The sequence below is a fragment of the Homalodisca vitripennis genome, chromosome 2 (assembly GCF_021130785.1).
Source record: "Homalodisca vitripennis isolate AUS2020 chromosome 2, UT_GWSS_2.1, whole genome shotgun sequence".
Taxonomy (NCBI): Eukaryota; Metazoa; Arthropoda; class Insecta; order Hemiptera; family Cicadellidae; genus Homalodisca; species Homalodisca vitripennis.
In genome coordinates this window covers 136,305,215-136,449,393 of record NC_060208.1, presented here as the reverse complement: position 1 = coordinate 136,449,393, position 144,179 = coordinate 136,305,215, and the positions used below count along the sequence as shown (strand labels likewise).

Sequence of the window (144,179 nt, the reverse complement as noted above, 5' to 3'; positions counted from 1 at the left end):
AGGGTGTCTGCCGCAGTCAATATATTAATTAATTATCAATAGCAATTCCATAATTCTATAGCTGTTAACCTTTTTCTAACAATTTGCTCTTTACTTATACTTTTTATATTTAACTTTTAAACTGTTACCTCTCTTAAAAACATTAGGTATTTAATTAATATTTAACACTTACAGGCTCGACATGCAGAATCTAAAGGTGTGTCATCACTTCTGTGTATACCTGACTTGTTCCACCGTCCAAGTAATGTAGAGGAAGCTATTACCTTCTTAAGTTTGGTGAGCGAAGCTGCACCCAAGACCCCACTGCTGTATTATCACATACCAGCAAGCACTGGAGTACACTGTGAGTATTCTCACTTTGGTGAGCCAAGCTGCACTTAAGACCCTAATGCTCTATTATAACATACCAGCAAGCACTGGAGTACACTGTGAGTATTCTCACTTTGGTGAGCCAAGCTGAACTTAAGACCATAATGCTCTATTATAACATACCAGCAAGCACTGGAGTACACTGTGAGTATTCTCACTTTGGTGAGCCAAGCTGAACTTAAGACCATAATGCTCTATTATAACATACCAGCAAGCACTGGAGTACACTGTGAGTATTCTCACTTTGGTGAGCCAAGCTGAACTTAAGACCATAATGCTCTATTATAACATACCAGCAAGCACTGGAGTACACTGTGAGTATTCTCACTTTGGTGAGCCAAGCTGCACTTAAGACCATAATGCTCTATTATCACATACCAGCAAGCACTGGAGTACACTGTGAGTATTCTCACTTTGGTGAGCCAAGCTGCACTTAAGACCCTAATGCTCTATTATAACATACCAGCAAGCACTGGAGTACACTGTGAGTATTCTCACTTTTAGTCTTCCATTATTGGTAGATATTAAATTTAGTGAAATGTGAAATTTTAGTAACTCAACACATATTTCAAACATAGATCATAAAACAAATTAATTCATTAATGCTAACTTTTCAGTAATTATACAAAATTAATGTATTATCATTAAATAACTAATGTTCATGATTTGTTTAAAGGTAATGAATGGGTTTACACAATTTCTGTAACGTACAAAATATTTAAATCAGATAGGTTACATAACTTTAAAACCATAAAAATGCTTTAGAAATTTTTATATTCAGTAGTTCATCTTTGCATGAAAAAGTAATTAATTGTGACAGGGAATTTTCTGTATTAAATAGAAATATATGTTTTTCCATTTTTATACTAACTTTTTTCATATGTTATTATACTTTCTACACTGAATGTCCATTTTCTTTCTGAACCAAACAAGACATCAACGTTTATTTTTCATTATAATTTTTTTTATTTTTCTTAGACTAGATATAGTAAAAAAAATTGTCTTTACAAAATGTTAAATATCTTTAAGAAATTTTGGAAATGTAAAAAATCAGTTTTTAATATTTATGAAGTACTATTATTTAAATTGGCCACAATTAGCCAGCCTTTCATATAAACCAATTTTACAGCATTATCTTTTATAAAGTTTGACAAAATGTACCTTAAATAAAGAATTTTAATATTATGTATGTTAACATTCTGTAATGTTTCAGTGGATATGGCTGAATTGCTGAAAGTTGCAGAGAGGAAAGTACCGACAATGTCAGGAATAAAATTTACTCATAACAACATGGACGAGGCCTCTCAGTGCCTGGAGGTTAACAGTGAAAATTTATCAGTTTTGCTGGGTCATGACCAGGTAATTTGTAACTTGAATTACTTGCTATCAAACACCCATCTTTGAGATACAGGCTAAATGTGATTGTTGTTTAACTCATACTGAAAAGCAGTAATTTTTATTTTATGCTTCCCTTGCAGCTGATATCCACTGGATTTTTTGTGGGGTTTGAGTCTCTCATTGCGACAACCCTCAACATGTTCGCCCCTCTTATAATAGAGATCCACCAAGGAGTAAAGGATTCCAAAATTAATCTAGTGCGAGCTAAGCAAAAACAGTTGACGACATACGTGAATACAATCATCAAATATGGTAATATTTTATGCTTTTCTTTCTATCAGTTTAAACAAAGTTTCAATAACCAGCACCATAAATTAACATATTTCAGCGAATACAAAAGTACTAATAGATCAAATTTATTCAACACCAAACTCATTTTATTGTTCACATTCATTGTAGAGGGGAAAAAATATAAACTATAGAAAACATCCTTTTTTTCTTTCCATTTAATAGTTAAAGACACTAAGGCTCTTGCAAATTAGAAAACGACTTATTCACGTGCACATGCAATCTGTCCAAGCTTTTCCTGTCAATAGCTTAAATAGTTAAATTACTCTTATACTTTATAAGATTAAGAATAATTTTTAAGTAAAATTGCCATATTTGGGTTATTAGTTGAATTAAATTAGTTCAAAGAAAAATGTGTTAGGGAATAAATACATTTTTGATTTTAATTTCTTAGCATACTTATCCTAAGTCTTTGTCTATCCTACTTTCACATGAATGTAAAAAATGTGCAGCATGCAACTAGTTTTTGTTGTCATACAGTTTACCACAACATATCATCTGCAAAACCGAAACCACATCATCTCATATGGAATTCAGTCATTCAGAAAATCATCTACAAAATGCTCAGTGATCTCTATCTCAGGAGATTCGAATAATTGTACTAAGCTAGGATTATCTTAGAGACTGGTTGTTAAAGTGATCTTACTCCTTTATCATAAACAGAAAGAACTGCATTAAAACTAACCAGGATGAATAGACAAATAGAATTAAGTAAACTAGAGTCAACCTTCATAGGCGACACCTACTTCTCAATGGGAAAAATATAGGTGCCTAGATTTACTTGTAGTGTTTAGTTGTAAACATTCTGCATCTAGACATGCCCTCCCTTTACTTGTACACAAACCATTGTCTCATCTTAATATACCTAATTTAGCTGATGCTGAATAACATTGCCCTCAAACATTAATATAATCTTCAGTGTTGATATTCTACACTCATTATTATTAAATTAAATTCAGCTTAGTCACCATGATTCACTCATAGCTGATTTCTATACTGTACATATCTATCATATCATATCACAGGTAATTCATAAATGGAGGGTATTCATCTAAGTCAGTTCAGTTCAATCCTGATTTACAAATTCACTATTTTAAAATATTTGCCAAAGAAGGAATTTAGTACGATTTCCATTTCTCTATATCAACAACCACAGCCACAACGAATTGAGTTTCACTATTTAAGATCACTTCAAATCAATAACCCTAATTTGGAATCTCAACTTAATTATTAGGACCTTCAATTTATTAGGACAGAACCTTCATTCTTAAAATCATGTCATTGTCTATCTGTCTGTTTGTGCGAAATCGCTGTATATAAAGGTTATAGAGATTTGAATATTGATATAAGTGGTCTGTAAAAAAAGTAATGAGACTGGTTTGATAAATATGTTTTATTTGCAATATATTTATATATAAACTCTATCTCCTTAAAACTAGTTCCCTTCAGAAGCCACAAACCACTTTATTTGGTTTTCCCACTCCTCATAGTAGTGCTGGAAGTCCGAAACTGGAATACCCTTCAGCTTATCGGTTACATTCTGTTTCATGTTTCAAAATTATGTCCTTTGAGGTGGCTTTTTAGCTTGGGTAACTGGAAGAAGGCAAAAGTACTCAAGTCAGGAGATTTAGGGTGGGTAAGGAACAACAGGAATGTTTTTGTGGACAAAAACTCAGTAATTTGAGAGTGCAGTGTGGCAAAGTGCATTGTCATGATCCAGTATCCAGTTGTTTTTTGTGCTGGTCTCAAGCACTTGAATCTTTTCTGCTGCCTTTGAAGGATTACATGATAAACATATTTAGTTACAGTTTTATCCTGCAAGCAAAACCTCTATTTGGAGAATGCTATTGGAATCAAAGAAAGAAATCAGCAAGGTTTTTACTTTGGATTTGTACATTCATGCCTTTCTCTGACATTTTGTTTCTAGGTCGTGATAACAAGTTTTATAAAATCAGTATCTCTTTAAATTTGTCCCAAATATCTTGAAAAATATACTTTCTGTTGTCTCAATGTTTAACAGTAATCAATTTTGATCAGACCTGTTTACTCATTTTGAATTCTTCCGTCAAAACTTGATGCACTGTCATATAGTTCAAATCAATTTGTTCTGCAATAATTTTTTTAGTCAGTCATCGATCATTTTGCACCAAATCTCTGATTTTTCTAATATTTTCATAATTTTTTTATGATAACAGCCCTCCAGCCATTCTGGTCATTCTAAATCAATTCTCTTCCATCTGAAAATGCTTTATACCGTCTAAAACTTGAGCTCTTGACAAAGTATTGTCACCATAAGCTTTCTTTAATTTTTCAAACATTACAGTAGGATTTTGATTATAACACAAAATTTGATTGTGTAACATTGCTTGTAATTGTTTTCACTCATTTTTGGAACACGCATCAAAAACTTGTCTTGTTAGAAGTTTTTTACAACAAACTTGTCAATAATTATCTAATCAAATTAATACAAAATGTTGATCAGCTAAACATATGACTACTTTTCAAGTTACAATGCTGCCACTTTGGTAGAGAAAAATTCAGTCTCATTACTTTATTTACGGACCTCGTATATGTTCCTCTACGTCCAAGGAAGAACTCTTATGATTTTGAAGGTTAGCAAAGCTGCAAGTAACTCTGTAAAAAAAATGCTGTGTTAAGTTCTTCTATACTCCAATGTATTCATGTGTTTTAATCATTAAAATTTTCATATTAAATGTTGGATTAGGGGATTTTTTAATAACTCAAATAACTACAAACAGGCTATAGAAATATACAGAGTAGTTTAAATTACTAAATAGTGACATGTGGCTCATAGACAACCTTAGATCTTAGCTAATTTTTTATTTGATTTTAACACAAGGTTGTTTAATTGATAAGCTCTTGCATAGATTCTCCTGCTGTTATGACATGTTAACTTTCATAAAAATGTTCAGTTCTGACATACAACTTTCAGTGAAGTTGTTGTTTACAGTGATATTAGGTTAGGTTAGATTTAATTTTGTTATGTGACTCTGCCTATTGCATCCCATGTTTAATGCCAATAAAGAATGTATGTATGTATGTATGTATTGGTTGGTAATTTCACTTCAGTACAAAATCAATTTGGATCAATACAAATTCCAAAATTTCTGTAGTTATTCACAAATACCTACTCAGAAGTCATTTGCAGGAAATGCTGGAGGTTTGAGGCCAGAAGTAAGAGTAACTGTCTTATTAACCCTCAAATACTTACTGCCATTAGCATTACAACATATTTAAGATATTATATAGTTCCTTAGTTTCAAAATGCCAAAGGAATATTTGACTATTTTCTTAATCAAATCTACGACATTTGACATTGGATGCTATTAACATTCTTATCTCAGTTATTCACTTAGATAACTGGCATTTTATTATACTTATTACTTAAGCTAACAAACTTTAACCGGAAACATAATTTTTCTTTGTACTATTTATATTTTTACCATTTATTTTTCAATTAAAGTGTTTGGTTTCTGTCTTTAATTACATTTTTTTATATGTTCTTTAGGAAAGTGGGTTCCGGCGATGAAGGAGGCAATGTTGATTGTAACAGGGCTGGACATGGGAGCGGCACGGCAACCCCAAGGTGTAGTGACACCAGAACAAGTCAAACAGCTGAAAGCTGACCTAAGCTCACTCAATGTCAAGAAGTAATCACACTACAACAGTAACTGTCTCTGTATAATGACCTTGTTTTGACTAGAAATTGACCTTGCTGTCTAGAATAAACACTTGACAATCACATCATCTTTATGATTTATAACTGAGATTGCACTATTATGTAAAGTGCACTTTCTGTAGATTGTATCAAACTTGTTTCAATACTAAATATTTTTATAGTTTTTTAGGAAACTCTAAAGTATTCCATAATGGATTATACATGACTGTAGCACTAGGAATAACAGGTTGGTCTCACGAGCAAATTAAAACCTGTGGTGACAATAATTTTCCATAAAAAATTAATTTGTAACTTACTAACACCATACTAAGGAAAGATTTGGACTAAAGTGAACAATTTATTGTTAGATATGGATAATTTGAAAATATATAACAGATTACATACATTGTCCATCATTATTGAAGAAACAAATTTCAAGAACTATTATAGTACCTTCTTTGGCTGTAAAAACACCATTAGCAAGGCAGTAACAAGAGGTTAAATATAAAAATAATTCTAAAATTCAAAAAAACATTGTTAACAAAAATATAAGAATTTTAATGAATTGTACTTTACTTGGTATTTTTATTTGTTCTATTCCATCATGATAAAAAATTTTTCTCCACATCTTCAAAATGCTATTAAGTTTTCTAATCAAATGGCTGCACGTGATTTGATTATTGCCTCACACTTAACAACACCTTCTGATTCCAAGAAAAGCCACTTTTGATCATGTTTGTAGTCATGAAATCTGCTATTACATATGGTAGGTAAGTGGTACCATAGCAGTTAACCACAAAATTACGAAATTGTAAGAGACCAAATGTGTCATTAAAATACACAATACACAAAGTCTCACTGCAACAACTACTCATCTCAAAATCCAATGACCAGGCCTAGCTAGTACTACTGTTGATGAGACCTAGAGCAATGCTATTGAATTTTGTTGACTGGTCCAGGTTACTACTCAGTGAATGTATCAATTTTATATTTTCTTTTAACAATATATTTTGGCAAAAAGAAAAGTTAACTCAACATTTATTTCTAAACCTCAAAAGATCACTGTTGTGAAAGCTTTATTAGTGAAGATTCTTATACAAACATAAGTACATTAATGGGTTAATCCCTAAGTTAAAGCCCAATTTCAATAAAACCTGGCTAAAGGGAACAAAATCCTAGGATAGAAGCAGTGATTGGTATGAGCCTCTTTTATTGGAAGCTTTTTTATTCAGGTTTGGTATAAATATTCTATGGTTTGTAACTTATTTCAAGATTTATACTGAATATGTCTACAGTCAAGGTACCCCAAGACAGATATACTTTTAACACTGTTTTGCTTGTTTTGTTAGTTAACAGTCCTTTGCAAAGTCGTGAATTTAGTATGGGTTAATTCCGAGGCAATATTAAACTAGTTTGAGCCTCCTGTTATATTAAAGAGATTTAATCAAATTTGGAATAGATATCTACAATTATCGTGTCAACCAAAAATTAAAACCCTATATGTTTAGGGCCAATATAAAAATATTGTACCCTTAATTTTCGTTACAAAACTCTTTAACATCTTATATAAGGACAGAAAAGTTCTTTTTAGAATTAACAAACACCAAATTTTATTTTATATTTGACACACTCTTGCTAATATATATTTTTTGTAGTCTTAAAAATAACTGAGGCACCTAACTCATTGAATCCCATTTATTTATTGTTAAGCATCACATACATCAAAATTTTATGACAGGTGATTTGTCTTGAAATCTAAAGGACAAAATGAAAATACTTAAAATATAGATTAAAATCAAATAACAATACATATAATAAATGAAAAAACAGTTTTAAAATAGGATTCATTAAAAAACTATAAATTATTTTAAGGGCTATATTCAATAATTTTGTTTGTTGGGTCAAACCATAGACTAGTACAATGAATTAAAATATTTTAAATACATACAATAAATAAATACATGTAAATATAATCAATAAAAAGTAACTGAAACATATTGGTTTAATAATTAAATCGAATGTTTATGAATTTCCTTAGGAAAGTATCGTGTCAAGAGATGAATAACTTATTGTACATTTTGGGGCCCACATACTGAGGTGAACAACAAAGTTAGTCTATGATGGTTTTATGACATGTTTGTCTTTTGATATGATTGTTGACCGTTTGGTTCTCTATGCATGTGTCAAGTTTTGACTTTACTAAAAATGTTATCTCCAAGATATATAGTGGTTGTAAAGTGTTAAAGTTTTTAGATTAACGAAACTGGTTTTGCAATGGGCTTGTGGAGGTATGCCTGCTAGAATTCTCACAGCCTTCTTTGCGGGATAAAGACATGCATACCTAGAAATACCCCATACTAATGAACCATAATTTATATGTGGGAGAAATAAACATAGTAAAGAGAAAGTTGAATTTTTCATGTTGTATATTTAAGCATTCTTAAAGATAAAATTATAAAAGAATTTTTTTAGTTAAATTTGAAATATGTGATTGTCAATTTAATTTAGATCAATTTCAATACCAAGGAATTTTGCTGATTCTTGGACTGATATATCAATTCCATTAGAGTGTATACATTTTAAGGATATTGTTAGAATTAGATAGGATAAAATTCACCGTTTTAAATTTAATTACTTGGGTCTTAGACACATTCATGGAAAACACGTTGATAGAGTTAGTAAACCTCCTTTTGTGTTCTATCAACCAAATCATTTTCAAATATTATGAAAAGAGTGGATCCAAGTCTTGTGGTACACCGTATTTAAGGTTACTCCAATCTGATTTATGATTTTGACCAAATTTTAAAAAATTATTGTTTGTTTTCTGGATTTTAAATTAGAGGTAAAAACCAACCAAATATTGTATTTTTAGCCTAATACCTGATATTCTTTGTAGGATTTCATGATTGAGAACATCAACAGCACTCTATGACCCATCCAAAGCCCCAGACACAGTCAATCAGATATGAAATTGCTTTACCAATGCTAACAATTTTGTGAAAGCTGTATTGTGATGGATTTAAAAGACAGTTATACTCTAAGTATTTATTTAGTTGAATTTCTACTGCCTTTTCATAGATTTTATAAGATCTTGATAGTAATACAATAGGGCTATAGCAAAAAGGGTTGTTTACATTTCTTTTTTTAAAGGATTTTACTTCAGCATATTTTAATTTTTCTGAAAACATGCCTTGTTCAAGTGATTGGTTAATCTGTTTGCAAAAGTCTCCCAACTATATGAAAGAATCCTTTAATTACCTGAATTGGCACACCATGCCAGCCCACAGCTTTTTTATTTTTATATTGGCTAACGCTCTTCTTAACTCCACTACTATTCTCTGTAAAGATTGAAAAGGAAATTCTGAATTGGTGTCTGCGATGTTTTGGAAGTTGTTTTTAAGTTTGCCTTGGTTTTGCAGACTTGTTGATTATTAATCTTTTTAACATTAATGTGTTAATTTTATCAGCCAATATTGTTGGAGTTAGAATTGGCATTAGTTTCTTTAATATGATTGGGAAATACCCAAACTAGTTAGTTTTTTATTGTTCCATTTAGATTCCAAGTGTAACTACTTTTTACGTTTAGCAGAAATTTTATTGCCAAGCATTCAAAATTTGCTTTGTTTGAGGTGGTCTGTAGGAAGTAATTCAGCAATAACTTTGCTCAAGCTGTTCTCTAAACACTTAAAATTAATCATGTTTAATGTACTCTCTGAGCTATACAGAATGTTTGTGGCAGACATCAGTTTTTTCTTCAATCTTTTCCTCAAATACGTTTGTGATTTTTCCACTTTTTATTCCATTGTTATTTTTGTATGTAAATTCTTTTTTAATTATTTTTTATTTTGACATTTCTGATTGCATTTGCAACTGTGGTTGTAATGGTGTCAACTGAATACTTAATTCAATATTTGTGTTTTTACTTTAACAATCTTTTTTGGAGGTGTTTCCTTTACATTTTTTAAAAACTTTTCGAAACAATTCGATTCCGGAATCACAATTTCATTGTTGGAAAATTTATAGCCAGTTTTTAAATATGCATGTGGCTTCAATTACATTCCAATGATCAAGCATTAAATATAAATAAACAGTCAAAAACCCCAACTTCAATAACTTTACCAATATTTTCCCAATTAAATTATTTTTGTCAACTTAACATTGAACTATATTATTTGATTCTTTAATTCTTCCTTGAAGAAATTCTACTTCATTGCACAGGACCATTTTGTCTTTCTCTCAATCTTAAAGCTAGCGTCCATTTTTTAAAGGTCCATTTCCTCCTGCAGGGTGTGTGTTTTTTTTTTTTTACTGTTATCAATTAATTAAGTATTTCCTTGCATTCCAATTAGGTGATCGTCTTCTTTTTCATCTTCTAGTATGTTTTTTGTTAGTTTGCAATGACTTGTTTTTAAAAATATAATTATCAAACTCTTCTAAATTGTTCCAAATAATTTTAAAAGATTTTCAAATAACAACAAATAATTGTAATGACCAGTAATTTTTTCAAATTCATCAAAAATGTTAAGTGACTCTCTACAATTTCAGACAGTGCTTTATAAATTAAGGCTATACTTGCATTAAATTATCAATATTATACACAAACAATATAGCCCAAGAAAGTAAAGAAATAGCTCAAGTGGTTTTCTCTTCTATTATCAATTAAATGTGTAAATTTTAAGTCAGCTAAAATAAAATTTAAAATAAACAGCATGCTAAGATCAGGCAAAATTAATTGTCCTATCTAATGTCAATATTTTCAAAAACTTATTGTGAACAATATATAAATGTCTGATATTACCTTGCTTTTATTAAAATTGTTATTTATTACCATTTCTGGTGTCTGACTGAACACTAAGGTGTAAATTTTGTTTACAGTTTCTTTTAAGAAATCTAGAGAAATTTTCTCAAAAATTAGAGAGCACAACTTAACCACAAACACCACATAGGATTCTCCCACTCTTCCTTCCCATTGCTGTAGAACTCGCTGCCTACAACCTTGGCCAAAGTTTTGGTACCCATCTGGCATAAAACTTATGAGCCAAGTTTTTCTGTTTTCTGTTATTAATTCCATCCATTTTGCTGAAAGTCAAAAGTTCTGCAGAACTCTTACCAAATCTATTAAGTTTCCGATGAGATATATACTTCTTTGGTGTTATATCTCAAAGAAAACGTCTCTTGATTATACTTTTTCACCACTTTCAAAACTTTGACTTTAGTTTGGCATGAACACCGAAAATTTGTTATAGAACGTACATACATAGTACATTTGGCATCTCTTGCCATACAGTTCATGGCCACATTTATACAATCTATTATATAAAAATGAAACTGTTCGTGTGTAACAGCATCACTCACAAACGGCTGGACGGATTCGCCTAATGTTTTTTTTAATTTGTTCGTCTTGATCTGTAGAAGGTTATAGGATACTTTTTATCCCTTTCCCGATTCAGGATTCCGCCCCACTGGTTACAGAAATACCCGTAAGAAATGCATTGCAGCAAACATATGTTATTAAGTGAAAGAGTCTTTTCAAATTTTTAATCAGCTGTTCTTTGTAAACATATATAATGCGACAAAAAATATATTTATATATAATTTAATTACTACACTTATAGTTTTAAAGCATAGAGTAAGCTTAAGAGAAACGACAAATTTTGTTTAAACTGTTTCTGCAATCACTGTTAAACATAGACTTTACTATCCAGATAATACAATTCAAATTTGACGTAAAAATTCACCTTTAACTGCAATATTTATTTAATATAAACCATGCTCATGCTTGATCAGAAGAGCAATGCAGATATCATAATTACTATCTTACGTTGGCTACAAATATAAAGAATGTTATAAAATCAACCTTAGTTGTTTTTTTTTGACAGAAGTATCAGGAATGTGGTACATACCTTCATAATGCGCCCAAGAAGCTCACGAAGGAACGACTATCAATTATCTCAGCAATGTTTAGAATGTGATAGAAAATGAATAAGTGAATATAGTGTACTGTTTTCAACGGGAAATTGCGTGCGAAGCCGCGGGAAACTTATTGAAATGCGCAGCGAAGCGCGCCGGGTCCGCTAGTATAAGTTAATATGGTAAATGTTAATAATGCAAATTTTGTTTATCCTTAAAATTTCCACCAGTTTTTAGGATTATAAGCAGAAGAAGTATAAGCAAAAATCTTGTTATTAATTACTTTATACATAGCACAAATAGTGACATGTCTGCTCTATTTAAATATGGTCTCCCTACATGAACATCTTGATTCTCTGCTGTCCAGAGATATGCTGAGTTAAAAAAACAGACCTGTTGGTTACCTGCAGATTCACCGGCCTATGGCATTTCTTTTGTTTTAACCTAGCAAAATTTGGTTTTTTATTTTTCTTCTTCTTTGGTATGTGACTTGCTCTGTTATTGTGTTTGTTTTCTTCCAAAAGCTAATACTGATTTATCCTTTTTTTTAGTGTGACAAATAACTGCCGCTAACAGGTTTTTATAAAAATATTGTATATACATTAACAGTGAAAACACTAAAATGTTAAAGTTTGTCACTGTTTATGTACAAATAATTGTTCTTTTGTGTTACAAAACTTAATATTACTATTTTTTTAGTACTATTTGTTGCAGAACAACTCTGTTATAGTATTGTTTCATAGCAAATAGTGACCCTTTTGTAATCTGACTGTTGCCAAGTGATTGTTTACATTGTTTACAATATGAAGTGTGTCTGTTATCTAATGAACTTTTATCTAAATTATAGATACGATTGAAGAAAACATTGCAATTATGATAGTAGTCTCTTACAAGTACTACACAAAAGTGGCTAATACTTGTAGTGCTAATGGTATTATGCTGGTTGGCCTCGACTTAACATTATTTGAGGTAACGTTTATCCAAAGAATACTAACATGAGGTAAAGAAACTAATTGAAAATACCTGAAAGGTACATTCTTGACGATGATCAGTTCATAAATATATCTTGTATAGTTTAAGCTTAAAATTATTTATATTTTTCAGTATCAATCAAAATAAATGCTATCCTTTGATGGTGGAATATTTATACCCGAACATGTAGGCTTTAACGGTATGACAAGGTATGTTCTAGGGTATATTGTAATAATTCAGACACAAAATTAAATATGAAAAACCATCAACAACCCCCATTCAATACCACAAAGAATAGCATAAAGTAACTAATATTTTGAAACAATGAGGTGACTGTAGCCATACACTATAGATAAGAGTTTTACAAAATATTTAGTTTTGTAGAGAAGCACAGGACAGTGAAGACAAAAATGTCAAGGTCAAACTGCCTAAGTTAACAAATCACAGATAGCAAATATTCTACAAATTTTGTCTGTGACACCTTTTTATTAGTGTTCACCTACTTGTACTATTAGGCTCGCTTCACACTACAACGACTGTCGTGAGTCGTGTGTCGTTTACCAGATTCTTGGGAAGAAGAGTATATGAGCCACTTCACACTGAGCTGGCACATGTCGTGGTCGTGTAGCCGACTCACGGCTGTCGTGCAAGTGTCGAGGGAGCCACGACATCCCTCGACTCGGGCCGACTGTCGGTGTCGTTCAAACGACTTGAGGGCGCCGCGATCCACTGAGACTGTTCATACTACTCCGACACGACAGTCTTCAGTCTGCTGCTACCGTTCTTGTTTATCCTAGTTCATTGAGTTGTGTTTGTTTGTGATCATGGACAAAATTGATTTATAATTACTAATCACAGTGGTGCAACAGCACCCTGTTATTTGGGATAAGACAATGGGTGATTATAAGGACAGAATTCAGACAAAAAAACGCATGGATTGAAGTGTAACAACTAAATGACAACTTTGAAGAGATGGAAGCCAATGAAAAAAACGAATATGGTAAAAGTATTGTTTAATTTACAAAAACAAATAAATAACTTAAAGTAGTATACATGTAATTGGAATTTTCTCTGTTAAAGCAAATACTTGATACACCATACCTTAAATTTTACCATCGATTCGTCTGTATACTACCAAAAAAACACATCAACTTTTTCAGATCCATGATTCTAACTAAACTGAGAAGCACTACAGAAACTAGAGGGCACTGCGATAACCTTACTGCCAAGAATCTCGTGTCGGGTGACAGTCGGCCTAATGTGAACGGGTTTATTTTTTGTGTCGTTGACGACAATATGTCGGGTAAACGACCTGTCGTTGTAGTGTGAAGCAAGCCTTAAAGTGGAATGAGTTTTGTTGGGAAAAAAATGTTTCATTTTGAATTCATAGCCCTTTTAAGTTAATGTTCCTGAAGAGATAAATAGTAGAAAAAAAATATTTTTACCACTCTGTAAGGAATTACAGACATTTAAAGTAAGAAATTGATGCAATTTATAATCAGGATTGAATAAAAACATAATTTTGGAATTTTTACAGTTGATACATAACTTATAGATTCAGAGAGTGACTTGCTTTTTATTCATTTCTGACTAAAACAAATCATATTCTTTTATTTAAAGTAATTTTAGAAAATGGCTTGTATTTTAATAATTATTAATAAATTAAACTTTGGATAAATAAAAAGCATGTCACTCCCTTCAGCCATCTTTCAAGGACATACTTGTTCATATCCTTATCTTCAACTGTTTTTCTTTGAGTCTGATTAAAGGATGTTCCAAAATCCAGCTTAAAATTTCTACCACTCCATGTGGAATAATCTGAAAAATTCTCTTCTATTCAATAATATGTCCATTATTGGGCTATGAAAAACATTTAAAAAAAATAAAAACGAAAATGTATTGCACCACCTAAACTTTTCTATATCTACTAGAAACATTTTACCATATGGCATTGACTACTAGCATGTCATTTCTGGTGTTGTCAGTTGTGTCTGGCCATTGATATCAAGCACTGTTCTCTTTGCGTGCACTAATTTTGTGTTGTATGTAAACAAAACTACTGTAATAGTTTTATTCATTCACTTCAGTAACCAATAAGTGACATCAGTTTTTTAAGTTGGAACTGTGTAGCAACTCTTATACTACTACAAATCTGAAAATCCAGTTATTTGTAAGGCCAGTCTAACACCAATTAATCTAGATGGACATGTTTTGTTCTGATAACTATTGTTTGTTACCATAAGACGAGGCTTTGACACAGGAAAATGAAAGTAAGACAAAAGTCAACACCACCCCAAGATATTTTAGGTATAAAATTAAAAGTATTTAACATAAATTACAAAACTTTGTCATCCACATGGTAGAGCTCTCTCAGTAACCTATAAATGTAAGATGGAGCATGGCCGCCACTGAAACAGAAAATTATTACAGTTAAATCAATATAAAATCTATCCACTACAAAAATATATGAATGTTTAAAACTCTATAACAAGTATAAAATCTTACAAATAACTCATACGAGGACTGCTATATTTTATGTTTCTGACCTTGGTAACAATAATTGTTGCTAAGCGCCAGCTGATGTTTCCAGTACAAAGTTCGTATTGTTAAACATAATCTCAACCAAAACATTTTGTTATTTCATTGTTGTTAAGTGTTATTGACACCAGATTAAAAAATTAATCTTAGGTGGAAATAGAATTAAATCGTGAACATTTTCATGCAATAATTTTTCATAACTTTTGATGTGGCCTGACACAACAAGAGTGCACAGATGAACATAATAATTCCTTCAGGGTGTCTAGCAAGTTAATAAATTAAATTCAAGGCTTTTCAAGACCTTTTATTCTAATTTCATGACCTTGAACTTTATATAAAAAAATGTGTAAATGTAAAACTTTGACTTCCGAGTGATAGTGCCGAGGGTCAGGTATGTCTGAGAGTAAAGTACTGAAGTACAGTACTTACAAGTATGATGGTGGGCAAAAAAATAACAACACATTTGAATTCGGATGTACATATTATATTATTTACATAATATTTACACGTGTCTTCTTAAAGACATAATTTTATTAATTCTTTACTACTACTGTGCAGCTCTCAGTTTTTCTAATGTTTTGTTCTTTGTTTCTTCTAAGTCCTTTAGTTGCAAAGCAGCCTTTCTTATGTCTGGCGCCCGTCAATCTTTTTCAGTCATAGTCTAAAATATAAACATTTATATATAAATAATATTGCAAAGCAAATTAGAAAAAATAATTATTACAATTTCTGATAAAAGTTTTTAATCGAACTAGTTTTATTTACATGTTTAATTTAATGTATCTGAATTTAAGAATTTATTGTTTAAATTTACTTCTAATGTTATTTTCAAATTTTAGAATTACATTATATACACTGAGCTGTTATTTTTAGTTTTCCTCCTTTTACACATAGAAAATAATTCCTCCCCTGAGGTTGAAATTTGAATACAGGCATGATGAATTGACCTGTAATTAAAGTATTTAAATATTAATATCTTTAATACATTTTGAAATTATGTGCATACAAATTGGACATATAAATGTTGCATTGGATGTATGTATTTATATTATATACTTGAATTATACAGCCAATTTTAATCATTGCTATCTTTGACTTATACATTTTAATAATATATTATCCAGTTTATTTTATCTACACAATGTGTCGGGCTTTGTTGAATATTAATCCAGAAAACAATGTTAACGTTTAAGTTAAAAAGGTCACGAACAGATTCATGAATTAACAAGTAAACATTTAATTTTAATGAGGGTGGCAATGTAGAGGTGAATACATCCTAATGATACAGCCCATATCTTATATACTATAGAACTATTCATATTTATAACAAAATTAATTTACTAAAAAAAATATTACTCCTCAGCAAAAGCAAAGTAAGCAAAAAATAAAAACGTATGACGGATTTATTACATTAAATAAATTATATGAAGTGAACGCTTAAACTCCATTTCCTGGTATTTTGAAGTCTTTTAGATTAAGATAAAGATGTTTCCCTCTTTTGGATTATGCACAATTGTTTCTTACAAGTACCATTTTATTTTTAAAATTAAATTGTAGCCTATAATTTTAAGTCCTAACATTATACATTGTAAATAATACAGTAAATTCTAGACTGGTAGCCATTTGTATCATTTAAGGAATAAAAATACAATATTAAACATTAATTATCATAATATTTAGTTTTTAAAGTTACAAAAGTCCAACAACAAACAAAAAAGCGTCCCACAACTGTTTAAACAGTCACAACTGCAACAAAGTAAGATAAACAACCAAAACTAAAATAGAGTAAGAGTTAAAAACTAAAATAGTAAAACTTTTTCTCTTTAATGTTTACAAAAGATTAATAAACCTTAAGCATAGTAATAACAATAAATTCTAAAGAAGTTGATACGTAAGGTCTCTTTTAAAAAAATTAAGGAGTTGAATAACCACTCTTTGCAAACATAGTACTATGAAATTTGCATTATAATTATAATTATACCTTATGCTTAATGAGTAACATCAGAAGGGCTTACTCAAAATTATTGCAAGGTTACTAAGTAGCCTATATTGTAAGTATGCAATAAAAACTTTCAATGTATTCTTAATTAAAAAATAATCTCCTTGGCATTGATTTACACAATTAAATTTGGCTGTTACAAGATTTAAAATATGTGATTCAATCAAATCATACTTCAAAAACTGTTGAAATTGTAATATTTAAGTTATACAATGGTCATTGTTTAAAACAATACATTAAACTCATTTTATATGAAATCTGACACATGCTGTCTATTATTTAGGTTATGATTTGCACTAAAAGTTCCCCTCAACAAAGTAAATCAAATGTTAAAAAAGAATTCTGCTTCTAAGTAACAAAGTTTTTGTAAAGAGCAAACATTAAAAATCACAATCAAAATCAAATCGTCAAATAATTTTAAGATTAGTTTATTTTAGACTATAATAGTTTAACCAACACAAAACTTAATAAGTAGTTGGAGTTCCCAAATAGGTTATGTTTTGAACAACAATGGCTACCAATTTGAACATTTGATTTGAAGTTTACAATGGATTTACAACAGTATTCAGTGAGTAATTTTGTTGTTATTAGCAGTAGTACAGTTATTTGAAGACTAATAATTTTTGTGTAAGAAATTAAATTATTGGCTGCTGATACCAAACGGCTTGGCCGATTTCAATTTTTTTTACCAAAATACAGCATTTTTTATGAGCTTCAATTTGAGGTGACACAACGTATTAGTTGCCATTTTAAAATTTTGGCTTTGGGTATGGGGGGCATAGGGGTGAGCACCCCCATTTTGAAAATAATTTTGTTGTTCCCCCAATTAGTACTATACACTCCCATTTACAGAATTTTTATACTTGGACTATAAGTCTTTAAATGCGAGTTTGAAGTTTTTAAATGAACACCCTGTATTATACAGTTATACAAAGTACTTAAACATCTAAATCCTGATATATATATATATATATATATATATATATATATATATATATATATAGCTTGAGAAAACTTGTATGTCTCTCTAGTACTGTATAAAACAATTATTCATAAATTTTAAATAAATCTAAATTTTTACAGTAAATGAATAAAACAAAACTTACCTATTATTATTATTATTATTGGATTAATGAAGAAAGATGAAATAACATCAGCTGAAACCACAAGTTATCAATCACTAAAACAACACGCATAACTGCCGACTGCGACTTGCAAAATCGCAAAAAACAAAAAACCATCCCTAGGAACGGAATTTAGATATTAGGAGAAGGGGGTGGACAGAAAACAAAATAATTTCGCCCTGACTCACACCTTGTTGCCATGGTTATACTATAAATGCCGCTATTCATTGAAGGAACTAGAAACAAAAAAGGGTATCGTAGTCTGTTGTACACTCTATTTCAAACCAGACCATAACCTAGAAACTGAGAGATTATTTTCCTACAGCCTAATGAAAGACTTTAAATTCTTTTCCGACTTTTTATGCAATATCTATGGTATTTCTTGCCTGTTTACGATTTTATTTAATTTCAATACAAATTCCTGACTTTTCCCAACCGCTAGACACCCTGTTCCTTATATGGTATGAAACACCTACCTACAACACCATAAAAAACTGGTATAACAAATTCAATCGTGACCAACGATCACTCCAGGACAAACCCCATGAAGGTCATCCAAAATTGGTTGTTGTGGAAAAACCATTGATGCTGTGCATGAGTTGATAAGGCATGATCGTCATATGACATGTCATGAGATTGATGCTATAGGTACTGATCGCGAGAGAAAAGAAGAGACCTGGATTCTGGCCTAACCGAAATTTGCAGGCGCTACTACTAGTATGTTGCCGCGCCTTGTTTCGTAATTCCATTATTGTTTCACTGTTCCATTCCTATGATAATCAATTCGCAGGGTTGGCTGTGGGGCGAAGCGCCTGAAATTACCGCGCGGCAACACACTAGTACACAGCTGTGCGCCGGCACGGGCCAGGTCTCTTCTTTTCTCTCGCCATCAGTATCTTTAGGCATTAGTATGACAATCATCAATAAGATTTTGCATGACATTTGCATGTGAAAGAGGTTTGATCGCTTTGGATACCGCATAACCTGAAAAATGCTCAAAAGGAAACTCATGTTGATTGGCGCAAGAAAATTTGCTCCAGGTGGATCAAAAGCAGTTTATAAATATGCACAGGTGACAATCATGGATATACTCATATGATCCTGAAACAAAAAAGCAATCCACCATATGGATCTTTCAAGACGAGCCAAATTCAACCGAAGTTGTTCGTGGAAGAAGCGCATTAAAGCAAAAGGTTGCCTGTTCCTTCGGCATTACTGGTCATGTGGCAACTGTGCCATTAGAGCAACGTAGGATGGTCAATCAGAATGGAACACCACTATTTGTTTGCCATAAGTGTTTGAGAAACTTTGGGAAAAGTCAAAGAAAAGACACATCATTCTTCATCATGACAATACAAGCTGCCACAGATTGACAATGGAAGTTTTTGGCAGGGCAAAACATTGAATCGATGGGTCATCCGCTGTACAGCCTTGACTTAGCACCTAATGACTTTTTTTGTTCCCAAACATCAAGAAAAAGCTATGTGGACAATGGTTTTCTACACCTGAAGAAGCAGTTGCTGCATTCAAAACCCGTGTTTTGAAAGTACCTGAAATGGAGTGGACAAATGCTTTGAAAATTGGTTCCAACACATGCACAAGTATATCAATCGCCATGAAGAATATTTTGAAAAACAATAAAAGCGGTTTTGTCTTTAAATTATTGCATTGTCATCCTTAGGCCACAAACATAAATAGCAGTCCTCGTATAAGAATGTAAGGTTACATCTATGTTTTATTTATTTATTTTATTCCAACACAAAATTTAATACCTCCAGGTTTTCCAATATTACATTTAAAAATCATAAAATATATAACAGATAATGTCAATATGCATTTAATCCATTATGCATTATGCATTTTATATTACCCCATATAAATTAACACATTCATATCTGTTGTAATATATAACAAACCTTTTTAAGTTTTGAGTGATAGTCAGTGTTAATATAATTTACGAGCAGTTGTAATTATTATGCTAAAGAGGTTGAGCAATATTTATTATTTGTTCTATATTAACCCACTAACTTGTTGGAAATGAAGAGTGTCACCAACTCCGGAGGAACGTAATCAAAGACAGGATTGTAAACATGGACTTTGTCAACAATGTCTCCATCAGAGTAATGCATCACACCTTCTGGAGAGACGAAGCTGTTGAACAGGTCTTGGTCATTGGACTTGAAGTACTGAGGGGTCAGTTTGTACATAGGAGCTAGCACTATTACCTGTAGTGGCAGAACATTATTATTCAATTTTGATATTTCAAATTTGATGAAAATGACAATACTTTAATCATTGACTATTTTGTATGTAGAAGTGATACAGTTTTCATTAGAAACAAATATCTTTCTGTTTTCGTCCTACTATATTGACTCTTTGAGGACCAGCATGCAATTTTTAAACAACAGAACATATAGAGATCAATCAGGCAACATCTCATCATGTATACATGAAAATCCTAGTTTTTACCATCTACCACATGGCTTCAAATTCATCCAATATTTTGTTCTACTAAAAACTTGGAAATTCTACTTCAATTTCTGTCAAAATGGGTAATTGTTTCCATTCACTTTTATTTATTGCCATACTTAAGTAGTGCCAGTAAGATTAAAGAACTGTGATAAACTGGTGTAACAAAACCATCTTGTGAAACAACCCTACAATGTTTGGTGAGCAAAACTGATCAAGCAAGCTATTGCACAAAAGTAAATACAAGGGTCGTCCATAAATTAACCGCCGTTTGGGCGTGGCGCGATAAGTAGTGGGGGTAGCGCCGCCATTCTCACATCGGTGTGCACAGCCGTTCAGTGCGCTTCTAGCTGTGCAAGAGAGAGCATTGTGCGATCGCGCGTTCTTTTGTTACAACGTAAAAACATGAGCGCCGTGATAGAAAATCCCACCAAGTGTCACGTGCGCGATGTAAAAGATTTCTGTGGTCGTAAAGTTACACAGCAGCTGAAATTCATCGTGAATTGAGTGCGGTGTATGGCCCAAACATTATGAGCGAAGGTGTAGTCTGTCATTGGGTTCGTTTTTTTAAAAATGGAAGAACGAACATTCACGATGAAGACCGGAGTGGTAGGCCATCTCTCGTCAGTGATGACTTGGTGAACAAAGTAGATGAGAATATTCGTGAGAACCGTCACTTCACAATCTCGGAACTTTCAGATCATTTTCCTGAAATTTCTTGAAGTCTTGTTTATCAGATAGTGACAGAAAAACGACCATTACAGCTGCAGCTTACTGTGAAACTTAAAACGGCTACGACGAGTGATTCAAAACAAGCGTCTTGGGCTTCTGACATCTGGTGTTGTGTTTGTCCATGACAACGCCCGCCCTCATACAGCTCAAAGAACAACAGAACTTTTGGAAAAGTTCAAATGGGACGTTTTTGACCACTCCCCCCTACAGCCCGGACTTGGCTCCCAGTGATTTCCATCTTTTCCCGTACATGAAGCGATGGCTTGCATTTCAGAGGTTTGCGAGTGATGAAGAGCTTCAAAACGCTGTGACAGGTTGGCTACGTTCTCAGGCGGCAGACTTTTTTAAAGACGGAATTTCAAAAACTGTTAAAAGATATGATAAGTGCTTGATTCGTATGGTGAATATGTAGAAAAGTAGAGAAAAGCTGTAGTTTTAACATTTATGCTCATTTATGCAGTAAATGCTTTGTTGTGTTGTGTTGTGTAACTTACAGGTGCATTCATACAGTGTGATTTTGAGAGTTTTATGGATAGTTGAGTGTTAAATCTGGTTTCTGTATTTCTGTGAAAACACTGGGTCGGTAAGAATATAAACTTTTTTGTAACAATGGACTTTTAAATTTAAATACTTTCTTTTTAATTGGACCAACTTTTATAACCTATAAATTATTAATTTTATGAAGTAGTCAAATAATATAACAAAAATTAAATTAACTGCAATTGTATCTAAATAAATCATTTGTTTATACTGCTGACAGGACTAGTAAGCATTTACTAACTATAAAAGGTGTAATCAGCATTGTAATTTAATGCTCATGTTGTTTGAACCTGAAAAGTTTTAGTCAGTGGAGTGATAATACTGAAGATAATTATCTAACAGAGTTAGTGAGCATCCTTATCTACAGCTCTTGATAGCTCAGTGGTTAGAGTGTAATACTGATTGGATCTGACAGTCAGTGGTACACATCTAGCTGTTGACATTAACTTTTTGCTTGTTGAAAATATTATTTAATTATATACACTAGTTTTTAATATATTTATTTAATACTTAATATCTTGGTTATTTATTTATTTTATTATTTTAAATTATTGTGTTATTTTAATAAATATGACTAAAAAAACAATTGAATACTCATGTGGAAAATGCCATAAAAATGTAAGTAAATGCAGTAAAGCTGTGTTTTGTAAGGGCAGCTGTTCAAAGTGGTACCATTTAAAAAACTGTTCTTCTTTGAATGATGAAGATTATGAAGAAATCAAACAATTTGAAATGAAGTGGACTTGTAAAACCTGCACTGAAATTGACTTTAATAATGGCAATGAGGAAGATGAAAGGGAAGTACGTAAAGAATTAACTCAAGAACTGGAAAATCAACAAGCAATAATTGAAACACTATCAGATGATCTATTTAAAGCAAATGAAGAAATTACAAATCTTAAATGTCACACCCATCAACTAGAAACCCTAGTAGTCAAAATGGGAGAAACTATAAAACTGTTAGAAAGGAAAATCAGTGAACTTAATAATAAGAATAAGTCTGAGATTAATAAAGTGCATTTAGGGCAACAGACAAGTCTACCTGTAATTATTACAACACCATCTGGCAGTAAAACACGCCCTAGAGCCTGGAGCTCAGAAAAACATTCTTCCAATAATTTTTCTACAGTTCTAAAAAATAAAAAACCAAAGAACCAGAACAAAGTCTATGAACAAAATGATAGCAACATATTCATATAAAAAAACCGTTACGACGTACTGAGTACCGAAATTGATGGCAAAATATACCCGGAAAACAAGAAAACTAATACACTACAAGAAAAGGATAAAAATAAAAGGATTTTAATATGTGCTGACAGCCATGGTAGGGACTTGTCCTACAATTTAAATAAAATATTAAGTGATTATGAAGCAGTGAGTTTTATTAGGCCTGGAGGATGTACAAAAGAAATATTGGACTTGTATAACATTGAGGAAGAAAAACTTAGCTATGAAGATACCTTAGTGATTATTAGCGGGACTAACGATGTTGCTACTAATGATGCTCAAGAGGCCATCACAAGTATTAGGTCAGTGTTAGAAAAAAAACCTAATCATAAGGTTGTTTTAGTAGAACTTCCACATAGATATGACCTACTTGATTGGTCCTGTGTGAACAAAGAGGTGACACAAACAAATGCTCAATTTAAACAACTGAGTGAGCAGCTTGACAACGTTACTCTTGTCGAGTTAAGTAAAGCTGAAAGGTCCCTGCATACACGTCATGGTATGCACTTTAATAGCCGAGGCAAGAATTGGCTGGCAGAACAGATAGCCAAGGCAGTTAGAGGATGCTCAAAGCATGTTGCAGCACATACCAGCAACACCAACAACAATGAAGTGTTTGGCTCAAGTGACCATCAGACTCCTGATGTAAGGCACAAACCATCAGGAAACTCCCTTCCCCTTCCCACCACCCCTCCAGACCAGCTAGAAACAGAAAACATCACTCGACTGACCTAAACGTGTTTCATTTAAATGTACAATGTATTAGAAATAAGTTGGATTTATTAGAACTATGGTTAAACAAATTTAAATGTGATGTAGTTACTTAAGTGAACACTGGTTGTGTATTGAAGAATCTGAATATTAAATTCCCATTAATTTTAATCTAGGTAGTATTTATTGTAGATCTCCTCCTTTAAGTAGAGGTGGTAGTTTGATTTTTGTTAAACAGGGTATTAGTTTTAATGTTTTAAATTTAGATAATTTTATTTGCACTTTTGTGTTTGAAGCATCGGCCGTGATATTTCCTAGTTTAACATAGTAATAGTAACTGTTTATCGTACACCTAATTCTAATGTATATACTTTTTTGTATTATTGGGAGAAATGTCTTGTGTTTTTTAATGATAAGTTTAGGAATTTAAAAGTGATATTAACAGGTGATTTTAATATAAACAACTTTTCAATTTAAACAGAACATTTTTTAAATTTGTTTCGCTCATTTGATTTATTTTGTTCAAACCAGATAGAGACTAGAGAAAAGGCGTCTAGATAATATTATTACTAATCTTGACAAGAATATTGTAGAATGTAAGGTGGTAGAACCAAACCTTTCAGACCATGCTGGTGTCTTTGCTACTTTTCGTGAACAGGGACAAGAAGACAACCAGACAAGCTCTTTGATGCATGTCAGAAATATTAGCCTGCAATCAATTATGAATTTACGAGAAATGTTATCTCAAAAAAACTGGTTACAATTAACTTCATTTCAAAACATTGTACAAGCATTTGAGCACTTTTATTATTTACTGACAACCTCTTTGGAAGAAAACTGTAAAATGAGAGAACTGAAAAGTAAAAAGCATAAAAGGTCAAATAGAAAATGGTTGACACCAGAGTTAAAAAAATTTAGGGATCTGGTAATGATACTGTATGAACGATTCAAACAAAGTAAAGTTCGGCCAATGAAAATGTATGTAGAAATATATATAAAGAACATAAAAAAAAAGTAAAAACAAAAAGTAGATGAAGAGAAAAGAAAGTTTAACGAAAACTATATACAAAATTCAAGTAATAGATGCAAGGCAGCTTGGAATATAATTAGGTCTGAGTCCAACAATAAAAAAGAATATTCTGATATTAATATAAAAGCCAATGATTTTAATGAGTACTTCGTAGGCTCCGTTGCAACACTGACTCAAAGAATGCCAAGTGATGAAGCAGTTTATTATTTAAACACTTAATGAATTGTAATAGAGAGATTAGACCTTTTACCTGGAAGAGAATTACCGAAGGCAATATATATTAAAATGTGTTTTCAACACTGAGTACATCAAAGAGTGAGGATTTCTATGGATTTTTCTAACAAAATAGTAAAAGAAATAATTGATCTAATTATTGAACCACTCCTTCTACTTTTCAACAGAATGTTGGATGAAGGAATTTTTCCCCAAAGCTTAAAAATAACAAAAATTGTTCCAGTGTATAAAAAGGGTGGAAAATGTAACCCCTAAAGTTACCGGCCGATTTCTCTTATTCCTATTTTTAGTAAAATATTTGAATGGTGCATTAAAGAGCAACTAAATGATTATTTTTATGAAAATGAGTACATTTGCAAAGAACAATTTGGATTTATAAAAGGTCTTAACACAATCAAGGCTCTAGAAAATATTGTAGAAAAGGTATTAGAAAACTTTGAAAATAAACTAATCTCCTCTGCTACCTTGATTGACTTAACAAAAGCATTTGATTGTATTTCACACATCCTACTCATTGATAAACTGCAAAACTATGGAATTAAAAATAAAGAAATCAATTTAATAAAATCATATTTAATTGGAATAAAACAAATGGTAACAATAAATAATGAAAAATCAAATTTTAAAATTACAGAGAAAGGAATTCCACAAGGATCAGTATTAGGACCTTTCCTTTTTATAGTTGCTGTGAACGATTTATCATTTAACATGCCATGTCCAACTGTATTATATGCGGATGATACAACACTTTAAAACTGTGACAAAACTTTAGATAATTTGATAACTAAACAAAATAATTCTATAGGTACGTATGGCTTTGGAATGGTTTAGATCAAATGGATTGATGGTAAATAATAGTAAAACTGAAAAAATAATTTTCTCTCTGAATTGGGAAGTAGTTCAAAGTAGTAAGCCTGTTAAATTACTTGGCATTCATCTAGACAGCAGGTTAAGTTGGAGCTCACATATTAATAGTCTCTGTAAAAAATTTATCTAGGGTTATCTACTTGTTAAGAAAACTAAAAAAATTTTGTTAACTTGTCCATGTTGATTACAGCCTACTATGCCTTTTTTTAATTCTCATCTTCTGTATGAGATTACACTTTGGGGGTAACAGCAGTCATGCAGATAGAATTTTTATTTGGCAAAAGAAAGCTCTAAGGACAATTAAATCTATACCAGAAAGAGAGTCATGTTTGCCCATTTTTAAAGAACTTCAAATAATGACATTCTAGTATGTATATTTATTCTTGTTTAGTTAGTGGGGAAAATTTGTACCATTTTAAATTTAGGTAAGATATTCATACTCTCAATACAAGGAATAACTACTTACTTAATCAGGTTTCAGTAAGGTTGGAAATATCAAAAAGTAGCCACATCTTCATGAAGATTAAATTATTTAATAAACTACCTCAGAGAGCTTTTAGTGTAGAAATGAATAGATTTAAGTTAGTGTTAAGTAAATGGTTAAAAAATGAATGCTTTCTACTCTGTTGACGAATATTTAACATGTGTGATATTAATACCCTGATTTTTTAATTTTTTTATTATTTTTATTTACTATTTATACTTGGTTTGTATGTGTCATGTTGATTTATTAATTTTTAGTTATGAATTTTAATTATTTATTTATGCTTTTAAATATACTATTGTTTTAGGGTAAACAGTTAAATATTGCTATGACTTTGTCTATTGCATGTAAATTGCTTAATGACAATAAAATATCTTGAATCTGGAATCTTTATATAATAAACTTTTTTGTATCTCAACTGGTTTATTTTTTATTTCAAAACGGAGGTGACTTTGTGGACGACCTTCGTAGCTTTAGCAGCATACCTGGATATAGCAAGAGTTTTTGATAACACATGTACTCACTCAATAGTTTCTAAGCTTATATCCAAGGGTACTAACAAACATTGTTGTTAGATACACAGCACGCTCAATAGTAGAAGAGCAGAGGCATCTACTATGTAGAGTTACAAAAGAGGTCAAAACACAGCAAGGATGTCCATAAGGTGGTGAATTAACAGGGTATGTATACTCAGGGCTATATGCAGATGATGTCATTCTTAATTAGAGGTAAGCATATGGCCACACGCTTGGAAATGATTCAGAAGAGCGCTACCCATTGTGGAGTGATGGTTTGGTGAAGAAGGGCTAAAAAGAGCTAAAAGAAGGGCTTCGACCAGCCATAGTGGTTATACACCAGGGTCATAAGACCGATAATGGGTGTATGGATCATTAGTATGGTGGGGTGAAAGTTCAACAGGCGGACTGCCGCTAAAAGCCTGTTATTGGTCCAATGGTTAGCTTGCTTGGGGACAATTGGCATCATGAAAGTAATGCTTGGAACCTTCCACGTCTTGACATTATTGTTATAGGAGAGGCTAGAATGGCTGTATACAGACTGCAGTGCAATGGGAACTGGCATTATCAACATGCTAGCAAGCACTCCAAGATTTTCTGACATTTGAAAACTGGACATTCCTAGAGATAATTTCTGACATAATATCAAAGGTTATGGACTGGGAAAACCATTTGAAATCAAAAGTTGAAAGAGATATATAGTCAACGGAGAAACCTGTCTACATTAAAAATGCTTTAACCTGGTTCACAAACAGGTCGAAGACTTTGAAGGGTACTGGGGTAGGTATTTGGGGAGCCAGACCTAGAGCCAGCTTTGGGTTTAGCCTAGGCAAACAGGCACAGAGCACACTCAACATCCCTTGGTTTTCTTAATCATACTGAAGAGGGATTGGAACAGGTAAGCATTATACAGAGGGTCTCGTGGTTTTGCAAAGACCTAGGGTTTTTTAAAACAACTTAAACTTGGAAAGATGTTGCTAAATAAGCCAGATAGCTGAAAGGCAGTTACCAAACCCAGAAAACCTGGCTCTCTGTTACAAAAGAAATTACAAATGCATTAAACAAAAATATGGCAATGTGAATAAATGACATTAACGACAGCTATAATGAAATGAGAAAAGGATATAAATAATTAGTAATAGTTTGTTTAGCTCAGTGGATACTCTAACATTTCAAAGTGAAAACACTGTCAACCTATCAAAAAACAAGATACTTTGACTAGTGCTCTTTGCGTTATGGTATCCAACTTAGTGCCCATACCTGAAGAAAAAAAATAAATTAATCATGGTCCAGTCACCATATGTGGAGTTAACTGGGCCTGACTTAATAGTAACTTATATTACCAGTTTAAATAGCAGTTTTCAAAAAACATTGAAGACATTTAAATTTTCAATAAATAAATAAATAAATATATATATATATATATACAGGGTGATTCGGTTAGTGTTTACCGGCACTTTCTGAGCTGATTGTACTATAAAAAATAAAGAAAAAAGTTCATATAAAACATGGGTCCGGAAATGCTTCCTATACTGGTTATGGCCCAATTGAAGATTTCACCAAAAATTGTGTGCAGGAGGGTCAAATGATGATTTGCGCGCGTGTTTATGAAGAGATATTTATAGGCGAATGCAACTTTTTCTAACGGATTTTTAGATGAGAAATTGAATAAAGTTCATCTCATAGCTGTATCTCATTTAGTTTTTTTGTTATACTACAAAAAAACAGAAATAAAAATAATTTTGAAAACACTTTTTTTAAGGTTTAACGGACAATTATTTTGTTAAATAGGCATTGAAGACTCACATTTTTACAAAGAAACTTGCAGAAAAATTTAATTCTGAATAAAATTATGTGCCACACGGGCTATTAAACAGCGAAGTATTAGTTTCTGGAATTTAATTTTACAACAAACATTCTACCAAGCAAGAAATACTGTATTTAGTAAATAAACACCGTGAATTGTAATCGATATAAGGGTACACAAATAATTGATTAGCATACAATTGTAAATACGATTTTAATAGATTAATGCTCAACTAAAAAAACATTAATACTATTAACTTTTTAGGACTATCCAAATGGTTACATCATGTACCTACATATCTTTGTCACGTTTAGCTTTACAGAAGGTAAATTATGTTTTTATAAGTTGGTATCACAAATCAGCTGTTTCAACAATACACTGCAATTTATTGAGGAATCCAAATTATTTGTTACCAATTCTGTACTAGTTTAATGAGTGCAATTTAATACAATTAATTTACTACTCGTTTGTTAGTGAAGTGTATTTTAAAGTAACTTACTATCACAATTGCAATGCTTTGTTATTTACAACGGAAGAATATGCCGACATGGTATTTGTCTTAGGCGTTTGTGACGGAAATGCAACCGCTGCTACTGCAGAATACCGAAGACGATTTCCTAATCGCAGAGTTCCAAAACCCAAAAACGATCAGTGGATCATTTCGTACCCTAAGAGTAAACAGGTAAACTTCCTAGTATTAATAATTATCGGGATCGCCCTGCCCAGAATAATGTTAGATATGGAAGAGGCTATAATCATGGCTACTGAACGCAGTCCTGGTGTCAGTACACGGCGTCTTTCTAGGCGATTCGCAGTGTCTCAGTCTGAAGTATGGAGAACTTTGCGCAAAAAATAGCATGTTTTTTTTTTTTTTTTTTTTTTCCCTTACCATAAACAACAAGTTCAAAGTATTCAACCCAACAGATCCTCCTCTTCGATTGGAATTTTGCAACTGGTTAATTAGAAACCGTCAACATCATAGAACCATTTTAATCACTGATGAAGCTCAATTTACCCGAGATGCGTCAAACAACCTTCACAATGAACACACTTGGGCAGAGGGAAATCCACATAGTACAATCGTGCGCAACTTTCAAACACAGATTTAGTGTAAATGTATGGTGTGGACTCATTTCATGATCGATTAATTAGGACCATTCATTCTCCGAGGGACATCTAAATTCCCGCATTGTACCTAGAATTCCTTACAGAACAACTACCACTATTAATTAGAAGATGTTCCATTAGCAGCAAGGTGCAATGTTATTTATCAACATGATGGTGCCCCTGCCCACTTTTCCCATAATGTAACAATGCACTTAAATACGAGCAGTTTCCCGGGCGATGGATTGGTCGCGGTGGACCACACACTTGGCCACCAAGATCACAGATCTAACTCCATTAGATTTCTGTATATGGGGTTGGATGAATGAACCTGGGTGTACCAGGAAAAGTAAATACACGTGAAGAGTTAATAAATCGAATTGAAGATGCCGCCGCACAAATCAAAAACAATCGTGCAGCGTTCTGCGGAGGACTAACTCGATCAATCAGAAAGCGAGCTGCTAAGTGTATTGAAGTACAAGGAATGATTTTTGAAACACCTGTTATGAAAGTGGTACGTAGTATTATAAGCTTTTAGATGAAAAAACAATAATTTATTTAAAAACTTAATTTAAATTGCATCCTAATAAATCTTATATGTAGGCTACTCTATGTCATTAAAATGCGGTTTTCCTTTGCTTTGGAATTTCTTGCTTGGTAGAATGTTTGTTGTAAAATTAAATTCCAGAAAAAACTAATACTTCGCTTGTTAATAGCCGTTTGGATGTGGCACTTAATTTTATTCAGAATTAAATTTTCTGCAAGTTTCTTTGTAAAAATGTGGGTCTTCAATGTCTATTTAACAAAATAATTGTCCGTTAAACCTTAAAAAAGTGTTTTCAAAATTATTTTATTTCTGTTTTTTGTAGTATAACAAAAAACTAAATGAGATACAGCTATGAGATGAACTTTATTCAATTTCTCATCTAAAAATCCGTTAGAAAAAGTTGCATTCGCCTATAAATATCTCTTCATAAACACGCGGCAAATCATCATTTGACCTCCTGCACACAATTTTTGGTGAAATCTTCAATTGGCCATAACCCAGTAAGGAAGCATTTCCGGACAGGGTTATGTTTATATGAACTTTTTTCTTTATTTTTTATAGTACAATCAGCTCAGAAAGTGCCGGTAACACTAACCGAATCACCCTGTATATATAGGTACTGAAAATATCATCCACTCGAACCATACAAGCTCCTACACGCAAAAACCTGAAAATAAACACAAAAGGGAATCTCTTAACCTCCAAAGCCTGTGACAGAAATAATGAGCACAGTACAAGTATAATTTCCAAATTAGCTGGTGTAAACCTTTTACATACTTTATTTAAATTTCATACATTTTAAATGTCTATATGTAGTATATTTCTTATATGTAGTCTATACCTGCTGGGGTATCCGTGGTATAGGAACAATAACATGCGAGCAAGGTATGATTTCTGAATCATATTCTAAATAAAGCGGCTCGGGCGAAGCGATTACAACATCCAGGCCATTGTCTGGACTAAAACCACCAACATGTACGTCTCCGTCATTTAGTTCTGTGTCACTAACCTCAAAAGTATTATAACAACTGAGGAAAACACCCAATCAGAAGCGCTAAAAAGCAGAGAGTAAACTCATATGAATGATTTTTCAACTTCAACATACAACTGCGATCTGTAGGATATTTATAAAACTTTTGAAAACTCTAAACGTAGACTGTTGTTAAACACTCTTAGTTGACAAGTGAAGACGATCGCCGTTAGGCCTGGCTGCTGCATGATGAGCCGAGCTTGTCAGTGATCCGCAATGGGTTAAGCCATGACAGATAAACCATAATAATAATTTATTTCATCTATAAAGACAATACGTAGTATTATGTATTACTTATTACATGTAACTTTATATTTAGAAAACATAGCTAATTATTTTATTCACATGTTTCAATATGACCATGTTACATACAGGGACAGAGTAGTATTTGGCCGCCAGAGCTAAGATGTGTGTGCCACACACTGCCCGCAGTCCTCCGCTGGCCATCACTGTTTGTGTGCCTACAATCACCTTGTTGACTCTGGACATCATGCCGAATATTGCAGAGTCTGGTATCAGCGTAGTCTGCACCTTAATCTTGGCCAAGCTAGCCGCTAGTTCATGACCCTGGAATACAATGTCAGGTTTATTTTCTAGTACATACAATAACAGAGCTTTATTTGACTGCCCGCAGCCCCTATTGGTCATCACAGTTTATGTGTCTATTTTCAATTTGTTACTTTGAACATCATGCCAAATATGACAGTCTGGTATCAGCATATTCTGCACTTTAATTTTGGTCAAGCTAAGACAGATTTAGAACTTTAGAAAAAATACATACAGCACGCGAAAGCAGATTAGTATACAATACACTCCTGCCATTTCTCTCTCAACAATTTGGAGGGCTACTAAATGACCATAGATATCGTGAAAAATAGCAGCCAGTCTGGCATGATATTGTAGCCAGATAGCAAATGTAGTTACTAAGTCTTATGCATGTGTATTTAAAAAAGTACTTTGATCATAGCAGTTCAGACTAGAAGTTACATAAATCTATTATATCACAAAACAAATAGGAGTATATGGGAATATAACGGTATATGGGAATTTACTGGTACACGAGAAGTTCACAACAATTTAACTAACTCTGTATAATTTAACATTAAAAGCGGCTTCAAACAAAACATGTTATCCTTAAATATAAACAGGTTAAAAAACATATGTTGATGAATTACAAATTTTCTTACATGGAAAAAAGGTGCACGTTCTGCTACTATGACGTCAAATTTGCGGGTTTCAGCAGCTTTCTTCAGGAAGGCTTCAACAACTTTTGATTTCCCAATGGTCATAACAATCTCATTTGCATGGATATGTTCATGGGCTTGTTGAGCTATGTTGTCCACACTGAAATTGATTTATTAATAACAGTTAAAATTAACATACTTCATATACAATTGCAATTTGCTTTCTTGTAGATCGGTTAATTTGCTAATGATTTGTTAATGAAGAATATTAGAGGCAATACAAGGTAAAATAATAAATTAGAAATTATTTAGATAAGTAAGTTCATGATTTAAGGCCATGATTTAAGGCCATGTCACACTGCCGTGGCGTCGCGTCCGTTCATCCATAGTATGAAACGTCCGCGTATCGAGTAGTTTCGACGGGAAACTACTCGATTCGAGACCGTCGCGGCATACGCGGACGTTCATACTATGGATGGACGGACGCGACGCCACGGCAGTGTGACATGGCCTTTAGACTCAAATGTATTTTTATAAATCATGTTGCTTATTTTTTTGTAAATTGTATTTCTTAAACTTTCTACCAAACATTTATGTTTTTAGCAGGAACATGGTACAAGATTATTAACACCTTCATTACTGGTCTATACTGAGTGATCTTGATTATTCGTGATGAATTTGGCCCACTAGAGTGCCTTCCGCAGTCAACATATTAAATGTTCGCTATATGTATATCCCAATTAGGTAGTGTTGTTTTAATAAATCTATAAATAATTAAAATTTATAAATCTATTTTTGTAAACACAAAGACAATTATTCAAGTGTTATAAGAGAATTCTAATATAGAATAAATTACCCCATGACATCATGATAGAGACATTGATCAAGAAAAAGTTTTAGAACGGAAATATCTAGCACCTTGTTTCTAGATCCATTTGTAACTCTGAAATATGCTCCAGAACAGCCATTTTTAAGTCTGGAACTTCCTTGGAGAAGTCTTCAATGTCACCCTCACTGGTCACTATTTTGTGGAGCGACTCCTGCGGACCTGCTTCCTCTAGTTTATTCTAAACAGACACCAGAACATATGTTGAGACTAGTTAACAAACTCAGAATTTGTTAAAAATCAATAAAATAACGAATACAGCTACACATGGTTTGCAACTATTTCAGAATGGAAGATAAACCTATAATCATATCATTATGGATTTAACCCTTAAGTGCAAAGTTGTCAACGATGCTGTCTGGTTTATTTGCAGCACACAAATGCCCCACAGCAGCTTGTATGTAGTGTGTTTTTCGTCCACCATGATCAACTTCAGCAAGATCTTCATTTACTAAACTGCCAACAAAATCTTCAAATTCATCATGTCAGATTGTGGTTAATAAATTAAGTACACATCCTGATCCCCATCATTCTCATAAAAGTTACACACTGCTAAATGCCCAACTCCCAACAATTGATCTTGACAAAACTAAAATTGATAAAACCTTATCATTACTTACAAATAATTCTGGCCATAACATGAACCACAATTAAAACTAACAAGCAAAAATAATTAGAGTAGCCACTTCAAAACGTAATTGAAAAAACTAGAAAACAACAATGTTCTGTTTCTTATGTCCAGGTAAATCTTCACCTTGTGCTTCCACGATACTTCCTCAATTGTCCATCAGAGTATAGTAGCAATTAAACAGCACTATTGTGGATTTGCAGTAGTTCAAATAAACACTACTAGAGGCCAATGTGTATCATAAATGGTCATTTCCTCAAAACAACTGATACTAGTATGTACAACAACTAAAATTGTACATATACACCAAAAATTACTTTATTATCCACAAAACTAAAGAAAACACTACTTTTTGTGTAAACTTACATATTAACTTTTTCTCATATTAAGCCTTGTGAGATTTCTAAACACAGTTTATAAAATACACAGGCTATTTCTGAGTTCTGAATAAGTGAACACTCAAATTGAAAAAATGTATTTAGAAATAAAACGGTTACAATGAACATAATTAACAAATCTTATATTTAAATGAAATTTAATTTAAAATGTATATTTATTTACAGTAAATAAATTTTTAGTTTCAAATAAGAAATAATACTTTGAAAAAATTATTCCACTTAAAGCCAAATGTTAATTGAACACGAAAATTAAACTCAATACAAACATAAAAGTTTTGATTAATATTTAAAAAAACTAAAAGTTATGTTGTTTTATAGAGTTACATTTTCACTTTTTTAAACTAAACATTTAATTAATCTTACGAATTGCTATAAATATTTTGTTTTCTTGTTATTTGGTTATGTATCAAAATATTATAATACATAAAAAAATTATTGCAGTATAATTTTTACCATAATCGTCCAATTTTGCAATGTCCGTGGATATGGACATTTCAGTAAAAGGGTTAAACCAAGCTTTTCCCTACAAAAAATTCACTTTTTCACTCCACCTCTTAAATACATAGTCTCAATTCCCTCTATTACCAACTCTCGAATGATAAAATCCAACAACTATTTCATAACATTATTTAATTAACCCTTTTAGTGCTAAGGAGTCTGGCACATTACCATACCCAAGAGTGCTAAGCATTTTAGGGCATAAATGCAGAGTTTTAGTAAATTCCTTACTATTTCCTTATTTGAGGTCATATCTTGTTACTTTTTTTTATTGAAGATAAATAACCAATAAACAGAAATAAATACAAAAAAGTACATTTGTACATATTTAGATTTTTATAAAAAAAATTGTCTTTATAATGTAAATTTTTTAATATTTCTTTTTTAAATTTGGCATACAATTTTAGTATGTATACAATTTTCCATTATTTTTCTGATGCTACCATCGGAAAGAAAAACTAAAACTAAACAAATTCCATATATTTTATTTTATTTTTAAACAACAAATAAGAAGTGTGGATGAAAAATATAATATGTTGTCCGCGTCAAATTTTGCCCTACATGTAATGTTTGAAACGCTCAAGAGAAATGTAATACACTTACTATTATTAGCATAAATACTTTATTAACTTTAGTATTACTTATAAAAGAAGAAATTCAAGCACAGGTAACAGTTTTTTACCTAAATAATTGTTTTATGCAGTAATAAAACTATAAAAAAGGTGAAGTAACTCATCATAACCCGCAATGTTCTTATTAGACATAGTTTGTAACATAGTAAAATATAATACACACGGAAAACACAAACAAAAAATAAAGTAATGCAATGATTTAGAATACTAATGAAGTAGTATTTCACAATTATAACACAATTTAATGAATAAAATAAGTTAAAACAGAGTAAACAAAGCACAGCGCCAGTTCGCTCACAACGTAAACATCCGAACTGACCTTCTTTTTATTTCATGTCGAAGACATATAAACAGCTGGTCGTCGGCAATCAAATATACAAATACCGTTACTCTATGGCTTTTGGATGAACTGTAATCGTTTGCAGCCAGTAACTTGCATAAACTGAACCAATACATATAAAAATACGCTGTGTCTACGACATAGACACTAGCACTTTTAGACATAAACGCAGCGTCTATGTCGTAGACGCTGTAGCACTAAAAGGGTTAACAGCACACTTAGAATGAACTTAATTTTTATTTAACTGATCAATATTTGTTGTAACCCTTCATGGAACCAAAACATTCCATTCTAAATCATGATTTCATAATTTTTTTTTTCTATTGGATTTTCTAAATCATGATGTGGATGTAGAATTTTGATTCTGAATAACTAAATAGTGCCAGAGTAGTAATTAAACTCACACATTGTAAAACCGCAATTGTAAAATTGTACTGTAAATTTTACATGTCTAATTTAAAAAATATTTTATTCTATTTTATCTATTATGTCTACTATTATTAATACATGACTATGCCTATTTCATTATATTTAAAATGTGATCAATGGCAATAAAAATTATGATTATGATTATGAAATTTGTACATTTATACTTAAATAAAAAATAACAAATCTGTTTTAAGAATAAAGTACAACTGAAACAAATAATACCATGTACCTCTTTGCCAGCCACATACTCTTCACGAATTATTTTGAGAATCCGACGAACCATATTTCCAACTGATGCATCAATTGGAAGAGCATTATTTAATTTTCTACCAACTAATTTCAATATTTGAATTATATCTCTGAAACAGAATTAAAATACAATATTTCAAAAATAATTTAAAGTTTCCTTGATACATAGCTACACACAGCTGAAGAATTTTCAACTTAAAATTAAAAAGGCCAGCCTCTTCGCAGGACAAACCTAATCTTAGAGTGAACTATAAGAAAAAAGGGTAAGAGTACTGTTATGCATACTTGCTAATAAGAAATTATTCACAGTTATGAAGGAATTATTTGAGTGCTTTGTAAGGAAAGTCCACAAAAAACCTTCAAAGATTTGTCTGTAAATCAATGAGCAATATTACACATTATTATTGTTTTCTTTGTATAAATCAATGTGTCTGTAATACAATAAAGCTCACTCTATTAGAGTTAACTTAAAGATAACTTACATAGATTTTGACATTATAAAATAAATTTCAACAATAGTTGTTCTGAATCTGTTAAGCATTTTTTTTACTTTTTTATTACAAAACATACTTACTCAGCTGTTTTCCATTCTGAGTTTATAATAATATCCTTTAATAACTCAACAGTAGCAGCAGTTACCGAGTAGCTGCCAACTATTTTCCTGCAAAATACAAATACACTATGTATTATTTTAACATTTGTCATGTATAAAATCAAATACAGAAGTCAGTTGTTGTAGTATTTAATACATTATCGCACTTAAAACATTAATGAAAAATTATTACATATGACATCAATTTAACAAATACTGGACAGTTAATACTTTTAGACAAATAAATATCACTTGTTATCTTGACACATTTAAAGACTTCAAGTACATAGCTGAAACCCCTCCTGGCTTGCAAGTCAACTCTAGTTCCCTCTGCTAAAAACAAATATGTATAGCCAACACTATGTTATTCTTTAGTGGATTTACTCTTAAATCATTGTGGTCCTGTTCCCTTACACTTGGTCTCTGACAATATGTAAACTTAAGCCAGATAAATTAATTTGGTATTAATAACATAAATAAAAAATGTTATATATAAAATGTATGTATGTATATGAATAATACACAAATATTAGCAATTTAAGATATTAACCCTCACAAAGTACGGTTTTATTACTATGATAAATTATAAAATAGAGAATTATCACTTGTGTCAGAAATAAATCCATCATTCACATTGCTGAGAGATAAGAAGGTTCAGAGTCTAAAATGTGTTATCACTGGTATAAGGGATACAGTCAAATCAGACTTTTCCATGATTACAAGTATATATAATACATATTATTGATAGATAAAAGTGTACATTTATTCTTCCTTTTTTTAATTAACTGATGCAATATCAATATCAATTGAAATTTGAGCACTAATGGGATTGACACTAAAAATGAAACAAATAGTAAAGGACCTAAAGATATTATTTATTAGACACAGAAGTAAACTATAATAATTCAGCTATTAGTATTGATGATTTTTTTTCTCATTTAAGCCTCAGCGTCATAGCTATGCCGGCTTCGATGTTCACTGGTTTTTATTATCAAAGTATATGATTAGACCTCCCCGGGGATTTGAACCCGTAATCTCTCGGTTAGAGAGCCGACACTATAACCATTAGTCTACGGAGGTGGACTAGTATTGAACAGTGATTGAATGTAAACAACAAATCAAGGAACAGCTGATAATAAATATAGACTATTTACAATAAACTCATAAATAAGACTAAGCTAAATATATTAGTGGTCTGAACTCAAATTTAGATATTATCTGGAAAGATGTTTATCTTTTTCTTCCAGTGCTGTGGGATGAGTATTGTCAACATAGATATATTCTTCATTTTCTCAATATGCCAATATGATCTAGGGAGCAGTGCTGACATCTTCGACCAGTGGATGGAAGTCTTAACTTTGTTTTTTCTCTTTCCCTTGTTGCTAAATTGTTCTGTCTTTTGTTAGAGTGAGAGATTTATTCATCACTGTGTTTTTACCTGTTGTTTTTACCGGATTTATATTTATTGTTTCCTTTTTTGTTATTTTTGTCCTTAGAATACTTTCATTCATTAATTAATTGAACCTGATTTTTGTATTAACCCATTGGCCTTGTATCACGGAACGGTTCCGTGACAGCTAGTCTGGGCTCAAAATTTATATCACGGAACCGTTTAGTGACAAGTACAGCGCCATCTAAATAATTTTTTTTTAACTCCTTTTTCAACCAAATGTTAGTACAGTATAAATTAGACTAATATTGTTGTAACACATAAGAAAAACTGCAATACTACAGTTAATTGAAATTTAAAAGAATAATAAGTTACTATAAGAATATTAGTGTACTAAAAGAGAAAAAAAATCAATATTCTTGGAATTTTCAGTATTTAGAAAAAACATTTATTCTGACAAACTATGCATATATATATATATATATATATATATATATATATATATATATATATATATATATATATATACACACATATTCTAGTATTGCTAGGTAGAGAAATACATTTCAAATAAAATAAAAGCAACAATGGGGTATTTTATTTTATATTATTTGAGTAAAAAAAGATTTTTTAATTTAAAAAATTCCAAAACTTTTTTAGTTTGTACAGCATTATTATTTTTAAATTATGACCAAATATATCACTATCTATTTATTATTAAAGCCCATTTCATGTTAATCCAAAAAGATATAAAATATAACCAAATAACTTGAAAAATAAATTTTTTATAAACATATAATAAAACTCTTACGTTTTTAGCATTTTTAATAGGATAACTCCAGTTGAGCTGATAGTAAAAATATGTATACGCCAATGGGTTAAGTAAGTAGTTTTTACTAAATTATAGGGACTCCACACCTACATGTTTTTTATTTTAAATTTGTATTGTTGTTAAATTAATACATGCACTTTAACTTATCTTCTGGTTGTTATGCATTACTTTTTTGCACATTAATTTAATTTATTGTTAAGTTTGAACCTGTTTTGTTTGTTACGTTTATATACTGTACAATACTGTATCTAGTATATAACATGAAAAACCGTTGAAATAAATAAAGTTCATTCAGATGACCTGGAGCATTTGTGACCGATTTTTTCTTGTTTCCAGTCATTCAATGTGATTCTGATCATGGAAAAGCAGGCCTATCAATCACAAATTACCTTGTGGATTCATCCCAACTGCTGGCAGAAAAAGAAAAATATCCCTCAAAATACTACTTAAAAATCAAGCTCACATCTTATGAATGCAACAAAACCCTCCTCAAATTGGACTCATCAAACCTTGTCTTATTTCAAAGAAGTGGCATGAACAATAAACATCTTGTGAAGGAAACAGGATTTTTCCGGACATTTGCCATGGTTCAGTGAAACAAAAAATCAGTAACATTACATTTCGAGATCTGCAATCTGATCTCTTCTTCAGGTAAATAACTAACCTAATACATAATTACAAACTAGGTTAAATAAAAAATCATACCAAAGCGTTGTGGCACGCCTAAGTCAGGAATCACAACCACCATGTTGTGTGTCAACTTCACTAACTCTAATACATACACTTAATAAAAACTATACACAACACTAATCATTAAAACTGAACTACAGAATACAAGTCACAATACGTCTGCATTCATCTTGGACATCTTAATGCCACTGGTAAGAAGAACTGACTCTTTTATCAAAAATTCCATAAATTTTGTAGAGAAGTAAAAAATCCTGAAGTTGACTGAAACTGACAAACTAGTAAGTATTGACGTTGAAAGTCTATTTACAATGTACCAGTTCCAGAAACTTTCGAAATTATTGAATCACCTCTCAAAGAAGACCAAACATTAAAGGATAGAACTATACTTCCCGTACCAGTAATTATGGAACTGTTAGAACTATGCACTCAATGCAATTATTTTGAGTTACAGGGTAAAATTTACCATCAAGATGAGGGGATGGCAATGGGTTCTCCACTGTCTCCTATTTTCGCCAATATCTTTATGGAGGAATTTGAGAGAAAAGCTTTGGCTTCAGCTCAGTTCAAGCCGAAGATTTTGTGGAGGTATGTGAATGATACCTTTGTTATTTTTCCTCAGTGGAGACACTTTAAATAAGTTTTTGAATCACATTAATAGTGTTTCTCCTTCCATCCGCCTTACCATGGAAGTGGAAGTCCAAAACAAGCTTCCCCTTTTGAATGTGTGTGTATTAAGAGATATGGATGTCCTTAAGACAACTGTTTTTCGAAAGAAAACACACACAGGAAAATATTTAAATTATCAATCCAACCATCAAAAATCTGTCAAAGAAGGAAATCCGCCTACCGTTATTTGATAGAGCAAAGACCTTATGCTCAGATAAAGATGGATTAAAAGAGGAATTTAAGAAAATTGAATCGGATCTTAGAAGCAATGGATACCCTCAATTAGTAATAAATAAGTGCAAACGAACCAGAAGAATCATTCCTGAGTCAGAAAAACAGAATAGTGATAAATTTACGTTTATGTCAAACCCTTATGTGCCGGGATTATCGGAGAAAATTAGAGAGAGTAGGTAGAAAGTACAACATAGGAATCACGTTTAAAACATACAATAATCTTAGACAAAGTATCATAAAAACAAAACCAAAAAATGGCACACAGGATTCTAAAAACTGTGGTTACGGTATAAAATGTAGTTGCATGTTTTAGAGTTAGTGAAGTTGACACACAACATGGTGGTTGTGATTCCTGACTTAGGCGTGCCACAATTTGGTATGATTTGTTTATTTTAACCAAGTTTGTAATTATGTATTAAGTTAGCTATTTACCTCAAGAAGAGATCAGATTGCAGATCTTGAAACGTAGTGTTAGGCCTACTGATTTTTTGTTTCACTGAACGATGGCAAATGGCTTTTCAACTGATATGTTTCTTACACTCTAAGGACTGTCTAATCTTCATTCTAAAATATGAAAGAAATTGAAGATGACAATAATTGCTCAGAATTACCTAGTAGGCCTATTAACCCTTAGATTAGTAATCCCGAAGCGAATTGAGGAGTGCCCTACGTGCCGCCCTTAGTAATCCCGATAACTGTGTTAGAAGTGCAATAGTGCTAAACAGTTTTCATGATATTGTTTCGTGATGAACAATGTCATGCCTGAATACGAATGCGATCTAGCGAAATAAATCAGAAATCCTTTAAAGTATTTTTTGTCATTCCCAATACTCGGATACTCTTTTATTTATTTCTTTCAGGCCCAATTGAGGGTATTCAGTCTATGTGGCGGTATTCAATCAGTTGTTCTAAGTAATCAGCTGATTCTATTTCTGTTTGTGTCGTGCACACAGTTTGTAACCTCACTTTTATGTTACTGGTTACCTTAATTGAAAACGTTTTGTGTGTTTACTGTGAGTAAATAAATTTAGGTGTTTGTGTAATTATTGATTACGTAAAATGATGAGAGGAAGACTTACAGATGAATTTTTACTAAGATACTCCCCTGAGACTCACTGCTCAGCATTTTTCTCACCACAATCCCTGCTACAGACAAGAAAGGGCCGAGGAGAGCATGCAATGTGTGCAGATAGACCAGCATCAGAAGCAGCAGCATGACACGACATAGATGTGCTGCGATTGTGACGTTCCGCTTTGTGTGTCTGTTTTCGCTTATTTCATACTATCAAAGATTTCTGAGGAGACTTGTGTACTGTTACTAACTTGTACCTAACCTGTACCTTAGTATGTTTATGAGAAAATGCTGAATATTTTATCTTATTCTCATATTTTGTAAATAAAATAGCTTTTGCGCATAATTAGTTTAATTTCTGTATAAATACAAAACAGAACTTCAATTCACCTAAAAAACAAATATTTAAATTTTGTTTAACTCACTTTTTAGGGCACTCTTGCTGAGAACAATCCCACCAGGGTTTATATTAAAAAATAGTTAATATGAATAATTTAAATTATGTGAATAACTAAATACCAAATAGTATATTATTTACAAGAACATTTTATAAAAAGTAACAAATAAAAATAAAACTGAGTAATAACAATGAGTGAGGCAGCTACATCAAAAGTGATGAGAGAAAACCAGTTACAATGAGTATATCCAGCTAAGTTAGTAGACAAGTTTTGTTAACAAATTTCCCATTAATTAGACTGAAGCAACTGTCCAACAATTGAACAGTGATATACACTAGATATCTTCTCATAAGTGAAAAATCAGTAAGTTAAGTGGATTATTTATGAACCAGTATGATGAGTAACCAACAATATAAACTAAAGCAATGAGAAATGATGAGTGGATTGTTTATTCAGAATAATCCAGCAAATCACTTGCTTCACTTTGTTTCCACCACTTATGGGCAGTTTCACACTAGGCTATAACCTAAACCATTCAGTATAGTACCCATATTGTGTCAGAGAACATTTAAGACCAATATAATACAGCCTGTTTAAAATTAACTTTTACACATAAATTTGTGTATAAATTATGATATAACAATGGAAAATTACATACTTCAATCTAATGTTGCTTATCAGCTGTTCTACGTTATCACCATCAAAATCTTGATCCATAACCATTATGTATGAATTTAAACCAATTGGATTTATCTCTGTGCTAATTAATACCACTGTTGATTTTTAATACAGCTAAACGAAAATTATTGTCAAAATTATCACTATTTATATAAGAACATACGACTGACTTGACCACATTTTCCTCAAATAAATTCAAACTCTATCCATCCAATTCTTATTCCTAATCTATATCAAACCTAACCTAACTTTCTTGCTATCTTGCCTTGCCCTCGTGAATGATGATTTTTTTTTATTTCCATTAGTTTGCTTATGTTCAATTACATGCAACCACGCTATTCTTTGTTTTATGATTGTTTTAATGTTTTTATAAGATATTTTCATTATATTACAATAAATTAAATTATAAATATTTTTGTTTCTTTATTCCAGTAGTTATTAATCTATACAATAAACTTATGGTTTTATTCTGTGGGTTAGTAACAGAAATGGTATCCATTAAAGATAGTATGCGACTAAATGTTCGGAGTCTTCTCTCCTTGGCACTGGCAGGAACCGATCAAACTAATTTACGCCCAAGAGGCGTACATTATACGAATGGTCATGGTTAAAACAACCTTGGATAGGTCTACATTCAAGATGAGTGGTCCTTTTGCATTTACCAACGAATTGGAGTGTCTTGTTTTTATAATATTCCATTGCTAATACATTATTTCATTACTTATTATTGTTATAAAATAAAATATTGCTAATTATAGTTTTTTTTTTTTAGAATTTGATATTGTTGTTTCTATAGTACTTGTATACCTGGGTATTGTTTGGGCAAATATTGACAAGAACACTGTAATCTCAAAAACAGTTAAAAAAGGGTAAGATTTTATGTTTTCAGTGAAAACATTTTTCTTTCATTTAATACAGGAAGAACTGGTCTTGCAATACTTTTTAAATTGCAATTCTAGATACCTTGATCATCGGCTAGTTTGTGGCTAAATTGATAAATTGTGGCTTCCTGGTTTAGAATGACATATCAGTTCCACATTTTAATCTTGTACATAGCATGTGCCCATTTAGACATAGCATGCTAACCGACTAATCCCATTAGTGTAATACATTCAATATATACTGCCAAGTAAATAGTTCAATAATATTTCTCAAAATTAAATATCACGTGTTTTTGATTTTTAACTAAAAAGTACGTTTGGAATTAAGAAACCGTTCCCGAATGTGCCACTGATGGCCAGGGTGCAATCGTAATCTGATCCTTTGGAATTACGATATTTTAACTAGCAGTGTGGGCAGAGTTGGTAAATCCAAACATGATAGTATGATTACCAGTAATGCTTTGAGAATTTATAATTTAAAGTGGATAAAAATTAGAGAGCATTTTTTCTGAAAAAGAACAGTCAATCTTCCCGTAATCGTAATATAACTACTTATTGAAACTTGTTTCCGCTGAAAAAAAACACGCCTGATAGATGATAGATGGTGTGATAGTAAGTAAATTATTATTTTTACCATATATATTATACGATGTGGTGTTATACACTAAATACTATTTTCAAACAAACTAGCAGCTAATGTATTGATTGTTGTCAGTTACTATTTTATATAAAGCCATATATTATATTAATGATTATTTATGTACTCTTATATGTCCAACAAACAAAACAATGTCATACTTCAATGAAGGAAAAGTTCTTCCTTACTGGAAACAGTCATTCTAGTAGATAAACAACAATTATCCAACCTTTTAAAATTCTTATTCCCCAAGCCTTTTGACATCCAGGATTACATTACAGTGAATCTAATAAATTTAAATTATACAAAATTGGTAATGTTTGAAAAAACTTATTTTAAAATGTAAACTCTCCGACTCTACCACCTAATATCAAACAGAACAAATATAAAGAATAACACAGAACAGAATAAAAATATAATCAAATTTAAATGAAATGTTTATGTTGCAAAAAGGACCTAAGTGGCTAAAATGTATAATTGTAAAATTAAAAACACACTCAAAACTTTTCCAAAAATGCTAGAAATCTGTACAGTACATACAAATTATATTTTTGAAGTTTCTATAATATATTAGATATAAGACCAATGAATATAGGAATATCACTCATGAATACAATACTGATATCTGATACAAGCATACATTTTTAGAATCTTAGAAACTAAAAAAGTTGAAAAGAAACCTAAATATTCAGGCTGATATATCGATCAAGCATTAAGATCATAAACATTAATAAACCTAAAAAGGTATACAATGTTTTAAAATAATTGTTGGTAGAAAATGTTTTTATAGTCTACAAGACTTTGTGATTCTGTCAATAAAGAGACCACTACAACCTTAACTATCCATCCTAGCAAAAAAATGCTGTTCTCATAGGCACGTTGTCATCTCCAAAGTGGCTGTCCAGTCGCACGCAACAACAAATATCAACGACGTACCGTAATTCACTTAAAACTTGAAAACATTGAAGAGCGAACTAAAACGGTTTTCTTGAGCTGGCTGTACAGTTTTCGAAATAATCCTATTATAGCGCACTACCTGCCTATTGCCTTGAGGGTTGAAAGTAGTGGTGTGACTAATTCCATTGCCGAATAAGTACTCCTTTATTTCTTGTAACACAAATGAGGATCCTCGATCAGAATGAATGTATGCAGGTGTGCTGAATACTAATAACTGGTTCTTGAATTTTGTTATTACAGTTTCTGATGAAATATTTACGCAAGAAAATGCAAATGGGAATTTTTAATACTCGTCTACAATAGTAAGAATGTAGCAGTTTCTTAAAGATGATTACAAGGGCACTTTGGAGTCAACATTAAGTCGTTCAAATTAAGTTGTAGATTTTATGAGTTTTCCTTCTGCAAAATCTAGGTTTTACTTCTGCGCAAAATTTACATGAAGATGTCAATTAACTGATTTCTTTTCGGGAGTATGGTAAGTTTTTACTCCTGACCCAATGATATATTCGGTACGCCTAATAGAACTACAAATTTCCGGTACGTGTTAAGGTGTCAGTATCATCATTTTCTCGGCCAATTCTGTAAACGATGTCATAGCTGTAACTAGAAAGTTGAAGTCGCCACGTCATGATCTTCCCATCCTTTATTGTGCCAGAAAACTTTGAATGGAACACAAATGAAACATATTTCTGATCTGTAAGCAACTTAAAGTGCCTCCCGAGTAAATAGTGTCACCACTTCCGGACAGCCTCTATGATAGGCTTCTTTTCCTACAGAACTATGCTTCAATTCACTTGAATTGGGACCTCTTGAAAAAACGTTTCTAGGCGTCCATCTTGAGGAAGTTTTACAACTATTGTAGTATCAGTAGCATTTGTCTCTATAGTAAATGGCTGATCAAGGAAATTAGGGCCTATAGATGCATTTTAAACCTCTTTCTTAACCTCGTTGAAAACAAAGGTAACATTTCGCGTCATGGGAAACCCATTCTTTGTAATCGACTGGATCTTTTCTGAAAACGTGGGCATGAAGTCTAGAGAAATGAGAAAACGAGCCAATTGTTCTCCTGGGAGAAGCAATATCGTAAGAAAAGGAAGATTTTTATGGGCAATAGACGGACCAGGTCTGGTTTGATCACTTCCTTAATGACTGTGTAACCCAAAAAATTAATTGTGGTAATTGAAAAAGAACTTTTAGTTCTATTCACCATATTTCGTCACAGCTAGCATGAATTTGTCCAGATTTCTATTGTGGTCTTCCCGAGGCTTGCCACTTATCATAATGTCATCTAGTTAAGCAAATGAATCATTAACATTTTGAAACTGAATTATTTAATCTATTACAGGCTGGAATGCAGCAACACCGTTATGACGCCAATTGAGATTCTTTTGAATTGATACAGCGTCCACATACTTTAAAAGCCGTATAATGTTTATATTATTCTCAGATTGGTATAATACGCATTTTCACGTAAATTCTACTAAATATACAATAATTAGCTACTTTTTATGACGATCTATTAAAATAAATAAACTAATTGTAATTAATAAGAATTTATATAACGGTAAATAACATAAATGGGTATTTTTCTATTTTGGTTTTAGTTAATGCTAATTTATACTCTTACCAAGTAAATTAATTGATCAAGCTACATATTAAAAAAAACTTAAATTGGTGTCCGAACTGTGATTCAGTTTGTACGCATTCTAATTCTGTAAACTAATAACAATAGCTGGCTGGTTCTTACTCGTAACTAGGGCTTAAAGCTGGAAAAGCTTTTTCATACGAAGGGAATTTTCATCGCGTGGAATTCAGCTCCCATGCTCTCTAATAGCTAATAACAGTTACGTGGATTCCATGTGGTTGTTTATCGTGTGGTGGCTGGGCCTTCACACGATGCGGATTTCACGCGGTGGAAAACGCGCCGTATTACATTTTTTTCGAGCTTCGCGTTGAGTGAGAGGCAGGTCATGGACTCATGAACTTGCAATAGCCATGAACCACTCGCAGAGAAAGCTTGTTTGTCTGTGTTTAATTAAAACAAAAAGGAGGGGACGGAATGGAAACTTTTTCGCCTAAATCTGGAGAGATGCTCTGAGAAACGGAAGGTTTAATGCTCTATTTCAGGAATTTAATGAGGATAAAACACCTGTCAACTATTTCAGCATGTACATGGATTCTTTTGATGAACTTCATGGAGTCCTACAACGTTGGTTATAGCGTTAAAACACAAACATGTGACATTATATCTTACCCATAAAAATGTTGCAATCCAGTAAATTGTTTTTTTCTTCTTTAATGTAGTACTAATAACGAATAATTTTGTGACTAAGTCTTTTCTGGGCTCTAATAATCAATAATCATATATTTATTGTTTTCAAACTATATAAATTGCTTTAGAAAACGCCATTTGATTTCGTTATAGACTCGTCTAGACAGCTGTTATAGAATGGAGCATTGGCGTTTTTAACACTATCGTACCACACCACTAAGAAGAAGTACTGAATTGGAGGGCGCCAAAAACTGTCAGTCTAGCAAATTATTTTTTCCCGGAGTGAATACCTCATTTACAACTTGCGCGCCGGAGTTTTTGCGGCCCTGCGAGGAAACCAATAATGAATAGTGTCTGTAACACTACAAACTAATATACCATACCAATCAATATTTTAAACTATAGAAAACCTTACCTTAGCTAAAATCTTTAGTGTTTTGAGCTTGGTAAAATTCTGGAATTGAGTATAGAGGTAGGTAAATTAAATATGTCTTAAATCTTACACTACATTATTTTATTACTCTAATTTTTAATTTGTACAGGAATATAATTTAAAAACATGTTACCAGCATATCAAGTCTTTTTTCATACAAATTTAATCTGCGATGGTCTACTACAATTTTATTTCTCTTACTCGTATTATAACTATGGATTTTTAAATTAATTGAGTTTTCTTGATTATTTTTTTAGAAACATTATAGTCTCATAAATGTACAAGCAGTAGACAGTAAAAATCTGTATCTCTCCAAACTTTCTTTTGACAGATTCTAAATAATTTAAATTGAATTTAGTATTACCCTAAACGCTTTCCTTTGAACACTAAGAATTTCATTCCGGTTTTCTTTTTTTGTTACTCACAAAATTATGATGTGCAGGTTGAGATTTGGACACTTTTGCAAAGCACAATGATTACAACAGATGAAGCTTTTAGGTTATTCTGATTGCAGAAATCGTAGGAATGGTATTGGTGAAACAATTGGTTATATATTTAATAAATGTTTTGGTTGTGGAAGAAACGTACAAATACCTTTGAAAAACTGAGGAACATTTACCAACTCTTCTACGAATCATTACTATCTCTAGGAACACATATTAAAATTTATAATAGAGGCAAAAATAAGGATGTGAAATTAAATATATATGATATATAAATTGAAATGAAAATAAACATTTTCGTAACTAATTATTTATGGAATAAAAGTTAAGGTGAAAAATGGAAACTAACTGAAATCAATTATTACATCAAAACACGTTTGGCTTTATGGTAAAATTACCTAGCCCAAAACGAATTGATAAAAGCGTACAGGCAGACGGTCAAATGAATCAAAACTAACCTAACTTTAGTAAAATAGACATTGGTTTAGTTGCGATGTAATGGCTATTTCAACGGATATTATCAAGTTTGTCTTATTAATATTAAGCATCACGGGAAGAAAGTTAATTTACAACTCCATCAATGTGTAACATTTATTCAAATGAAGTTTTAATTATATCTTTCTGACAGGGTCTTAGGGACTATTACTGTTATGAAGTGGAAAGTGAGATTACGCCCAGGATCAACGTTATTTAGTTTTAAATACAAATTGATTATTTTATTGAGTTTCTTCTTATTTAATTGTGTAAATTTAATTGAAATTAATGCAGAGTCAGTGGTTGCTTCTGATCATTCTGATCTGTGTAAGGAGACATCTACACCTACCTATGTCAAAGTATCTTTTTCCAGCCATGTAGTAAGCAATGGTGAGATTTTTTTGTTAATTTACTCTAATTATGAAAATTTGTCAGTATTTGTAATGCAAACACCCTCATAATTTTTGCTAGGCGTAACTTACTTCATGTTAGAATTCGTCAAGTTATGGGGGGATTGTACTCAAAATTATCGTCTTAGTGTACTAATAGAATAATTAGGTATTTGTCACATTAACGGCCGGAGCGTTAAAATACGAGTTTTTGCGTTATTAACTTATTGGAGTCGTCCTACAGAACAAAACAATAAAGGTTTGACAGGGTGGAAATGAGAAATAACGAAGTTCTTGAACATAAAAAATGGAACAACTGTTCAAGCGTGGAGCAATATTTCCATGTTCTACATCCACATCGGGCATCACATGAACTTTTGTGACCATGATTCAACCTCGTGATTAATAGAGAACACTTACCATTAGTGTGTTCCACAGAATGTACAGAAACTAAATAATCTCGTTTCGGTCGAAACATAACTTCTTAACATGCCCGATAAAACACTCCGACACACCAATTCACTACCATTGGTCGAACTAGTAGATGGTTGATCCATGATCGTCACGCACTCACTCGATCCAAACTACAGTACACGATATCTAGTGAAGCACTGACTTCTGCCCCGGAGCGTTCAGATAACAGATACGCTATCAGTCCCAGCCGCAGATAATATTTACGACACACCAGTTCACTACGATTGGTCAAACTAGTGGATGGTTAATCCATGATTATCATGCACTCACTCGATCCAAGCTACAGTACACTTTATCTCTGACTTCTGCCCCAGAGCGCTCAGATAACAGATATGCTATCAGTCTCACCTGCAGATAATATTTACAAATATCCAGACACAGCACACAAACAGAACATTAAAACATTAAGAACTTAGCTCTAAAATCTTGTTATTTGTCATTTGCACCCCCTAAAACCATATATATTTTTTGTTCACGAGAATGAGAAGAATACGTTGATAACGTCAAATTCGTGATTTGCCACCTCGACCTTTAATCTTATAATTTCCATTAAAGAGAGAAAGATGCAAATTCTATTTCTGATAACCAGTTTAAAAATGTTTGAGGCTCGATGAAATGCTGTTCGGATAGACTTTAATAAGTGGCTTACACTCGTCATTAAGTATTTTATCGAATAGTTCGATGTTTTTATCCGAAGGAATAATTCAATATTACAGTACAATTTTTTTTAACTTAGCATATGGTTCCAACTTTTTAGTTATAGTAATTGTAATGTAAACAATAAACAGAAACAAGTAACTATTATTTTGAGACTTTGAAAATGGTGACGAATATGAAGTGAATATGTGAGATATTTCTTATCACAAGTTACGAGATTTGTTTAAGTGGCTTCAACATGTGGATTGGCTCCCCACAATACAAATAGGGCTATCAAGCCCTCTCTACCACTCAACCTCAAAATCATATGTATGGTATTTGAGTAATGGTCCCATGTACAATGGCGATGTACTTGTATTTGTTTAACAAGGTTTCAGACAAGTTTATCCTTCAAAATAGTAAAGAGTAGGCTAACTAAATGTTACACTATTTGTTTGTTACATTTTCTTAGCCTAGATTTTTTCTAGTAGTTTTAGATAATCATGAATATAGATGATTTGATAATAATGAATATGGATAATTCGATTGTTGTGGTTATGGCTTATTATACTACACCTGTAAAATCTACTGTTTTGAATCCTTTATCTTTCTGGAAAGCTGGGATGTTGAGAGCTTAAGTTGATGGAACGCATCATGATCATCTCTTTCAGCAATACACCTACACATTTTAAATGTACCTACAACTATTACATGATAATTACAACATAACTCATTGATAGCATCACTTTCAAAATATTTGATGATAAGTACACTTGCTATAAATGAATTGTGAGGAAAGACTTACTTTTTTTTGTTGAGTAAAGAACTGTAATTGGCTACACTATTTCTCTATTTACATTTATATGAGATCTAAAACTTATTGTCTCATCATGTACATGTATTAATTACAGAGTACATAGTGGCATTCAAGGGATACTACAAAAGTTCAGCCAGAAATAAGTTCATAGCAGCTGCGTTAAATGGAAGTGAAATACAAAACTGGAGAGTTGTGGAGAGAAATAATCCAGCCAGTGACTATCCCAGCGACTTTGATGTTGTTATTGTAAGTAGTCTAAGTTGTAAATTAATTAATTTTATATTGTATTGAAATTTCATCAAGAATATAAATATTTTGTTGATATAGTTTTAATGTAATTAATGGAAACCTACATACCAGTATCTGGTATTGAACAGAAAATCATTTATCACTTTCAAGGAATATAAACCAATTAATTTTATAAATTGTGTTCAGTTTAGGCCTAGATAGGAAAATTATAATTGATTTAATAAAGATTATTATTTATTAATCTCTTAAGAGGATAGATTATTTGCAGTTAAATAAAAACTTAAAAACATGCTTCATTTTGAGTTGAAAGCCTTTCAAATTTTTAGTATGAAACTATTAACAAATAGAGCTATTTGATTAAAGGTACTTTGAATCTAGAGGCCATGCTGTCTTTATCCACTACTTGTTATTATGTGTTATACGTAGGTTTAGATTTGGTTATCATAAATATGTTACTAGTAGTACCAAAGTTAAAGTTAACCTTTACGAGCGCTCACGTGATCTGATCTTGAATTTGGGTACTATCTCGAGAGATGTTTTTCTTTTTTCACCAGAGTGTGTATTGCGTCTTTACCACCGATGGTCAGGGGCATTTCTAATCGGTACTTTCTAAATCTAGAATCAGGTGCCAGTTCTTCATCGGAAAAGTTAGACAATCTGTGACATGATCCGAGACCACCAGTACAGGCTTCATGTGCCACCTCGCACTTCTAGTGAAAAAATCTAGAGATAGTACCTAAATTCAAGCTAAGATCAGTGAGCATTCATAAATGATAACTCACTTTTTCTATTTATAATGCGTATTTATTAGGCAGAGTGGTCTGTAGATAATACTGATGTACCAATTAAAATTTAACATTTACCAAGCTTTGCTTATATCCATACAAAATATTTCCTTTAGTCCCTTGTGTCTAGGACAAGAGAAGATGTTTGTTTTTTTTTTCAAAATCTCTATATTTTGTCCTCCTAATATTGAATATGGCCTTAACAAAATTTAGAAAGATTTGGTATGTTTTCGAGATGTGTATAAAATGTTGAACATTCTAGGCAACACTTAAAAATGGTTTCAGTTATTTAAATTAAATTTTTTACATTATATAAAGTATGCACAATAAAAAACTTTAATAATTGTAAAATTTTCAGTGTATTAGAAAAATTTGCTATAGTAAAACTAACTATTATCTAAAAACAAAATCGTCTATTATCTAAAAATAAAATATTAGTCATTTGGAAGTACCTTTGAGCAACAGGAAAATAATTAAAGCTTGAATATTGTAGCGATTGTGAGCTGTGACTCTAAGCCAATAACAGACTTTGGCAGGAGCTGCGAGGGTGTGTGGTGTCTACATGCGGACTACTAAGAGATTATAATGATGGCCTGCATGTGTATGATAATACTGTTCTGGTAAAATTGTTTAAATATAATTCTTTAGTGGTTTATACTTTAATTGTAAAACAATTTTTCAAATGTTAATTTTACTCCATCCATTTTATTGCTTATGTATGATATAGTTAGAGGAACCTGATGGTGTGAGCGGTTTGAGTGCCCTGAGTGATCATCCCTCAATTCGTCGAGTAACACCTCAACGGATTGTTCATCGAACTCTTCAATATATTCCAGGTGACAGTGAAGCCAACGTGACGAAAGAAGAAAGCTTCAACAACACATGGCCTCAACGAAGACTTTCAACTGCTTCGGTAACTGCCAAATAGCTTGTTATTAGAACTTATTATTTAGTCATTTAGTTCTATATCCTGCTTCACTGTGAACTAGAAAACTTGAATGATGATCCTAGTAATATTATAGTACTGTATGCTCCTTTTTAAGCATACACCTATTTAACAAACATTAACTTTTGAACAGAAAATAATTTTTTAAGTTAATTTAGTATTTGAAGGAAAATAATACAATTGTATTTGGTTTGATAATGGTTAATCTTTACTTATTCACAAGATATAGTTCTTTCTTATTGTAATACAGAACTAAGAATGGAATTGTATAAGATATAAGCTCAAAGCATTGCAATTGTTTTATTTTTGTAATTTTAGGTGTTATATATTTTTTAAATAATTTTTGTTGTTTGCTATTTACTTAGAATGATTAAATGCTGCAAACTCATTTTTCAAATAAATTTATCATTAATTTGTTCTCTGTTGAGATAAATTTATTAATCATTCAGAAATATATCATAGCACAGCATGTAGATCTACTCATATATAATAGAGTTAATTCAATACACTTCATTATTAGCATTGTTTAACATTTTGTCTGTGAATTAGTTTAAAGAATAATTGAGTGTTGCAAATATTAGCCAATTTTTGAAAATCTAAAATAAGAGGTTATCTCAGATATAAAATTTTAACAGTTTTATGTAAAATAATTAAAAAACCCTCTCATACAACATAATATGTATGATGAATAGAAAACATAATTTTCCTTCAATCAAAACTTACTTTTTTGTATTATTTACTCTGGATTTTATGTACTTATATGAGCTTTCAAATAACATTTTTATTTATTTTTTGTGATCTTTTTTATGCTTGGTAGCACAATTTTTCTGGAAACATCCAAACATAACAACAAAAGTTTAGAATACTTATAAATTAATGAAAAAGATTTTCATAAACAAAGTTTGTAAAAGTTGTATTTTATGCTGGGCTAAAACGTAATAGTTTGCTATTATTTTTAAAAGTGGGATTGAAGTATAGAAAAATAAAAATAATGTAATTAGAGATATAGTAATTATTACTATGCATTGACATTATTATAGTGTTTGACAATTATTGTTTACTATAATGTTTATATGGAGAGATGTTACTTTGTAGGAGGCAAATGGAAGTGAAATCCACAAATTGTTTGCTAAACTAACAATTCCTTAGGAAGCTATGTGATGTTACTCTGATTTAGCATTTCTCAGGTGAATACTAAAGTTATTATTGTAGACTGAGTTTTTTAACACTATTTAAACATAAATGTAATAATTTATTTGTTTTATTCGTAGTAACTGTGTATTACGTTTGATCCAACATCATTACATTTTTTTACCAGAAACTTTTGTTGTAGAAAAACCAATTTTGGCACTCAACTGGACGACATACAAGTCGTCGATTATTGAGGGCTATCCCAAGACAAATAACCACAATCCTGCAAGCTGACGCCCTATGGGGAATGGGTATTACAGGTATAATTGTTTAATATTTTGCTATTGGTAGTTTACATTATGTTGAAAACAACATAAGCCTTACATTATATATATATATATATATATATATATATATATATATATATATATATATATATTCAATATCAGTAAAACTCTAATAGAGGAGGTTAGGTTATGTTTTTATAGCACAAGCAATATTCTTTAATCAATCAGCTGTTTTCAACAACGAGTGTTATTAAACAGCTGTTCTTTAAAAATTCAATGCAGTATGCCTACCCAGGAGTTGAACCACCTATCAATCCAATAATAACTAAGTGGAAATATCTTTTGTTAGAAACTGGAAGTGTCGTAAAAAGGTACTCTAGGGGATCAAGTGAGGAAAGATAAGTATTATAGGTAAACCGCTCGTAAAGAAACCTGCGCAGAAACAAATTTCTGAGCAGTACTGCGCAGGAGGGCCCCCCTCTGGTGGGGAGTTGGGGTGGGGAGTGGGACCAGTACCTTCTTGTATCTGTTTATCAGCTGTGTCTCGCTCTCACAGTTTTGTTTACACTGCAGCTACTTTACCTGTTCTATAACTATATTACATTTTTATGTGTAGACATATACAAGTGTCGAAGTCTAAGCGTAAAATATTAATTGAACAGATTAATGTAGCCATAGATGTATCCAGGAAGCCTGATTTTTGTATGTAGGTTAGCCGTGCAGTGGCAGTGGCCATTACGAAGATAAGGCATGTATGATAATAAAGAGATGTGACGTTCGGTCTTGACCCGTTCAATTCGAATAATTAGTCAAGTGATCGGGATCAGAGTGTTTCATAGACCAGTTCTCCACGAACGTTTCGTTCACTTTTTCCTGTCAACTGAATAAATTTGATATTTTTTACAAACCAGATATATTATTTTTAATGATCGTTAAAACTTAGAATATTATTATTAAGTTCATTTTAAAACTGTTATCCATGAAAAATAGCTTAACAAAATATGGAACTAACTAAAACTATAGAGTTTATGCATTAGGTTACACTGGGTCTTCAAAATTGTGCTGTCGTTACTTTCCTTCACTGCTAACCGATTAAGAATAAAACCGTAATCGTATAACTCAACGGGGGGGAGTAGGGAGTCTGGGTATTACTACGAAAAGTGGTGGGAAGTTAATCGGTTGGATATAAAATATCTTGTTATTTATAAAAGGAAATTATTTTCAAACGAGTGTGTCTGTTTAATTTTTTGTTAATTTTACAAATGTGTTAATTTATTAAAAACATCTCTAGGGAATAACCTTACTTATGAAAAATCAAAGGCATATCAATCAACCAAGTTCATTGATTATAAGTATTAACATTTAAAATATTTAGTAATGTATCTGGTAACTTACAATTACATTTTTTAAATAAGTTTTAATAGATATATTTACATTTACTGGATTCCTGAAATAATACGTTTATTGTTATATATCTATCCATTCACTGTACGATATGCTGTTTCTTCCTCTATTCAAACACTTTTTTACTGGTGGATCCTTTCGTTCACTCGGTCATTACATCTAGTCGTTATTCGTTCATTTTGTTCAGTCAACACGATGACCGATATAACACGCTCTAGCGGGAAGGCTCAGTAACTCTGTACTGACTGGTTTAACTGAACGAATCGCAGCAGTAAACGGGACCGACTGAACTCAGTACAGTAACAGTACAGAGAATAATTAAGAAATACAAAATTAAATTTTACAAAAGTCACCTAGTCCATAATCTTCTTGAGGATGATCCGGACAGGAGAATGGAATTTTGTCCTAGTACCATTGAGTTTCATGAGCTAGATCCTAATTGGCATACTCAAATTGTATTTTCAGAGTCCACTTTATACCGCAATCGTGCTGTAAATAGGCATAATTATAATTATTACAACACTGGTAATCCACAAATTCTTGAACAGACTCTACTCAAAATCAAATGGAATTACTGTTTGAGCAGCTGTCAGTTGTAATGGGGTGCTATCTTACGACATTTCAGACAGTACAATGACTAGGAATAGGTATGAACAGGATTTAAATGAACAAGTCTTGCCTCATTTTACGGTTCCAGAAATTTATAGCATAGATTAATACGGTAACCATGCCGCTTAATCTAACCTTGTCTTTACTACAAGTTTAGGCATAATTCAGTAAGTCCTCTGTCAGGAATGTCGGCATAAAATTCTACATCCATTAAATTTACTTCACATTTAATTCCTTTACACAATGTATTTAGTTGGGTTATTACAGTTTTATATTAATTTTATTTCATGCTTCAATTTATTTCTTGTGCTAACAGTGCTACCTTCTGTAAATATTATCTTTTGAACTTTGCTCCTTGACATTTAGTATTTCATACCTTTTTCAACAGCAATGGCTGTGGCATCTTGTACCTTTTTATTCTTTTCTAAGCTCCCCCTCGATCTATTTTCCCTTTAATATATTTTGTAATTGTTGTTTTTTACATTCATAATGTATATTACTTTTGTTTTATATGCTGGGTATTTATTTGGGCTTACTTAAAGGAACAAGTTTATACTCGCAGCTTCAATAATGATGAGAAATTAAAACAATCAATTGAAGAGGAACTTCTCCGTATACCGCAGAATTTCTTTGTAAGAGCTTACGATTCATCTGTTAGGCACTGATATCAGTGTGTTACTGTGGATGGATTACAGTTTGAATAATTGTGGACTGTAATTGTAGGTTTTTTAATATGCTATGTTCTAATTTTCTGATTTAAATGCTTTATTTCTTTAGAATATGACAATAAATAATTTTACAAAACCAAAAATACTGTTTTTTTACTGTTTTTAAAGTAAATTTGTTCAAAATGCCACCATTTTGTTTCAACAATTGCTAGGGAGTTGAAATTTTCACAGAATATTGAAAATGTTTGGTGCATAAATGGACAAGTAATATTAAATCAAACGTTTAAACCTCTTCGTGTGCACCCGATATGTACATATTTATATATATATATATATATATATATATATATATATATATAAATTTATTGAAACTAAGGTAATTGTAAATATATTTTGTGATTTTCCGTAAAATTTCTAGGGACAATAGTTCAAGTCATGGTGCAAATAATATTTTATTTCAGGATCAGGTGTAAAAGTAGCAGTATTTGATACTGGACTGTCAAAGACTCATCCTCATTTCAAGAGGATAGCAGAACGTACAGACTGGACCAACGAGAAATCCTTAGAGGATGGACTGGGACACGGAACGTTTGTGGCAGGTGTTATAGCTTCAGCTAAAGAGTGTTTAGGTTTCGCCCCTGACTCAGAACTTCATGTTTTCAGAGTGTTCACAAATAGCCAGGTTTGTTGAAAATATGTTTCATCAAGCTTACTTCTTTCTTAAAAATATTAACTCTCGTATTTTCAGTAAATTATACAGACACATTTTAATTGTATAATCATGGGAGATGTCTCATTTTAAAAATATGATTAATATGCGTCCAGATGCTTTTAGTTTGTTGTAAAGTATATACAAATTTTGAATAACTTTCTAAGAAGTGGTTCATATTTTTACAAAGGTGTCGTACACGTCTTGGTTTTTGGATGCTTTCAACTACGCAATACTGAAACGGATCGGAGTTCTCAACCTAAGTATCGGAGGACCAGACTTCATGGATCATCCATTTGTTGACAAAGTCTGGGAACTGACTGCAAACCGAGTCATCATGGTTTCTGCCATTGGCAACGATGGACCTCTTTACGGGTAAGTTAAAATTGTTAATAAAGTCTAATTATGAAAAATGGCTATTTTAACTAAATTGGGCGCAGAAGACCTTTTATGTTCAAGTCCAGGGTCTTTAATTTGCAGGGAAAAATTTAATTTACTCACAAAGGAAAGTTAGGTTAAAGTTAGATTATGTCATTTAACATAATTATCTCTTCATAAACTGCAATAGATCGAGTAACAAGGAGTTATTAAAATGTGTTATCCTTTTTAAAATCAATATTGTATTCACTGGAAAAATAACTTCCTTTTGGAAGCTTTTTGTGTAATTCTTTTTTTAAAATTACTGTATATTTTTGGTCAGAAATTTTAAGAAATTGCTTTTTAGGACTTTAAATAACCCTGCTGATCAAATGGATGTCATTGGTGTTGGTGGTATCAATTTTGAAGATCAAATTGCCAAATTCTCTTCGAGAGGCATGACAACATGGGAACTACCTCAGGGGTAAGTTTTAATAATAGAGGTAATAATAATAATAAACTTGATGTATGTAATAAAATGTCTATATTTAATCTAATTGGACTTTTCCAAGAATGTTAATCACTAAAATAATTTTGTATGTTGATTGTGTCATTTTATAAAATTTTAAATTTGAAACCATATGGATGTTTAGTTTGTAGAACCCTCTGATGAGCTATTTCTAAATTAGTAATGTCTTATATAGATTTTGAATTTAGTTAGTACAACACACATACACACAAAAGCACGCATGCGTGCGTGCGCACCCACACACACACTAGCTGTCCCAGGCCACACTTTGCTGTGGCTTGGTTATTATACAAATAATATTATGCACAAATTATGTATTATTATATATTGTACTAGCTGTTCCCCGCAGATTCGCACGCTTTTTGTAAGCTTTGTTCGTGTATGAGCACCTCTGGTTCAAGTGAATTATATTGTCAACGCCGATGTCGTTTACCTTGTTGACACTATCAAGAAAATCTGCCAAAAGTGTATGTTTATAGCCATTGTACACGTACATGTACTTAATAATAGTGGTCTAACATTCAAGCTATAAGGCCAAACAGAAATTCATTTGAAATACAAATATCCATAAAAACTTAGCGCCTTCACATAGTGTGTGGTTATTATACACAACTATCTTGTAATTGTAGTTTACAATGTGCAGGAGCTTTGATAACTTATTATTTTGCAGCACCTCCTGGTGGTGAGTTACATCAATGGGCATAGCATATAAACCTTCTACGTGGAAAAATACATATACAAACAAATTTTCATAATGATCGGTCAAATAGTTTCGGAGTGATTTATTTAAATATTTTTTTTCATTTATTTATTTGTTGTATTTATTATTAACTACTGTGTGAATACAGGTATGGCCGTGTGAAGCCTGACATTGTAACCTATGGATCCGGTGTAAGAGGATCCAGTATCCGAGGCAGCTGCAGAACACTATCCGGGACCAGTGTAGCTAGCCCAGTGGTAGCTGGGGCAGTCACACTTCTGGCGAGGTACAGAATACAGATTATGTATTATAGAATATGAAGACCACACAAAACTTAAGTGACAAGAGAAATCTCTGATGAACAAACCAAGCTGAATAAAGTGAACCTTTGAGTTAATTATGTACTCTGTTTGAGCTGTAATGTTTCTGGCACAAAGTCCTTCTCAGATCTGTTTGTAACATTTGTGTGTAGTTTCTTAATGGTTAGTTATGTGAAAAAAATGTATATCAAGTTTAAAAGTCTCAAATAGAAGTATACAAAGGTGAGAATAAAACGGTTTGTATTTGAGTTATTTTATATTCTAAAAATAGTTTTAAAATTTTTTAGTACATCAATGTTCGCTACAGTATTTTTTAAAAATTTCAAATACACATTTATTATTTGTATTATAAACCAAGTTTCCTTGGTATTATTAAGGTGTTTATTTCACCAGACAAAGCTAGTACTATTGGGTGTTTTATTAAGAGCGAGACAGCTCATGTAACTTTGTACTGTCTAATTTTCATTAAATAATCATTGGTTGAAAAAGATTAGTATATTAAGTTTGTAAGTATTTTACGTGGCGCTATTGGCTCACACATTTTTGGTCATCATTATTTACAGAGATGACATATTTCCTTAATTAGTGCTTTATTTTATGTTAGATAGCAAATAAACTAACTTAAATGATAACATCATTGTGTTATTTAACTTTTTATAAAAAATAAATTTGTAATGTTTAAAATTTTATTTTTGTTCTTATTAATTGTTAGAATGTGGATTTTGCTTACATTTTTCTAAATATGCTTCAGGAGTTTGAGCCAAGGACATATTAGATGGCTGTGATGACTCATCACAGAATTTCTCATTTATACCGCTAGTGATGAAATTTACTAGGCCACCACAGCTTCGTGGCATTTCTTGCAAATACAGTTGGTGACGAAAAAACCGTGACCAGTGCATTCGGCGTTAGTATTAAAAACAATATTAAAGTAGTTTATATTAGTTTGAAAATATACTAGAGATTCAGAAATTTTTAATAAGAGAAATTCGGAAAAAACCAAGTATTCAGCAATAAGTTTTTAGTGGTCATCCCACCTTGAGTTCCGGAGTGCTTAGGCATACAATCTATCTCTACAAGCAACTGATAATGATTGTCTATAAATGTTATGACTGATAGGCTATGTTGTCTAATATTTATTCAGCTCAAAGTTGTTCTAATTTGTTAAGTTTAATTAGCAAAAAATATTATTTGAATTGTTCTAGAATAAATTGAACATGGAATGAATAAAGATATTGATTGATAAATTTCGTAACATACTTAAGGTTAAATATAATACCTAATTAATTTACAATAATGTCTGAGACATTGAATTAATTAAAGATTGATATTGTATCAATTCTGTTTGTTGGCAGTGGGGTGCTGCATCGGGGCAATGTAATCAACCCTGCTAGCATGAAACAGGCTCTGATGGCGTCAGCAAGGCGGCTACCAGGTGTTAACATGTTCGAGCAAGGTCACGGTAAGCTGGACTTGCTCAAAGCTTACCAAGTCCTTAACAGCTATAAACCCCAGGCCAGCTTCAGTCCGAGGTAAGTGTGACGCCTGTGCTTGGTGCTGTACACACTTGTTGGTGATTGAAATTCTTATACGGGATTACACTTGTGTAGACATAATGTAGCTATGGTGGAAGAAGTAAATTCAATGCGAATGTTGAGAAGTGCACTCAGTTTTGTATCTGATGAGACATTGAGAATACCTCATCATCTAGATTACACTGGATGACTGCTGGGTAGATGTCTCTGATGTTGAAACAGTGCAATGAGTTTGGTTTGAACATCTTCGACACTGATTTATTTGGATCTCTTCAGATAAATGTGGACTCCAGGTTCCAGGAGTCAAGTCTGTGACAGTGTTAGATTTCAGACACTGCACTAAGTGGAAGATGAAAAGGAGCTAAACTCAATACTCACACTTATGTAGAATTTACTGAAATTTGTGCATCTAAGACAGGGAGTTTGTATTGTCCATAAAAAGGAATTTACTGACATACTGTAGTTTGTAACATTCTTATGAAAATTAGTATGTACAATTTTATTTTATATGTTTAAAAAAATTAACTACACATATTTCAGTTATTTATAATAATTTTGTAAGGTATTATGGGTTAACTGGGAATTTAAATTAATTTACTGGCTAGCCTTAACTATCTTGTGTTGATATGTTATGTAGAATCTCAGAATGTGTTGAGAAACAAAATTACCATAAATTAATTATAATTATAAGCACACTGTTTCAATAAAAAATGTTTCAGAGGATTATTAATTTGCATTTCCTTCCTTCTTATCCACTGTTCAAGAGTAAGTATTGTTAACAAAAAATTGCAATGCCTGTTAGCAATATTTGTATAAAAATTTCAGTGGAAATTGGTATGGGACTGGTTAAAAAAAGTTTAAGAAAGGCATTCCTCTTGTGCTAGTACTTATACATATAAATTATGTAAGTAATGTGTACTTAATAATAATTCTTAATAATTATGAAAAGAATATGTGAACACTATATGGTCACTTGAATCCACTTTTCTTAAATTGTTTAAAATGCTATAAATACTTTAAATTAAAAATTAAATCTAACTAACTATTCAAATTAGCTCAATATTATTTATTTTATAATAAGTTGCATTTCAATATGGACTTATCACTTTAGTTGTCACATTGAGGGCAATAGAATGTTTCAGATAATTAATCATTAATGAGTCAAAACATGAAGGTAATTCATTTTTTATAAACAATTTTAGATTTTAATTAATTATATATGTAACATAAATATTTCCAGGCTTAGAAATATGAGTTTGGTAGTGGTCATTTCATAAATAATTATTGAGTAATTATTTACATGTTAAACAGAGGTCCGATAGTTTGATCTCACATGAAAGTCACTTGATACTAAGGTTAAAGATTTATCACCCAAATATATGGGTATGTTCTGCTACTAGATTCATGCAGGAGCCAACTTAATAACTCCTTTCTTTTGTAACAAATATAATTTTTACTCTATAATTTCAAATATTATAAGATATATCATTTAGTTTTTACATATTTTGTTCTCACATTATATTATACTATAAAACAGTATGTGTGAAATTAAATTGTAATAGAATAAATTAAATTAGTATACAATTGCTTACTTGGAATATACTTGTTGTGATATAATAAAACAAAGTTGCCTTATTATAGTAATAATATTAACATTTATTCACTTATTGTGTAAGTTCCTACTAACTACAGCTTCTGCTTCAGCTATTCTTTTCGCAGAAGCAAAATAGAATACAAATCCAATTTTTTCATTATTAGTTGTTACAGTAATTAATTTTTACATCATGTTGTGTGCTCTGATAATTTATTCAGTGCCAATTTGTCTAATAGCTGGGATGTGATCATTCATGTTGCGTGGTTATGCAGCGTTTCTTTGGTCCAATTTGCATTGCAAGGGCATCATTTAGTGGCACATGCTGTATTATAATAATAGACCACACATTTATTGCTGTGTATTTTTGGATGATTCACTTCACAATCATAATTTGTTTAATTGGGAACCAATATTATACCAATTTCTATATAATAGGTTGCATTAATACTTTCCATTTCCACTACACATATTAACATAAAACAAATCTGTATCACATGTTTACTGAACTGCCAATAGCCTCGTCAACAAATAATTATTTGAATACATTTTTAAAGTTCAGAGATGTTGCTAGTGGAATTGAATTAAAAGACCTGAGGAATATAGAGATTTGGTGATTCTTTGATCACTAAAAATCAAGACTTGTTTATTTATTAGTACTATTAACCTTTCCAGCGTTATTGACGCGGATCCGCGGAGGGCCACTACAAGCTCAAAATGTTATTGCCGTGGATCCGCGTTTTTGCATTCTTTATTTTCTTACTGCTATATTAGTTGAATATTTTGCTGCTAGATAGTTCTAGTACTCATGCGACATACAGACGGGTTGCCCTGCCTCTAATTCTATTACAATGGGAGTGGCAGTGGCTTCTAATTGGCCAAACACTGTCTAGCGGGCATGGCCCCGCGCCTTTCACAAAGTCATTGACGGGAGCTCCCGTCAAGGCATCTAGTCAGTTAGTTAGTGAGAAGCGTCCGGTACACGCACATGTATTTCGGTTATCGCTTATTTTCTGTTGTGTCCTATTCTTTTTAAAGTAAATTATTAATATTATATACAGCAGTGTCCAGTGTTTATTTATTTATTTTTACAATTATTTGTGTGAATGGCGAATCCAGACTTTTCGGAATTTGAAGATTTGGTAATTCTGAGCAATTACTTGGTCAACCCCAAACTTTTTCATGTTTTACTACGGTCATAAGGATGTTCTCAGAAAGCAAGAAACACAATTCGAGCCCCGCAAGGCCGTTCTACAGGTTGCCGAGCAATAAGAAGGTTCAAAGTCCACGTGATAACAGTGGCTTGCGGGAGACGCGCGGAATGCCAGCTGTGACAGCCCGCCACCAAATAAACACTCTTTGTCTACTTTTGTATTTTTCTAATTTTATTGGTTTGTAATATAGTATATGTTTATCTGTAAAACTGTGTTTCATTCCCCAACTTACTGAATAAATGATAACAAAATTAGTGACAACTATTATACTGCTATTCTACGATATTCTCAAAAGTTAAAAATTAGCCTAGGAAATCCAAAAAGGGCTAAACAAATTTTATTTACCGTTAAATAATTCTATTTTGACATACAGAAACGAAAATAAATTTAACTTTAAAAATTGGAAATAAATAAAAATTGTAACTTAATCAAAGATCAGGTCCAGTTTTTCATGACACTTAAATGGTTAAGAATCAAGAATCTTTGATTGATCGAAGTAAGTAAGAATCAAGAATTATTGTTACATCATTACTATTATGAATTTAGAATGAAAGTAGTCTCACCCACATTGGAAATATCTTTTTATGATGCATTTTTTTATGATGATGTTAGTTAATTTTCATGTGATTATCAATATCAGAATGAAGATCAATTAGCTTTTGCAGATTCATATTTTCTTCAATTTCTGAAACTATTACAGCTACATAGATCTGGGAGAGTGTCAGTACATGTGGCCTTACTGCACTCAGCCGCTATATCACGGAGCCATGCCGACCATTGTGAATGTGACCATACTCAACGGCTTGGGTGTGTCAGGACGTGTGCTGGGCAAACCTCAGTGGTACCCCTACACTCCCCAGTATGGCCATTACCTTGAGGTATGAAGATGTTATTCTCTTGTAATTGGTTTTCTCACTTGTGTCGTTAGGTTCTTGTAGTATAGTTTTAAATCAATGTTTGTACAGTTATAGTTTTGTAGTTTAAAATAGGAGTTTAACGGTACTCACACAATTACATTACTTCTATCTACTACAAATAAATGGTAGTAAAGTGTAGAAGATCTTCTCTGCATTGTATTTTCACTTCTGGAATTAGACCAATACATAAGATTAATTGTCAATTCTCAGTATTTTATTTTAAGAAATGCAATGGCGTCAAATTTATATGGTTAGTTTTATTGAGAGTATTGTTCTTCTCTTTTCCAGTTCAGAAACTCATCCATGGTGTAGAATGGACGGCTAGAGAGCCATTTGGTCAGTAATGTCTTCAGTCTCTGTTCTTGTAGCATTTTTATATCTTCAGGAAGATGGTTGAAGATTTTTCTGCCTATGTAGGATGGTTTCCTTTCAAATAGTGCCGTGTAATGTAATGGCAGGTGAAAATTTGAAACTTGGTGGGTGTTGTAGGTATAGAAGTCATGACCCTGTTCCAATTGCTCCTTGTCAAAATGGACTTTGACTTCTCTGATGTTATGACCAATAATCGTTATGATTCCCTGGTGAGGGAAGGCATCTCTGCAGCTTTCCTTCGGGCCAAGGCCAGACATGATCCTGACTGCTCTTTTCTGTAGTAGCAGTATTCTATTTAAGTTTTCTGCAGTTGTGACTCCCCAAACTGCAAGGCCGTACCTTAAGTGTGACTCAAATAACGAACAATAGGCAATTTTTGTAGTTGCTTCATCACTGTCATGCTTTACTCTTTTTAAAACATATAGGCACAAATTCAGCTTTTTAGTAGGTAGTAGTAGGTAGGATTGCAGTACATTATTTCTTTTCTCGCATTTTTGTGTAGTTTTAAGTAAATGCCACTTTGTTTTATAACGTCTTTGATTGCAGAGTATAGAATAGTTTAAGGGGCTAGCTTGTAGGATGATCAGGTTTTAAATATATTTCTGTAGATCTTTCTTGAATCTAAGTGACCCATGGCTTGGTTGTGATTGCTTTTTTCTTTATAATGAGAAAAGTTTGCTTTTGAGGAGCAATTACAGACTGAAATACTATAACGTACATGACTTTCCAGCAACGAATGGTAGGCTATTGCAGTATAATAGTTTCTTAATTTTTTTAAGGTATAGAAGGCTGAAACAAGTATTAGATGTTGGTAATTTACAATTCTAATATAAATGCTCATTTAATATTACACTTGGTGGTTTGATTTTATGAATTTATTTTTTCATGTCGTGTCATGGCCATTGTAAGTGTTTACTCCTAGTTGTTCAATTATTCTGCTTGCAATAACCAGTACATGCCATGTTTATGAATCATTATTTTGTTTATTTTCTAGATATTCAGGAAAGCCATTAATAAATAGCTCCGAAAAACTAATCCTAACACCGAGCTTTGGGAAATATCTCTGGTTTTTTGTATAAATTTATTATTTACATTACTTGTAAATCTTTAATTATTTGTCAAGTGACTTGCGAACCACTTCAGTGTCATCTGTTGGATTCCTAGGTTTTGAAGTTTGGCAATCAAAAGGCTTGATTCGTTTAAGATGTAAGCTGGTGATACTGTTTACTAATGTCTTAATTTTCTAAGGTGTGCTATGTAATTCGGGAATATGCAGACTAGTATATTAGCAATTAGTGAATTAATGTTTGTATGTTAAATTTATATGTGTGTGTTCTGTAAATTATTGATTTATTATTTTTAGTAATGTAGCAAAATTTTACATTTGAAGATTTGAAGTTATTATATATAATAAAACTGTTGTAATGTAAAAGGTACTTAGACTGATGGTAGGGCAGACAAGTTTTAGCTGTAATGGAGATATTTAGATAAAATATGAGAATTTCACTGATTTTATTACCACCAGGTGTCACTTACATACTCGGAGGTTTTGTGGCCTTGGTCAGGGTGGCTGGGAGTGAGTATAGCAGTAGCAAGGGGTGCTGCCTCGTGGACAGGCATAGCCCAGGGTCACATAGAGCTCACGGTAGAATCCCCCCCAGAGGAAGGGGAGAGTCTGCCGAGAACTTCCACCATCAAACTGGCGATCAAAGCCAACATCATCCCTACACCTCCTAGACAGTGAGTGTGCTTTGATTTATGAGCCCAGTTGTTTCAGTTACAGCTATTTATAATAGAATAGAGTTAATACGGTTAATACAGTATTACAGTTATAGAGATTTTTACAAATGAGCTCTTCCAAATCTCTTCCCATCACGGTTCAACATATTCATTTTCTAATAGTAAAGTTTGAGATTGGCTGAAGCTATTCTAATTTCAATAAGAATGTGACTGTTGACCTCCTTTGATAGCCTCAGACGTTTATCTCGTTCATCAAGTTTATCATAACATGAAAATTAGTTTAGTAATCAGACTTGGTTATATCTGCATTTGAATTATTAGTTAAAAATCAATTGAAAACTGATTATTTAGTAAACAAATGTACATGGAAAACAATTTGTAGTGAAAATAAATATGTATTTCATCAATTAAATTTTTATCTGAAATTGTGTCTTGGGCCTACATAAACTTAAAAAAAACTAATGGCTAATTTTAATGGTGGCTTAAAACATAATTTTAACATTTAATTTTTCAGTTTAGTTGTACAGATTTTTTTATTGGCATTTATGAATTCAAATGATATATATGAATCACTGAGGTATTTCTTCATTACAGAAAGAGAATCTTGTGGGATCAATACCATAATCTGCGCTATCCGCCTGGTTACTTCCCAAGAGATAACTTGCGCATGAAGAACGATCCTCTGGACTGGAATGGAGACCATGTGCACACGAATTTCAAGGTACAGCAAACTTCTGGCAATCGAGCAGTGGATAACCTATGTTGTTATCACACATAAAATATTAGTTAAGATTCAAGAGTCCTAAGCCCCATTAGAGTCCTAGTGTGAGATTTGATTCTTTAAGCCCCACTTTTGGCATCCTGGCAGTAATATCCCTCTTAGCCCAGAGCTTCACAAAATAGTAGTGTTTAAAAGTACGAGGTATGCTACATCATGTGTTGCGTAACAGGTTTCACTGAAGTTGCTTCTAATATTTTGAATCTATAGCTCATTTCATTCTCGAAATGTCATGTGGACAAATAGACAGGTAAATAATACAATTTCTGGTGAGTTAGGAAAGGTAATACAACACTAGAGTGTGCTGAAATCAAATCTTATCACCTAATTTCATCATTGATTTCCCACTCTATTATTTTCGTTTTAAATCTACGAATAAAATAATGTGTTACATGGTAAAATCTCATATGATTGTGCTCAGTCTGTTTACACATTTATTTATTCTGCTATTTTCTTGTTACAATCCTCAGCCAAAACTTATGGAATGACATACAAAATCACCGTATTTAGTGTTGCCTACATTCAAAACTGCAAGTCTAGAAGCCAGTTAGTTTTTTATATATTGTTCAGATAGAAATGAAATTTTTTCTGCCTCTCGAGTGATAGGCTTTGTTCATGGTCAGCCAATTGTTATATTTATATATTTCTTATAATGAAATAATACTGGTTTTTGTCATTGAGGACTTGTTTCCAATGTAATGACATAAAATAATTGTTTACAAACAACTAACAGCTGTTTAAAATATCAAATCATCACAGAATGAATCCAGAGAGAAAAAAACTACACTACAAAATAGCTGACTCTTTACAAGCAATACAAAATCTAATAAACTGAAATTTTGCATAGAATATTTTAGCTTCTAGTTGTTTGTTATGGATTACTTTGATGCACATGAATTTAATTTATTGTTGGGAAGTTTGAACCGGTTTTGTTTGTTGAGTTTATATACTGCATTTTATTGCAATAATCACACGTACCATCTTCCACTGGTACATGTATAATGGTGAATGCACAATATTGTGTCATGTCTATGTAGTAGAAACAATTTTTAATAAAGAAAGAAAGAAATATATTAAAATCTACACTGATTTTAAAGATCATCAATTACATCAGGATGTCCTTTCATACCCACCAATCTTAAAGATAATACAGTATTTTGTTTTTAAACCTTTATATGTGTTTCTGATTTGGATTTTCATTATTTTCCCAGATATGTTTCTTACCTACATACACGTCAGAAGCAGTCAGATTCGAATAGTGATATCTGCTCGATAACAGTATATTTTTAAGTTTCTGTAATTGTTCAGTTATGATACTTTTAATTATTTTTCCAATTTATTACCTTGTTTCTTAAATCCCCCATAACATACCCTTAACTACTCCTGATAGTTGGGAGTTGGCTGTTTTGGCAATCGTGTAAAACCATGCAATAATGAAACAGTAGTGTTATTGTGAATGGTTTCAAATAAGGATTCATCTCTAGTTTGTTAAACCCCATTGTGAATCACTGATCAGATAGATATATTTTCACATACCAATTATTTTTGCAGCTTATCTTGTTTTGTGTTCAATTTTGTATGTTTTCACTTTTGTTTATGGAATGCATAAGTGTATTGAATGCAAATTAAATTTCTTTCAAACCACTACATGTAGTTTACACTAACTTAATGAGCCACTATCGGATAACCTGAGGAGTATAGTATTTATATCAATGTAAAATCTTACTAATACGTTAAAATACTTAAACCTTATCACTTACTTACTAATACTTAAAATCATATCATTTAATTAACATTTTGTATCTGTTATTTCATTTTGTTTGCTAGCAAGTACAGTAGAATTTTGTATTAAGTGTTCTGCCAGAATAACAAACTATTCTGTTCTAACTGGATACATATTTGCAAATAATTTCAATTTGCAATGGGTATTCAACCTGGTAGAACTGGTCTTGAATGAGCAATCTTGATTTTGCTATTATACTTTGAGAAACATAAAGACTCTTGAATTATTTTAAAGGTGGTATACTGTAGGAATGTTCTCACTCTACCTCGAATGTCAGAAAGTTTAATGGCAAACAGACAGACAATGATCTGAGTCAAATCCACAATAGCTGGATAGGCAGAAACCTTCCTTCTGTAGGTGTAGGGGGTACGGTGACTATGGCTTTAATCTTTTATGATTTTTAGTATGCATCTTGGTGGCGCTTATTTCATACCTAATCTTTTCTCTCCAAAAATTATGCTGGTTGCAGTGCTCTGGGGGCCTCAACTTCCATTTTCCTAAAAAGATGAATCTGCTTGGCATTCATATAACTGTATCTTGCTAGTATATATTTCTATAATATTTTCAGGACATGTATCAACATGTTCGCAACAGTGGATACTACATTGAGGTGCTTGGGACAACATTCACATGTTTCGACGCTTCTCAGTATGGAGCCCTACTGATTGTAGACCCTGAAGAGGAGTTCTTCCCAGAGGAGGTTGGAAAGCTGAAGAGAGATGTGGACGCTGGTCTGTCACTGATTGTGTTTGCTGACTGGTACAACATCACTGTAATGAAGAAAGTGAAGTTTTTTGATGAAAACACAAGGTAGGAATGTCTCTTTTTAGTGTTGTAAATTGATTAATTCTATAAAGCTTATAAGACCAACAATAAATTTTCTACATCCAGTTCTTATTAAAGAAGGTTGTGGAAAATCCGACCTGCAAACCTTTCAAATAAAATTAAAAACTTACAACACAGATTTTAAAATTAAAGTGAAATGTCAAATATGTGATACAATAGTATCTACTCAAGTATTTAATCTTGGACGGAGCTATCTTAGCTTTTGTTAATCATTTTCCTGATATTCTACTCTATTGTAAATACAAACATTGTGTGAACTGAGGCTTTTCATTTTGAAAAAAATGTGCGGATGAAAAAGATAGATAAATACAGTCGTCTAAGGTTGTTTTTCTTCCACACACTAAATATACTGCACTCTTATTCTTTTTTTATTTGGAAACATTTTATGTTCTACTATCTGAGAGCATGAATTAGCTTTGAGGTAGTCGTTACTGTATCGGCATTGGATGTGATATCTTTTCCATTCAATGTAATGAATGCAGGCAGTGGTGGATGCCGGATACAGGAGGAGCGAATGTCCCTGCACTTAATGATCTGCTATCCTCCTGGGGAATAGCATTCAGTGACCGGGTTTTTGAAGGAGACTTTAACCTGGGAGAGCATAGCGGGCATTTTGCATCTGGCACTAGCATCGCTCAGTTTCCTTCCTCTGGGCTCCTGGTTGCTCTGCCGTTGAAGGATCAAGGTGAGTTCAATTAATTGTACTTATAAGGTGCAGTGAGTTTTCTGTAAATTATTTTAGCAGTGTTATGATTCTGGCAACGCTTGCAGCAGGACTTATGATAATGCATTATGTACGCACAAGGTCTTAGAGACAAAAAAACAAAAGTAGCAAATTCATAATTCTTTTTGTTCTTTGAACGAGAAAAATTGTAACTTACTTGCAAAAGTGGAAAAGTACAATGTGTTCTTTTGAAGCTGTTTATACTAGGTGGTGTAAAAAAGTGGTTACCTTAAAAATAAGCATAATTTCTATAATTTTCAAAACTATTTTTTTATTTATATTTACAGAATCTATATTTAACCCAATTACAGAAACTCTGAAACAATTTTTGTTCACTTACGGAAAATAACTTGTGAAGAATGGCACCCTTATTCATTTATGTACCAGAAATCATTCTTTAAAATTTTCCATAACTTTCATTACAATTTCTCTGCTATGAAAATAAAGCCTGCCACTTCTCTATGGATGGCGTCCTTTAGATCACCTAGTGATTGAGGTTTGTGTGCATACACCGGTGAGGAGACTGGTAGTCTGACATTCTCGATGTTTCTTGTTGCTGCTGAACAGAGATGTCCGGTAGGTTTGAAATTCCTTGCAGATACTGTTGTAGAAAATCCAATAACTTATTGTGGTATTGATCTGCAATCAGGGCTCAGTCCATCATGTGCCATATTAAAATGTTGCCAAAACAGCTGTTGCACAGTGACATAAGATTCATTGTTTTTAAAAACAATTCTCCACAGTGAAAACACTCTTAATTATCTTTGGGCAAACAGGGCATTATTGCCAATTACGTGATGGTCGGCAACAATCACTAACCTACTCCCACTGTACAATTGAAATCCGTCCATATTTTTTGTGTCACCCGGTAAAACATTCAGCAAACAAGTGAAGTCCAATAAACTTGAGTTGATATCCAGTTTTAGAAATAATTACAGTTTCATTTATGTTTTAAGAGTGTCAACAACTATCAACACACAATTTATCACATTGAAATCCTTATGTAGTTTAAACTGTGTTTCTTCACTCCTCCTATTTACTTTGTTTTTATAATAGTGGTAGTATTTCAATAAATAAAATAAGTTAAATTTAATATTCTCAATTCTACATTAACCCTTTCCGAGCCAATGACTTTACTAGACGTCATGCCTTAAACTAGCGCTAAAAGCCAACGACGTCCACTGACGCAAAATCAATTTTTTTTTTATATACATTATTTAACAGCATTTCTGGGTTACAAAATTAGTAAAAACTGTTTTTAAACAAGGTTTATTTAAACAAGGGACAACCGTTTGTGTCTATTTTTTAAGGTCACGGCTCTTGTGCTAGCGACAAAATAGTGGGCGGGCCGGATGTTCATAATCTCCCGCAGAGCCAACGACGTCTACTTACCGCGCGCTCAGTCTGCCTGTAGCCTTCCGTGAGGTAGATGTTTATTCGCCTTTCCATTTTCGATCCACGTATTTATCTTTTCAATTTTGATGTTAATCAATATTTTTACTCAATGTACAGTGTAGTTAATGTATTATTATCGTGATGTAGGGTTTTATTGTGCGCAAGACGTGCGCATCGAAGCCTGCCTTGCATTCTGACGTGTATTTTGAGCTGTACCACACACAACAAACCTACACCTAAGGATCACATATATGTAGCTCATTTTCAATAAGTATCATTTTTTAAGTTTTCACATGTTATAATATTGTAAAATGTAGTGTGTTCTTTATTTTATACTTGAAAAATTGAAATTTTTGTAGTTTTATTGCTTTTATTTAATTTGTATATATATACATTTTTACTATATTTCTTTATATTTTCTCTAAATAAAAATTACTATATGCTTGGTTTTTGTATAATATTACAATAATTGTGTTCAAACTATTGTTAATATTATATATGAACACATAGAATGTAAAAAATTTAAATTTTTTCAGTGAAAATTATGGTTTTACCATTTTTTTTGCTATAAAGAGTGCAATAAAGAGTGAAAAAAATATTTTGTTGTTTTTCTTACCTCTTATGTTATAAGAATTATAAAAAAAAATTGGTTTTGGTATGTGGGAATTTTTTTTATTTTTAACCCTTTAAGGACCAAGGGACACATGTGTCCCCAGAATAAATAATTATTTTTGTATATGCCAGTCAAGTTAATATTCATAAATATTAATTATTATTGATTCAAAAAGCTTAGAACTACATTTTAAAAATATTCCCACTGTAAAACAAAGTATTCTTTATTTGATTAAAAATATCTAATTATGCAATATAATTATAAATGTGTTTCTTTTTATTTTTATTATTTTTGCACAAACATTCTTAATGCAAATATTGATGAATTGCTTGATGTATTATCATAATACAACATGACCAATATATTTAGGAAGAAAATCTGATAATATTATTTTTTATTTGCTCATAATTACACTTTTTTTCGTTGGGACATATATGTCCCTATGGGACTGTGAGGGAATTAGGTTGGCTAGCCTTATTGAGAAACAGTGACTGCAGTTTCCTTCAGTTTGGCAAAATTAGATTTTGAGGTTATGCCATTTTATTCTTCTTACTAGTTAGTTAGGGTATTGAATTGAAGTTTGTGAGATGGATTCTGTTAGTCAACGTTTATTTTACATAAAACAAGATGAAAGAGCTCAAAAAGCTGCTACATCTCTTGAGTACCGACAAATGATAGCACGAGGTCTAATTGGTGACTACACAAATAGAATGCGTTCACTTCCCAATACTCCATTGTCAAGGAAATCTAAAAATTAGACCCTCATTGAAGCCAGAACATATAATGAAAAAGACAAATATCAGACGTCGATGTGTTCAATGTGCCAAGAACAAAGTAGAAAACCCGAACAAAACTGTATATGTGTAATAAGTCAAGTTCATTTATGCTTTACCAATGAAAGAAACTGCTTTGAACAGTTTCACTAATCAACATAAGAACAATGTTCTATTGTTATTTTTTATAATAAACTGACACGTTTTCGAACATGTATATTGATATGTAAGCTTTGTAATTTCATAATTTTGTAAATAAAACAACTTTTTATTAAATAATATTTTCCTCAATCACCTAAATAAACCTACAAAGACTTGTAAATTTACAGAAATATAGTGAACTACTCAATTTACTAGGTTTTACTACAGTCCGCTTGGAACAAATATATGCCATTGCAGTATCTTTGTCAAGTTCCGTTACCGTCCGTAGGGACACATTTGTCCCATGCCATATATAATAAACTAGGTGTACTAATTATTTTAAATACAAATAAATAGTTTAGTTACATAACTGCAATATGTTTTACAAGAATAAAAACTTTTTTTTCATGCTACATTTCTTATGGTCCTTAAAGGGTTAAGGTGTATGGCTCTTAGGAGAAGTTTTGGTTATTTATTTGTGGCTCGCTAAGGGTTAAGACCTTTTAATGCATAAAATTAATTTTGGGGAAACACTTATACAACCACTCAGAGATACTATACATGTTACTTACTATACTAGTTTACTTACTATAGTACTTTTTAAAAAGAGATAAACATGATTTTTTATTATTGTGTAAGAAACAAAACAAATTATATTATTTTAATAAGACATTCTTTAAAACACTACCAATTTAATTTAAAGTTATATTCAGGTTTTTACTATTGGTATATTATGTTAATACTATTTAGTAATCAATTAATTACCATTTAACGAGGGTGTCAAATAAGTTCGAAGCTGACACAACATTGATGATACAATTATTAATGCCGGGAAACACTCTGCCCTTCACTATATGAAGTGCTATAAATAAATCAGAAGAGGTAAACTAACAGTTGGAGATGTTCAGGTGAAGAGATGTTGGCTAAAGAAGGATCCAGCAGCCCTGAGAAGGAGACAGTTCCTGTCCTTGGTTTCTTGCAAAGTCAGGCTCAGGAGAAGAGTGGGCGAATAGTGGTTTACGGAGATTCCAACTGCCTTGACAACAGTCACTTAACAAAAGGTTAGCAAAAAATGCAAAAAAAGTAATAACTCTACTTGTTCAATATGAATAAACACCAGTCAATATAGGTAAGCACTGTACCAAAAATGTTTGGTTTGCTTTAGTATTATAAAAATAACCATAATTGGTTTAGAATCATTCATATTTTTTTAAACAAAACCCGTTCTGTTTCCATCTGAACTCCACTTAGGTTTAATTTTATGTAACAAATTAATAATTCTAGTTTTGTATGTAATATCTAAAGGTTAGCTCACTTTAGGACAACAAACAAACATTATTAATAGGCCTAAATGCTTTAATTGTTCCACACAATGTCCCCTACAAAGAGTTCATTTGTAAATCCGAGTAGGTACTGCACTGTAAGTTAGAAATGATCACATGAAAGTTCTTAATATATCAAACAAAATATTGTTTCTACTGTTTAATACCATTAACCATTACTATGTCTTGATAATATAAACAAGAGTGTGACTTTTTAGATTGCTTTTGGATGCTTGATGCAATTCTGGAGTATACTTCGTCTGGGCACATGCCTTCTATTTTCACCCGGAACAAGGCTGAAATGCCAAAACCAGCTGTGGAGCTGCCGCAACGAATGAAGGGAAATAATTTGTACAGGTTGGTCATTTATACTTGAATATGTTGAATGTGTTTGTACTCATTCTTATTTTGTTCATATTTACTATGAAATTAATATATCATATACTTACTTACTTACTCCCATGGCCATGGATACCCTAGGTGGTATTTGGCCTCGCCAACCAGCTGCCTCCATCTCTCCCTGTCTTCACAATCCCCCTGACCCGCTCTCAATTTCCGCAAGTCCTTCTCCACCTGGTCCTTCCAGCGATTTTTGGGGTCTACCTCGAGGTCTTCTTCCAACTGGATTGTGTTTCCAAACCTCTTTAATCAATTTATCATCCTCCCTCCTCATCACATGGCCTGCCCACCGAAGTCTCTTGCTCTTTGCTTCTCCTACAACGTCTGGAGATTGAAACATCTCTCTGATTTCTTGGTTGTGTCTGATACTCCATCCATCTCCATCTCTAATAGGTCCGAAAATTTTCCTCAAAATTTTATTCTTGAATGTAACCAATCTCTTTTCTGCCTGTTTATCTATAATCCATGTCTCTGCTCCATAGAGAAGAACTGGTCTTATAACAGTCTTATATATTCTTAATTTTGTTTTGTAAGACAGTAATTTTGATTTTATATCATATAGTACATTATTTAATCTATAACTAATTTTAAAAATTCTATCAAGTATTTAAAAAAATGATTTGTTGCAGCTACTAGATTTTTATAAGGCACGTCTTACTATCACTTATTTATGCTTGTACTAGGTCCTTTGCAAACATGGCAAATATTTTTAAAGGAAGTAATTCAAAGTTTTTATTTTAAACTGAGGTTTATTGTTAGTAGTATGAAATAATTTCATTCATACAAGAGATGTAACTTTGAATTCTTAATAAAATCATAGAAACTAGGTTTAGTTCTAAAAGTCAGTGGCAGTCAGAAATTTCTTGGGAAGTAAGGCATTTTTGGTTTTCATGCAGAGTTTAACTAAATCCTTTATCTTAATCAAAATCTTGTAGTGGAATATACATTATTTTGTTATCATATACTGTCAATAGATGTGATTGTGAAAACAAATTTGTAGTCAATACAATAAAAATCTTGTAATATTTTAAATATTGGTTTTCTTTTTTCACATAAAGCCACTGGCTATTACTAAAAGTACATATTTATTTTCTCCTCCAAAAATTAAGGTATAAACACTTTAAAATTTAAATTACATATTACTTTGTTTGTTTAAAAGCAAATAATAATAAGTAACCAATCGTTAAAGTTTCAACCTTAAAGCTAATAAAGTCTGTAAATTATTTAAGAATTTCATTTAAATTTCAGTCATTTAAAGAGCCAAAGTTCAAATACTGCCATTAAAATCTGAGTAAAGTGACATACATGATTATACAAGTGCAAAGAGATGAGGCAGAATGCAGCTGACTACTATGTGGACCTGGCAAGCTGAAAGGACAACCTTCTGATACTCCATCTGAACTGAGAGAGAGAGATAAGTTTTGGCCTCATTAATGGCTTCCCAATTGCAATGGGTTAAATTAAGTAAGTAAGTAAAACTGTGATAAAAATTTAGTCTAATAAATTTTAAGTAAATTAGCATCAACAGTTACTATAGAATTTTGTTCAACAGATACTCGAAAGTGTTGGAAAATCACATGGGAAATCCACAAGTTCGCCCACTCCCCCCTTGTCCTCATCTTGTATGGGCTCCTGCTAACCCCTTGAACAAATCTGCACCTACGTAAGTGTTGCTTTTATATTAATATTTGATGGACAAGTATTGCCCTACATAATAAGAAATTAGAATTTTATAGAATAAAATTCTTTGAACTATCCGATTTAGAGATTTTTAAATAAACACTTTTAAAATGTTTTACTTCAAATTGTATGTATCCTAAATAATTAACGTTTTGATGATTTTAATTTGAACACATTTTTAAATATTGTTGTTTTTGCTTAGTTTGTTTCTGTTGAAAACTATTCTATAACTATTTTAGTTGTGTTTTTGTGTTTATTTACAGACCTAATCAATTACAACGATGACCATTAACAAAACATTACTACAACTCTGTAAATCTTTTCACTGTAAAAATAAGCTTATTAAAATAAATTAAAAATGTTTTTATTTCTATTGCATTTTTATTAATCTTTTTATTTTGCTTTAATTTGTAAATTTGTTGTAATATTAATTTGTAAATTTTTAGTAATATTATTTTGTAAATTTGTAGTAATATTAATTTGCAAAATATAAAAATGTTGATTTTCTTAAAACTTTATTTTAAATAACGACTTATTATTATTTATTTTCACTGTGTTTTTAATGGCTCTAACATTTTTAAATAAATAATTAATGTTATTTTAATTGGGAATTTTAGTAAACCATTTGCACTGTGGTTTGTTATTTACATTTCATTTCAGTATGAATTAAAGCATCCTGTATATGAATAAAGAAAATGTTGACTTTGATATCATTTTTCTATTATTATTGCAATTATTAATACATGGAGGAGAAATAATTGTTTATACGAAAAGGTTTTGACGAGTTTTGTGGATTCCTGTGGTTTTCACTTTAAGAGCCTTTAATACAGAGGTTCTAAGAGCCTAAAATCGTTTTATAAATATTGTTATTTATGTGTATTTAAGGTAGGGTAAGGCTGAACTTACCCTAATGGAATTGATTTTAATGAAACTTGGTATTAGTGGGATTTAACCCTTGGTACGCTAAATAATCAGTAGGAAAAGCTACTATTACACTTAATTAAATTTTTTTTTTAATTTTTAATTTTTTCTAAAGTTTATTTTTTTATTGAATATATTGGTTAAATAATACAGGAAAACACATGTTATATTTAAAAAATATTATTTTTATTATTTACATACTTACATAATAAAAGTTTTAAAGTAATTTAAATTTTTTTTTAATTTAAATTTTTTAAGACATCAGTTTAAAAACAAAACAATTTGGATTTGTTACACTGTTAAAAATTAAATTAGAATGCATAAAACAGTTAGAAAATTGCACAGTTAGAATTGAGATTGAGTGTGGTAGACTTCAAAACAGTCATCCGGATAGAGAGCAGGCTTGGCATCGCATGTCTTGCACAGATAAATGGTTTCTTTCCTCAATCCTCTCTTCAAACACACGACGCACCTAGCTGTTCCTTTTTCCCCTTTTTTTTTCATAAAGTGAGTCTTTCCACTGTTAGGTTACTAAACAAACAATGCACGTTCACCTGTTGTTTTCACGAGCGAGATTACCCGCTCCGAGCGTAGAGACGGCAGGCCGAGTGTGCGCTCAGGCGGTCACGGCCAACAAAAACCAGATGTGACTGACGGCAGCTGTTTTGATAAGTCACGCCCTACCAATATCACAATGGAATACAAAAGAATCACTCATACACATTATGACATTTCATGTAACTTAAATGTATATAGTACGTTGTTAAGAGATACCGCGAATTATACCGCTTAGCGCGCTACCGGAAAATTACGATCGGCGATATATACCACTTAACGCGTACGAAGGGTTAATAAAACTTAGAGGATTTTAAAATAGAACTGTGAAAAAAATTTCATTTAATTTAAAAAATAGCAGCAATTTGTTCTTAGGTGGCAAAAATTTTTAGCTATTCATGTATTTTTTATTTATAGTTTTTGGGATATTTTATGAAAATTTATTTCTGAGTCAACCCACTATAAATAACACGTTCATGACAAAGTGTACCCCATCGGTCACACGATCTTTCATAATTGCTGTTGTGTACCCGATCGGGTACAAACCGGGCTTTCATAAAGCGCGTTGTGCACCTGATGGGGTGCACGTTGCTACGCAATTCCTTATTGCGTTTTTATTGTTTGCCTGTCTTGGTGGTTTGTTAAATTTGATCCCATGCTTAAATAAATACTTCGAACTGTCGTATACCCTGTCGGGCGCACAATTGCTTAACTTTTAAGATAAATTCAAGAACAACAATTACAGAGCAATGTTTGTGTTTGTGCTTAAGGTATAAATGATGTTTATATAATTTTACTATTGTACATATTTTCAAGAAAATAAATATTTTTTCTATCTATCTATCTATCTATTCTATCTAAACTTTTAAGATAAATTAATTTTTTAGATACCCCTTGGGGTACACAAAGAAAAACTAAAAAAACATACTGAAATTACTTTTTAGTGCAAAAATGTAAAGCCCACATACTTTTCTCGTTATACTTAGATGTTTAACATAACATAAAACTATTACGGTTTTTTGCCTATATTATTGAAAAAAATTCACAGAAAATAAAATGTCTGGAAATAACCCGTTATCGTGAACGTGATAAACTACCAAACGTGGAAACTATTATGTTTGATGAATTTTTTTGTCCCATAACATGACACGACTTCAACTTTCAGCGACCAGAGTATTTCAAGGTCATCAGTCCTTCATAGATGCTATCTGCACAAATTGATGAATCTCAAGTGAAAATTCTCCATACTGGTATAACTGACCATTTTGGACAACTTTGTTATCTGCCTCTGTCTGTTGAATAAAAAAAACTACTACCTCCTTTCATCGACATGTAAGTCCAGAGAACTTAACAAATCTCAAACGATATTTGGCTGAGGAATCTTGGATTAATTTACTTCAACAAGATAGTGTGGAAGAGGCCTACAGCCAATATATGGAGACAATAGCATACTTTTTAGATCTCACTTGTCCAATCAAGAAATTCAGAGTTGTGGCAAAACCAAAAGCTCGACCGTGCTATGACGAAGAAGCTCTCCGCTTAAAGAAAGATTTTCTTAAAGCAAATGAGAGATATTGTCTTTCTGGCAGCTAAGAGGATAAACAAACTTCTACGCAGCTAAAGAAGGCTTATGACTTAAAACTAAGGACCTTAAGGCAAGAGGCTAGTGCTGCTCATATTGACAATGCTGCTAACAAAAATAAGGCTGTTTGGGAGATCATAAACAGCGAGAGAAATCATCAGCACAAGGACACAATTTCTGGATTTGACTTCATAGTTAAAAACGGAGACAAAATTGACGACCCTAAAGATATAGCCGACCATTTTAACAACTATTTCTTAACTATTGCTGATGAAACTCTCAAACAGAACCTGTGCATCAACCCAACAATGCAATTTGTTCAGAATCCACCTGTTGAAATGCCACTGACCTCTATGGAACACACATCAATTGAAGAAAATGGAAGGAAGGAAGTTGAAGAAAAGCCTACACCCCTGGTTCCAAGAGAGACCCTTTTACTCAGTAAGAGAATTTTTGAATTGGAGAGCCGACTCGCAGAGAATGTGAAGACCTAGGCAGCTAATGATAACAAACCTGGGAAAAATTTTAAGATAATATGTATTTTACGCCATTTCCCTCTTGATGAATGTGAAAATAAAGAATTGTCTTGTCTTGAATATATGCTTCAAAGTAAAATTTATACTTTTTATGATTTGTGTCTGAATTTACCAGAAAATAATTAAAATGTGAAATATCATACTTCACCTAGTTTTAGCTATGTGTTACTAGTGTTTTAGTGGGTTTTTAATTGTTATTTAGTATTTGGTGTTTCTATGTCTTGACAAGACTTATAACATTGTAATTGCTCTATGTGGCTAGTAAATCATTTTAAATTCTTCTCTGATCTATTACATACAAAATATTGTTTTCGGAACCCTTCAAGAAATAATTATGCATTCATTGCCTTCATTGGTTTTTTTTTAATAACTTTATACACTTGTATACAATTATTGTCCGTGAAAAATTTATAAAAGATTTAAATGTACTAATGATTTGGGTTTATTAATACAAATTGTTTTATTAGTGTATTTAATTGTTTAATAAAAAATTTTTGTGAGTACTATTATTGCCTATAGGTTACTTAACTTTTGTCTGATAATATTTCAAAATAAGAAAAACAGGTTGTATAATTTATTATTATTCTATTCTACAATACTATTCTATTCAACATCTTAATTTTGTAGTGTCAAATTATTTTCATACTAAGTAAAAATAATTAAATTACATAATAAGTATTCCATTTTCCATCAAAATTGCTTAATAGGATATGTAGAAGTACTGGAGCATGCCAGTATTTGCAGTAGTATTACAAGTATTTGCAGCATGCCAATCAGAGTGTTGATAATTTAGAACTTTTTCCTGAAACTCATGTTTTTTTAATCAAAATATTCTCAGGAACAATTATTTTGATTTTGATAATTATTTCCTATGCTATGTGCATTAGGTGACAAAACAAATCCCCATCTCTAGTAACATTTTTGTTCAAATAATATAACAGATTCAAATTTGATTTCAAATCTTTTAACTCCAGCTTTTTTTATGGAATTGCCCAAAAATCAAGGTGAAAATTGTAAACATTTGATTAATATAGTACCTGAGTTTGGATAAAACATGTACTTTGTTGATTGCTGCAGGAATCTGTACAAGTCCCAGAAGCTGTTGTCACTGTCGCTGGAGGGAGATATGCCAGTGTGGGATATGGGCGGTGTGTGGCGACGAGAGGATGTAAGTCTTCCTGACTATCTAGGCGAGGACGAGTTGTCTTCTCTCCCAGCTGTGTTACTGGTGGTGCTGCTGCTGGTAGTGTTGTGTGTAGTCTACAGGTTCTTGCGGTGTCGGACACGACCCCGCCGCAAGCGTCAGACTCGCCTGCGTCGCTTCATGACCTCTATTCGAGTGCCTGCTGTGTGATTGCTTTAGACTAGCAGTTAAGTTTGGTCTGTTGTGAATAGTGATGAAACAAATTCAAAAATTGTTGAATACAATCCAAACGTGGTTTCCGTAATATCATCTCTATATTCAGCCAAAATTTGATTCAGGATTTTTGCTGAATCACATGTAATATCAGTCAACCATAGGTGTCTTCCAATAGTGAGAAAATACTCGTACAATATATAATCAAATATTTTATTTTATAAACCATAAAGATGAATTTAGTGCAATGTAATTCAAACGTTCTTAGATATCTTTAGTAAGACTCCCATTTTCCACTAGTTCCACATTTTATCAATAGCACTCTCAACAAATGAAGTATCCAAATAAGCTCTGCGCTCTCATGAAACATGAGAAAAATGAAGTCATACTTAAAACAAGTTAAATATGAAAATGAATCTTAGTCATTGTTCACCTCTTATTTTTACATTCCTTCATTGAAAATCTTTACAATCAAAATTTGAATTGTTTGTGATGCCAAAATATTTAATTATTGGGTTCGGACATATCTCTAAATATGTACTCTCAAATTCAGATCTATATTTACTACTGATACATTCTGACTGTATAAAACTCTATCGAAAAACATGTCTACCATTGTAAAACAAGCTGAAAGTTGAATTACATATCCTCCAACCAGGTCTGAAAACTTTGAAATCATCCATGAAAATAATTTCCTCTCCACAACCTTGATACGTCCTCTGTCACCTCTGTGTAATTCCAAGCAATGGTGGCATCCATTGGCTTCGAGCCAATGATCTGTAGAAATTCCTTTTTTAATCTGGTAGTTCATATCACATGGTCATACCCAAATTTAGTGAAAATCCAATAGCTAAAAGCTTCTTAAAAAAGAGATGATTATGGAGATTTTTTTATAATGCTTTTTGACTGCTGATCACTTTAGCTCCCATAAAACCACGTTGTTAAAGAGACAAGATAGTACACTTTATTATAAATAAAGCCGTGCACATTATCTTCAAATATCTCTATATACGAAAGGCAAAGTCCTAACTTACTCATCACTAATTTTCCAACTAACCAAAATTACAGAAAGTTGAAATTCTGCTCAGGTATCCCTCATGACTTAAATAAAAAGTTATTTTCATAAAGATCACACATTTATAGGAGTTGAAATGAGATTGCTATCCCTAAAAGAACTATGTTTTGTTTTTCAACTCCTCAATGTCCTAGAAAAGTGTAATTTGATACTCATTGTGTATTAAACCCTCAACAGAATACATTAGATTGGAGATAGATTACATTGGCCGGAAGTAGGTGATTTTAAAGGGAGGAGGGTTCACTTTTGATTGGTTTATACCTTCCAGTTGAACCTTCACTGCATACAGCAAAAACTGATGTTTTACTTAAATCTGGGCAACCTTATGGAAGTCCAGGAGTGGCACTTCACTAACCACAAGAATCGAGATATTGGGTTACAAGGGCAGGTGTAGTCTAATACAGAAGATGACAGTTGGAGTTTGTGGGGTTCCCTAAGTGTTACAGGCTGTTGCTAGCCTACACATAAGGGTGTGTCCCTCCTTGCATTTACTAGAGATGCTGGTACAGAGCTGGCTTCCTCTTCTTCCAAGAAGACATGACTGAGGTTAATGCCCAAAATCCTTCCTCATGAATCTTGACAGGAGGCAACCCCCTACCCGCAACCTTACCTATCCAGAATATCCTGTCACTCCAGAAGCAGTCCTTTTAGGACTAATTGCAGTTTCTAAGTTTCTTATCCTATGAGAGAAAAAGAGAAAGCCTCACATAAGAGTCAGTGGCGATTTTTTTAAGCTTTTGGATCTTCTAACAATGAATACTAAAATAAACATATCTACTGGCAATTAAAAATTATTATATGACTCCATCATAATACAGAGTGAGTGTTTCCACAATGATTACTCTGACGAATATAGTATTCCTCCACTCTGGCCTAAAATATTATTGAAGTGTTACTACAACTTTGGAACTAATCATTCAAATATTATAGGATGTTGCATATAAATTTATGTATTTTATTGGTAATCATAAAAACTGTTACACACTCCATTTTTAGGACCCCAAACCATTATTCTTTAAACATAAAGTCCAATTATTCTGAAGTGGATCAAGATACTGGAGTATCCTCCTGTGAGCCATTACTTATTTTCAGGGGTTAATTTAACGCCTTCATTCAGGGGTTGCTTGTTGTTAGTGAGACTCCTGTATTGAGTAATATGCTCACCACATAAGTGGCCAGGTATTAAGATAACCAGTGTGAGGTTAACTTTGTCTCAAAATTATTCCATAGTAATATTTATGCTGATAAGATCATCTTTTATTTTGCATGGAATTTGGTCATCTCAGAGCACAGAGGTTTTATAATTTTAGGTTTCTGTGTTAGCTGTTTTGGGTAATTACCAATAGGGTTCCATGAGACAGTTGTACGAGATGTATTAAGAAAATATCTGGATTAGGTGTATTAAAAAAGTGTTTGACTTAAGACTTTGATGCTTATTATCCTTCAAAATGGGTTCCTTTTGACACTTTGTCCAGTTCCATTTCATCCGCTTGAAACAGGTGTTGAAGTTGTTTTTTGGAATCCCAAAAGTTGCTTCATTGCATTATTTGTTGTATCTCTATATCTTGAAATCAGCATTTTTCCAGCTGCCATTAGATTTTGGGGAACAAAAAAGTCAAGTAATTTATAATCCAGTAGAGCACTGGATGAGATCTTGAGCAGCCTTTGTAGCTTCTTCTTGTTGGTTGAGGTGGAAGCAATTTCGAGACAAACTTTGCAGATGCACAATTCAAATTCAAATCATTGATCAAAATTAGTGAACTGAGCCAAGACCAATTACTAAGTTCTTGTGGTCTTCTACATTTATTTAATATATGTCTTACGTCACTAATTCTAGCACATTTTAAATGTTTTCTTCACTTTGACTTCTAGACTTTCCACATTGATGGTCAATTTTACAACCCTCTTTAAAATTTTTAAGCCACTCAAACTTGTGTATGACTCATATAGCCATCATTGATAATGTGTAGTAACTTTTCATAAGTCTCTTTACAATATCTTCAAGTGTTTTACAAACCCCTGATAGGTATAAACCAATCACTACCCGGAGAACCTACACTGGGTATAGCGAGAACTGATATGTGACTTAAATCTGGGTCCAGGAGTGGCACGTCACTAACTGCAAATGCTGAGATATTGAAGTGCAAGGGTCCTTATGGAGTGAGATTGATAGGTCTAGTCTACTGAGGGAGATGACTGTTGGAGTTGGCTCCCTTTGTGTTAAGGGCTGTTGCTAGCCTAGACATAAGGGGATACCACCTCCTCCCTGCTTTGACTGGAGAGGCTGATATAGCTTTACCTTCTAAGAAGTCATGACTGAGATTAATGCCCAGAATCCTACCTTATGGATCTTGACAGAGAGCGGCCCCTACATCTAACCTTACCCATCCAGAATATTCTATCACTCCGGAAAAAGCAAAAGGCCTTTTAGGACTAAGTACAATTTCTCAGCTTCTTGTCCTAATTGCAAAGCCTGCAAAATTATGTGTGAAGTCGCAGGTAACAGTCTTTTATATAACCGCTATAAAGAACTTTATGTACAACTGTTTTTATTCTGATCTGATTATAAAATGCCCTAAGTTCTAATTTAAATCCTTACTCATCAAAAATTACAGAAAACGTTTTTTCCTGTCTCCAGAAAAGGTTTGTAACTAAACATTTTATTAATTTTTTTTAATAAAACAATTTTGCTGTAAACCGATTTTAGCATTTATTCCCCACGCTTATGACAGGAAATATCATAGTCCAAATTTTTGTCCTCCGTTAAAAAATTATTTCATAAAACTGGTGATAAAATTCGTTAGAATGTTAATAGAATTTCAGACAACAGTTACGCTCTATTCGTTGCTTTTAGCCACCTGTTATTAATCTGAAACTGGTTGTCATAGCAGTTAGATATTATTTTACACTGTACGCTAGTGCGTTTGATTGTTTTTTTCTGTGTAGGATGGATGATAATGCAATTCTTAAGATCTGCACACAAAGCTATGTTCTTATGTCAAATTGTTTGTTATATGGTAACATCTGTTGGATAATTTAAATTAGCATTTCAATTTTGATTTTTTAATTAGAATTTTCTACATTTTCAATGAATTAAAAATGTAATCTTTTGATTTCTTATTAATAAAAAAATACAAAAGACATCTCAAAAGTAATATTTTATTTTATTGCTTCCTATAATGATTTCAAGAATCTTAATTCAAATACAACTTTAAACAAATTAACATAAAATCTTTTAAGCTAATTGTATGCTAGGGAGAAATAAGAAAATGTATATCCATTACTTCAAGGATTAACGTTTGTGTGATTTTTGTCTCTTTGATTGTACTCTCTAATTGGATTTATGATAAAACATTTTGAAAATATCAATTTGAAAATTTGCAATTATTAAAAAACTGATAGTAGTGCTCCTTTGGAAGGTCAGCTATTTACTTATGATGATTGGTCACTACCATGTCAAAGGAATAAGCTTCTCTATAATGATACGCTTATATGTGTAGATATATAAATTTTTCAGGTGCATATATATACAAGTATATTAGTTATTTGTTTATTATCGTGGTTGCTATTTGTATGAATGCTGATAACAATAAATTAATATAAATAAAATGTGTAACATTGTGGATAGTTGAAATAAAACTTAGCCAAAAAGTTATAAACAAAATATGAATTATTAAATATTATTTGGTGTTTCAAAATCTGTAATTAATTCATTACTTTTGATCTAATTGCCTGTATTTCTTTTTACTTAGCAAACAATTCAGAACTGAATCTCATCTTGATATTTTTAAAACTAATTTTGATTTTAAAATTTACTGCGAATGATAGCTTCATAACAATGTTTATGTAGCTTCTTAATCCAGAATCAGTCAGTATCCTGGATATTCAATATGATGTCTTCCAAAGTATAAAGTATTGTAAATAAATGAATGTTTGTACTGTTTTAGTTTCTGTGTAAATATATATTAGGTTGTATAAGTTTATACATTTATTATAGTTTTAAAGTATTGTAAATAATTGTACATTACTGTAATAATTGGTTTTATTTAGAGCTTTATGCAGTGTTTATAATAATTATTATAACACTATACGTACATACTTAATTATTTTAAATATATTTTTTGTATAGCTATTAGTTTTATTGTTCTATCTTTAGATTAAATTTATGTTTTAAAATTACATAAATTGTTAAATTTATAAATGCTAGAGAATGTGAAAATAGTTCAAAATAAGATATTGAAATTATTTGAAATCGAAGGACTAAGCCCTCATTTCAAAATAAACGATAGTAACAGCAACTATAGTGAGCAAAATCTTACATTAAACTTTTAAGGTAGAAACATATATTCCAATGATATTTTGCGTAATACTATTTTGGTGTGTAGTAATAACAATTCAATTCAGAAAAACCAAAGATGAGGCAAAATGTGTACTACCATCTCAGTAAGGGCAGTTAGATCTGTAATACCAAGACTTGTTCCCAGAAAGCATTAGTGCTGGACTATAGAGTAATCAGTGGTAACAAAGTCTAATGTAATACAAGCCCCCTCCCCATCTATTCAGAAAAACCAAAGATGAGGCAAAATGTGTACTACCATCTCAGTAAGGGCAGTTAGATCTGTAATACCAAGACTTGTTCCCAGAAAGCATTAGTGCTGGACTATAGAGTAATCAGTGGTAAGAAAGTCTAGTGTGATACAAGCCCCCTCCCCATCTATTCCAATTTTTTCAAGAACAATCAAACCATTTACACAAAAATGGTATTGTGTTTTGACTTATTTATTGTTATATATTTTTTTAAATATACATACTGGTTATATTTGGCTATCTATAGATCTATTTTCTGATGCTTTGAAAATAAAATTTAAAATAATTCCCTTTGGTATGTCCAACAGGCTGGGCTGGATTTCAGTTTGTTGCAGGTGTTGTATTTATTTTGCTTGTAGGGTCCTGTTCCTATAAGAATAGGTACATAAACCTATATTATAAATATGTACGGGAACCAAGCTATGTTCAGATAAACAGGGTTTACTTGACATGGCTCAAAAAGGCTTCGTGATAGTTGAGTGCTGAGTATACATTACATAGTCCCAGGTAAAAAACTTGATGGTAAAAATCATGAAAACGACAAGTCATTTTCCTAACCTCATGGGCAAGAACCTCTAGTATCTTGCACCTAATCTGATCATCTTGCTCCATTCAAAGCTTTAAAATGAAAGATTAATAAAATTCTAGGGAGATGGACTGCTTCCTTTAACCAAGTTCAAGACTGTTGTATGGCCTGTCGGCACCCACAACTTGTCCCTAATTTCAACAAGAAATGTGTGTGCTCACAACCAATTTCATGGCAATGCAGTCATCAATGGAATTTGAAAAAATCCTGAATAGACATACATTCAATGTCCATAAATTCCATATACTACAAGGGAGCTGAGGAAAAAAAATTGAAATTAAGATTTATTTTTTTAACTACTTTGTTTTATGGTCAGCATGATCTTCCTGTTTATGATAAAACAGACGATGGACAATATACAGGTATGGAGGTATATTTCAGAATTGAACCAAGGAATAATATATTGACAGAGTATTTACATTCAGAACCAAAAGTACTCACCATACATATCCACAGTGAATTTTGTATGCCTAGCATTGACAAGAAGGTGGTGAAGGAAAATGGTCTAACAATGAATACATTTGGACAACAGTTAAGGAGGAAATGAAAGGTTGTAGACCAAATCAAACAAAACTAAATGCTTGTGTTTTGCATAGACCACATCTGAAATAAAGTTTATTAAAGAACAGTAAGATATTATGTACTACAAATCCTTACTAATTTTCCAGATTCTAATAAATTTTTCTAGTCATATTATCTTCCTGCCATTGTCTGAAGATTTAAGTTTTTTAGGGTATGTAAAAACAATTAGGTCTTACCCTCATTTAGTTTCAGAATAGAAAAATAAGTTAATTATACCTCTCATTTAATATTAATAGTTTTTTTTGTCCAAATTGAGAATGTTTTATTTGATATTCTCTGATCTGATAATCTCTGTTCTAGGTAGAGATTTATACAGGAAACATCTGTTACTACGTATGTCCTTATTTTGAACAATTTTTTCATTCATTCTCTTGATAATTATGTACCAAAGATAATTTTATTTATGATTTGTATAGCTTGTGTAAGTCAGGAGCAAGATTTTTCTTACTGTATATGGAGGTCATAATTGATCTAGGATTATTAATCTTATTGACATATAATTTTTAGCACAATTGTTCTATATTTTTTGTAGTTTTTTACGCAATAGATTTCATTGTCATAACTTTTTAGCATGTTAAATTTGTTACTATTTGAAATAAAAGTTTTATAACAATAAATGTTTTATTATAAAGCCAAAGATTCACATTTAATTTAAGTAAAAGAACCAGAAATGGGGTGGTAAGAGCAAGAGGAACGGGTAATCACTATTGGTATGGATTGGTTTACAATTTAATAGTGAAACAACTGAATTCAGATCGAATTGTAAAAATTGTTATGCTTTTGAATATACATAAGATAACATTTAATTGGATTTCAATATCAACCACTATCTCAACACAGATGACTTAGTGTACAATTAGAATTGAAACAAATTTGAAAAGCTAATAGTTGTCCTATATTTTAAACTTGTGTGTTTGTTGTTTAAAATGTTAGCAGAAAACATGCTGTACGAGGGCTGTATTGGACCTTTTTTAATTTAAAGTGCATTTATTGAACTAGAGCTACAAACTTCTAATCCCCTTCAAAGTAGTCTCCTTGGTGATACACAGATTTCTCCGAGAGCATCTGCCACTGTTCAAAACATTTCTGTGAGGCATCTTTTGGAATGCTGTTAAGCTCAGTCATTGTATTCTGTTTAATGTCTTCTCTTTCTTAAAATTGAGTTCCTTTCAGGGGAATTTTCAGCTTAGGAAATAGCCTGAAGATGCAGGGAGTCATGTCAGGGGAGTACGGAGCTTGGCAAACCAGAGGTGTGTTGTTTTAGTGAGAAAACTCTGCATTAGATGTGCAGAGTGGGCAGTGTATTGTCATCCAAGTTTTTCTTGCCTACTAATTCGGTCGTTTGCACCGCACAGAATCACGTAGATGATTAACCCTACATCGGGCGCTAAACGGAGTTTTCCTCCGTGTATTTTTTATTATTAAAAATAGTACTACTTTTCTGATGTTGGTAGTCGTTTCCCGCAGTGTACTTCACGAGCATCTTTCGGGGAAGCGAAACAATAGCCTCCCGCTTATCTTTGTCAAAATCTGTCAGTATGAGGTCTACTTCCGTGCGAGACTGGACGATTCCTCCGTGAGCGCCTTATAGTGTTTAGTTTTTATGGAGTAATAATCCGTGTGCGCCTAAATGTGTGACCTGTGATGGTTTCTTTTTAAGTTTTACAATATATTTTATTTGAATTTTGTGAAATGGAGACTGAAGACGAGAGACTTGTCAGTACAGTACCCGTATGCTAGGGAACATTTCAGTACTGTTTATGGAGTGAACATTGTCGTTATAAGAACCAGAAGGAAAATGTTTTGAAACTTTGGGTAGTGTTTAAACAAATTTTTAGTAAAGAATAAATTTTTATTTTAGAGTAATAATTGACATTACAATTGTATAATATCTCAAGAATTGAAGTAAGTTGTTTTTGTAAGAAGTTAAAAACTGAGTTAATTTCCTGATATTATTACAGTAGGTTAAACATTTTTACAATTAATTGCATTATTCCTTAAAATAAATCATGTTGTTATTATACAATAACGTTTTTTTTTTTAATTTCTTATTTGAAAAATTCATTACATAAGAGAGTAATTTTTATTTAATTTCTAAAAATGAATATATTTCATTGTAATTAAATCAGTATGAATAATTAAACAAATAAAAAGAGTTTAAACGACTATGATATTCATTATTCGCTAACCTGGAGGAAACCTCCGTGAGCGCCTGATGGTGTTTCTGACTTTAAGCGCCTGATGGAGGGTTAAGAACCTCAGGATAGTATTTGTGATAGTTTGTCCATGTGGTGCATGATGCTCGCACTACTGCTCACGTAGTAGTCTACACTACTAGGCTAAATACCGGCGACTGAAGCTTTGTCATGATACGAAACAGTGTTTGTGCGTGCATATAGTCTCCTCCACATCTTCACTAAGCTTGGTCGCCAGAGCTTTATTTGTTTAAGTGGAAGGACAATAGGTCCGATACTTTTTGAACAGACTTCATACAGTTCCCCCACTAGAACCGTGGTAGGATTTTACCTGCCTGTGTGACAAACACTAGGTAAATAATACGTTAATATTAACAAGTGCTGAGAAGCTATGTAATTGTTCAGATTTATAACAACCACTCATCCTTGGTTTATCTTCAACTTTTCCAGGGTGTGTGTATACAACACATACATTGGTTATTAGTTTCAGTAAACTCTGGCTAAATAAATCATAGATCTGTTGGATAGCTACAATAAATGTTTTGAGCGCTGTTTATTGTGTATGTAGTATTTTTTAGTTACAATGGGGAAAATGCTAATGTACGTCAGTGAATTTTGCTGTTGAAAGGGACTCGCACCCACTAACTCCACCGGCCCCAGGTATCACTCTCTCGGGATTGCTTTTCACATTACTTCAAGAGGGCCAACAGAGGCCATCGGTTGGGAAACACCGGGGCTGTGGTTTCAGCACCCCTTCTACATAGGCAAAGACAATATTCCAAGTCTATCTGTTAGAGGCCGTTTTCCGAACAATAGTGTCCAGGTGCCTTTGCTTAACCTTGTGACTGTCCAACGTGAAGTTATTGGGGTTGTCCAGATCGGAGCCCCTGATTCCTTAGCACGATACTGAAGGTTATATACTGGTGATTGGACCCATCACCCTTTAGCCCGTGACTCATCTGTAGAGGTTTTCTGCTGCAAAAGTTATTTCCGGATGATAAAGGTGTGTCCTGATCATTGGAATGTGCATGTGTTCCCCCAACTTACAACAACTAGTCCAACCTGTGCAGCCATCTCAAGAATGCAGCGACCTGTAGTATTTCTATTCGACTTATGTTTCAATCAGTAATTCTATTAGACCTCCATATTGTCATTGAAATCGACCACACTTTTATTGGGTGAGAATTAGCAGCTGAAGAGAGTGAGCTCATCGTTACTCACCTAAAAAAGCCCCGACAGGTACCGTGGCTTGTAACAAACATGTTCATGTTTGGCACCCAGAATGCAGCGGTGCCTAGGGTATCATGGAACCACCACGGCCTGTCCCTGACATGGTACTGCTCGATTATTATGACAATGTTGATTTTGTGTCCCTGAACAAGCCGTAAAAGGAAATCACCTGCAACTCTACTTCAGTGGAAAATTTCTTGGAGGATTTTTATCCTCTTTAAGTTTTTACTGGCCTTGTTCAGAGCCTGTTGGAAGACAGAACAGGCCTTCGTGACAAGAAGGTCATTCATTTTTTTGGGGCATGCTACATTATGTATTTAGTACAGCTATGAGTATTTTAGTTAAAACCGTATCAAGTTTGATGAATGTATCGTAATTCTCAGGCTCACACACCTGGTCATGACCAACATCCGTTTCGTATCATTTCGAAACATTACACAAATACATTCTTGAGATATTTGGGCCTCGCTGCCTTCAGTCAACACATGTTAAACATATAAGCGTTAGGTATTATAGTTGAGAAGAAAGGGACTGATTTTGTCAAGAAAGGCTGAAGCTTAACCAAGTAACATGAGCAATATGGCTTCTATCAAAAACTTAAAAATGGTTTGAAACATCATTGACCTGGACTGATCTAAATCCTATTTTGACAACAGGAAACATAGCAAACTATTAAACATTTCAAACATAAAATATGAATAAAGATGGAGGTCTGTTGATAATGGAGTACTTCAGGGTTCAATTTTAGTGCAATCAAAGTATTGAATTATGTTAATAATTAGCAAGTATTTTTATTCTTTAAGCAGACCACTGATTTAGTGTGAACTCTTTTCAAACAGCTAGGAATCAATCAAATTTTATTATAACCCATAGGATATCTCTACATTCAATCGACTTCAATAATAATTTAATAAATGTGAAATTTTGAAGAATTTATTAAACAAAACATTAATTGAGAACAACTTAAAGAAAATTTAGAAAATTAACTGAATTTGGCTTAATTAATCTTGCAGAGTACTGCCAGTTTTAAGGTTTCACAATGACTGTCTACTACAGACATTTCTTTCTTCAAATTATATAAAGTATTTTGTCATGGGGTTGGTTCATCCTTCAGGATAGATTCTATTTTTAAATTGTAAATAAACTTTAAGAACTAAAACAAGTTCAAACAGGAAAGCATCTTGTAAAGTATAAAGAATTAAGATTACAAAATAATGGTCTCAACATTAAACATATCAGATTGTAATATACATTTATAAAAGCATTTATGATATCACTCTATAGGCTATTATTCTTATAATTGACAGATACAGGTTTCCATGATAAATTTATAAAGCTGAGCTGTTTTAATTGATTCCCTCTTTCTTAGAATATTTTCATATGAATGATGTTCTTCCCAACTCTTGATTTGTGATTTATTACAATGAGTTCAAAATAAATAAGGCAATCTTTTAAATTACACACATTTAATTTTTGTTCATAAATATTTATGTTACGTAAATAAGCTATTGTCATGTCAACGAATTTAATTAGTAATAGTCTTTTTACAGGTATTTGGTCTTCAGGTTAGTAATTCTAGTCTAGTTATTTAAAACTCCTGTCCTGCAAAAACAGCCAAATATAACATTTTTGACTGATTAAAAAGTATGGGCTCTGTAGAATAATGATAGCATTCTCACCTGGCATTAAACCAAAATGTTGAGAAGATACGAACAAGCCAATATGTTGGTTCTTCAAACAAAATCACAACTGGGACTTAATCTTAGACATAGATGATAAATATTTCTTTTTCTTCTCTGTGTTGATGAAAAATTAGTTTTATTTACTTGTTTGAATACTACATGTTGCGCTGGTATCTTTAATGTGTTTAAACCTCTTTTTATTTGTTTTTATTTTAACTATACATTGTTTGATAAATGTTACTGAAAAATATCAAACAACTGAGTTCAAGAAACATGTGGTGTTTTATTTTTAATGTATAACATCATATAATATACTATACAAATTTAGAAAAATAACTGATCTAGTTGTATTTTCAAAATCAATCAGGCCAAACAAAATTTTGTATGAACAAAAATAATAAAAAAGTGCACAATTACCCTAGACATGACTTATGGTAAAATATTACAACTCCATTTTCAGCTGTTAAAATACCTGTATTTATCTTGTGTCCAGACCAAATGGATTTGGCTCTTCAACACATATTGATGAGCCAACTCAGATTAGCAAAGTAGATGTTGATCAACATTTTGATCTTGAAGAGTAGACAGACCTTTTATTCTTTTCAAGGAAAAACTTCATAACATTTTTATTGTGCCTTTGATTATCCTCAGTCTGAGAGACTATTGAGGACAATATAATGCTTTAAGCATATTTTACATAGAAGTTTATAAAAAGTGTCTATTTTAACTGTATAACCATTGGCAACTCTTATAACAACTACATTAACAAGAAACATTAAATGGTAAACTTTACCTACTTTTTAGTGACATTTTAAAATATAAATTTTGAATTTTAATATATGGCCATATTTTACAATATTCAGTTTTGGATATAAAACAACACGTCAAAACGTTTTTATTCATGGTAATTTTGTTTTACTTACTCGTTTAAGACAAAGCTTTTTAAAACAACATGTTTTGACATGCAAACAATTTTGTGTAAGTAATTTCAAACATAATAAAAGCAAATGACGTTATTGTTAAGTGAACTATTATTATCTCTATGATTAATAATAACACCTGAGTGTAATTAATAGACTGCCAACATGAGTATAAAAATTTAATAATATGAAAAAAATAATTACCATATACAAATGAGGTCGATGGGGACCTATATTAAATTGTATATTGTTTCATTAACACTTTCAGTCCAGGCGTGATGTTACTCTACAACTTGTGTTACTCTGCATACTGTGCAATCTAACTGAATCTTCACTTCAGCTGAGAGTGTTAACAGAGTGTTCTTTAACTAGTAAAGTATTGATATATTAAACTTTATACATTAATACTCAACATAAATATCTATTTTTTAATGCAAATAATGGATGGCCCATAAGGAGTCAGCATAAAATCTTAAATAAGAGCATAGGTCAAGTAGTGCATAAAATTAAAAAACTATTATCCTCTAATATATTATCCTCTATTAGGAAAACAGAACACCATGGACTACCAAGAAAAAGTGTTAATATGTGGTTTTATATCCAAAATTACAAGAAAATATAGGGCGTTTCATTAGAAATTTTTAAGTTGACCGTTTTAAAATTCTAATTTTAAAATTGTGAAATTTTAAAATTCTAAAATACTTTTTTTAATGTTTACTAATATAGTAGGTGAAGTTCCTCATTTACTTTCCTGTAAATTTAGTCATTTTTGAAAAACCAATGGGGTGGTACAGTTAAATTGAACACTCTGTTAAATGTTTTTGGACTAAGAATGATGTTGTTTGGATTCAATGTTTTCTTGTTTGTTGTGCTACTAGTATACAAGGTCCTAAAAGTCCCGCGATGGTTAAATATTTCTGAAACGATTTAATAAAGAGCTACTAAACTTAGTACAGATTACTATTAAAAAAAATCTAATTGAACACTGCTACATCCTCTGTGGTACAGCCACGAGTTAGAAGACAATTTTAAATATGGGTGCAAGTTAGTGTGCACATCAAATTAAAGGTCTTTTATTAGTAGAGTAAAATGCTGCAAACTTGACCTTACAAGGACCGAACTGAATAGCAGCCATTTACGGATGGCTTGAACTTAAGTTAGCAATGTAAATAATAAACTACTGATGCTTGATTCATTGTCATTTCATCCTAAGATTATGTCATTGTAAGGGGATTTAGCAATCATCAATTACTCTAGTTTTGCATTTGAATAAATTAATCAAACTACCTTGACCTTGGTTATATTGACCTAATAATTGTAAATTCAATTCATCTTTGAATGGTTGCCATATCCGGCTTGGTCGTCCGTTTGAGGAAATTATATTCTACTCATACAGACCTTTAATTTATGTCTACACCAACTTATGTTTGCATTTAAAATTTTCTTTTGAATTTAATAATGTGTTAAATTAGATTTTTTTGTCCATTAAGTCTGAACACAAGTTTTGTAGCTCTGTCTTAAATTGTTTCAAATATAAAGATGTTTCAAAGAAAAAGATTGTTTAAGATATAACCGTCAGGGAACTTGACAACAGGACTTTGTATACAGGTGTTGTCAGGAATTAGAATTTTAATTCTCAATGAAGTTTTCAAGGATCACAACCATGAATTGTAATATGAAATGGTTGATCGTGAGCTCATGGGCTAATTTATGTTTCAATAGAATGTATTGCAAGTTGGGTGGCTAACAGTTAACACTTGGAGGATGTTAAGAAGGTTTTCAGGACAACTAAAATTTTCTAGAAGTGAAAATGGAACTTTTCTTTCTTCAATAAATTTTGTACCAGGATATTAGTAACATATAAAATCGTTCACAATTAATTCAAAGAGCTAGGCTGAATTTTTTTGCCTTTTTAACCTGATATTTAATAAGTTTTTTTTTAGATATCCTTGTTTAAAAAGTCATTAGATACAGTTCTTATATAATTTATTTGTTATTATTTGAAACATCATCCTGAAATTTTTTATGTATTGATATTATAGTAACTTTAAGATTTATTATTGAAGTGATGAGTCACCTGTTTATAATTTGACTGAAAATAATCTGAATGTTAGTGACAGTAGGTTCTGATGTAATCCAGTTTTCTGTTTGTTTGAGTACAAAATTGGTTATGAAAGTATTATATTTTTTATTGAATACTGGTAAAGCAGCCTTTTTAATATTTACAGAAACAATCATCAGTAAAATATTTGTTAGAATTTATAAAAACTGCATTTTTGATTTAAAGCTATTCTAAGAATAATAAATAGTACATTTATTTATACGTAAGATATTTAAAGAATATTAGAATTAATCATACTTTCTTTATTTGCAACAAAATGAAAAATATGTTATAATGGTTTTGTTTCTTTTGTGTATAATTGAGCATTATAAAACTAATTCAACATTTAACCTAATCAGGAGGGGAAGAAAAAATGCAACATAGAAAAATACATTTATTATCAAATAAAATAAATACTAAGACAAGTTTAGTATACTTTTAGATTGCCAAAAGGCTTTTTATATGATAAGAGGCTTATTTTAATAATAGGTACACATTTAATCCTTAAAAACTTCTAAAATATTTAAATAAATAACAATAATATTATAGAACCGATTCAATATATCTTACAAGTTTTTGAAACAAATTAGTAACAAACCATACATTTTTTATTATTTGAATTAATTTAAAAAATTCCTCAACAATAATTAACTGTTAAAACACACATTTAAAATTACACATTTAAAATTAAATAACACAAAACAACAAAAACTTAACTTATAAATTTCAACTAAAACTACTGGTAACTCTAGTATTATAATTTATTAAAATTAACTCAAGAAAATGCAAAGCTCCATCTATTCAACTTAATTTAAACATAGCTTTTTTGAATAGTTGTCAGATGTACATATTTCATGTTACAGATAAATGTTCAATGTTATAAAGCAAATGAATTCATATGTTTTACATCAGTAAATATTTTATACACAATTCTGTCCAAAAAGCAGTTAATCGTAACTACTCCTAATTATTTATAATTTTTTTTAACTATTTAAAGTAAAACTATAACTTTACTTTTATTAAATTCATTTTGTTATTCATAAATATTATTTTAAGGATAAAATAATGTTGCCTTTGAAAGCATTTCCACACAATATAGAGGTAGTATACAGAAATGGAATATAATTAACCTGTTTTAAAACCAGCATTTCTAAAGTGATTATCACTGAAACATACTCTCATCCTCCACTTCTACGCACATCTAATGTCTAACTTTGAATGGTGTTGGAGAGTCCAAAAAGCGAAGAGCAAAAGTTGATAGTGAATGGCTTCAGAAAAAGTAGTAGCTTTATATCTGGGGCCATAATTTTGTTTACAAAAAATTAGCTTATTATGTTCACTAGCTTTCTCGGCCTGTGTTCTTGTAAAAATGCACTGTTTTGAATATAATCTAATATTACCATGTACACATTTGTATGCGAAAACCTGCTCTTTATACTCATATTATTTAATGTTAGGGTGTTCACAATATTGGTATATAATGTAAAATATTAGTATTTTTATTAGATCTGATATAATATTTTTGGAAAATATCTATAAAATTTACACTGATTTAAATTTTTTATAGCAGTGTCCTATAGCTACACCCATTGTGGCTTCAACAAAGGTGTCTTGGAGAAATCCATCATACATCATACTCGAGACATTCCTTAGCAACCCTACATTAGTAGTGATCATTGTGCAAAGTCTCTCTTCTCACACCCTATCCTGTCTCGCTGAAAATACTGAACAGAACTGCCTCTCATTGAGCACCTAAGAGTTAATATCAATATTATGTGCAAAATTTAACTACTGTTAGTTACGTGATTCCTATATCCATTGGTAAATAAAAGTTTAAAAGATCAGTTTTACATACGTTTCCACAGTTAAAACACAAAATTATTCCATAATATTTTTATGGAAGAACTATAACCGAGGTGAAAGTTTAAAGTCTCAGCCCCCATTAGTTTTAGATGTCATGAATGAAAAAGTTTGTGGATATCCCCAAATAGATTTCAAAATTGTTTCAAAATTTCCTCATGAAACCATAAGAGCCTAAAGATTTTGAATGTTTGAAACATCAGACTCAGTTTTAAGTAAATAAGATTTCATAATGAAAATGTTAATGGGTTTCAACTGATTTTTGGTTTGAACTGCTAAATTTATAAATTATTATTTCTAAGCAAGTACCACAGAGATGAGCTGAAATCTTTCAACAAAACAAAATTAATCTAAATCTCTTTAATGGTTCTAGAGATTTCACGATCAAGAGGATTAAGGTATTTGGATTTTATTAATACAAATGACAATAGAAATTGTGCAAACTACTCTTTTCTACACAAAATTATCTTTGGCCTTTTTAGAAAAATTATACAAAGGTAAGAGAGTTTAGTTTTCTAGACATATATAAAAATTACTTGAAACTTATACAACATCATTTTTAAAGCTTTGTAAATGTAGTTCTCATACTTATTACAATACAAAATATAATCAAATAATATGTCTCATTGAAATAGTTTGTGAAATCCCATATAAATGCAAGATTCAAAAATTATCAAAACAATTTTTTATATTTTTACAGATAACCTTATTCAGCTTATGATTTCTTCCTATGTAAAATTTAGTAAGATTTACAAATATTTCTAAAAACCTCACATAGAGTATTATTAAAAATAAGAAACAAATTTATAGGTCACAGTCTCTTGATATGTATGTAAATTACAGCTAACAAAATTGTAATAAATTAAAAATTAAAAATATATTTTAGTAAATTTAAAATTTTAATTAAATATTTTATTACAATAATAAGATATTGAAGAAAAGTCAGCTTTGAAATAAGGATACCTACTTACATTTTGTGAAAAATAAAAGGCATAGTAAGTGAAATTTTCCAAAGCATATGATAATATGTCAGGTAATGTTGTAATTAATATTTTGTGTTTCTTGTTTATTTAAAAAAAAACAAGTGGCTAAAATAATGAAGAATAAATATAATCTAATATTTATCACAGTGTTTTAGGAGCTATCATGTAATAATTGATGTTAACCACACATATGCAGAAAATTTAACTTGACAGATGTTACTGCAATGACAATATACTAAACCACATGGAAAATTAATAGACTCAAATAAGGATTAAAATTGAAGAACTTACATTCTACAAACCCTCTCCTGTACATGTTATTAAATATTTAGCAAAATATATTTATTAGGCTGCTCAAGCCAAGTGTGTTTGGTGCTCACTGGCAAGCAAATAGAGCAATAAATGTGCTGTGGTTAACTTATTTGGATTGCTATAAATAATATAGAGTTTGTGTTTGTTTCACTCACATTTTTACAGGTGATGAGACATGGACAGTAAATACGAATGCAGAATTGAAACAACAGTCAATGCCATGGCTCCATTCAAATCGACCCAAACTAAAACAATTTTAGCAAATAATGGTTGATGTTTTCTGAGATAATTGTTCAATTTGGTGATAATATGAAACATAGATAAAAAACTTACTTCCAACATGTACTGTCAAATAGTTACAGAACTGAGTTGTGTGAACCAAAATAAAGAATGTAGGAAACTATCATCTGGTGTAATCCATCTTTACGTCCTCACTCTGTTACCTCAAATGAGCCTAGAGGCATTTTCTTCTTGCACTTCAGAAAGTGGCTTTGTGAACAGTGAGTGGTTTGACAACACGGAAGTCTATACTGCTGTTGTCAACTGATTTAGTTCCCAGACAGCTGCTATGCAGAGGAGAGTATAACGAATCCGGTGTAGCATTTATAAAAATTGCTTAGAACTCAATAACCATTAGGTGAAAAAGTACGATAGGAATGTACAACCACTGAAGCTTTTTTTCTTACAAGCTTATTTTTTAAATGGCCAAATGGCTCTTATTTCAGGAGTATGCCTCATAAATCAAAATAGTTCTAAATAAAAGAAAGGGTGCTGTATTTGTCAAGAAAAAATGGCTGCTTTTTTAGTTATGGCAGGTCATCATCTCTGTCTATTTATACAGGAGGCAATGCACAGCTTGCAGTCTTTCTCCATTCATTGGATAGAGATTTATTTATAAAGGATCCAGTAACAGAAGGTTTCTCCTATTTGTTTACTTTATCCACTCACAAGACAAGACAAAATATGCCATAACACAGAAATGATTCCTAACACGGTTTAATGGATAATTTGAAATCCTGATAAACTAAAAAATGTTTATTTAAAAAAGTCTGTGTTCAATTCTCAGTGTTGGCCGGTTTATTTTAGGACTTTGTTATATATCCATGATCATTTTGATGTTGGAGATAATTTTCAAATAAAAAAAATCATTTATTGTACAAAATGTATTTTATATGGAAGCAATTCCTGAAGTAGTTGACACTGGGAATAATGTTATGATTAATCATTAAAGCAAAATAAGAAATAATTTAAAACTAGCATAATGAATCAAAACTAGTAAGACACCATACTTAAATAAATATATATGTATTTCCAAATTTATAAAGTATATGTATCAAAAACCCTTGAGATAAATTATGAGTTAAAACTGAAAATGGTATAATAATATACATGTTTCCAGAACTTTATTAAAAAGAATTTCTATAAAATCTTGATAGTACGCTCTGCGTGTTCCGTACTATTAATAATCGCCTGAGATATTAGCCAAAATTATTCTTTGGTGTAGCTGCAGTAAGAAATTAGAACGCATACAAAGTCACTAACCAATGCACCTGCTCTCAAGAAATCATATGAAAGATATGTTAAAGTGGTCAAAACAGTCAAAGATGCACTTGAAGAGCACAGTTTGTTTAGTACACTGAGCACTAAATATTAATATAGAAGGCATATACACTGATGAAGTGAAGCTGGTTTTTCCATCCAGAGTGGCCAGCAAGTGTTTTAAAGTAATGGTGTGGTGTTTTCAAACTGTACATTCATAAACTTTGCTTCTGCATTATGAGTGAATCTGTGTTTGTCACCAAAGTATACACAGATTGTTTACATAAAATGTACAAATATTGGCAACTAATTTTTCGATGGTAAACATTCACAAAAAGTCATGAATTATAATGATAAAATAATGGTATGAATAACAATGTAAAGTAATACCAAAATCAACTACAATGAGTAGGCTCAGTAACTATGTCAAAATCAATATCAATTAGCTTACATTGAGTAAAATGAACAGTAGCCTTTAGTACTTTACTTCAATAATAACTAGAATCAAGTTAAATAACCATAATAAATTAACAACCATTAATAATAATATTATTTAAAGGTATCAACACAGATTATGTGACATACACAATATGTCAGACCAATGATTGATCTGAATTCAACTACTTCAATAGTGAAAGTATTGTGATGTGCATTCTATTTATATATCGTGCTTTGTGGTTTAGTGTGATAAATTACTAAGGGTAAATTGTGTTTATAATTAAGCAGCATCTTGACTTATAGTATTCAACTTAAGGTACATTATTTGTTTTAAAAAATTAAACAATATCTTATATTAAAATTATACAAAAAGTTGTAATCTGAAGAGAAAGATTTAACCCTTTACGACTGGCTGAAAATCAGCAAGCATCTAGATTACACAGTAGAAAAATAATTTTCTAAAATAATTTTATATGAATGTGTAATGGTGAATTTGCAGTAATACATTTTGTATGGGTTTTTGACAAAAAAGGGAGCTGATATATCATGGTTGATAAATTATCGAACATCTGCACATTACTATCATATAAAATTCTATCCTTTCTGTTACATTGTTCAAAAGAGGTTATTCTCAAACACCAGGTCTGTTCAGGTTGAGAGATATTATATGGCCACAATGACCAAAAGCAATGTCGTAGGCTAAGCAAGCAAAAAGCAGTGTACAAGGGTACCAACCTGAGTGTCACTGCACCATAGGCATGCCTGAAAAACACAATTTGGTACCAAAGCAACTGGTGCTGTTCAGTAATTGCTTGAGCCAACTTGAAAAATCAATTTGTCACTTTTAAAGATTTGTTTTATTTAAATAAATTAATTACTTTAATATAGTTTTACTCCGAATTTGCTGTTATATCAGCAAATCGCATGTAACAGATGTAACCTTTAACAGATATAACCATAAATTGTTTACAACGAACACAGTCATTTAGGGATATATCAGCTCCCATCCCCAAGAGCTAAAATTTGAGTATGGAATTTCATTAAATTAGTGTATAATAATATCTTAAAATTTACTGCAGTCGACACACAAGTGTACTCTACCATATATCTTTATTGGTATAAGCAAGAAAAGTGTAGAACAGCAGTGACAATGTTAACTATATATAGTATCGCAACCGAGGTTTTGTACAGTAGTAAAACATAAGCTGCTGTGAATATTAGTAGACCTACTCTATACAATATAATGTGACATACAATAGTATTGGTAACTTCATTTTACATTAGTAAAGACATATATTTTATACAATCAGAGTATAGAGCAGCAAGGTGTTAATACAAGCTTCCAAACTGTTAACAATGTGAATTACAGACAACGTCTTTAAGTAACTGCATGGTTAGATAAAATATATCCTGGATAGTGTGTTTATTGTAATTCAGTTAAAATGTATAAAAATATTGATATAATAGTTATTAATTGGTATTAAATAACTTTGAACAAAATAAAATTTCCTTAAACTACTCTTAATACGATAAAACATCACAGATTGTTCACACCCACAATGGAAATATACAGCTAAACATTACCCTGGTATACAGATTTGTTGCATTACAGTTACGAGATTGACAAACTGAAAGCCAAATGTAGTTATCGACAATCAGATCTAGTGTCAAACAGCACAATTTTAACTCCTGTGTGTTCCATCCTGTGCATCTTCTCGCATCTCAGTGACGCCATACTCTCTTCTTTGCGAACAATTGGAGATGATTTGAACAAGTGAATCTCATTTGGATACATTTCATCACCTAAAAAACATTATGTTTTTAGTATCAGCCACTGGCTGAGAGCTAGTAAAACCAGTCAGACTATCACAAAATTGTCCATAACACGATCTAAAATTAAAATAAGATTGAACAAAACATCAAGCCATGGGGTATACCTAATTTTTTATCACAGAATTTATACATCCATTAAAAAATACACACTGCAAACAACCTATTAAATAATAATGCATGTAGCTGACAATAATATTGATATCATGTGGGTTATAAAATATTTCCAGAAATAAATAATATTAAATCTCCAAATCTTGTGTTTGAAACAGTTGTTGCTTATGATATCTTTAGGCATTATATAAAAAACACTGCTGGCTAAGTACTGTCATGTACTCTATGCTTCTGTATACACTGAGCTAAATACAATGTTGGCACTGCACTGGAATGTTCTCCAGATAGCAAGTGCTTACTAGATAATTTTCGAACCAGCTTTTCTTTTTACTGAGGGTACTATTCCCATGAATTTGCCTATTGTAGAGAGAAGGGGATGTTTGCAGGATGTTTTGTTGGGGATTAATTGTCCTAGTCTGGTTATTTATCTTAAGAGGTCTAGCAAGAGATAGGAAGTCTGTGAAATTTGAACTGACCCAGTTCCTCACCGGGCGTGGCAGTTTCCAATCTTATCAGTTTAGGATGGGTAAGATCAGAAACTCAGTGTACTGATATGTTAACTTGGAATACAATGGTGATTTTTTTACTCTGCATAATTTTTACTGCCCAGATATGGATGTTAAAAAATTTTTCAAATGTATTAGTTCCTACTAATTGTTTTCCAGTTACACAACATTTCCTTTCTAAAATCTACAAATCTTTTGGTTTCATATTTTTTTTTTTAGTTCCAAAACATTCAGATTTCACTTATCTGATGAAAGAAATATTTTTGTTAAATTTTAATGAGGGGCAACAGAACATCTAAATTAAAAATTAGGGACCAAATGAAAGCAGCTAAGAAAGTTATAAATTCCATATAGGCCTGATATAAATCCTTGTGATAGCAAAACTTTACACTATATTTTCAGTTCAAGCAGTTACCAGTCATGAGTATTTATTTACTTGTTTCTGGATGGTACAAAATACAACAAAACAGAAATCACTTTACCTGGTAGTAAGGATATTTCTCCATCAAGAGCAATAATCCGCACAGGCATCCATCGCAAGCAACTATTGCTCCTCCGAAAACTATGTTTATGTAAACTGGTGAACTCTTTCACATGTAATAGTTCTTTGATTTCGTACCATTGAGGGGGTTTTAACCAAATTTCCCCTCTATGTGACAAATCTAAAAGTTCTTCTGGAGTAAACCACTGAAACAAATAGAATTAAAAAGAAAAGTTACTGTTAAAAATAACATAAATTTCAACTATTAATAAGTAATAAAGCCACTGTGAAAAATACGGAGTATATGGGAAACATTCATCTTTTACCGCCTACATCTGGTATGCTGACTAATAGGATCTCTGTTTATCACTAGTTACCGGATGTAGCTAGTACACAATGTTAACCCTCTTGCTTTTAACATCTGACTGAGAGACCATCACTAGTATCAACCAGTGCCATGTGCTTGGTGCATGGAACATACAATGAGCGTTAACAAGATATTCTAGAGTAATATCTTGTGTTAACTTCCATGTGTGACAGTGGTATTCCTAAATATAATTTTAATTAATGTACCCACTTACTATTCATTTCTTTTTCAATAATTTATGGGTCATTCCACATCAAATTATCCAGAAAAGTTTGGATTTGTCAACCACCATCTCAGATTTTGATGAAACTTTACATTTATAATTCTTCCATGAAGATAAGGAAATTACCAAATTTTATATTCCTACCTTAACTTGTTTTTGTTTTATAGATAGTTAAAGTTTGGGCAAAACTCTTTACAGACAGAGCTACTGTGAACATGCTGTGCCATATTGTCAGGGGAGCCCATTTCAAATATGTTATATGTACACAATCACAGTTTGGTTGATTAAGTACTCTTGTCAATGGCATTTGCAGTAGGGAAGGTAGGATACATTTAAAGTGATTCTTCCTGGATTAGATCTATTTTGGTTCATGTCAGTCTCCTAAAAATCTACTTTTATTACTGATTAAATTTTTTATCAACATAAAAGAAAAAGTATAGTTTATGTTGTAGTTTGCACTCACTACAACTTAATTCTGAAAATTAATTTTGTTTTAACTTTGATTTTAATTACGGTTTTATTATATATACAAATATGCTTTTTAATAGTTCCCTCATATCTCTCCTATTAGATAGTTTTATTGCAATTAAGTAATGCCTTGTGATTTTTTGTAAAATAATCCCAGTGTGGATAATGCTGCAGTTGTGCATGCAATGGTCAAAGCATGAAGTGGTTAAGTTTCTTGTTTCCCAGTACAAGAAAATATGCCTTAGGAATTCTAAAATAGTTTCATATTGTACTTTCCTACATACCTTACCATTTGTATCTATGCAAGTACAAATTACGTTACTATTACATCGTAGTTACATTAGGCAACCTATATATTTACACTATGTGAAAACAGAATTTTGTCCTTTAAACTCTAGCTAGAATTTTAAATATTTAAACTTATTTGGATGTATATTTATTGGTGTGTAATGTAGTTTTTGTGTATCATAAATCAGTCTGTACATTTGTTTTTAGTCAATATAATTAAGTCCAACATAAAAATAAATAAAAACACAGTATGCAACCAAGTCAGTTATGGTAATTATCTTGGTCAATCCTAGATAAACAATGAGAAATGTTTTTGTCACCCCATACATGGTTAGCATTTGCTTCCAACCAGTCAATTTTGACACTCCAATATGGACACCTACGCTTTATGAGCATGTCACCAGGAAATACCTTAAAATTTAAGATTTATAGGAATTCTTTACAATTTATTGGGTCATTACCATCTTGAATCTCAGCTGAGTGCACACTAAAGTAACCCAGCAAACATTTTAATCCACATCAATGAGCACATTAGTTTTTGTAGACATTTTGTGGTTTATATTGTATTTCTGACCGATCTACTTTGGGCTCCTACCACAAGTCCATAAGTGATGTTGATCACAATCACAATTGATCATATGGTCACTCCAGCAAAATATATGTTTAATTGACACTTTAATTAGAGTGAAGCAAAGTAATTTTCAGTTTAATAGAAATAAGCTTTCTTTATATGTTTTGAAACCTTCACAGTTTTCTAATGCTTCCTTTTATCAAATTAGGTGACTTACAAAACTAATGATTTATTAAATATTACTAGTATTGAACCATCTAAATTTGTCTGAAATGTTTCAAGTACGGCAAGTTAAAACTAATGCAGAAATGTTTATTTTGTTATGTATAAAAAGATTTAATATTCTCTCAACAAATTAATAGAGAAGTTTGCTTAAAAAAGATTAGGATAACCTGTTTCAAATGAATTACAGACAAGATCACAAGTAAAACCGTAATATTTTATTGGAAGATGTAAGTATTGGGGTAGCCATAATGTTATTCTAACTGTAATCTAATTATAACAAGCTACAAAAGCAGAAATTGAATTAAATAAAATTACCTCAGAAGACTCTATTTCCTTGTAATCAGGAGATCCTCTGTACAATGTTAGGTGATTCATATTCGTAAAGAAAAATACAGCATCAAAACGTTCTGTCATGTGGCTTGGGGTAAGCCAATTGCTCCATAGGTACAAGTTTTCTACATCTGGGTAGCAGTTAAAATGTTCACACAATGCTAAAAACTGAAATGGGTCATCCAATACTTTTGATCGCCATGATTCTATGTTATCTACCTCAAAATGATTTGTGGTATGGTCTTGTATCAATGCACTTTGATCTTGTAATGTGTTTTGTGTTTGTTTACTTTTACAAAGTAAAATTCCACATTCTTCAAATGTTTCTCTTATGGCAGTTATTCTTAGTGAAAGCCAGCGTGGTAAGTCTTCATTTCTATCATTGAATATGGGAAGTTTTAATATATTAGTGTTAGCCAAAGAATCTGAAAGCACATTCAAAGTTAGTCCAAATTTTGAAAAGAGTCCTTCCCATTCTTGCACTGAGTCTGCTATACTCACTGATCCACCTGGAAATACACAGAGTTGAGGTTTAGGAGTTGACCTTTTCTTCAGAGCCAAGATTTCAAAATTGCATTTATCTACTTCAGCTAGTTTTAAAATTGGTGTTTTTGGAGCAATTTGGTTTTTGCAAGCGGCACTTATGATGAGAGATGACGCCTCCTTCCACCTATTCATTCTCTACTAACCTATGGTCTAAAATCTAAACATTACTTAATTTGGAATATGATTAATCACTCTTCACCATTAAAATTTATTTAGTTCATAAAAACCAATATATAGGGATAACAGCATAACAAAATAGTTATCTTCAATACTATACTTCTAAGAAACCAAATACAAATCGAAAATTATGAACAAGACTCCTGTCTATTTATATTTAGCATAAACTTAACCTAAAACCAAAAACTTTCAGTCAGCTGACGGATAAGCTAAAGAATAGAATGTAAAAACAGCTGACTTGGCTAGTGAAAACAGCACGCTAAATAAACCAATAGGAGTCTAAGGAGTGGTTAGCGTAAATTTCCACCAATCATAAATAGCCAAAACATCACACAGTAATCATCTGTCTCTCCATAAAGAAATCCTAATCAGATCCTCTTTAATCCTCTGGTCTTGGTTGTATGACATTTTCTGTCAGTGAAGTAAAAGTTGTTATTGTTTTTCTTTGTTGGGATTGCTTCTGTTGTGTTTTTACGTCGTAGGTCAATAAGTGTATCATTCACTACAAACTTGACAGTTTATTAATACTGTAAGTAATAACTTGAATGATTTTTATCTTTTTTAGTGTTGTAATGGACCACTTATGTTTCTAGAGAAATTTAATGGTTTATATTATAAAAGTTTCTGTGATGTATTTATTTGACATATATACATTTTTTTATTGAATACAACATTTAACAATTGTTTTTCTGTTGATTCTGATATATAACCTAAATCATTAGGAAAAGCCTAGACCATATAGAAAGTTGTTAAGTACAGTTGATTAGGATCATTCCATGTCAATTCAACTAAGAGTCTGAACCTTGACCTCTCAGATTTTGTCTATGGAAGTTGTACCTCTCAAGATAAATTAAAATGCAAAATTTTTCATTTTCTGCCTTTTGGTTTTTTCATGACAGGCTTTTAAAAATCCACATAAAGACAGCTTTTGGTCACATCACTTGGTATTTCCCAAACAAAGTATAAATTGTGTGACTGCAGTGTAATAAGCGGCCACCAACACAATCGAATCATGGTTCAAATCATTGTTATCATCTATATTCATGACTGTCTAAAAATACTGGGTATTTATTTACAATACTGTGACCATGGAAAATGGACTTTTTTCATGGGTTGGGCATTTATAGCCTAGGCCTAGTATTATTATCACAGGTGCATATAAACTGGGGGGAAAGAATATTATTGTATTAGGCCTATATTGATGCCTTTCGGGCATTATTGCGTTAAGGATCAGGGGCATCACGTGATCTGGGATTCGACTTTTGCAAGCTTGAGTCAATTTTTTTTCTAAAAGAGCAAGCAGTGCGCAGCACTGCGCAGCGGGCAGGCATCGTTGACAGGATTAACGTACTAGTCTGCATCATTTCAGTAACTTATCACTTACCTTAATGAACATCCAACACAAAGGTGTGCCATTACCACTACTGAACTAGGAGGTTAAGAATAGACACGGAGAAACAAAATAGTTCAAAATGGCGTCCCTTCTTTATTTGAGAGAGCCGCAGAGTAATACCAAACTGTCAAATATGGATAGTGTTGCCAGAGGTAGGCTACTTTCAAAAACAGAGTTTTCAGAGAATTTCAAAAAATCGTAACTCCTTTCATTTTTGTTGCCGACGAATTTTTTTTTCACTATTGTTTTCAGGAAAAATTGTAGTTTTCAGGAAAAAAAAATGAACATACCTTTCCATGGTCACGATATTGTAAATTGATACCAAATACTGAAATCAAAATGTCAGGGACCAAATTTACATAATAGGTATTTCAAATAACAATATAGTTCTGCTGGTTTTAAATCATAAAAATAAACATATTTAATAATAGCCTAAATAAAAAAATTATGGTTGCCTGTAAAGTCGGTTTTACGGGTGAAGATTTTACGTGACAACGTCTTTTTCTCGGTAGAATATTTATTGATATGAATATTATTAAATTGCACAATAGGAACAAGGAATTGAATGAAAATAAGAATTGCACAAATTTTAACTATAGAAATATATTTTGTTTACTAAAACATTGTACATAATTTGAAATTAATTAAAATTTGTTATTGTAAATGGTAAAGTTGAATAAAACATTTACTAAAATTGGAATTTGAAATTCTTGCTAAACACAGTTAAATTCTAACTCCGCGCGTGGTGATTGGTCGGTTTAGTTCGTTTGTTTGGTCGCACTGTTATGACAGGTTAGAGGTTATAATTTGTTATTTTAAATGTTTGACTAGCAATACGCGCTGTTTCTTCTCAATCGACTGAATTACGATTGATTGCAGAGTGATTTAAACTAATAATTTACTTAACACTATCAACATTTGTCAATAGTATGACATAACCTATAAACTCAGTTTCTCAACTTTTGTGTCAATCTAACAATTAATCAATCAATCATAGTTTACGATAATGAAATATCAGTGTACAATTATTTACCTTTATTGTTGTAGTTGTTGTAAATGACGAATCTAAGCACTCCACATTTTCACGAATAAACATAGTTATCTGCTTTATCCCGTGCGGCGGACCCACAGTTATCTGCTTTATCCCGTGCGGCGGACCCACTGGACGGGCATCGTAACGTTACCGGGCGTTACACTTTTTCATGAGTGACTCCGAGCCGCAACCTAATTTAAGACGTTGTCACGTCAAAAAAGCCATCTATATTCATAAAGTGTTGCAAAAAACTACATTTACTTACCTTTTACCATTTTCAAGGATAAAGTGTCTGACTCATTGTGAAACAAGAAACACACATATGTTATGTTGTTGTTCATGCTGCCATTAGTCAATAAACAAGAATGATTCCACTTTGAATCAATTTCCAACACGATTTTATACTTTGAATTAATTTTGAGCGATAATGTCAAGCTGAATTATGTTTTAGGTTTTTAGAATTGTAGTAAATCTACACTTTTATATGTAAAAGAAATGTATTTGTTTCAGATTATATAAATAACTAAACTTTATTTAAACTCTGTTTTAGCAGCATAGTTCTTACGATTACTTTAGCCAATCTATAATGATATTTCTGCAGGTACTGATGTCATCAAAACTACATTCTTTAATTAAAAAGTCATAGTTTGTTTGATTTCATCTACTACATGATTTTCAGTATATTTATAATATCAAATATAGAATGTTAAAAAGTCTTCTCATGTGCGTTTTTTTGCAATTTTGTGTTCGTTCTTACTTCAAAAGACTATTTGATTGCCACCTTTAGTTTTAGTTTTCATCTCCTCACTACAAACAGGATACTTCGAATTTAAAGGGTCCAAGGTAATTATCTTGTAACTATTGAAAACATTGTCAATGTACGTTTAAAAATACATTTTGAGACAATAATTACATGTTCATTTCCATTGTTCTTGTCTATGTCACTAGCCCACTCAGTTCGTAAATGATATAAAAATGGCTGCAATGATTAGTTATAAATATCCATAGGTCAAATGTTGTTTCGATAGTATTGATATTTATAATTAATAACCAGGATTGGATTATGTTGGTAGCTACTCATTATACTGCAGCATTTGAACAAAGTCTTTAAAATCTATTTAACTAGCATTTTTACTACAAATACCGGTTTTAACGAACAAATTCTACTCAATTTTACAGGACAAATGCAGAAAAAAACAAATCTTGAATACGTTTGTACGAGCTTATTTCGATAAAACTTTCTATCCACATGCTACACACATTCTACTATGTGATGTTACAACCCTCATTATTAGGCCACACCTATTTTTGGAGCTATATCGATTTTACAGGCAAAATACTGAAGAAAACCCATGAATGACCATACCTCAAAAACATACTTAAGCCTATTTCGATAAACTTATATACACATACAACACACAGGCTACTATATGATATTACAATCCTCATTCTTGGGCAATGTCTTATTTTCTGAGCTATATCGATTTAGGTTGTTATGTCTCAATCACAATTAAAAACAAAGTTCTGCCAATGGTTTAATTGATGTTCTTAATTTCTATGTGTCTTCGAATAATGGAGTTGACTTTGTTGTTTGTATCTTGAAAGGTGCAATAAGTAAACATTACATATACTTCAGAGATATGCAAATATTGAACTCATAACAAATTTGTTACTTCAGATCTCATAGTTTTGTTTTACATTACAAAACTCAATAATTACAGAGCATACAACTAAATTGTTTTTCCAGTTTACGGTAGTGGTTTTCATTGGGTTCTTTTTTATGCTAATATAAAAGAGAAAACACTTTCATACATAGATTCTATGGATGATCCTGAAAATTGTAACATTGTGCTTATATTTTTTCTGTTTTTTACATGTAAAATTTATATAGATCTGAAAACAGGCTTGGCCTAAGAAAGAGGGTAGTAATATAACTTAGTAGACTATGTATTGAATGTGTATAGACAGTTTTATCAAAATTGGCTCATACGTTTTTGAAGTAATACCATCCATAGATTTGATTTTTCAGTATTTGACATAAAATCGATATGGCTCCGAAAATAGGTCTGAACTAAGTATGAGTGTAGTAATATAATATAGTTGACTATGTATTGAAGGTGTATGGAAAGTTTAATCAAAATCGGTTTGTACATTTTTGAGGTACGGGACTATCTATAGGGCTTCTCAGAACTTGTAAATGCAAAATCAGTATAGTCCCGAAAATATCCGCTGCAAATGGCGATTATTGTAGTAAAAAATAAAGTTTTTTGTCATTTTGCAAACATAAATCATACACAATACCAGTCGTTCTTTAGGGCTAAAACCTCAATGAATTTACTTTGATTGTTAATCTACGTTGGCTTATCTTTTTAAAGATGGCATGACAGCTGGTGTCAGTTCTTTGTTTGAAGTTTCTTGGGGATTTGTAGGGATAATAAGATTCCCGTTAAAAAAAGACGAAAATCTTATTAAAAAAAAATCTTATTTTTTGTAAGATTACGTATTACAAAAAATAGAACACTACATTTTGAGGATTGGAATCTATTGTCTTCATAAGATGTCACAAAACCATTAAAATGTGAAAACATCTGATTTTAATGGACATTAAGTATTTTAGGTAGACCACCACTGGCTGCTGGAAGTTATATCTGTTGCTGGGGCTAAATTAAAACTTTAAAACCTCACTTGATTTGGGGTATAATATTATAGAACCGTGCTTAAAAAAATATTATTTAACATAGAGGCTAACTTTATATAGAAGTAGATAGGCTACTCACAGCACTTCTAAAATGGATTGACTAATTTTTATTACTAAACCAAAACCAACAAGCATTGGTTTTTTTTTTATTTAACTATTTAATGGAATTGCTTTCATCCTTTATGCACCAAGTGACTTGTGATTCTTTTTGTAATTATGTTTTTTTAATGTCAAGGGACTTAGTCACTTGGTGTTTTTGCAGCCATCTTTTAATAATACTTTTTTGATTATGTAAATTATATTTAAATAAGATATTTTTGGTACGTATCAGTATTTTCAGAAGCCTTGTAGTATTTAATTTGATATGATGTTCAGTGAATAATAAATGCTTAGTATTTATGTCCTAAAATATATTTACAACACAAATATACACTTGCCTACATCTAGAGAACACTTCAATTTTGCTTCCTCATTTTCACATGGGTTTTAGTTGAGTCGAGAGCCAATTTACATTGTATAAGCACACATAACCTGGTTTTTCATGAAATCCGTAAGAGGAGTTTTTCCATTTTATTTTTCTAATATGACACACTTAAAACTGACCTTTTGACACATAGGCCTAAATAGGCTAATAATTGTATCTTTGTCAGACAATTAAATAAAGACACAGAAAGTCTTCACTTTCAGGTTCCGATATGGTTAGCCGATGCTGATTTTTACATATGTTTACATATTGATTTTAAATGTGCCAAGTTTGAAAAATACTATTCAAGAAAAGAATGATCGCTTCATATTTTTAAAACATTTTAATACACTCCCAATGTGATTTCCACTAAAACTAGTGTGACTAATGATAAATTTCTTTTTTTATGAGAAATTCCTTTTTGGATTTCAATAAAAACCAGGTTGGGTGCATATACAAATTACAAATTGGTTCTCGGTTACTCAACTATTTGTGCAGAGTTCTTCAATCAATACAAAAATTTTTGTTTTTGAAACATCTGTTTTTAAATCCCAAATGCATTTCTGTATAAGCATTGTTTACACTTCTTCTATATACTATTCTTCTTTCTTTTTAGCTGTTATTGACTTTTGATTTTCATAAACTACTAGCTGTTTCCCGCGGCTTCGCACGCGTCTCTTAAGCTTTGCCCGTATATTTCTTTGCCTTCAAATAGTGTTTGGATATTTTAATATACGTAACTACTGTGTTGTAATTGCAGTTTATAATGTGCAGGCGCTTTGATAACTTTTATATCTTTCAGTACAGCCTGGTGGTTAGTTACATCAATGGGCATTGCGTATAAACCTTCTACATAGAAAAATACAAATTTTCATAGTGATCGGTCCAATAGTTTCTGAGTCTATAAAGGACAAACACACAAACATTCATTTTTATATATTATGATTGCAGAAACAGTTTAAACAAAATTTGTCGTTTCTCTTAAGCTTACTCTATGCTTTAAAACTATAAGTGTAAAGAAATTTATATATAAATATATTTTTTGTCGCATTATATATGTTTACAAAGAACAGCTGATTAAAAATTTGAAAAGACTCTTTCACTTAATAACATATGTTTGCTGCAATGCATTTCTTACGGGTATTTCTGTAACCAGTGGGGCGGAATCCTGAATCGGGAAAGGGATAAAAAAGTATCCTATAACCTTCTACAGATCAAGACGAACAAATTAAAAAAAAAAATTAGGCGAATCCGTCCAGCCGTTTGTGAGTGATGCTGTTACACACGAACAGTTTCATTTTTATATATATAGACAACATGTTTTTGTTGTGAAATATATTATCTTATGGTATAAGTGTACTAATGAACTGTGTTCATTTAGGTTTAATATTGTTTAAAAATAAATCTAAATTTTTAAAAATTTTCAATTTTACTGTTTACTTAAGACAGTAAAAAAAGTCTAAATAAGTAGTTAATCTTTATCTGTCTGTACATTAAATATTTTTTACAACTTGTATGTGGATGAAAAAACAATTCCTGATTTTACACAAAATATAAAGTTAAAGAAAAATACAGATAAAGTTAACAGACACACAAGTAAAACTAAACTATTAATTATACATTGTAAAAGTTATCTAGTTTTTATAAGTGGGATTAAATTTACAAAAAAAAACTCAAAAGGATTAACAGTGATGAGAAGGAAAACACTGAAACCCTTTTTGCATTTTCTGCACATAAATGTCGATTTTCTTCTCTTCCCACCAGCCTTTGTGCTGGCTGCACTATAAATACAGGAGTTCTCCTCCCTATCATTGGGATAAAAAAATACATGTCAGGATCTCCTGGGACATCTTGCAGGATGCCAGGGTGTAACATTTGTTAGGTTAGCCACATTTGGTCTAGACTCTGTCCTAAATGCCACTGTCATATCCTACTATAATAAAGTCTTATACATATAAACTATAATCATGGTTTTTATGTAAAACCATATGTTTATAAAGTAAGAAAATGTTTCCAAATAAATGAAATATTTGTTTTTGAACTTGTAATTATTTTTTCTTTTGTGACATAGCTGGACGTTTGCATTTTAAGTGTAGTTGTTAGAACCCAGAAACAGGATGTTGGCAATTTATGCATAGTTTTTTAGACACCTGGATAACAGGACATTGGCACTAAAAGGGTTTAATAAATGTTTGTGTACAAATCCATGATTATAATATAAACAGTGTCAGCCATTACAGGCTTTTAAACTGCCACGTCCATGGATTAATATTTCATCAATTATAACATTACATTAAGTTATTATTATTCCTAAAACTACTTCCCAAAAGTTAGGTAGCAAATTCATTATTGTTTGAAAACATTTAACTGAAAATTATTTAACATATGGTAACTTTTTATGGGATACCAATGTACAATATATATATATATATATATATATATATATATATATATATATATATATATATATATATATATATATATATATATTTGTTATTAATAAATAACTGCTCAGCAACATTACACAGTTTGGATAATAACTAGATGTCTACAAGTTTCCTACATTCAAAGCCTGATACAAAAATCTTGACTGGTTAGTTTGCACACTGTGTTCTATATTTTACTATAATAACATTGGTTTAATAATGATTTCAGAGGCAATAACCACTTTTCTCATGGAGGAATCTGTAATATTAATTGTGAAAGCGCCAAATCAGCAAATAGAAGATCAAGCTATTCACTGTGAGATTACATGGACAGTAAAAAGATTGAAGGATCATTTGTCTGAGACTTATCCAAGTAAACCAGTAAGTAGAACCTGGTGATAATTGCACCTAAAGAACTCACTGACAAGCCCAATAAGAGGTTGCATGGTGTATGTTGTTAACTAGTACTAAGAACTAATGTTTTTACTGATGTTTTTTTGACATATAACAGAGTTTGTTTTTATCTTTTTCTATTATTATGATATTGTCTCTACAAATCCTAGATCTGTATAGTTTTGGTATCTGCTACCATTGTAGATAAATGTGCAATTGTACATAAACCTACTTTATGTGTAAGAGTTTGGCACACTTTTACTTCTGGTTTTCTGTTACCAGCAAAAAGGGCACTCTGGTTAGTCATTATACATTATAATAGTCATACCTGTATATTCAGTATACACTTTCCAACAAATGTGTGGTAAAATAATAGTAGTATTTTAAAGTAGTGTCCTAAAACTAATGATATCACTTTATTAAAACACAAATTGATGTCTACACTCAGGTGTCCATGTTAAAATCTATAATTTACAACATTGAATATATTTTGTAGAACATCAGTGAGAAACATTTTAAACCTTTCCAGCGTTATTGACGCGGATCCGCGGAGGGCCACTACAAGCTCAAAACGTTATTGCCGTGGATCCGCGTTTTTGCATTCTTTATTTTCTTACTGCTATGTTAGTTGAATATTTTGCTGTTAGATGGTTCTAGTCGTCATGCGACATACAGACGGGTTGCCCTGCCTCGAATTCTGTTACAATGGGAGTGGCAGTTGCTTCTAATTGGCCAAACACTGTCTAGCGGGCGTGGCCCCGCGCCTTTCACAAAGTCATTGACGGGAGCTCCCGTCAAGGCATCTAGCCAGTTGCTGGTGAGAAGCGTCCGGTACACGCATATGTATTTCGGTTATCGCTAATTTTCTGTTGTGTCTTATTCTTTTTAAAGTAAATTATTCATATTAAATACAGCAGTTTCCAGTATTTATTTAGTATTTTTTACCATTATTCGTGTGAATGGCCTATCCAGACGATTCGGAATTTGAAGATTTGGTAATTCTGAGCAATTACTTGGTCAACCCCAAACTTTTTAATATTTTACTACGGTCATAAGGATGTTATCACAAAGCAAGAAACATAATTCAAGCCCTGCAAGGCTGTCCTACACGTTGCCGAGCGATAAGAAGGTTCAAAGTCCACGCGATAACAGTGGCTTGCGGGAGACGCGTGGAATGTCAGTTGTGACAGCCCGCCACTAAATAAACACTCTTTGTCTACTTTTGTATTTTTCTAATTTTATTGGTTTGTAATATAGTATACGTTTATCTATAAAACTGTGTTTCATTCCCATACTTACTGAATAAATTATAAAAATATTAGTGACAACTACACTGCTATTCTACGATATTCTCAAAAGTTAAAAATTATCCTAGGTAATCCAAAAAAGGCTAAACGAATTTTATTTACCGTTAAATAACTCTATTTTGACATACAGAAACGAAAATAAATTTAACTTTACACATTGGAAATTTAAAAAAATTGTAACTTTATCAAAGATCAGGTCTAATTTTTCATGACGCTTAAAGGGTTAAAGCCTCAATCAAATATAGAATTTTTTTAAACGCAACATTAAATTTGAACCTTAATTATTGAAATAACAAATAATAAAAAATCATAACTATACAGTTGTACAAGACCAATATATCAATGTGGTTAAGGTAATTATTGGTTGCATCATTCACTCACTGCTCAAAAACTGATTTTGCTGAAAATGTTCAAACTGTCACAGCTCTCTAATTAGTAACTATAATACTATAATTGAATGGTTTTTACATGAAATTTTTATGACATTTTATTCTAATTTTTAGGTAAGTTAAGTAATGAACATTTTTTTTATCAAGGCCATTAAATAGGGCCAGGTCATATTTTTAAAGCAATGACTTATTTTTTACTTAATCAAAAAAATATAGATGTTTACTGATTTCAAAATTACCATATGTTTTTCTTTGTGAGTTTAATCAAACAATTTATAAAATTCAGTTTTTTGTATGGTTGTTCTAAGAGTATTTTTATTATACGAGGGTCATCAGGAAAGTAAGGTCTGATTTCTTATAAAAAACAAATAACAGATTTAAAAAAAACATGTTTTATTTGATTCCTGACAGCTTTCTTTATTTTTCAACATGATTTCCATTTTTGTTTAACCCTTTCAGGGCCAGGAGCAAATATGAGATGTTGCAAAATTTTTTTACATCTCATATCCCCTTGTGACTAGTCAAAAGTGCCAGACTAAAATTGGCGATTTTGCAGTCTCTTAGATTAAAATTTATAATTTTTCATAAAAATTCAAGAATAACCTACAAGTTGCACCAAATTACTCGTATAGATATGTACTATCAACAAAAAAATATATAGATGTAGTTTTAAGTAACTTAAAGTTTTTTAAAATAATGTTTTAATAGATTATATAAAAAAATTATTTTTTTGCAAATAACTAAAAAAGGAAAAATAATTTTAGTGTGGGAAGCTATTTTATTATATTATACATTTAGAAAGGAACAACCATACAATAACCATAGAATAATTTTGTGTTATTTCTCTCATAAATAAATTTTTTATGACACATTTTGTATAAATACGTATAATTGTACTTCACAAAATTTTATAAGTGTTAAAGCAACTGACTCTTACATTGCAAGAAACAAAATAAATATTCACATTATGGATGTACCGGTAAACAGATGATTGTAGGATCCATAAACAGTTTCAATACAGTTAAAAAACACTATTTACCAAGAAATATTTACACAATTTTATTTGAAATTTATTTACACATTTTCTATTTACAATTTCACTCCCGTGAGATCGCATATTGTCAGTAATTGTAACTACTACACACAACAACTAACACTAGTAATATTTACAACCACAAAATAAAATAATGAAGAAGAATCCAGCATACAATAATACGATTACACTAAAGCATAAAGAATTAACAACAAAAGATTGAGTCAGCTGATAATGTCACGTGACAATTACGAAATAAAAATGCATAGACCTCCAAAATAAAAATGATATTCATATTAATTATCTACAAATATACCAGGGAATAAAAACACATAAAACTTTGATCATTTGACCTCGTATTTATTTAAGAAAACGACGAATATCAAGGAGACAATATATTGTCGCCTGGCGCTTTTCGCATATGTCACCGACGGTAATATTTTGCCGCCTGGCACTTTTCAGACACGATCTATGGCGGTAATATATTGCCGCCTGGCCCGGAAAGGGTTAAACATTTGTCATAAAGTTCTACGAGCTTTTGAATGCTGATGTCGTAGAAGTCTGCCTCGTCATTAGTGTTGCAGCGCTTACCCCCGAGAATCTCCTTTAGGTAGCAAAACTAACGAAAGTCGCTCGGCACCAAGTCTGGGCAAACTGTGGGTGGTCAGTCTGTTCCCAACCAAATGATCTGATGAGATTTTGGGTTTTGATGGCAGAGTGAGGTCTGGCGTTGTCATGCAACAAGAAGCAATAGGGCACATTGCTTATTCTGTATTGCACATCAAAGTTTAGTCAATCGCAATAAGCAACTAAATTTATTGTTCTTCCACGTTCAATAAACTCGACTAACAATATTCCATACTTATTTTAAAACACAGTCCCCATAATGTTGTGTGTTGTTTGTGAAGCCTTGACTTTAACCGGTGATGTCATTCCATTGACTGGCATTTCGTTTCTGGGGTTATGTGAAAACCCATGTCTCATCACCCATAACAATATTTTCTAAGAGTGTATCACCTATGATATCGGATTAAAAACTTAAGAGTACAATCCAATCTTATCATTTTTTATCCCTCAGTACAACCTGGTAACCCAACATGAGCACAACTTGCGAAATTTAAAATGTTTAGAGAGTTTTGTGCAAATGTTATTTTACTTGTAATTACAGTCGGAAATTCCAATGCTAGTAATGAAAAATGGTAAATTGCTGATCTTCACTAACCTTCACATCAAAGACATTGACCAAATCTTGTGTGAAAACTGATGGCAGGCCAGATTGCAGTTCATCATAGACATTTTCCCATCCATGTTTAAAAGCTCTGATCCACATAGGGCCACTTCACACTTCACTTATCTGTCTATCAATATCTGCTGCTGGAACATTCCTTGCAGTCAAAAACCGGATAACTGATCATATTTTGTAGTCGGTGGGTTTATCAATTGTTTCGAGCATCTTAAAGAGCACTCTACAATGATTTTTCTGGAAATTGCTTCATTTCATATACAAGACATACTGGGAGTCTGTGAACAAGCGCATTGCATAACAAAATAACAACTGATTATAAGAGGGTACATTTTCAATGTTGAATTTTTATTGTTTTCATGTCTTATTTACATTTTAAAACACATAAATAATGAATGGTGGTAAATGCACATTGTGTTGTTTGCTCGCTGCTCGAATAGTTACCGCAATATAGACCTTACTTTCCGGATGACACTCGTACTATTCGGATTGTTGGTAATCCTGACTGATATTTCACTGCACATAGTGTTGGAATCAGCTGATTAGTGAAACGGAAATTATATGACAAGGTTAGTATAAACTGAATGTTACTGATATTTTTGTGACTGATAGCACAATAGCATGTTAGTTTTAAATTGTTTCATATTTTATAATCTTATAAAACATAAAATAAATAAACAAACTAATTAATGGCTTAACAGAATTTATTTTACTCTTAAGTAAAAAATGTCCGCTGGCCTGCTCGTTCTCAAGACTTGATGCCATTGGATTTTTTTATCGCTAACAAAATTTAATATGCAGAGCAACATGTAGTATTAAAATCGTACAATGTGCACAATGCAGAGAAAGGGCCATATTAATACCTTTATAAATTAAAAGCTACTTAAAACTGAGTCTTTACATTTAAATTCCTATTACATAAAACAAAATGAAGTTATTACATTTTCCACTATCTGGAAAACCCGAGTTCACTACATTCACTTAACAAAATTCATTGTTTCTTTACTTACAAACAGTCCTTTTCCTGCCGTGATTAATATCAATCCTTTTGTAATTTACTTAAAATAAATTCGTAATCATCATTCATTATTTCTGCGGTTTAAAATATAAATAAGAACTAAAAACAATAAAAATTCAACATTTTAAATTTACCCTTTTATAATCAGTTGGTATTTTGTTGTGCGTAAACTTACTGAGATCAGGTGTGCAGCATTAACTATCCCTTATGTAAACATGACCAAATCTGCTGTTTTAACAATTAATAAATAAACATAAAATGTGTTTTACTCATACAAACCTCTAATTTAGTTTTTGAACATTTGTGTGTCACCATTGTATTTTCTCTTCATAGATAATACAGAAAGAATATAAAAGGTGATAATGCCATTGTTTTGAAACTTCAATAAGCTGCTATTTTGGTTAGGGTCAATCTTTTGAGATGGGGTTTGTGACATTGTGGTCTATTATTGAAGCCTTTTATTGTGATTTGCTACTCAACCTATACTTCCATTAAACCTTTAATTTTAACTCCATGTGGGTTCCCTGGAAGCATAGTAAAAATATTAATTAGGTTTTTTTAAGTTCATGTAATAATTTACACAACTTGGCATGGACCAGAATTTTTGGTATACTGTGAATTTGTTAAAGACCTCAAATATTTGGTTTTACATTCAAGTTGTACCAGGAAATGTAGATTTTCTTTTCCTTATTTAACTTAATAATTGTAATTTTCAGTGTACAGTGAACATCTATGAAACATGGCAAGCCTTCCAATATTTTTTTCTGGCATAAACTAAATTCTGTTAGATAGATTCCTCGCTGAATTTGTGTTCAACACTGATCAAATATCTCATTTAACTGTCTCACATTATTCTAACAAGATTGGTACTAAAGCTTGCTTGTGTGTTTGTGGTTGTAAAGCACTCATGAACTTCCCTTACTATGACCCTTCCTAAATTCACTGCGATGGTAAGTGGAGCACAGCGACGTGGCCTCGAGCCAGCTCTGTGCCGGTGGCTTAGGGCCATGCTGTGCTCCAGACGGATCAGGGCCGATCTCAATGAAGAATCGCTTGTGATCGCACCCACAAGGGGATGCCCTCAAGGAGGCATCCTGTCAGCTCTACTGTGGAATCTAGTAGTAGATGGTCTACTTGAGGACCTTACTAACAATGGAAGCTATGTCCAAGGATATGCAGACGACATAGTCCTTATGGTACAGGGAAAACATACAAATGTTGTTGCTGATATCATGAATACCAACCTTCAACATGTACACAACTGGTGTCATGGAGAGGGACTGAAAGTAAATCCCTCTAAGACAGTAGTTGTACCATTCACTAGGAAAAAGAACCTAGAGTCTCTTTCCAGGCTGAAACTCGCATCCACACAGCTTGAGTGGTCAAAGACAGTCAAATATTTAGGACTGACTCTAGACTATAAGCTTACGTGGAATGGGGCATAAAACCCCATATAGCACTATGGCTTTACAAAGCAGTTGTAAAGCCTCAAATCACTTATGGTTCATTAGTCTGGTGGACAAAGGTGAATCAGGTAACTGCTAAAGCCAAGCTTGAAAGCTTACAAAGGCTTGGCACAATCTTTGCAACCGGAGCATTTAGGAGCAGTCTCTCAGCGACCCTCGAGGTGGCTTTAGGACTTCTGCCTCTTGATGTCTACATAAAAGCTGAAGCGCGCAAGTCAGCTTATCGGCTGATGGTTGCTGACTTGTGGAGGAATGGCACGTCTAAAACGGGCCACGGCACCATCACCGAAGCTGTAAACCCAAACGCTATTCTCGAAATGGTCTCAAACATAATGAGAACGGAGTTCGTATTCAATAAGCCATTCTCTGCTGACTTCTACTCCAGAGATGAGTGGAAATCGCAAGATAACATCCCAACAATAAGAAAGAGCTTTGTCTGGTACACGGATGGCTCGCTTATTAAGGGCAGAACCGGATATGGAGTGTTTAGTCAATCCCCTAGAACTGCCCTTTGCGGCAGTTTGGGACGGAACTGCTCCATATTTCAAGCCGAAATCTATGGTATCCTGGCCTGTGCCAACCTAGGCCTCACCAGAGGGTACCAAGGAAAGAACATCTGCATAATGTCAGACAGTCAGGCAGCTTAAAGCTCTTGACTCCAACAGCATTTCATCCAAGCTTGTGTGGGAGTGCTTCAACACTCTCTGCAAGCTTGGATCACGCAACTTTGTGCGTGTTGGTTGGGTACCGGGCCATACAGGCATAGGTGGCAACGAATGCGCCGACAGGCTTGCCAAAAGCGGAGCAAGCATGCCATACACCGGTCCAGAACCGAGTTGTGGTATAAGCAAGTCAGCTGCTTACCAAAGTATAAACAAATGGTCCAGGAAGACACACCGCTTGCGGTGGCAGAGTCACCAAGGACAAGCACTCGGCAAAAGACTGCTTACTGATTCTAGCTCCGGCTTCACCAGATGGCTGATGGGGCTGGGCAGGGATCAGGTTAAGCAAGTGATTGCCTTGATCACTGGACACGGCCACTTCAGGAAACACCTAAACACTCTAGGCTTACGAAATGAGGACTCGGAGTGTAGACTCTGCAATAAGTCTGAAGAGACTGCAAAACACATAATACTGGACTGTGAGAGACTGGGAGCAAGGAGAAGGGCTCTTTTCGGTGATAAACAACCAGACGACGAACCAGATGCTAGTATCGGGGAAAAGCTTCTTAGCCTAATTAAGGGCACAAAGATAGGCTTACCCCTCTAACATCAAAGGGGCACACAATAAGCTCAGGTTGACGTGTGAGGATCTGTGAATCCACCCCAATACCCCAACGCAAAAAAAAAAAAAATGACCCTTCCTTTATATTATATATATAAAAGTTAAGTAAATGTGCGAAGTTTAAGTTTCATATTTTACGTTTTTGTTTAAATTTGTTTATGTAAAAATAGTTTACTTTGGTACTGACATTGGTGGCATCTAAGGTTTTAGGACAAAAGTCTGTAGGGTTGAATATAATAGAATGAGATAAATTCATGTTTTCATACACAATTTAAGGAAATATTGCATATTATTTTATTTTATAAGATGTGTTTAAACTTTTTATTATGTGGGCTATAAGGTTTTTATTATTCCAAGTACTTTTTTCAATATCATTTATTATTTTCAGTTACATATTTAGGAATTTATTCGGGAGACAGAAATAATTTTGGAGTTTAGAGCCCATTTATACTATTTTATAATAAAAGAGGATTAAGAATATTTATGTGTATCAACGTATTTTTAGAATGTTGAAAGTTTTAGTTGTACTAGACTTACTTGTGATGTAAAACAAAATTAATCATCCATATACCCTGTAGGGCACCCCTGACTATTCTGTATGTTTACAATGTCTCTAATGCAAATATAACTAAACAGATGTTTTTAGATTTTTTGAATGGATATTATTCTTTTAATGAAAAACAGGTGGTATGATTCATAAATGTCAATAATATGGAGTTTATTTCTTACAGTAAGTGATAAGGTTAATTAATTACATTTTTATAGGTTACATTTATTGATTTTGTGTATGGTTATTAATATAATAATTAGAGTTGACTGGTGATAACATTGAGTTTGATAATTAATTATACTTTTATATGTTACTTTATTGATTTTGTGTACGGTTATTAATATATTAATTAGAGCTATGTGATAACATTGAGTTTGATATTTCAGGTGTATCTAAATTGAAATAGTTTACCTCTAAATATGTGGTAGTGTGTTTGGTTTATTTATGCAAACCTATACAACAGCTGAACAACATTAATGTATTCTAGTAGGTCATTATATTTTTATTCACTTATAGCTATTTCAAAAATATAAATCGTTTAAGTTTTAACCCTCTAAATAGCAGTTAAAACTTCCTAAGATTGTAGGCCACTTTTGGGCGTTTTGCATGTGTAGTCTGTTTTAAACTTATTATTAAAAATACGTAAGTATTAGAAGCCATTACGATATGTAGTTCCAGAACATTCTGTGCATGATATTCATGAATACTTGTCATACTGACAAAATCATCATCCAGGCCAAATATAGGTTTATTAAAGTGGTGGCTATATGAATGATAATGGGCTATAATATTATATAAAATTCTTCGGAGCAATTACTGGATCAACTTAAAATGTTTTTAAAGTTTTAGTGATTAGTGGGAGTTAGTTTTATCTTGATCTGCTAAACAGTCAGTTCCACTTTCACTATGCAATGCAAGTCTAATGGGACCTACTCATGTTACTATCTTTACTGGGAACATCATGCGTAGTGTCATGCGGGTTGCGTCAACTGTCTTCACTACCTGCGCGAAGGCCCTTAAATAGATTTTACTATACCCTACATATTGTATCTTAGCTCATGTTCATATGTGTTTTATTTATTTGTGATATTGGTATCATTATAAAAAGTTTATACAAATATAGGTGTGAGAGGAACATATAATTTATTATGAAACAATATGTAAATTAATTCACATTGAATTTCTTTTTAATATTGAAAAATGAAAATGATTTTGAAAATATAAAAACATAATAACATAAACATAATATGATTTTGTTATGATAGTATTTAAGAGAAGACTTTTATTGCAGTGACAATGAAAAGATTTTAGCTTTTGCACATGCAAATATAGGTACAAATATGATGTATTATTTATTTATATTATACAGTTTATCCACTGATTCACTCCCAAGTACTTTTAAACTTATATTGCAAGACTAGCTGACCCGGTGAACTTCGTTTCACTTACCTCTTGGCCATGTCGCTACCTTTTTTAACATATTTACATATGTACTTTATCAATTTAACAGAGTTACAAAATTCCACATTGATGTGAGTTTCAAAAGTTTTGGACAATATTGGCGAGTACGGCACAATCCAACGATTATCTACATCAAAATTTTGTCCTTTTATCTTCACAATTAGAGATCGCCCACCGTCCTCAACTGATTGCCGACGATACAACGGGTAACCATCATTTCCCGAGATGGTTTCAGCAATCAATGCTCTAGGGTATCGCTTAGAACACTTGCCGTCGACCATACAGGGGGAGTTGTTGTTGAAAACTCCGCAAGGTCCATGTATCATATGTTTACTTACTACTGCATGCAATTTTGGGTCAAGTGTTTCATCGGGAATCTCAGCTGAAATTATGGAATCAATGTCTTCTGACCTTAATTTTTGCGCATATGGCAGACCACGCTTTTGCCACTCAACAGAGTACACCCAACAACGTACTTGGCCATACACACGATGCTTTATAATGAAATTTATTAAAGATTTTAATTTTTGCTTAAACACTCTGGCAGTGATGTCATGCCTATCAATTGGTGTTTGGCCGTGTAGCAATTCTTTCTTAATTTCCATCCATTGTGGGTTACAGGTGAATGTAATAAATAGGTCTGGACGGCCATATTTTCTAACATACGACATCGCATCTTGCGCGTATTCGTGCATGTGGCGCGGGCTTCCAATGTAAGTGGCCGGCAAAATTGTAATTTTTTCCACATTTTCTGCATTTGCAACGGCATTAATAGCATCACGAATCTGTATGAATAAAAATTCATAGAGCTGACTTTTTTGTTGGTTTCAGCACCTGGAATCAGAAATGATAAACAATGACATTTTTGCATACATTAAATATAACACATTTATTGTCAAATTATCATATTGGACAAAAGGCAATCAATACAGGTAATCAATTTAAAGCTTTCTGGTAAACTATATTTTTTTGTCTTTTTTTGCGGTGCGTAAACATATAAAGATATGCTTTACCATGAGTAACAAAAATCTTCGACATAAAATATTGGGTGCTGTCAGTCCCAAACACGACAGTACTTTATTTGCCATCAATAAACACATATATTCTATCATGATCAATGTCTAATTGTAAATTTCCGCATTAATTAGTAGTGTAGGATTCGAAGTTTGACATCGCACACAATGTAGCACATCGTCAAACATGTCATCCCTATATTTCATCCACAAATCTTCCGGATTCGAAGGGAAACATGTGGATATTATAATCGCAAACAATGTTCGAATTTGATGTGGTGAAGATATGATGGAATCCTTGAGCGTATTATCCCAATGTAAATCATCCTCGAGTAACTGTAATAGTTGACACGCCTCACGGTAAGTAACACACAGATGTCCATCAACTGTTCTCAATTGTTGAAACGATGTCGGACCACGAACATTCACCCATAACAATCTAAGATAATAACATTCAGCGTTATTTGGATGTACTGTATTTGTCGGCACTATTATCGATTTCTGGATTGTAGGAGATTGCTGCTCGTTCCAGGTTCACAGGAGCATTGCGTTTGCGGAATCGGTCGATTTCCTTTTCCCGGGCTCGCTGCTGTTGTGATCGATGTTCCCGAACTCGTTGCATTCTTTGTCTATCCACTTCATTCTGATTTACTGTAGAACGCAAATGTGCCATACCAATACAACTGTTATCTTTATCAGTCTCTTGCTGGTCACCAGTGCGATTAGCGCGTGAGGTAGCTCGCCGCACATTCGATCTACTTCGACGACCTATGTTAGGTCGTTTTCTTCTCGTCATTGTAAGCAGTATCTGATATTAGTGTTTTCTTGCACTAATAATGTTAACCTATAATGGCGACAGCTGTTTTACCCAAAATTGAATGCAGTAGTAAATAAACATATGATACTGAAACACTTCGCATCTGTATTTGTTACAGCTGTTAAACTAATTATCGAAACATAAACATCAATCAAACGTTTGACAGGTAAGAACAGTTTGTATGGGAAAATCAAATTGTCGTTTTTAGTATTTTCCTTGCAATTTTGTTATATTTTCTCATCGTTTAAACCTTCCCTGGACTTCCACGAACATTTTAAGACCAAAATTAGCCAAATCGGTTCAGCCGTTCTCGAGTGTTAGCGAGACTAACGAACGGAAATTCATTTTTATTTATATAGATGTCATTGTTCTGAACAGGGTTAAGGCAGGACAGGAAAGAGTCTGTTATCTTATCTGAGTTGGCACAGCTGATGTTCATGTTATTAGAATTCCTCAGCCTAAAAACAACAATAACATAAGGCTGAGGATAGCCTACACTTGCGAATTGTACTCGGTGTAATATTTCTTTAAGTTTATTGTGTAGATGATCTAATTACATAGTGTAAAATTTTTTTTCTCAGTATAGCTGCCTTAAAGTAAATTAAGGAAACTAATGAATATGTGATATAAATATAACGTAAAATAGCAAATAAAGAGTAGAATTAAGTGTGATTTTTAATAAAAAATAAGTACTTTTGTAGTTTAATATTATTTTTTAATTAATAACTACTTTAATACTTCAAATTTATTACTTTTAAATAACTGCAGTATTTATTTAACATGTAATTAATTTACAGGTAACCTAAAACTACCATTATCAATTTATAGAAATACATTAATTTATAGTTAAAGATTAATATCTTTTTAGTAATAACTATGCAAATACTTTAAATTTATTACAGTAATTTCATTTAACTGAATAATAATGTAAGTTGTAACAAGTAAGTAGCCTATACCTGGGACAAAAAACCTGCGTCTTCAAAACTTTGTTATCTAAACTCAAGAAATAAGCTTGAAACGCACAAAAGTTTAGTATGAATGTAAAAAGTATTTAATCCAATGTGTTTACAGAGCGTGCTTATAGCTGCTCTGTACTGCACCTTGAACATGGAACCGTTTTGTTTTTGAAAAAATATTACATTAGTCCCTAGTTTTGTTGTATTATCCATTTAAAACAATGTATAATATTTTTCCTTTTCTGATAATAAATTTCACATGGTAAAAAAGTGTTCTGTGTACTGATAAATTTATGTTCCTGGTATGTTGTAGTAAAAAATTACAAAAAGTTATGAAAATAAGTGCTCAAGTAACTTGAGAGCAAATAATAGCACTATAGCTTATACATAACTAAAATAAAACCAAACCAATGTACAGACTATGTTATAAAATTACAAATTCATGAATAAATAATTTCTAAGAAGCACTATTTATGAACCCAAATTAACACAATTACTTATTTTGAAGAATTAAAATTCTGCTTCAATTTTATAACTATGCATAGAAAAATCGATATAAACTATAAAAAAGGTTGTGATGTTTTACTCAATAACTGATAAGCTAGATATTATTTTATAATCGTACGCTATTGTGCGCTATGTGATATAAGATGTGAATGTAAGACTGTGTGTTCACATCTGCTGAATATCTGTTCATGCCACTTTGAGAACATTTGAATTGCCTAACAAACAAAGCATTGCCAGTTGTTGAGTTAATTATTGATACAGATAGTTTTTAAAACATGTAAACTGAAATTGCATAAAATATTATGTTCAAACACATTATTACACAGTTTATAAAGAACCACCATTGAGAATTGGGTTATACACATGTACAAGGAATGGATTTTTTTAATGTAAATTCTAATATTTAGATACTCATTTTTCATTGGCTTACATTTTTCTATCTTCTGTATTACATTAAATCATATATTGGAAGGTATGAAAAATAAAATTTTACTGTTCAAAAGGCAAAATCTCTTTATTTACAATTTTTGTAGAGAAATGTATTGGCGTCAAAATACACAGTGTTAAAGTTAATATAAGTTAGAGTTGAGCAGTCTTGATGTCTAAGATTGTCATGTTTCATGTAGATATTCTTCCAGCATGTAGTACGGCCTGGTCACCAGCCATCTGTTCAGTGCCATCTTCAGGTTCTTCCCCTTCTGAGTCTTTATCTCGGTTGGCAGCAGGTTGTAAAGCTTGCGTCCCATGTATGACGGCTTCCTCTCATACAGTGAAATATGGTGTGCTGGCAGGATGAAGTTGTCAGCGTGCCGAGTGTTGTACTGGTGTACATCTGTTCCCCAAGGGAGTTCATTCATGTTGGCAAACATAATCACTTCCTGGATGTAGAGGGCCACAACTGTCAAGTCGGAAGATCCTTGAAACCTATATGGGGTGTGAGTTGTCTTCCTTTTTGGTGCTGACTATTGGTGGCTAACGTTTGCTGTGCAACTTGGGTGAAGAATTCATTGAACTTTTCAGCGATTTCATTTGGATTGGTTGTTTCCTCTCCATTTATCTTCATTTTCAGCTGTTCTTTGCCTTGATCTGTACTCTTCCTTTCACTGTTCACTATTCGCCAGATTGCTTTTGATTTATTCTCAGCTCTGTTTATACGGTTAGATGATGCCTGGCGTTTTAGCATTTTCAGTCTAAGGTCATAGTTTTTCTTAGCAAGGGCTGTGTCGGCTTTATGCAGGTCATTTCCTGTGGTCTGGTACTTTCTAAGGCATTGAAGATAAGTTTCTTTCAGTATAAGAGCTTCACAGTCTTTATAGTTGAAATTTGGATTCCTCTTATTTCTGGTTTTCTTTTTAGGGCAAGCTGCATCCATGTATATTACCAGAGTATTTAAGAAGGCATTGTATGCGTCTTCAGCATTTTCAGCTCTAAATACTCCAACCCAGTCCCAATAAAGTCTTAAGAGTGTCGAGATTATCCTTTTTCATTTGTCGTTGTATAAGGTTAGAGGTTTCTGTTTTCTGTGCTTCAAGAGATATTTTACTCAGTTGTGCTGTGTGGTCTGACAAGCCTGCATGTATTACTGTGAAACTGATTTTGGATGCAGGTAGGTTTGAGCATATACAGTCTATGGAGGAGGTGGAGTTGTAAGTAATTCTGGTTGGTGGTAGAGGCAATCTCATCATGTTATGGCTGGCCAGTATATCTTCAAGTTTTCGTGATTCATTACTAATAGGATGAAATTATCTGTTTTTCAGCGCCCAGAAGACCAGAAATTGATTTACTCAGGACAGTTACTAAATGATAGTGTTACATTAAAGGATATCTTGCGAACATACGAAGGTCAAGAAAACCATACACTTCATTTAGTTTGTTCACCACCAAAGGAAAATTTCAAAACATCATCAAGTTCTAAAAGACCAACACCAATGACATCCTCACAACCAGGTTAGTTTATATTTTCAATGTATGAGTAATGACGAATATGAAATAGCACTGTGTCTTGTGACTATCCAAGACCCACTAATCTTGATAGAAATATAGTATTAATAATATAAGTGCCCTTAGAAACTTAGGAACCATATTTATATCAAAGCTTCCCTTTTGAATGTATTGGAATTTATGTTTTTAATGTTCTTAATACTTTCATAACATCCTTAACAACTAAATCCACTTGTTTGAAGTTGTTCAAAGGACCAAAAGATTAATTAAATTCATACTCATCTTACAGATCTCTGCGTAAGAAAGAGTTATGAAAGAGACCTTGCAATGAATAAAAGCAAATCAGCAGGTTATAGTAATTAACAAAAAATAATAATTTCAATGGAAAATTAAATTTTTTAATGTACTTTTGTGTCTAATATCGTTTAAATTTATCATATCCATTAAGGACTGATATATTATGTCATAAATAAAATTACCTTCACCGTAGTATAGAGGTAAGGTATGGCCCTTTAACTAAGAGGTCATGGGGTTGATTCCCAGGGAGGTCAAAAAATATTTTGTAAGTGGGTTTGTAAACCACATTTTTTCATTCAAACGTTGTCATTATGGTTATTATATTTTTATCCTTTCAATATTATATACCATGTAATGGAAAATTTCGTGATGTAACTTGATACAATCACAACTCTATAGTAAAATAAAGAAAAACAACTAGCAACTAGTCAAACTAATTGTCCAGACCTTTTCTCCAAACAAAATTGTATCAAAATAGAAAACAAAATAATGTATTTTGCATTTTGTTGAAGTGGGACCGACTTTTTTTGTTTAAACTTTATAAATTCGCTCTGTACTTATTACACATTATTATTGAATAAACAATACATCAAATTAAACTGTGAATCATTCCAATTAATGTGATATACGCTATAATTTGTCCTACTTAATTCTGATTTTTTTTAGCAAGAATTTGATTACAAAAATGACTCTAAAAACGACTAGTGTCTTTAGAGAAACATTTTTTAGCAACTGGTGGTTAAAGTGTTATGGTATGAGTAAATATATTTTTAGTTTAGAACCCTATCTAGGATCACGCCCAGGTACTTGACCTCAGGCTTCAGCTCAACGGGTGAGCCTTTAAATAGAAAGGGACCAATGCCCTCCATCTGTCGCCTCCTGGTAAAAAAAAAAAAAAAAAAAAATATTGATCTCTCTGACAATGATTCGGAAAAGAACAAAATTCTTTTGAATAATAATACAATCATATTGAATAGGAAAATTTGACAAACATACAATAACATTTTCCTATTCCCTAGTGGTTTGAAAAAATTTGCAATTGGAAATTTCAAAATCAATGTTTATAATACTTAATTAACCCTTATAACGTCACAGACGCCGTATGGCGCATATTTTAATAGCAAATTTAAGTTCCTTTTAAATCCGATCAATGTCACTAACGGTATGCGTCAACCATGAGTGTGGGTTATTGACCTATGTCAAGCGTCAAAATATAGCTGTCGCATTACATTGTTTGAAACAATAGACGCGGTGTTTAGACACTCTCCCCGCCACATGGCACAGACGCCGTACAGCGCGCGCGCTTTTGTTTGCAGTTTGGCTTCAGGTAGTGCGTGTCTAACCATCGCTGAGTCGGTTTCCTTCGTCGTGTTTTCTGTTTATATAAAAGAACACTATTAGGTTAGTTGTATATTTACAATCATGCATTTCTTTTTTATATTTATCACAAGTGTAATTTATATAATTGTCTGGTAATATATCTACAATTTAATGTCCCATAAATATATGTACGTACAAGATAATTTTAAAATTTTTACTTTTTTATACTTACCATAATTATAGAAAGTAAAAATAAAAATGAACTTTACACATTTAAAAATTTTTTTTTTAATATTGTGCCGTTTGCTGGAAGTCGTGAAAAGATATACTGACGTTATAAGGGTTAAAAGATTAAAAAAGAAGTGTCATATGTAAAAGTATTGGATGTTTGTCTTTCAGTTGACACTAGTTTTAGTTGACACAAAGAAAAAATAGATTTACTGTAAGGGTTTTTATTACAATATGTTTAATACTCCAAAAATGAATTAGTGTTAAAAAAAATAGTTAATACATAGTAATTTGTTTATAGCCAATAAAATCATTAAACAGATCAATAAAAACATTTGTATTTGGATCTGCAATTATTATTGTACAAAAGTGGCTGTATAATTGATTTAATATTTGTGATATTTTTATGGTAGCTCAAGATCAAACTGATAATAGCAGTACATCAAGCACCATTGGAGATGGGATGAGGCAACGTTTTACTTCCAGTTTTGCTACTCAGCCAACTCAGTCTTGGCCGATTGCATTCACACAAGCAGGGACAGGGGCACCAACTGCTGCCCCCGTGTGGCCCACATTTGGCACCTACGATGCCGCCAGCATGGCCCAACAGATGGCATGGATGCAACAAGCGTATGCTCAGTACATGATGCAGTACATGCAATTGTAAGTCAGTATATATAAAAAATTCACTTTCTCTAACTGTAGAATATTGCGTATTATATAGTTCACTCAGTGTGTTCTGTAGGAGAAAACCAATAGCCGATAGGGTGAAAAATTATTATAGAGGTAATTTTTCTCCTATCGACTACAACCATGTAGACAAATGTCTGGCCAAAAGTTCCAAACTGTATCCCTTTGCTTCCTTAAAGGTTATTTATTGTAAGTTTTTAGTTTATAGCCATCTACATCTTTGTAATAGTAATTGTATAAGTACAAAATTTTAATTTATATTTGTATTTTTTCATTAAAACCTCTGCAAAACCTTTTCTAATACAATATGAAAATTTACTTATATATATATATATATATATATATATATATATATATATATATATATATATATGTATATATGTATATGTATATATGTATATGTATTTATTTATTATTATTAGATTACTTGTCTGAAAAGGTCTAAAAAATTATAATAACTCTCAGCACTTTTTATTCATTTGTCGAGAATGTTTAGCTTTGTTTAATGTAAAATATCCGTAAATATTAGACCTTATTAAATTTACTTAGTGTAGTCTTTCCAATGACTTTAAAAGACTGTTGCTGTTTCATTAGACATATAATTTTTTGTCAATTGTATACTTTTCCATATGCAAATTTACCTTTCAGCTACAATGTTTAATATTTTCTGAAATGAAACTAAGCAAAATCTGTACGAAGAATAATAAATGTTACCTGCTGCACAAATGCCAGTGTACTACAAACTTTTATTAAAGGCCATGAAAATCAGTATAACGTTATAAAATATCAAAATTTAAATTTGGAGTCTCTTTGAGAAATTTGTTATAAACTTTAATTTTTTATTAAAAAAATTTGTAATTAGCAAATCTAGTTTTATATATTTAATAGAGCAGATTTCTGAAGCAATTTGTAAAACAAACTATTTTTGTTAGTAAATAAAGAGGCTATGCAATTTTTTAAAATTTAATTTCTGTTAGGATATAGCACTGATATGGGACTCAGGCAGATACCCCTTTAATTAACAGACGGTGGGGCTCAGGAAAATACCTCCAAAAAGTCCTGAGATCAGAGAGTTAATAGTTTGTTTTTCTATCACATTATATAATAAACAATAACTCTGATGTGCTCTGTGTTTGTCAGGATGGCGTCAGGTAATGTTCCGGCTGGGATGCAGGTACCACCCACTGTCAACACCCCACCCCCTGCCGCTCCCCCCCCACCTCTTCGTGACGAGCCACTTCCTGCCAATGAAGCAGCTCAGAGTAAGCTACACACTTTGTCATCTGTTTGTATGGTTTAGAATTACAAAGTTCAATGCAATTTTTATCACCACTCTTAAGATTATTTTCAATTATATATTTGTTTGAACCAGTTCTACTAATGGTTTTTATAGTTGATGTCACTTGTATTCATTGTTTTCTTTTGTGGAGTTAGTCTTTAAATCTGTATAGCATTTGATATATTTTTGAAGGGAGTCATTGTTGTGTCTATTCTTTTTTTTAATAGAGAAAAATTTCCTTATAGGCAGATTTTATATAAGAAATCAGCATATTTATTAGCCTTATTGAATAAAACCGTATTGTTTTGTGCAAAATATTAGTAAAGATAATACTAATAACAGTACAATATTGAGAAACATTGTGGTCTTCTAGTATGATTTACTAAGATAACAAAACTTTGTTACACGAGGGCTATTCATAAGGAACGTTTTGGAATTAAAATAAACCAAGTACAAGAAAAACATATACATGTGAGAGAGGGACTAAAGTACTATGTTTCCACACAATCTCCATACAAATTCAGGCACTTATCATAACGGTGAACAAGCTTTGAAATTCTTGTGTCATAGAATTGTTGATCTTAGCTACTCAGTGACGCCTACCTGGAGCTCCTCATCATTGCCAAAACACTGTGTTGCTATCCAGGTCTTTATTTTCGGGAACAAGTGAAAATAAGTTGGATCAAGATAAGGGCTGCAGGGGGAATGAGGAAAACTTTCCCAGTTGAACGAGTTCAAAAGTTCTTGTGTACACGGTTTGTCATGTGACCTCGGTTATTGTCATGCAAAAGCAAAATTTTTAATTACAATTTTCCTCAGCGCTTGGTTTGGACAACTCTCCTAAGATGCAATGTTTGGCAATACCAGTTAGTGTTTTTGTTGGACTGCGCTCGAGAAAATCAATAAGAAGAACAACTTGTCTGTCTCAGAACACTGTTGCTATGAGCTTCCTTGCCGACAAAGTTTACAGACATTTCCTTGGATTTTTAGAGGAACTTACAGTCCCACTCCATGGACTGAAATTATGTCTCAAAATTCACGTTTCACCCAGGTTTCATTTCCTGTTATTAGCCTGTTGTAGCCATATCACACAAATCGCCTTATCCAATTTCTGGTACTAAATTGTAATGTTCCCACAGTATTCGTAAAAAAATAAGGCATTTAAACTCTCTAATTTACCCTTTATTATTCACTGAACTAAGACTACTTACAAGATTCCATTACTAAAACAACAATATAAACAGAATATGTGTTATTTATAAAACATATATTAAACATAAAAAGAAGTCATTGCTACAATACATGCTACTACAATATTTAAAGATTATGATGTGTAGGATGTAAGTACAGGACATAATATGATTTACAATAGGACACACAAGTACTGGACACGTTAAGAATAATTACAAATATTTTTAATCAATAAGCGTTGAGAGAGAGAGAGAGAGAGAGAGAGAGAGAGAGAGAGAGAGAGAGAGAGAGAGAGAGAGAGAGAGAGAGAGAGAGAGAGAGAGAGAGAGAGAGAGAGAATCATCTTTATTCCATAAAATATACAATACATTATATGAATAGCGTCAATACTAATACTAAAATATGATTTTCTAAACCTAACCTAAAACTAATATTTACATTTTTTAATACTTTGATTGCATTAAAACTATTACCTCAATTATTTTCTGGCCTCATCTACCAATCCATTAATAGAGTAAAGTGCTTTGTTCGTAAGATACTCCTTAATTTTTATTTCAAATTTGTTATAATTATTTTCTTTTTTGATTTCCTCAGGTAAATAATTTAGAAATCTTTTCTCCATATAATCACATTTCATTTCATAAAATGTCAAATTGTGTTTGTCAGTGATAATTTTGTTACATGTATTATAGTTATGCCAAGGTGTTAGAGATTGAGCAGAATTTGTGTAGGTGCACATTGTAGTGATCTAATGTCTCTGTCTTCTATCTTGTAGATGGTGGTGAGGATGAGGAACTGCGAGGAAATCGTGACTGGCTGGACTGGTTCTACATCATGAGTCGCATGCTAGTGTTGTTCAGCATAGTCTACTTCTACTCCTCCCCTGTGCGTTTCTTTGTGGTGTCTACCCTCGGAATCATTATGTATCTGTGAGTATCTATTGTTTTCTATTTTTACGACATTAAAATTCGGAGCTCCTAGTTCATTACAAATCTTGGGTTCTTGTGCAAATTTTTGAAAGTACAAAAAAGAAGTGCCAGAGTGATGTTTTCCATGGGTTAAAATATTTCATGTAATATTTTGTCTGGTTGTCGTGACATTCTTGTTTAGGCTAAATTTCAATGAATGATGTGATTAATTTTTATGTGCACTTAGCAATTCAAATATAGAAGTAATGCTTAAGATATACTATTGTCAGTAAATGAAACATAATTTTATTTCTGGCACTTCAAATATAGCATTGCCTTACTTACTAATATAAAAATAATCTCCAACAAATGACCTCAGTGCTATTAAAATCAATCACACAAATCTAAACTAAAAGAAATATTAGTTTTTAAAATACTTAATATTGGTAATTGTTTTACTGATACAATATATTTAATTATTAAATACTTGATTTGAAAGGATATTATTTTATTAGTTTTTAATTTGATTACTAACATCCATATTCACATAGCCCTATTTACTTTTAAAAACACCAAATAAAACAATTTTTACATATTATGAACACAACTTTTTATTACAATTCAAGACAGTACAAAAGTAATGTAACTTCTCAAATGTTAGCCTGAGGTCTGTGAACATGCTGGTGCAGCCTGAAGTATACAATCAGTAAAATCCCAGATTTATTACTCCATGGAATGTTGGGAGTGTATCAGATTCTGAATTGTTTGAGAAGATTTGGGCATTTTTGTAATGTTTTTGATTTATTTTCTTTATCTTCATTATCACTCTTTATCATTCTATCATCAATCTACTGATATGAAGTTTTGGAGATTTCACCAGTTGTTAGTTCTTTACATTAAACAATATCTTATGATGTCATGTCAAAAGCATGTTTTCAATAAAGATATAATTGAGTAGAAAATTTTTGACATTATTGAATGTGACAGTGACCGAAAACAATTACTATGTGATGAAAATTATTCACACAAAGTGTTGGGGTTTTTGGGAAGTATTACTGCGATTTATACCTGTGACTCAATTGTTCTAATAGATTACTAATAAATCCAATATAACCTTGTTTAAATAAGCCTTTTATTAAACAAAATTGTTTTTAATCATGTATTAGAATATGTATTATTACAGATTAGAATCTAGCACTGTTATACTCCTTTAAACGTTTTTTTAACTTTTTGTAGATACCAAGTCGGGTTTTTCCGAGCTGTCAACAGATTGGAGCAGCAAGAAGAAGTTCCAGAGAATCCTCCTCCTACGCCAGACAATAATAATGTTCCCCCTCCTCCCGATACTCCCCCTGCCCCTCCCTCCGCCTTCGCCATCACCTGGGCAGCTTTCTCCAGTTTCTTCCTCAGCCTTATCCCCGAGCAACAGAATGTCCTTTAATACTGTGATATTAGTGATAAAATACACCTACTCTATCATCTCCTGGATATATTACACTACATTCATACTATGCTATTGTATTCATCATTTGTTATTTTAATTTTATTGCATTAGTTTGTACATATTACACTATTTGAAAATTATAATTCAGCCAAACAGTTGTTCTTCTTACCAAAATAGGCTTGTTTAAAATGAGGGAAAATTCTTCTTACCAAAATAGGCTTGTTTAAAATGAGGGAAAATTGGTGAACAGGCAATATTTGGTTTTCATTTTTTTTTCAGATAAAAATCTGTTAGAGTTTTCATGAGTACTGTTTCATATATTTGGGCTTAACATAATGTCTCTTTAAAGTGTTAATGGATTATAGTATTTGTTGGTAATTGACAAAGAGTAAATGTGCATACCATTTCTGTAATTCATTCAAGTCATTAATCATCATTAATAACTTTATAATAAATAATTTAATAATCAACAAATAATAATCAATAAATAATAATAATCTTGTTTATGAAAGTTCTTTAAAATGCACCATTTTTTAATGAATTTTAAGTGAACTGGTAACTTGGAATCTGAAAATGGATTACTGTCACATCTGGTGTTAAATAAAAAAAAAGATTATCCCTGGGTCTTATGGAATCTAAATATTAATTTAAAAACGTCTTTAGCTCAGTTCAAAATGAAAACATCTAATTTATATTTGTATTAATATAAATTGAAAAGTTATATTGTGTAAAACTTACTGTGTTTCAAGCCTATTTTGCTAAATTGTTTTCTATCTGTACATAGTGTAGATTTATTACTATTATTATTTGCTTTCTCAGTTTTGAACTATTATTCTATATCCTAATTGTATTCTAATGTATATTGTTTTGATAATAAATATTCTCAGTGTAAATTTTCAAGTTGCTGTTTCATGAAGGTATAGTGAAGTTAATACTTACCAAAGACAGCCAAGTGCACCACATTTATTGTGAGTTCTGTTTTAAAATCTTTATTTAAAAATTGTTTTATTGTGATTTCAAGTAATTACCATTAAAGGTTTAATATATGACAATTGTGTACAATTTTGTATTGATAATTCTAAGTATTTTGTATATTTCTAGTGTAAGTAAATGAATTGTAAGTGAAAATAATTAAGACAAAGTTTGGCTAATCTCTTGGCATCTTATTATTGGTGTTTAAGCAATTCATAACATGTTTGTCTGTTACAGCACAATATTGCAAAAATATGTTTGACTTACTAATGATGTGTAATTGTTTTGTATTAAATTGGGAGCCCTCAGTTATACTTAATGAAGGAAGAATTAAATTTAAACTTTTCACAATTTAAAGTGTTGAAATTTGTCAGCTCTGTATAGTTTTACTGTAAACTTTTCCATAAGTAAAAATAGTATGAAAGTATTGAGAAACATTAAAAAATGTTTCTGGTGGAAAATTTAAAAAAACGTACAATAAATCTGTATTTTTCATTCTTTTAGGTACTCAAATACACAAAATACACAGAACTAAAGTTTTTCACAATCAATTACATTTAAATTCCTTTCAATTTAATGCCATAATACAATTTACAATTTAATATCATAATGATATATACATTTTCAGGACTTACCTATGCTTCTTGTTCAGTACTATGAAAATAATCTTAATGGTTCAGTAATAAAACTATGTATTTAGTTTAAGTTTTTAGACCATTTAACACAACATGTAATTAAATTGTGCTTAAAACCAACCACTGGGCAAGAAAGTGATGGTTTTGACACATACACACTAACAAGTTGGTCTGCTATCCATTGTGTGTGAGGTTGCCACAAATGTGTAGAATTAAGGTAAATTGATAGGAAACCAGCAATACCAATCCGATTGGAGAATTGGTGAAGAGTAACACAATAAACACTGGGTTTTTAGATTGCTAATGGTTTCCTCAGAACAAGTTACAGAAAAAGTCCAAAGCAGGTTTCGCACCATTCGTACATCCACACTATAATGAAATAAAATTAAATTCTTTATTAGCTCAAGAGAACATGTTACAACGTTACAAGGCTCATCAAATAGATAAGAAATCTAAATAGTAATATAAATTAATTTAATCTTAACAATTGTACTAAATTTTCAAAATAATTTTAAGTATGGCACATCATGGGGTCAATGGGTACACTGTTACTAAGTTCCTGGTGAAGACGGCCTAAAATCATCAAATGTATATATATTACATTTTCCAGCAAAAATTCTTTAATGACTTTTTTGAAAGAATTTCATGTTGTTAATGCCATTAACGCCAAAAAACAGGGAAAGGGTTAATGAAAATAGTAAAATGATTTTTGAGAGTGTTATAAAAATGATAAATATGACTACAAACTTAATACACTGTTTCCACTTTAGTATTCTTCACAATCAAAATTAAGACAATTTACACAACAAAATATTCTGTTCCGTCCTTTTCTCCTACTCAAAGCTGAGTTCAATTGCATTATTTCTACACTACTACTTCTGAGTTTTAGGTTTTTAGAGTGCTGCAATAGGACAACAGTGCATAACCTACCTTGCCTTGTGATTTTGCCCTACTCTCATTTACCCTGAGGAAGTCTTTAGCAATGGCAAATAATCAGTTTTATTGTATCACTTTTTGTCTAATTTTTAGTACTGCTCCAGTTAGACAAGTCTTGCTGGTTTGTTACCAAATGTATTAATCTTTCTGGCTATAATGCAGTAATTATTAATTAATAATGGCACGAAAACTGTTTGTAAGTTCTATAAAATTTGAGTTAGAAAATGCTCAACTCAGTATTTAAATTAATGTAAAAATCTTTTAAAAATATGTTTGCTAATACCTTTTGTAACGAGTCATTATGAAAACACCAATAATTTTTTTCTGTTTTCGGAAAAAAAATACATAAACTTTTTGTAACGGTTTACGATTTGTGAGAGTACAAATAATTTTAGTGTTACCATTTTTTGTGGATTGTTGATTTATTTTGACAGTATTTTGTTTATCTAAAAAATAAAATATTTTACTAATAACATTTATAGTTATAATATTATGACATTAGTATTTGCAATAATGTAATGAATATTTTAGAGCTTCAGAATCTTCTTCTTTCGAACCATTTTCTTTAGAACATTTTTGTTTTAGTTTGGTCATGATAAATTGACAATACGCATTTTAGTGTTTATTTTGCTGTGTTAGTGTACGAATTTCATTTTTATAAATAGTTTTAGTTGTTTGCTTTCATTTAATTTAAATTTATTAACGTATATAACCATTGTGATTTACACTTTTCAAGAAATAATCAAGAGTTTGTTAATGCATTTGTGAATGAAGACATATTTAAGGCAGTGATTACATGTTAAAATTTGTCTTTTGTTAATTGGCGTTTTCCTTTCATCAACCTATTTTGTACTAATGAATCAAACATTTTTAGGGGTTAAGTATAAACATTTTATAGTAAATTCGAACTTACCTGTGCTGCAAGTAATCTATGGCATCATACCAAGGTATTAGAAAAATGATGGACACCATTAAAAAATAAATATTATATAACATAGCACAACTATGAAACTCAACCGTACTGTTATGCAAGACTAAATCTACGCTACGAACTGTAGGCTGAAACTGAACAGAGCGAAAAACTAAGTAGACGTTACCGGTTTCTGTGTTTCAAACAGCACTGTCAGACGATGTGATGTACACGGCAGTAACAGGATCATTGACTGTGTATGCGACTCTCGCATGCCGAGCCACAAATTGTACACATGTTATAATGTTATTGGAAACTCGTTTTCTACATGATACACAAATTATTATGAATCTGATATTGTTTATTCTAATAATATTCATTAAAAATTATTCAAAGAATATGTGATATCCATATCATACATCCATACATCATGTCCATCAGGACAAATGTATTTCTTGTTCAATGAAAATCATAATTTGGATTTAATGACAGGAAAAATATATTATTTTTA

General features: G+C 31.8%; 5 protein-coding genes across 5 annotated transcripts in view; 3 read left to right on the top strand and 2 right to left on the bottom strand.

Moving 5' to 3' along the window:
• Positions 1-6,304, top strand: part of LOC124354766 (N-acetylneuraminate lyase-like) — a 20,145-nt gene extending 13,841 nt beyond the window's left edge. The window contains exons 5-8 of the mRNA XM_046805452.1: positions 175-343; positions 1,583-1,728; positions 1,848-2,019; positions 5,585-6,304. Of these exons, the coding sequence (XP_046661408.1) occupies positions 175-343; positions 1,583-1,728; positions 1,848-2,019; positions 5,585-5,730 (633 nt within the window). The 3' untranslated portion in view covers positions 5,731-6,304. The remainder of the gene's footprint in view (positions 1-174; positions 344-1,582; positions 1,729-1,847; positions 2,020-5,584) is intronic.
• An 8,594-nt stretch (positions 6,305-14,898) lies between these two features.
• LOC124354765 (translation initiation factor eIF-2B subunit beta) lies at positions 14,899-43,640 on the bottom strand. Its single transcript, XM_046805451.1, has 8 exons — positions 43,351-43,640; positions 37,393-37,479; positions 36,799-36,928; positions 33,677-33,825; positions 32,762-32,918; positions 31,947-32,141; positions 20,306-20,502; positions 14,899-15,024 (listed from the first exon to the last, which is right to left on the bottom strand). Exons 1-8 carry the CDS (start codon positions 43,413-43,415, stop codon positions 14,952-14,954), a joined length of 1,053 nt encoding a protein of 350 aa, XP_046661407.1. The 5' UTR covers positions 43,416-43,640; the 3' UTR covers positions 14,899-14,951.
• Positions 43,641-49,056: 5,416 nt separating this feature from the next.
• LOC124354764 (membrane-bound transcription factor site-1 protease) lies at positions 49,057-84,584 on the top strand. The gene is made up of 18 exons (XM_046805450.1): positions 49,057-49,857; positions 51,878-52,029; positions 53,545-53,730; positions 55,097-55,214; positions 58,324-58,544; positions 58,762-58,946; positions 59,296-59,412; positions 60,306-60,443; positions 61,833-62,009; positions 65,518-65,695; positions 67,632-67,846; positions 68,441-68,567; positions 70,976-71,217; positions 71,736-71,938; positions 75,808-75,960; positions 76,440-76,578; positions 78,173-78,283; positions 82,972-84,584. The coding sequence occupies exons 1-18, from the start codon at positions 49,644-49,646 to the stop codon at positions 83,246-83,248; spliced, it is 3,153 nt and encodes a 1,050-aa protein (XP_046661406.1). The 5' UTR covers positions 49,057-49,643; the 3' UTR covers positions 83,249-84,584.
• A 14,006-nt stretch (positions 84,585-98,590) lies between these two features.
• LOC124354763 (acyl-coenzyme A diphosphatase NUDT19-like) lies at positions 98,591-109,659 on the bottom strand. Its single transcript, XM_046805449.1, has 3 exons — positions 108,730-109,659; positions 106,274-106,478; positions 98,591-105,144 (listed from the first exon to the last, which is right to left on the bottom strand). The coding sequence occupies exons 1-3, from the start codon at positions 109,420-109,422 to the stop codon at positions 104,987-104,989; spliced, it is 1,056 nt and encodes a 351-aa protein (XP_046661405.1). The 5' UTR covers positions 109,423-109,659; the 3' UTR covers positions 98,591-104,986.
• A 143-nt stretch (positions 109,660-109,802) lies between these two features.
• On the top strand, positions 109,803-143,578 carry LOC124354762 (homocysteine-responsive endoplasmic reticulum-resident ubiquitin-like domain member 2 protein). Its single transcript, XM_046805448.1, has 7 exons — positions 109,803-109,996; positions 117,710-117,861; positions 132,675-132,864; positions 135,117-135,366; positions 136,534-136,655; positions 138,639-138,792; positions 140,008-143,578. Exons 2-7 carry the CDS (start codon positions 117,730-117,732, stop codon positions 140,210-140,212), a joined length of 1,053 nt encoding a protein of 350 aa, XP_046661404.1. The 5' UTR covers positions 109,803-109,996; positions 117,710-117,729; the 3' UTR covers positions 140,213-143,578.
• The last annotated feature ends 601 nt before the right edge of the window (positions 143,579-144,179 follow it).

What these genes read in the sequence shown, in the direction of transcription:
- LOC124354765 (XM_046805451.1), bottom strand. Translation starts at nt 43,415, where the DNA reads ATGGTTATGGATCAAGATTTTGATGGTGATAACGTAGAACAGCTGATA. An exon ending in CAAATGGATCTAGAAACAAG is followed by an intron (nt 32,919 to 33,676) that starts GTGCTAGATATT and finishes AATCAATTTCAG; the next exon opens with TGTGGACAACATAGCTCAAC. An exon ending in ACACTCTTCATTTCCAACAA is followed by an intron (nt 15,025 to 20,305) that starts GTTAGTGGGTTA and finishes TTTCTGTTTCAG; the next exon opens with TGGCGGCCATGCTCCATCTT.
- LOC124354764 (XM_046805450.1), top strand. Translation starts at nt 49,644, where the DNA reads ATGAAGTGGAAAGTGAGATTACGCCCAGGATCAACGTTATTTAGTTTT. An exon ending in ATGTGCACACGAATTTCAAG is followed by an intron (nt 68,568 to 70,975) that starts GTACAGCAAACT and finishes TAATATTTTCAG; the next exon opens with GACATGTATCAACATGTTCG. An exon ending in TTGAACAAATCTGCACCTAC is followed by an intron (nt 78,284 to 82,971) that starts GTAAGTGTTGCT and finishes TGATTGCTGCAG; the next exon opens with GAATCTGTACAAGTCCCAGA.
- LOC124354763 (XM_046805449.1), bottom strand. Translation starts at nt 109,422, where the DNA reads ATGAATAGGTGGAAGGAGGCGTCATCTCTCATCATAAGTGCCGCTTGC. An exon ending in AGGAAATAGAGTCTTCTGAG is followed by an intron (nt 106,479 to 108,729) that starts GTAATTTTATTT and finishes TATTTGTTTCAG; the next exon opens with TGGTTTACTCCAGAAGAACT. An exon ending in AGAAATATCCTTACTACCAG is followed by an intron (nt 105,145 to 106,273) that starts GTAAAGTGATTT and finishes AATGTTTTTTAG; the next exon opens with GTGATGAAATGTATCCAAAT.
- LOC124354762 (XM_046805448.1), top strand. Translation starts at nt 117,730, where the DNA reads ATGGAGGAATCTGTAATATTAATTGTGAAAGCGCCAAATCAGCAAATA. An exon ending in ATGATGCAGTACATGCAATT is followed by an intron (nt 135,367 to 136,533) that starts GTAAGTCAGTAT and finishes TGTGTTTGTCAG; the next exon opens with GATGGCGTCAGGTAATGTTC. An exon ending in CTCGGAATCATTATGTATCT is followed by an intron (nt 138,793 to 140,007) that starts GTGAGTATCTAT and finishes AACTTTTTGTAG; the next exon opens with ATACCAAGTCGGGTTTTTCC.